At 44.5% G+C, this 107,479-nt stretch overlaps 2 protein-coding genes across 3 annotated transcripts in view; both read right to left on the bottom strand.

Annotated features, from left to right (window-relative positions):
- Nucleotides 1-15,569, bottom strand: part of LOC139563807 (stAR-related lipid transfer protein 9-like) — a 72,084-nt gene extending 56,515 nt beyond the window's left edge. Inside the window, exons 1-2 of the mRNA XM_071382733.1 lie at nucleotides 15,349-15,569; nucleotides 4,383-4,452 (exon numbers count right to left, since the gene is read on the bottom strand). Of these exons, the coding sequence (XP_071238834.1) occupies nucleotides 4,383-4,452; nucleotides 15,349-15,395 (117 nt within the window). The 5' untranslated portion in view covers nucleotides 15,396-15,569. The remainder of the gene's footprint in view (nucleotides 1-4,382; nucleotides 4,453-15,348) is intronic.
- Nucleotides 15,570-26,386: 10,817 nt separating this feature from the next.
- On the bottom strand, nucleotides 26,387-83,032 carry LOC139563621 (tau-tubulin kinase 2-like). 2 transcript variants are annotated; one of them, XM_071382458.1, is made up of 15 exons: nucleotides 82,757-83,032; nucleotides 67,188-67,361; nucleotides 59,024-59,171; nucleotides 47,680-47,753; nucleotides 47,420-47,560; nucleotides 46,323-46,427; nucleotides 43,591-43,749; nucleotides 41,291-41,416; nucleotides 40,831-40,988; nucleotides 39,966-40,170; nucleotides 37,898-38,124; nucleotides 36,971-37,559; nucleotides 31,518-31,880; nucleotides 29,011-30,473; nucleotides 26,387-28,743 (listed from the first exon to the last, which is right to left on the bottom strand). In XM_071382458.1, the coding sequence occupies exons 2-15, from the start codon at nucleotides 67,257-67,259 to the stop codon at nucleotides 28,248-28,250; spliced, it is 4,326 nt and encodes a 1,441-aa protein (XP_071238559.1). In that variant the 5' UTR covers nucleotides 67,260-67,361; nucleotides 82,757-83,032; the 3' UTR covers nucleotides 26,387-28,247. The 2 variants fall into 2 exon arrangements, with proteins under 2 accessions (XP_071238559.1, XP_071238558.1); XM_071382457.1 differs by lacking the exon at nucleotides 82,757-83,032 and adding an exon at nucleotides 81,663-81,953.
- Nucleotides 83,033-107,479: the final 24,447 nt, after the last annotated feature.

A 107,479-nucleotide genomic window follows, 5' to 3' on the forward strand; every position in this document is an offset into this window, starting at 1 on the left:
CTACTAGAGACAAGTACAGACAGGGTGTTACAATAGGTTACTACTAGAGACAAGTACAGACAGTGTGTTACAATAGGTTACTACTAGAGACAAGTACAGACAGTGTGTTACAATAGGTTACTACTAGAGACAAGTACAGACAGTGTGTTACAATAGGTTACTACTTAGAGACACATTCAGACAGTGTGTTACAATAGGTTTCTACTAGAGACAAGTACAGACTGTGTGTTACAATAGGTTACTACTAGAGACAAATACAGACAGGGTGTTACAATAGGTTACTACTAGAGACAAGTACAGACAGGGTGTTACAATAGGTTACTACTAGAGACAAGTACAGACAGGGTGTTACAATAGGTTACTACTAGAGACAAGTACAGACAGTGTGTTACAATAGGTTACTACTAGAGACAAGTACAGACAGTGTGTTACAATAGGTTACTACTAGAGACAAGTACAGACAGTGTGTTACAATAGGTTACTACTAGAGACAAGTACAGACAGTGTGTTACAATAGGTTACTACTAGGGACAAGTACAGACAGGGTGTTACAATAGGTTACTACTAGAGACAAGTACAGACAGGGTGTTACAATAGGTTACTACTAGAGACAAGTACAGACAGTGTGTTACAATAGGCTACTACTAGAGACAAGTACAGACAGGGTGTTACAATAGGTTACTACTAGAGACAAGTACAGACTGTGTGTTACAATAGGTTACTACTAGAGACAAGTACAGACTGTAGGTTACAATAGGTTACTACTAGAGACAAGTACAGACAGGGTGTTACAATAGGTTACTACTAGAGACAAGTACAGACAGTGTGTTACAATAGGTTACTACTAGAGACAAGTACAGACAGGGTGTTACAATAGGTTACTACTAGAGACAAGTACAGACTGTGTGTTACAATAGGTTACTACTAGAGACAAGTACAGACTGTAGGTTACAATAGGTTACTACTAGAGACAAGTACAGACAGTGTGTTACAATAGGTTACTACTAGAGACAAGTACAGACAGTGTGTTACAATAGGTTACTACTAGGGACAAGTACAGACAGGGTGTTACAATAGGTTACTACTAGAGACAAGTACAGACAGGGTGTTACAATAGGTTACTACTAGAGACAAGTACAGACAGTGTGTTACAATAGGTTACTACTAGAGACAAGTACAGACAGGGTGTTACAATAGGTTACTACTAGAGACAAGTACAGACTGTGTGTTACAATAGGTTACTACTAGAGACAAGTACAGACTGTAGGTTACAATAGGTTACTACTAGAGACAAGTACAGACAGGGTGTTACAATAGGTTACTACTAGAGACAAGTACAGACAGGGTGTTACAATAGGTTACTACTAGAGACAAGTACAGACAGTGTGTTACAATAGGTTACTACTAGAGACAAGTACAGACAGTGTGTTACAATAGGTTACTACTAGAGACAAGTACAGACAGTGTGTTACAATAGGTTACTACTAGAGACAAGTACAGACAGGGTGTTACAATAGGTTACTACTAGAGACAAGTACAGACAGTGTGTTACAATAGGTTACTACTAGAGACAAGTACAGACAGGGTGTTACAATAGGTTACTACTAGAGACAAGTACAGACAGTGTGTTACAATAGGTTACTACTAGAGACAAGTACAGACAGGGTGTTACAATAGGTTACTACTAGAGACAAGTACAGACAGTGTGTTACAATAGGTTACTACTAGAGACAAGTACAGACAGGGTGTTACAATAGGTTACTACTAGAGACAAGTACAGACAGGGTGTTACAATAGGTTACTACTAGAGACAAGTACAGACAGTGTGTTACAATAGGTTACTACTAGAGACAAGTACAGACAGTGTGTTACAATAGGTTACTACTAGAGACAAGTACAGACAGTGTGTTACAATAGGTTACTACTAGAGACAAGTACAGACAGGGTGTTACAATAGGTTACTACTTAGAGACACATTCAGACAGTGTGTTACAATAGGTTTCTACTAGAGACAAGTACAGACAGTGTGTTACAATAGGTTACTACTAGAGACAAGTACAGACAGGGTGTTACAATAGGTTACTACTAGAGACAAGTACAGACAGGGTGTTACAATAGGTTACTACTAGAGACAAGTACAGACAGGGTGTTACAATAGGTTACTACTAGAGACAAGTACAGACAGTGTGTTACAATAGGTTACTACTAGAGACAAGTACAGACTGTGTGTTACAATAGGTTACTACTAGAGACAAGTACAGACAGGGTGTTACAATAGGTTACTACTAGAGACAAGTACAGACTGTGTGTTACAATAGGTTACTACTAGAGACAAGTACAGACAGTGTGTTACAATAGGTTACTACTAGAGACAAGTACAGACTGTGTGTTACAATAGGTTACTACTAGAGACAAGTACAGACAGGGTGTTACAATAGGTTACTACTAGAGACAAGTACAGACTGTGTGTTACAATAGGTTACTACTAGAGACAAGTACAGACAGTGTGTTACAATAGGTTACTACTAGAGACAAGTACAGACAGGGTGTTACAATAGGTTACTACTAGAGACAAGTACAGACTGTGTGTTACAATAGGTTACTACTAGAGACAAGTACAGACAGGGTGTTACAATAGGTTACTACTAGAGACAAGTACAGACAGGGTGTTACAATAGGTTACTACTAGAGACAAGTACAGACAGGGTGTTACAATAGGTTACTACTAGAGACAAGTACAGACTGTGTGTTACAATAGGTTACTACTAGAGACAAGTACAGACAGGGTGTTACAATAGGTTACTACTAGAGACAAGTACAGACAGTGTGTTACAATAGGTTACTACTAGAGACAAGTACAGACAGGGTGTTACAATAGGTTACTACTAGAGACAAGTACAGACAGTGTGTTACAATAGGTTACTACTAGAGACACATACAGACTGTGTGTTACAATAGGTTACTACTAGAGACAAGTACAGACAGTGTGTTACAATAGGTTACTACTAGAGACAAGTGCAGACAGGGTGTTACAATAGGTTACTACTAGAGACAAGTACAGACAGGGTGTTACAATAGGTTACTACTAGAGACAAGTACAGACAGGGTGTTACAATAGGTTACTACTAGAGACAAGTACAGACAGTGTGTTACAATAGGTTACTACTAGAGACAAGTACAGACAGTGTGTTACAATAGGTTACTACTAGAGACAAGTACAGACAGTGTGTTACAATAGGTTACTACTTAGAGACACATTCAGACAGTGTGTTACAATAGGTTTCTACTAGAGACAAGTACAGACTGTGTGTTACAATAGGTTACTACTAGAGACAAATACAGACAGGGTGTTACAATAGGTTACTACTAGAGACAAGTACAGACAGGGTGTTACAATAGGTTACTACTAGAGACAAGTACAGACAGGGTGTTACAATAGGTTACTACTAGAGACACGTACAGACAGGGTGTTACAATAGGTTACTACTAGAGACAAGTACAGACAGGGTGTTACAATAGGTTACTACTAGAGACAAGTACAGACAGGGTGTTACAATAGGTTACTACTAGAGACAAGTACAGACAGTGTGTTACAATAGGTTACTACTAGAGACACGTACAGACAGGGTGTTACAATAGGTTACTACTAGAGACAAGTACAGACAGTGTGTTACAATAGGTTACTACTAGAGACACGTACAGACAGGGTGTTACAATAGGTTACTACTAGAGACAAGTACAGACAGGGTGTTACAATAGGTTACTACTAGAGACAAGTACAGACAGGGTGTTACAATAGGTTACTACTAGAGACAAGTACAGACAGGGTGTTACAATAGGTTACTACTAGAGACAAGTACAGACAGTGTGTTACAATAGGTTACTACTAGAGACAAGTACAGACAGTGTGTTACAATAGGTTACTACTAGAGACAAGTACAGACAGTGTGTTACAATAGGTTACTACTAGAGACAAGTACAGACAGGGTGTTATAATAGGTTACTACTAGAGACACGTACAGACAGGGTGTTACAATAGGTTACTACTAGAGACAAGTACAGACAGGGTGTTACAATAGGCACAGTGTGTGTCAGGAAGGCACCTCCCTCTAAACAGTGTCTCAGAGTTTGTGTGAGGCTCTGCACACTCATAATAAACAACAGAGGAATCAGACAGGAAGTGGCCAGTCCTGACTGTAAACATCCTGTGTGACAGAGATACAGTAAAAGACACCCTCTAGACGCCCCCTTCTACTCCCTCCTCACAGAGACCTGATGCCCCCCACCTGCCCTTAACACGTATAACACATATAACACCTGATGAGGTGATGACCATAGCACCTGTACAGTTAAAACCTATATCTGTGTAATAATACACTCACCCTGCTATTCTTTATCCTCACCAACTTGTCCTCTACCTGGACAGCTAGCCTCCCTCCAGCCACGCTTTCCCTGTGAAAGAGAGGAGACATCGTTATACTTTAGTTTAACACAAAAACGTTCATTTTGTCCCATGTGGCTCAGTTGGTAGAGCATGGCCCTTGCAACGGCAAGGTTATGGGTTTGATTCCCATGGGGGACCAGTACAAAAGAAATACATGAAAATGTATGCTCTGGGACAAACTCAATATACTCTAAAATGACTAAAACCAAATCGAAACTGCAGAAATTAAAATGGACCTACATTCATTGAGTTTCTTCACTGTGTCCAGCTCACTAATAATCAATAAAACTAGACAGTCAGGGAACATTGAACATTCCAAAAACGATAGATAGCTAATTTTAACGGCGAGGAAATATAACCAATTTTAAGTGCAGCAGTCAGACCCCGTTGAAGACCCAATGCGGCCCACGAGCAAAATGTATTTGACACCCCTGCTTTAAACCATGTCGGTCTTTTATCAGTGCTGATTTAGCCAAATGTCACCAGCTAGACAAATAAGATACAACCTTTGGAGGCCTATCATTATTAGATTCATGGCTGTTACAGAGGCCTATCATTATTAGATTCATGGCTGCTACAGAGACAGTAATTCAATCGGTACCATCTTTTAAATGCCAGATGAACACTATGTTTGAACTAGTTTGTTGTTGTGACTATGTTTTAACTAGTTTGTTGTTGTGACTATGTTTGAACTAGTTTGTTGTTGTGACTATGTTTTAACTAGTTTGTTGTTGTGACTATGTTTTAACTAGTTTGTTGTTGTGACTGTGTTTGAACTAGTTTGTTGTTGTGACTGTGTTTGAACTAGTTTGTTGTTGTGACTGTGTTTGAACTAGTTTGTTGTTGTGACTGTGTTTGAACTAGTTTGTTGTTGTGACTGTGTTTTAACTAGTTTGTTGTTGTGACTGTGTTTTAACTAGTTTGTTGTTGTGACTGTGTTTTAACTAGTTTGTTGTTGTGACTTTGTTGTAACTAGTTTGTTGTTGTGACTATGTTTTAACTAGTTTGTTGTTGTGACTATGTTTTAACTAGTTTGTTGTTGTGACTATGTTTTAACTAGTTTGTTGTTGTGACTGTGTTGTAACTAGTTTGTTGTTGTGACTATGTTTTAACTAGTTTGTTGTTGTGACTATGTTTGAACTAGTTTGTTGTTGTGACTTTGTTTTAACTAGTTTGTTGTTGTGACTATGTTTTAACTAGTTTGTTGTTGTGACTTTGTTTTAACTAGTTTGTTGTTGTGACTGTGTTTGAACTAGTTTGTTGTTGTGACTGTGTTTGAACTAGTTTGTTGTTGTGACTTTGTTTTAACTAGTTTGTTGTTGTGACTGTGTTTGAACTAGTTTGTTGTTGTGACTTTGTTTTAACTAGTTTGTTGTTGTGACTTTGTTTTAACTAGTTTGTTGTTGTGACTTTGTTTTAACTAGTTTGTTGTTGTGACTATGTTTTAACTAGTTTGTTGTTGTGACTATGTTTTAACTAGTTTGTTGTTGTGACTGTGTTTGAACTAGTTTGTTGTTGTGACTTTGTTTTAACTAGTTTGTTGTTGTGACTGTGTTTGAACTAGTTTGTTGTTGTGACTGTGTTTTAACTAGTTTGTTGTTGTGACTGTGTTTGAACTAGTTTGTTGTTGTGACTTTGTTTTAACTAGTTTGTTGTTGTGACTATGTTTTAACTAGTTTGTTGTTGTGACTGTGTTTGAACTAGTTTGTTGTTGTGACTTTGTTTTAACTAGTTTGTTGTTGTGACTGTGTTTTAACTAGTTTGTTGTTGTGACTGTGTTTAAACTAGTTTGTTGTTGTGACTATGTTTGAACTAGTTTGTTGTTGTGACTATGTTTTAACTAGTTTGTTGTTGTGACTATGTTTTAACTAGTTTGTTGTTGTGACTATGTTTGAACTAGTTTGTTGTTGTGACTATGTTGTAACTAGTTTGTTGTTGTGACTTTGTTTTAACTAGTTTGTTGTTGTGACTATGTTTGAACTAGTTTGTTGTTGTGACTATGTTTAAACTAGTTTGTTGTTGTGACTTTGTTTTAACTAGTTTGTTGTTGTGACTATGTTTTAACTATATATTTTAACTAGTTTGTTGTTGTGACTTTGTTGTAACTAGTTTGTTGTTGTGACTTTGTTTTAACTAGTTTGTTGTTGTGACTGTGTTTTAACTAGTTTGTTGTTGTGACTTTGTTTAAACTAGTTTGTTGTTGTGACTTTGTTTTAACTAGTTTGTTGTTGTGACTATGTTTTAACTAGTTTGTTGTTGTGACTTTGTTTTAACTAGTTTGTTGTTGTGACTTTGTTGTAACTAGTTTGTTGTTGTGACTATGTTTAAACTAGTTTGTTGTTGTGACTTTGTTTTAACTAGTTTGTTGTTGTGACTTTGTTTTAACTAGTTTGTTGTTGTGACTATGTTTTAACTAGTTTGTTGTTGTGACTTTTTTTTAACTAGTTTGTTGTTGTGACTATGTTTTAACTATATATTTTAACTAGTTTGTTGTTGTGACTTTGTTGTAACTAGTTTGTTGTTGTGGCTGTGTTTGAACTAGTTTGTTGTTGTGACTGTGTTTTAACTAGTTTGTTGTTGTGACTTTGTTTTAACTAGTTTGTTGTTGTGACTATGTTTTAAGTAGTTTGTTGTTGTGACTGTGTTGTAACTAGTTTGTTGTTGTGACTGTGTTTTAACTATATATTTTAACTAGTTTGTTGTTGTGACTGTGTTTTAACTAGTTTGTTGTTGTGACTGTGTTGTAACTAGTTTGTTGTTGTGACTGTGTTGTAACTAGTTTGTTGTTGTGACTGTGTTTTAACTAGTTTGTTGTTGTGACTTTGTTTTAACTAGTTTGTTGTTGTGACTGTGTTTTAACTAATTTGTTGTTGTGACTATGTTTTAACTAGTTTGTTGTTGTGACTGTGTTTTAACTAGTTTGTTGTTGTGACTATGTTTTAACTAGTTTGTTGTTGTGACTATGTTTTAACTAGTTTGTTGTTGTGACTGTGTTTTAACTAGTTTGTTGTTGTGACTATGTTTTAACTAGTTTGTTGTTGTGACTATGTTTTAACTAGTTTGTTGTTGTGACTGTGTTTTAACTAGTTTGTTGTTGTGACTTTGTTTTAACTAGTTTGTTGTTGTGACTGTGTTTTAACTAGTTTGTTGTTGTGACTTTGTTTTAACTAGTTTGTTGTTGTGACTATGTTTTAACTAGTTCGTTGTTGTGACTATGTTTTAACTAGTTTGTTGTTGTGACTTTGAAAGGGGGAATAGGGCCAACAGACAAATCTAGCAAATCTAGTTAAGTGACATTACATTTACATTTAAGTCATTTAGCAGACGCTCTTATCCAGAGCGACTTACAAATTGGAAAGTTCATACATATTCATCCTGGTCCCCCCGTGGGGAATGAACCCACAACCCTGGCGTTGCAAGCGCCATGCTCTACCAACTGAGCCACACGGGACACGGGACATGAGACTATCACATGATGTAACATGAAGTGTGTGTGAAAGGGAATTCACAAAAGCCTTGAATCAGAGTAGATCTGACCACTGACGAGTTCTTATTCAAAAGAAAACAGTCCAAAATGGACCCAGCAAAGAGTCCCTCGGGCGATGAAGCTTAAGAATTTTCTGGGACAAAAGCCTGTCTGTGTGTCTCTCACTGTCTGTGTGTGTGTGTGTGTGTGTGTGTGTGTGTGTGTGTGTGTGTGTGTGTGTGTGTGTGTGTGTGTGTGTGTGTGTGTGTGTGTGTGTGTGTGTGTGTGTGTGTGTGTGTGTGTGTGTGTGTGTGTGTGTGTGTGTGTGTGTGTGTGTGTGTGTGTGTAGCAAGGACAGCTGTGTGTGCTTCAACTGTTGGCTCTGGACACATGTGACGCAACAGAATGAAATCTGAGTAGAACTGAATGAATTTAAAACTCCTTGAGCGATAATGGGGGATTGCTGCAGTAGTGCTAATAACTTCTCTGTCCTTGGTCTTGGTGTGTGTGTGTGTGTGTGTGTGTGTGTGTGTGTGTGTGTGTGTGTGTGTGTGTGTGTGTGTGTGTGTGTGTGTGTGTGTGTGTGTGTGTGTGTGTGTGTGTGTGTGTGTGTGTGTGTGTGTGTGTGTGTGTGTGTGCATGCGTGCGTGTATGTGTGTGCGCATGTGTCCCTGTGTTTGTCTGTTTGTACGTGAGGTAGATATCAGACCAGGAGCTATGTTGTAAGTTGTAATAAGCACATACTCCACCACGTGGGAATCATTTTGCCAACCCAGGCATCGGCCCATCGGCCCAACGGCCCAACGGCCCAACCCTAAACCACAACGACCTCAGAGAGACGGCTTCTAACTGGAGCTCAACCAGCATGAGAGGAGATGGAAAAGAAAATGAGCTCTTCTGTTTTGAAGCAAACGGAAATAGAAATAGGCCTATTTCTGTAATGGTTTAACACAGTGGAGAACATGTAGTAGCTAGTATTGTCCTCTCTTTCGGTCTGTCTCTCTCCAGCTCTATGCTCTCTCTGCCTCTCTCCCCTTCCCTCTCTCTCTAATTCTGTCTCTCTAACCTTCCCTCTCTCTCTAACTCTGCCTCGCTCCCCTTCCCTCTCTCTCTAACTCTGCCTCTCTCCCCTTCCCTCTCTCTCTAACTCTGCCTCTCTCCCCTTCCCTCTCTCTCTAACTCTGCCTCTCTCCCCTTCCCTTCTCTCTCTAACTCTGCCTCTCTCCCCTTCCCTCTCTCTCTAACTCTGCCTCTCTCCCCTTCCCTCTCTCTCTAACTCTGCCTCTCTCCCCTTCCCTCTCTCTCTAACTCTGCCTCTCTCCCCTTCCCTTTCTCTCTAACTCTGCCTCGCTCCCCTTCCCTCTCTCTCTAACTCTGCCTCTCTCCCCTTCCCTCTCTCTCTAACTCTGCCTCTCTCCCCTTCCCTCTCTCTCTAACTCTGCCTCTCTCCCCTTCCCTCTCTCTCTAACTCTGCCTCTCTCCCCTTCCCTCTCTCTCTAACTCTGCCTCTCTCCCCTTCCCTCTCTCTCTAACTCTGCCTCTCTCCCCTTCCCTCTCTCTCTAACTCTGCCTCTCACCTCTTCCCTCTCTCTCTAACTCTGCCTCTCTCCCCTTCCCTCTCTCTCTAATTCTGCCTCTCTAACCTTCCATCTCTCTCTAATTCTGCCTCTCTCCCCTTCCCTCTCTCTCTAACTCTGCCTCTCTCCCCTTCCCTCTCTCTCTAATTCTGCCTCTCTAACCTTCCATCTCTCTCTAATTCTGCCTCTCTCCCCTTCCCTCTCTCTCTAATTCTGCCTCTCTCCCCTTCCCTCTCTCTCTAACTCTGCCTCTCTCCCCTTCCCTCTCTCTCTAATTCTGCCTCTCTAACCTTCCATCTCTCTCTAATTCTGCCTCTCTCCCCTCCCCTTCCCTCTCTCTCTAACTCTGTCTCTCTCCCCTTCCCTCTCTCTCTAACTCTCCCTCTCTCCCCTTCCCTCTCTCTTTCTCCCCTTCCTTCTCTCTCTCCCTCTCTCCCCTTCCCTCTCTCTCTCCTTCTCTCCCTCTCTCCCCTTCCCTCTCTCTCTCCCACTCTCCTTCCCTGTCTCTTTCCCCTTCCCTCTCTCTCCACTTCCCTCTCTCTCTCTCCCCTTCCCTCCTTCTCTCTCCCCTTCCCTCTCTCTCTCGCCCCTTCCGTCCCTCTCTCCCTCTCTCCCCTTCCCTCTCTCTCTCCCTCTCTCCCCTTCCCTCTCTCTCTCCCTCTCAATTCAATTCGATTCAATGTGCTTTATTGGCATGATGTAACAATGTACATATTGCCAAAGCTTATTTTGGATATTTACAATATAAAAATAAAAATGAGAATCAAAATTGTCAACAGGACAACAGTAACAACAATAACCAAGTGTCAAAATAACCATACATTCAACATTCAACAATAACAATAAACATACAGTAGAGTACATGTGCAGGTTGATTGGTCTGTCAGACACTGTCCCTCAACTTATGGCAGGCAGCAATGTAGTGCGCTGCCAACCCACAGCTCTCTGCGTCCTCCCCCAACAGGACAGGTAGCTTATTCTTATCAGAGAGGCATTTGAAACCTTGAATAAGGGTTTCAAATTTGGGGAAATGACACTCTAATTGTTTTATATTTTTTACATTTTGTCAGGAAATGCAGCTCCGTCTCAGGTTTTGCTGTTGTGCAGTGGTTGCACAGCCTTTCCTCTACAGGGAGCCAGGTTTTCCTGTGTCTACCCTTCTCAATGGCAAGGCTGTGCTCACTGAGCCTGTACTTTGTCAAGGTTTTTCTAAGGCTTTGATCAATAACCATGGTAAAATATTTAGCCACAGTGTACTGTTAATTTAGGGCCCGATAGCACTGCATTTTGCTTTGTGTTTGTGCTTGTGTTTCCCAATAAGCAATATAGTTTTGTTTTGACTGTGTTGTAATTTGGTTTATCCTGATTGATTGGATGTTCTGGTCCTAAGGCTTCAGTGTGTTAGTGGAACAGGTTTGTGAACTCAGCCCCAGGACCAGCTGGATGAGGGGACTCTTTTCTTTGCTCAGCTCTTGGCATTGCAGGGCTTGGTAATGATATGTGAGGGGGTCACTGTATTTTAGGTCACTGTATCTCTCTCTCTCTCCCTCTCTCCTCTTCCCTCTACCTCTCCCTCTCTCCCCTTCCCTCTCTCTCTAACTCTCCCTCCCTCTCTCCTCTTCCCTCTCTCTCTCTCCCTCTCTCTCTAACTCTCCCTCTCTCTCTCCATCTCCCTTGCTCCCTTCCTCTCAGAAGGCTTTACAACATACTGTAGCCGATTGGAAAGAGTCTGATTGGCTGTCAGTAGACAAAGGATAGATGACGTAGTGGCCAGATTGATCCTTTGAGAAACGTGACAGCTTGGGTCCTACACACACACACGCACGCACGCACGCACGCACGCACGCACGCACGCACGCACACACACACACACACACACACACACACACACACACACACACACACACACACACAGCAATAACTCAAAAAGACAAGCAGGAGGCATGTATTTGCATGACAGTGAATGTTAGCAATAAAGTCCCCTCTTGTGATGCAAAGCGCAAGGAAATTATTTATAACAACCAATGATGTTCAGGCACATCGAAGAACATCCTTTACAGCTAGTCCTATTTTACTATATCATATAGCTAGACCTATATTACTGTACTATATAGCTAGACCTATATTACTATATCATATAGATAGACCTATATTACTATACTATATAGCTAGACCTATATTACTATACTATATAGATAGACCTATATTACTAAAGCATATAGCTAGACCTATATTACTATACTATATAGCTAGACCTATATTACTATATCATATAGAGAGACCTATATTACTATACTATATAGCTAGACCTATATTACTATACTATATAGATAGACCTATATTACTAAAGCATATAGCTAGACCTATATTACTATACTATATAGCTAGACCTATATTACTATATCATATAGATAGACCTATATTACTATACTATATAGCTAGACCTATATTACTATACTATATAGATAGACCTATATTACTAAAGCATATAGCTAGACCTATATTACTATACTATATAGCTAGACCTATATTACTATACTATATAGATAGACCTATATTACTAAAGCATATAGCTAGACCTATATTACTATACTATATAGATAGACCTATATTACTATAGCATATAGCTAGACCTATATTACTATACTATATAGCTAGACCTATATTACTATACTATACAGCTAGACCTATATTACTATACCATATAGCTGGACCTATATTACTATAGCATATAGCTAGACCTATATTACTATACTATATAGCTAGACCTATATTACTATACTATATAGCTAGACCTATATTACTATATCATATAGCTAGACCTATATTACTATATCATGTAGCTAGACCTATATTACTATACTATATAGCTAGACCTATATTACTATACTATATAGCTAGACCTATATTACTATATCATATAGCTAGACCTATATTACTATATCATGTAGCTAGACCTATATTACTATACTATATAGCTAGACCTATATTACTATAGCATATAGCTAGACCTATATTACTATATCATATAGCTAGACCTATATTACTATATCATATAGCTAGACCTATATTACTATACTATATAGCTAGACCTATATTACTATAGCATATAGCTAGACCTATATTACTATACTATATAGATAGACCTATATTACTATAGCATATAGCTAGACCTATATTACTATAGCATATAGCTAGACCTATATTACTATACTATATAGATAGACCTATATTACTATACTATATAGCTATACCTATATTACTATAGCATATATCTAGACCTATATTACTATACTATATAGCTAGAGCTATATTACTATATCATATAGCTAGACATACATTAATATACTATATACCTATACATATATTACTATACCATATAGCTAGACCTATATTACTATACCATATAGCTAGACCTATATTACTATACTATATAGCTAGACCTATATTACTATACCATATAGCTAGACTTATATTACTATACCATATAGCTAGACCTATATTACTATACTATATAGATAGAGCTATATTACTATATCATATAGCTAGACATACATTAATATACTATATACCTATACATATATTACTATAGCATATAGCTAGACCTATATTTCTATAGCATATAGCTAGACCTATATTACTATACTATATAGATAGACCTATATTACTATAGCATATAGCTAGATCTATATTACTATAGCATATAGCTAGACCTATATTACTATAGCATATAGCTAGACCTATATTACTATACTATATAGATAGACCTATATTACTATACTATATATCTAGACCTATATTACTATAGCATATAGCTAGACCTATATTACTATACTATATAGCTAGATATATATTACTATATCATATAGCTAGACATACATTAATATACTATATACCTATACATATATTACTATAGCATATAGCTAGACCTATATTACTATAGCATATAGCTAGACCTATATTACTATACTATATAGATAGACCTATATTACTATAGCATATAGCTAGATCTATATTACTATAGCATATAGCTAGACCAATATTACTATAGCATATAGCTAGACCTATATTACTATACTATATAGCTAGAGCTATATTACTATAGCATATAGCTAGACCTATATTACTATAGTACATAGCTAGACCTATATTACTATACTATATAGCTAGAGCTATATTACTATATCATATAGCTAGACATACATTAATATACTATATAACTAGACCTATATTACTATACTATATAGCTAGACCTATATTACTATACTATATAGCTAGACCTATATTACTATAGCATATAGCTAGACCTATATTACTATAGTACATAGCTAGACCTATATTACTATACTATATAGCTAGACCTATATTACTATATCATATAGCTAGACCTTTATTACTATACTATATAGCTAGGCCTATATTACTATACTATATAGCTAGGCCTATATTACTATACTATATAGCTAGGCCAAATGCAATGGCAAAATACAATTCAACTTATATTTAATTTACCTCTACAACCTCAACGCCTTAGAACCCAAAGACCTTTTTTATTTTACCCTTATTTTACCAGGTAAATTGACTGAGAACACATTCTCATTTACATCAACAACCTGGGGAGTAGTTACAGGGGAGAGGAGGGGGGATGAATGAGCCAATTGGAAGATGGGGTTGATTAGGTGGCCATGATGGTATGAGGGCCAGATTGGGAATTTAGCCAGAACACCAGGGTTAACACCCCTACTCTCACGATAAGTGCCATGTGATCTTTAGTGATCTCAGAGAGTCAGGACATCCATTTAATGTCCCATCTAAAAGATGGCACTCTATACAGGGAAATGTCCCTAATCACTGCCCTGGGGCATTGGAACATTTATTTTCAGACCAGAGGAAAGTGGCTACTGGCTCTCCAACACCACTTCCAGCAACATCTGGTCTCCCATCCAGGGACCAACCCTGCTTAGTTTCAGAGGCAAGCCAGCAGCGGGTTGCAGTGTGGTAACTCAGTATACTGTTGTCATCTGGTCGGGGCGGGGGGGGGGGGGGGGTGATTGTGGGGTAGGAGCACACTACTTACTACACTAGTCTAGCTACCCCAATATTGTTTTATGGCACTGTAAAATTGAGAAGGAAAAAAATGTACGTTTTCCATGAGTGTTTCACCAAGAAAGGTTGCATAGTAGATTGCGATATAACTGTGTGTGATATAACAACGGTAGGCTAACATTAAGAAAAGGATGTATATTCACTAAAATAAGCGTATTCATGAAGATGAATGCACTGAGTAAATCGCTCTGGATTAGAGTGTCTGCTATATGACTAAAATGTAAATGTAAAGGCAATACACACTGTAACACTGTAATTACAATAGTGTTGTAACTGTAGCATTGTAATTGCATAGTAACGGAGTGAGTAGAGAGCCAATCGGTTTTTCAAAATGTCAAAGTATTTTTTTATTATATATATATATTCTGTCAGTGTACATGGCTATCATGGGTTTTCAATAAGTAACTTGCTAACTGATCTAGGGTGTATGCACAGAGCACAGTACAGTAGTGATGCCAATTTGAGACATACATAGGCTATCTACTTTGCATTATTATTTGATTAAATATATTGTATCAACAAGTAGGCTAGGAGATCGAATGGGTGTGCTCGATAGCCTAGCGCACAGCCAGAGCTTCCCAATTACCATGCTTAGCAACACTGACAATTTACAACAGCACAATTAATCACATCAATTATCTATTAGAAAGGATCATAGACTAGATCATCTGTCCAGTCATTTGCATATGAATCAAAGTTATTAGTCCAACTTTGATAGAGACTCTGTAGAATTGAAATAGACTGCATTTACCAACCTTGCGTTGAGAGGGCGAACTCGAATGGCGACTTTCACGTTTGCCATAGTTCCTTACTTGGTAAAGGCAATTCGTCAGGATTTAAAACCTCCAAAGTTAAAACATTCACCCGATGAAACCGGAAAAGTGTCTTAATCGCCGGCCATTCAAGCCATTTCTCCCAGTAAAGAGCCCGCTTCTTCCCGACGCTCAACGGACCGTTGGACAACACTGAACAAAACTGCCTGCTGGACTGGAGTCACTACAAATAGACCTGAGTGAGGCGGAGCTGAGGATGCTTACCTTGCCATTAGAATACATGTCGGGGCATCTGAAATTTCGTAAATGGTTGCAATCGCTCATGAAAATGTGTTCATGCCATAGTTCAGGCAAATACAAATGGCCACGTTCTATGTTTTTGCTCTAAATAATATATATTTATTGTATTTCAATATGTGACATGCGGCATAAAAAATGTAAAGTTTAAAAGCAGCAGATAATCATAATACTTGAAGTCCAACATGAACAAAACTTTTTTATCACAAATGCACAGACAGCATCCATGAAAGCAAGCACCATTTAAGGTATAGCAGGAGTGAAAGAATTTGAGATATGACACTATTACCTGTTTGAGTTTTGTGAATATAAATGGATTCCTCCACCCAATTCCAAATCAACATCTCCAAGAGGTAGGATTTGGGATTTTGGCTTATTTTCCAGAGGATTTGGTTTTCTTTGTGTTTTTTTCTGTTCATTTTTTATAAGTGTTGGTCCATCAAGTATGTCATTATCCCTTTATTGATAATACACCCCTCACCTTCAATCAGAATGCAAAGTCGACCTCCATGATAAACCCTGGTTTGTGGCACCACCGGTCCTGATCAGCAGGACTTTCTGGTTCCCTATGCAGCTCTAGACAGGACAATAAGGGCTGTGCCAGCCAGCCACATTACAGGGACATAACGTATCCTGTCTCAGGAATCTGGAATCCCAACAGGGTCTGGTCAGAGTACATTAGTTCAGCTACACCTGTTACTGTCAGCCTTTCACTCAAAAGACTGGGCATTGTTGGCCAACAGAGACACTTTTTGTCCGTTGCCTGTCTGTGCGGTCAGTTGGCTCCCCCTACAGGTTGCAGTGAGACCCGCAGTATGTCCATGTGGTTGTAGAACTCAGACATTGGTAGACAATAGGAGAAGGAGGAGGTGTGGGTAGAAGAAGACTGTAACAGAGGCATAGAAGAGGAAGAGGAGGAGAAAGTTGGCACAGACTCCTGCTGAATCTTCTCAATGAACTCTGTTAGCCAGGGTAACTGACCACTTCCTCCTCTGCCAGAATCTCCCTCTCTACCAGCTGTCTGACCAGGAAAAGGAAGTTGTTCCACTGCAAAGAAGCACATGACAAAGAACATGGATGGATCTGATCTGGGGGAAACCACTGGTAATAGTTATATTGTTATGGTAATATACCGGTAATACCCTGGTAATGATGTTATATTGTTATGGTAATATACTGGTAATACTGTTATATTGTTATGGTAATGCCCTGGTAATACCATTATATTGTTATGGTAATATACCGGCAATACCCCGGGAACACTGTTATATTGTTATGGTAATATACTGGTAATAATGTTATATTGTTATGGTAATATACTGGTTATACTGGTATATTGTTATGGTAATATACTGGTTATACTGGTATATTGTTATGGTAATATACTGGTAATACCCTGGTAACACTGTTATATTGGTATGGTAATATACTGGTTATACTGTTATATTGTTATAGTAATATACTGGTAATACCCTGGTAACAATGTTATATTGTTATGGTAATATACTGGTTATACTGTTATATTGTTATGGTAATATACTGGTAATATCCTGGTAACAATGTTATATTGGTATGGTAATATACTGGTTATACCCTGGTTATATTGGTATGGTAATATACTGGTTATACTGGTATATTGTTATGGTAATATACTGGTAATACCCCGGTAACACTGTTATATTGTTATGGTAATATACGTGTAATATCCTGGTAATAATGTTATATTGTTATGGTAATATACTGGTAATACCCTGGTTATATTGGTATGGTAATATACTGGTTATACTGGTATATTGTTATGGTAATATACTGGTAATACTGTTATATTGTTATGGTAATATACTGGTAATACTGTTATATTGTTATGGTAATATACTGGTAATACTGTTATATTGTTATGGTAATATACTGGTTATACTGTTATTGTCACGTTCTGACCATAGTTCTTTTGTATTTTCTTTGTTTTTAGTGTGGTCAGGGCGTGAGTTGGGTGGGTAATCTATGTTTTCTATTTCTGTGTTGGTTTTCTGTGTTTGGCCTGATATGGTTCTCAATCAGAGGCTGCTGTCAATCATTGTCCCTGATTGGGAACCATATTTAGGTAGCCTGTTTTCTGTTGGGTTTTGTGGGTGGTTGTTTTCAGTCTTTGTGTGTCTGCACCAGATAGAACTGTTTCGGTTTTCACTTTGTTGTTTTTGTATTTTGAGTTGTTCACTTTCATTAAATAAGATGAACAATTACCACGCTGCGCATTGGTCCTCCGATCCTTCAAACTTCTCCTCCTCAGACGAGGAGGAAGACGACAGCCGTTACAGTTATGGTGTTATGGTAATATACTGGTTAAACTGGTATATTGGTATGGTAATATACTGGTTATACTGTTATATTGTTATGGTAATATACTGGTTATACTGGTATATTGTTATGGTAATATACTGGTTATACCCTGGTTATATTGGTATGGTAATATACTGGTTATACTGGTATATTGTTATGGTAATATACTGGTAATACCCCGGTAACACAGTTATATTGTTATGGTAATATACGTGTAATATCCTGGTAATAATGTTATATTGGTATGGTAATATACAGGTAATAGTTGTATTGTTATGGTAATATACTGGTAATAGTAATATTGTTAATGTAATACTGGTAACATACTGCTTAGTACTGGTAGAATATTAAGCCACGGACATGTTCAAAAGGTAAATGAGGCTTACTTCCGAGCCACTGGCCCCGAGGACAGCAGTGAGTGTGATCTCAATGAAGAACAAGGGGAGGGGTTCTGAGGAGCAACAGTCTCCTCCCCTGATCCAGCAGGGCTTGGATTGTCAATGGGGGCTGTACAGCAGCCGAACCAGGAGGCTCTGGTCTACTGCACTCCTCCTGGGACCACACCACAGGCAGGTCCCCTGACACCACCCTGACACATAGATAATAGGAAATCCCAGGACATAGTGTCTATAATCCTATAAGGGGTTATTATACATAGATCAAAGGAAAGTCCCCAATTGATTGGGGACGTCCCTACCCCAAACTTCACCATAAGGAAACATGTTTTTTGTATTAACCCATAACCCTTACCTAACCTTAACCTTTAAAATGTCAATTTCAATGGGGTGACGTCAGAGTTGGAATGTCCTTGATCCAGTTGACTTTCACAAAGTTGTGAAAGTCACTCCAAAAACAGGACGGAGGTGCGCTCAGAATAGTACTGTAGGCCTACAGTCAGATTGCTTTCTATGGCTGAGAATTCAAACATTTTAGTGTACACAGAACTGAGAAAAAAGAAGGAACCAGCACACTGCTCTTGATAGTATCACTGCTTTAATAAAGCTCTGACGAAGCCGTGGGGCCGATACGTAAAGCTCTGACGAAGGCCGTGAGGTCGATACGTAAAGCTCTGACGAAAGTCGTGAGGTCGATACGTAAAGCTCTGACGAAGGCCGTGAGGTCGATACGTAAAGCTCTGACGAAAGTCGTGAGGTCGATACGTAAAGCTCTGACGAAGGCCGTGAGGCCGATACGTAAAGCTCTGACGAAGGCCGTGAGGTCGATACGTAAAGCTCTGACGAAGGCCGTGAGGTCGATACGTAAAGCTCTGACGAAGGCCGTGAGGTCGATACGTAAAGCTCTGACGAAGGCCGTGAGGTCGATACGTAAAGCTCTGACGAAGGCCGTGAGGTCGATACGTAAAGCTCTGACGAAGGCCGTGAGGTCGATTCGTAAAGCTCTGACGAAGGCCGTGAGGTCGACGCGTAAAGCTCTGACGAAGACCGTGAGGTCGATACGTAAAGCTCTGACGAAGACCGTGAGGTCGATACGTAAAACTCTGACGAAGGCCGTGAGGTCGATACGTAAAGCTCTGACGAAGGCCGTGAGGTCGATACGTAAAACTCTGATGAAGACCGTGAGGTCGATAAGTAAAACTCTGACGAAGACCGTGAGGCCGATACGTAAAACTCTGATGAAGGCCGTGAGGTCGATACGTAAAACTCTGATGAAGACCGTGAGGCCGATACGTAAAACTCTGATGAAGACCGTGAGGCCGATACGTAAAACTCTGATGAAGACCGTGAGGCCGATACGTAAAACTCTGATGAAGACCGTGAGGTCGATACGTAAAACTCTGACGAAGACCGTGAGGCCGATACGTAAAACTCTGATGAAGACCGTGAGGCCGATACGTAAAACTCTGATGAAGACCGTGAGGCCGATACGTAAAACTCTGATGAAGACCGTGAGGCCGATACATAAAACTCTGATGAAGACCGTGAGGCCGATACGTAAAACTCTGATGAAGACCGTGAGGCCGATACGTAAAACTCTGATGAAGACCGTGAGGCCGATACGTAAAACTCTGACGAAGGCCGTGAGGTCGATATGTAAAGCTTATTAAAGAGCAGTGATACTATCAAGAGCAGCGTGCAGGTTCCTTATTTTTTCTCATTTTATTCAACTGTTACCATGACCCTGCAAAAAAGATAGCTCAGATGTGAGAGTGCCTTTTGAATTTTGAGTGTTAACAGAACTCAAATCAAACCTGTTCAAATATCATCTACTTGTCACTAGACCACTTCTCAAATAAAATAAATAAGTCAAGTGTATTATTTTCTACATGCTGAATGAGTATTTTTATTTATAACCAGTTTATAAAAATAAAATACAAAATAATTTTAAATGAACTGAAAAAAACACTGTACAAGGCATTGATATGGTATGAATGATAAAATTAACATAAATAATTACAGTTATGTACAATGTAGATCTTCCCCTTGTTACAGTCTTTCCTTCTGACTGTACACATATTTCTAAACCGTTGCAGCACAGGACTAAAACGTAAACCATTTCAAAAATATCTAACACTGAAGTCACACAGGCAACAATGAGCATCCATACACCCAATATATCAATTTGTTGTTGTTCTTAGATGTTTAGCCTATTGTCCCAAAAACTTCCAACAACACAGTATCTGTGGCCTGGCCATGAATGAGTACAATCATTGGAGCACAGATACAGGCATGCTATGACAGCTTTGTGACACCTTTACAATCACACCACCATGTCACCAGTGACAAATCATAATCTCAGTCAGGAAAATAACAATATACCACTTTGTTTGTGCAATAATAACAACAAAATACAAGTATGATTAATGTATTGATTATTGGCATCACTGTTTATTCCTTTAGCTCTGCTTTTACTGAAGCCGTTACTGAAGAAATGTTGTGGTTCATCAAGATGATCTTTGAAATGAATACTTTCACTTTTTACAGTTATATATAAAAAAAGTTGCAGTTGGTTAGCTTATGGAAGTACCGAATATAGCCTAGAATTTAAGATATCGCAATACTGCTTGTTGTGGTACTATATGGATTTTTACATCACAAAAGGGTGTTCCAGGCAGCCTACATGTCGCTCTGTAAGACAGAGGGGGTGTTCCAGGCAGCCTACATGTTGCTCTGTAAGACAGAGAGGGTTTTCCAGGCTGCCTACATGTTGCTCTGTAAGACAGAGAGGGTGTTCCAGGCTGCCTACATGTTGCTCTGTAAGACAGAGAGGGTGTTCCAGGCTGCCTACATGTTGCTCTGTAAGACAGAGAGGGTGTTCCAGGCTGCCTACATGTTGCTCCGTGAGACAGAATGGTGTTCCAGGCTGCCTACATGTTGCTCTGTAAGACAGAGAGGGTGTTCCAGGCTGCCTACATGTTGCTCTGTAAGACAGAGAGGGTGTTCCAGGCTGCCTACATGTCGCTCTGTAAGACAGAGAGGGTGTTCCAGGCAGCCTACATGTCGCTCTGTAAGACAGAGAGGGTGTTCCACGCTGCCTACATGTCGCTCTGTAAGACAGAGAGGGTGTTCCAGGCTGCCTACATGTCGCTCTGTAAGACAGAGAGGGTGTTCCAGGCAGCCTACATGTCGCTCTGTAAGACAGAGAGGGTGTTCCACGCTGCCTACATGTTGCTCTGTAAGACAGAGAGGGTGTTCCAGGCTGCCTACATGTTGCTCTGTAAGACAGAGAGGGTGTTCCAGGCAGCCTACAAGTTGCTCTGTAAAACAGAGAGGGTGTTCCAGGCTGCCTACATGTTGCTCTGTAAGACAGAGAGGGTGTTCCAGGCTGCCTACATGTTGCTCCGTGAGACAGAGAGGGTGTTCCAGGCTGCCTACATGTCGCTCTGTAAAACAGAGAGGGTGTTCCAGGCTGCCTACATGTTGCTCTGTAAGACAGAGAGGGTGTTCCAGGCTGCCTACAAGTTGCTCTGTAAGACAGAGAGGGTGTTCCAGGCTGCCTACATGTCGCTCTGTAAAACAGAGAGGGTGTTCCAGGCTGCCTACATGTTGCTCTGTAAGACAGAGAGGGTGTTCCAGGCTGCCTACATGTTGCTCTGTAAGACAGAGAGGGTGTTCCAGGCTGCCTACATGTCGCTCTGTAAGACAGAGAGGGCGTTCCAGGCTGCCTACATGTCGCTCTGTAAGACAGAGAGGGTGTTCCAGGCTGCCTACATGTTGCTCTGTAAGACAGAGAGGGTGTTCCAGGCTGCCTACATGTCGCTCTGTGAGAAAGAGGGGGCGTTCCAGGTTGCCTACACATTGCTCTGTGAGACAGATCATTAAGTAATTTATGGGGTTCCTGCAATGTAGATATCTTAGTTCAATCAGATCTGTATCAACATTTCTGTAATGTAAACAACCTGGAATGCCACCAGACTGTAGGCAGGTACCAATACCATCTACCACAATGGACCAAGTAAAACAATCCACTTGACATACTGCATATCATTATAGTTCATCTCATACTGCAGAATTACAGTAGATCATTATAGTTCATCTAATACTGCAGAATTACAGTACATCATTATAGTTAATCTCATACTGCAGAATTACAGTAGATCATTATAGTTCATTTCATACTGCAGAATTACAGTAGATCATTATAGTTAATCTCATACTGCAGAATTACAGTAGATCATTATAGTTCATTTCATACTGCAGAATTACAGTAGATCATTATAGTTCATTTCATACTGCAGAATTACAGTAGATCATTATAGTTCATTTCATACTGCAGAATTACAGTAGATCATTATAGTTCATCTCATACTGCAGAATTACAGTAGATCATTATAGTTAACCTCATACTGCAGAATTACAGTAGATCATTATAGTTAATCTCATACTGCAGAATTACAGTAGATCATTATAGTTCATTTCATACTGCAGAATTACAGTAGATCATTATAGTTAATCTAATACTGCAGAATTACAGTAGATCATTATAGTTCATCTCATACTGCAGTATTACAGTAGATTATGGTTGTATGATACAAGTACTTTAGATTAAGGCAATTATTTTCCTCTACACGTTATTCATACTATGCATGTGTCACATCATGATAATAGGCCAATCAGACCATACTATGCATGTGTCACATCATGATAATAAGCCAATCAGACCATACTATGCATGTGTCACATCATGATAATAGGCCAATCAGACCATACTATGCATGTGTCACATCATGATAATAGGCCAATCAGACCATACTATGCATGTGTCACATCATGATAATAAGCCAATCAGACCATACTATGCATGTGTCACATCATGATAATAGGCCAATTAGACCATACTATGCATGTGTCACATCATGATAATAGGCCAATCAGACCATACTATGCATGTGTCACATCAAGATAATAAGCCAATCAGACCATACTATGCATGTGTCACATCATGATAATAGGCCAATCAGACCATACTATGCATGTGTCACATCATGATAATAGGCCAATCAGACCATACTATGCATGTGTCACATCATGATAATAGGCCAATCAGACCATACTATGCATGTGTCACATCATGATAATAAGCCAATCAGACCATACCATGCATGTGTCACATCATGATAATAGGCCAATTAGACCATACTATGCATGTGTCACATCATGATAATAGGCCAATCAGACCATACTATGCATGTGTCACATCATGATAATAGGCCAATCAGACCATACTATGCATGTGTCACATCATGATAATAGGCCAATCAGACCATACTATGCATGTGTCACATCATGATAATAGGCCAATCAGACCATACTATGCATGTGTCACATCATGATAATAGGCCAATCAGACAGATGTAAAATAAATACAGAAGTTTGTTTTTTAGCAGTAATGAGTCAGTACAGTAGTCCTAAGATGTGAGCATTGGAGAGCTAGGAAACCAGGCCAATGCTGTGGGTCAAGTGGGACGATAAGAGTGAACGAGATCATGAGACGAAAGGGAAAACTAAGCAAATTAAATATTCTAACCAAAATACATGTGGTACTACCCAACAAACATAATTCCCTTTCAGACAATCACAGTGCATTATGGGAACTGGTATGCTGCTTACTTCACTGATTGGTTGATTGTTTTTCTATTTTCTTGGTAGGCAGCGCATGCAAGGCGTAGTAGTGCTGGAAGCATGAGTTAGTTACATCACAGTATATTACAAGCAGAGGGGTGGGGAGTGGTAGCCTGCGTATCACTGTTTCTGCTATCATACCACTCCTTGTCATGCCAATGCTTGACAATGACACGGAGTACAACGAGTGGAATGTCAGCACAAAACTGGTTCTGGGTTTCAGGCTAAGGGAGAGGGTGTAGTAGGTAGAACCAAGGTAAGGTGAGGGAGGGTTTACATGAGTGTTCATTGAGTCTTTATGAAGTAAAGAAAATGGGGTTGGTTCTCAAACAATACATTAACTGTTTGAAATAATAGTGCACAAAACATGTCATTACAAAGCAAAGACAACATTCTTCTTCACATGTTTTTTATCCTTTGGAAGTTTGAAACATTGATTTGGTATAGGATATTTATATGACATAAAGCAGTGTTTCCACCTCCAGTCCTCCAGTACCCACAACAGAACACATGTTTATTGTAGCCCTGGATAAGCACACCTGATTCAACTTGTCAACTAATCATCAAGCCCTCGATTAACTAAATCAGGTATGTTTGTCCGGGGCTACAACAACGTGTGCTGTTGGGGGTACTGGAGGACCGGAGGAGGGAAACTCTGACATAAATATTATGATATTATTTGACATAAATGTTGGACCTGACCTAAACTTTATACAAAACATAATATCTACGTTTTAGTTTAAAACATTTCCTTTCTTTAATATCATAAATAAAAATTATATTTCTTCAAATATTGTCTGAATAAATCAAATAAAAACATTAACTTGGCTTCCTTTTCCTTGCAGTGAATAAGACTGCTACAATCACATGATGAGGACTGTCTGTCTTTGTAGTGAATAAGACTGCTACAATCACATGATGAGTACTGTCTGTCTTTGTAGTGAATAAGACTGCTACAATCACATGATGAGTACTGTCTGTCTTTGTAGTGAATAAGACTGCTACAATCACATGATGAGGACTGTCTGTCTTTGTAGTGAATAAGACTGCTACAATCACATGATGAGGACTGTCTGTCTTTGTAGTGAATAAGACTGCTACAATCACATGATGAGGACTGTCTGTCTTTGTAGTGAATAAGACTGCTACAATCACATGATGAGTACTGTCTGTCTTTGTAGTGAATAAGACTGCTACAACCACATGATGAGGACTGTCTGTCTTTGTAGTGAATAAGACTGCTACAATCACATGATGAGGACTGTCTGTCTTTGTAGTGAATAAGACTGCTACAATCACATGATGAGGACTGTCTGTCTTTGTAGTGAATAAGACTGCTACAATCACATGATGAGGACTGTCTGTCTTTGTAGTGAATAAGACTGCTACAATCACATGATGAGGACTGTCTGTCTTTGTAGTGAATAAGACTGCTACAATCACATGATGAGGACTGTCTGTCTTTGTAGTGAATAAGACTGCTACAATCACATGATGAGGACTGTCTGTCTTTGTAGTGAATAAGACTGCTACAATCACATGATGAGGACTGTCTGTCTTTGTAGTGAATAAGACTGCTACAATCACATGATGAGGACTGTCTGTCTTTGTAGTGAATAAGACTGCTACAATCACATGATGAGGACTGTCTGTCTTTGTAGTGAATAAGACTGCTACAATCACATGATGAGTACTGTCAGTCTTTGTAGTGAATAAGACTGCTACAACCACATGATGAGGACTGTCTGTCTTTGTAGTGAATAAGACTGCTACAATCACATGATGAGGACTGTCTGTCTTTGTAGTGAATAAGACTGCTACAATCACATGATGAGTACTGTCTGTCTTTGTAGTGAATAAGACTGCTACAATCACATGATGAGGACTGTCTGTCTTTGTAGTGAATAAGACTGCTACAACCACATGATGAGGACTGTCTGTCTTTGTAGTGAATAAGACTGCTACAATCACATGATGAGGACTGTCTGTCTTTGTAGTGAATAAGACTGCTACAATCACATGATGAGGACTGTCTGTCTTTGTAGTGAATAAGACTGCTACAATCACATGATGAGGACTGTCTGTCTTTGTAGTGAATAAGACTGCTACAATCACATGATGAGGACTGTCTGTCTTTGTAGTGAATAAGACTGCTACAATCACATGATGAGGACTGTCTGTCTTTGTAGTGAATAAGACTGCTACAATCACATGATGAGGACTGTCTGTCTTTGTAGTGAATAAGACTGCTACAATCACATGATGAGGACTGTCTGTCTTTGTAGTGAATAAGACTGCTACAATCACATGATGAGGACTGTCTGTCTTTGTAGTGAATAAGACTGCTACAATCACATGATGAGGACTGTCTGTCTTTGTAGTGAATAAGACTGCTACAATCACATGATGAGTACTGTCAGTCTTTGTAGTGAATAAGACTGCTACAACCACATGATGAGGACTGTCTGTCTTTGTAGTGAATAAGACTGCTACAATCACATGATGAGGACTGTCTGTCTTTGTAGTGAATAAGACTGCTACAATCACATGATGAGTACTGTCTGTCTTTGTAGTGAATAAGACTGCTACAATCACATGATGAGGACTGTCTGTCTTTGTAGTGAATAAGACTGCTACAACCACATGATGAGGACTGTCTGTCTTTGCAGCTGGCACAAATTAGTCTTATTAGGCTCCTTGAATAAAAATGAGAAACATACTTTGCAGTGAAACCAGAAGCTGTTCAAAGCGCCAAGGCAAGGCACACATTATACAATAATAATAATAACTTATTATTCACCACTAGTGTAGTAATGAGTACCATAAGTGTTATCAGCAGGCATCCCAAATCTCCTCAGCAGGCATCCCAATTCTCCTCAGCAGGCATCCCAATTCTCCTCAGCAGGCATCTCAATCCCCCCCCCCCCCCCATCCATATATTTAAATTAATTGGATGGTTGTAAGCATGGGCAAGGTTAGGGAGGGTTGCCATCATATCTCTTACACCATTAATTTCCTATGAAGTCCAGGGCAGAAGGGTAGAGAATTGGGACACAAAGTCAGATTCCATTCTGAAGAGGGGCATACAAAGGGAATCATGGCCCAGTGACTAGTGTTCAATCACACATTTAGTTGGCCATTTAGATTCCCCAGATCAGTCAACACATTAGGCACAAGTACGTGTGTGAGCACACACACATTTTATATGATTGTATTAAAGGAAGGATCACTTCCTTCTCAAAAGACTGATCACTTCTATCATTGATCAATTGATTGCTTTAAATGCCTTTGAAATAAACGACACTCACTGTACACCTGAAGTCAGAGAGAGAGAAAGAGCGAGGACACATCAATCGATGATGTCATCAGTTCGTGTGTACCTGGTGTGACAAGTGTGTCAAGATGTAAATAAATAGGTTCTGTAGATAGTGTACATTTCTCTGGAGCTTCATGGCCATAAATGTAGACCTGCTATACCTTGCACTCCCCAGGTCAGTACAGAGGAAACAGAATAGACTGAGTCTATATTAAATTGGTTAGTGATGAATAAATGAGTGCTCATCCACTGACTGACCTAGGGTATTCTGAATGAGGGCTAAGTGTGTTCACTTCCCTGATGATATGAGGGGAAACACCCCACAAGTAAGAACGCCAACATCTTATACAGCACAGCATAATGCACAGAGATCCTTTTCGCATTAGGTATCAACTATTAAAGTGGGCATATGAAATAGTGACTAAACAATGACCAAATGGTAGGAATTAGAGAAGAAAGTGTGAAGGATTACAAGTGAACGAGAGAGAGAGAGAACAGGGGAGGAGAGGGGGGGACACTATGTTCAGTATGCTCTGACAGAAGCATCAGGTCTTCATGGATCCAGAGCAGGATCGTTTGGTCTGCATCAACATCCTGATCCCACCCTCTGCTGTGGCAACGACACTGACTCCCAGGCCATACTCATAAAGCATCTCACAATAAGACTACTGATCTAGGATCAGTCTAACCTTTTAGGTCATAATGAATACGATTGTCCATGTAATCTTACTCATTATTACCTAAAAGGCCAAACTGATCCTAGATCAGCAGTCCTACTCTGAGACACTTGAATAAACGGGCCCAGAGGTTTGTATGGGTCAGGCTAGGACCAGGGCCAGAGCAGTGACCCACTATCTGCTGCTCAGCTTGCTGGAGCACTTCCTCTCTCTCTCCTCGCGGCTGCAGGCTTTCCACTTGAGGGCGTGGTGGTGGTGGGAACCGGTGCGGGCCTGGCGGCCGCAGCATTTCTCCTGGTGGTGGGGGTGGGAGCGCCGGGGAGGAGGGGGGGACCCAGAGAGGCTGGGAGGAGAACAGGAGCGACCGAAACAAACCCCTCTGCCTCGCTCTCCCCCGCGGTGTTCGTGGCGAGAGGGGGAGGAGGAGACAGAGCGCTGTAGAGAGGAACAGCTGCGTGGGGATGCACTGGAGCTCCGGTGGTGATGTTGGTGGGGGGAGCTGGTCAGGCTACACATGCCCATCCGGGAGCCTACAAGCTGGGCTGAGGAGTGGCCGTGGGGGGAACCACGGGCAGAACCACCACCCTGACCATGGTGCATCAGCTGGGACAGACAGGTCAGGAGGTCTGAGTTGCTTGTGCTGCCCGTTCGGATCCGATAACGCTTCAGTCTTGGGTGCAGGAAGGGGGTGAGGGTTTGGGAAGATGGAGAATGAGTTTAGAACTTTAGATATACCTTTAACATGTAGATTAATGTAATTCAGTTAATGATAGTAGAGGCTCATCCCAGATCTGTTGGTGCTGTCTTGCCAACCCCAAACATTGGCATGACAATGAACATAGGAGTTGGCAAGGCTGCACAAACAGACTCGGAACCAGGTTACCATGATAGGTGAGATAAACCTGTCATTAAAGCTAATCATGAAGAGTCTTATTACCTGCCCTCCGCTGCAAGCCGACTGGGTGGTCTCCCCGGGGGTGGGCGTGGAAGGTACTGTGCAGCACTCTCCTGCTCTGGGGCCGGGTTAGCAGGGTTAAAAGGGCGTGGGATCTTGCTCTTACGGAACAGGGGGCTGGAAGAGGAGGAGAGGGAGGGGGCGTCATCCCCCTGGCAGTCAGAGCGCGAGCCCAGGAACGACTCATCGGCCTTCTCAGAGCGGTCTGAGGCGGAGGATAGCTGGTCCCCGTGGGGGAGCGAGGCCACGGCGGGGCCGCGGTGGGAGATAGAGAGAGAAGGGGCTGGGTGGTGGCCTCCTCCCTGGTGGTGGGGGGCTTTCTTCTGGAGCAGCTTCTCCATGGCAGAGCCAGGGGTGGGGAGAAGGTCCAGCAGGACGGGGATACGGCTCAGCCTGCGGGAGGGGTCCTTACGGGGGCTGGGTGGCGGAGATGGGGTGGTCAGAGCTGGGGTTTGGTCAGTGGTCTCCACCCCATCTCCCCTGTCAGGCTGGGGTTGGTCACTCTCAGGGTCTTTGAGCTCTGGGAAGGCTCCACTGCCACTGCCGTCTCCCTGGCCGTTAGCTGGGGACGAGAGATGGCCGTTTACTAGGCCTAACAGTGGGCTGTGGGGGGAGCGAGGGGAATTAGAATGTGGAGAATGAGGAGAACGGGGGGAGTGAGGGGAATTAGAACGTGGAGAATGAGGAGAACGGGGGGAGTGAGGGGAATTAGAACGTGGAGAATGAGGAGAACGGGGGGAGTGAGGGGAATTAGAACGTGGAGAATGAGGAGAACGGGGGGAGCGAGGGGAATTAGAACGTGGAGAATGAGGAGAACGGGGGGAGCGAGGAGAACAGGGGGAGTGAGAACGGGGGTAGTGAGGAGGACGGGGGGAGGTAGGAGAACGGGGGGAGTGAGAACGGGGGGAGTGAGAACGGGGGGAGGTAGTAGAACGGGGGGAGTGAAGAGAACGGGGGGAGTGAGAACGGGGGGAGTGAGAACGGGGGGAGGTAGGAGAACGGGGGGAGTGAAGAGAACGGGGGGAGTGAGAACGGGGGGAGGTAGGAGAACGGGGGGAGTGAGAACGGGGGGAGCGAGGAGAACGGGGGGAGGTAGGAGAACGGGGGGCGCGAGGAGAACGGGGGGAACGAGGAGAACGGGGGGAGCGAGGAGAACGGGGGGAGCGAGGAGAACGGGGGGAGCGAGGAGAGGACGCTCGGCTTGGCACAGGGCTGTGGGCTTTGGTGTAGGTCTGGGTGTCTCCTCCGTTGATCAGGGTATCTGCCAGGAGGTCATCCAGGCTGGTGGGGCTGCCAGGCTGGCTAGGGGTGGGCAGGATGTAGATGTCAGTGGTAGCAGTATTATCCTGGGGCTGCTGGGCCTCAGCTGTGGCATCTCCTCGTCTCTCCAGTTGTAGGCACTGTGGAGCACAGTCTGAGCCAGACTGGGACTGCTGAGCTGTCAGCTAAAGAGAGAGGGGAAAGGGAGAAAAAGGGAGAGAGGGATGGGGGAAGCAGAAAGACACAGAGAGAGAAGGGGGGAGAAAGAGAGAGAGAGGGGGGGGGAGAAGGAGAAAGAGAGAGATAAAGAAAGAAAGAAAGAAAGAAAGAGAGAGAGAGAGACAGGGGAAGGAGAAAGACACAGAGAGAAAGAGAGAGAGAGCGAGAGAAAGAGGGCAGGTTAACAAATAAATAGAGTCAAATTATTGCATTGTAAGAGATCATGTGAAAATATTGAATGGAGATCATAACATGATCATAACATGTCACAGCATCATCAAGGCAATGTCAGTCAAGCTGTTAGTTGGTATCAAAAAAGCGCAACAAGACAGACCTGTGTCAAATCTATCATCTGTTTGATTTAGCTTGGACTTTTGGGACTATTCCATTGTTCCTGGAATGCTTACTCAAGCACCACTCAAGTATTTGACACATGTATTTAACCCAGTACTGCAACAACAACAAAAGCATTCACTCAACCAATCAGGGGCCTACAAAAGAGACAGGAAGTCAGGGTCAGTAAAAAAAGCAGTTCAGGTTGAGTAAAAAGAGAGATAGAGAACACAGGAGGAAATGAAATAACAAAAGACAATCCACCAAAACAAAAGTCCCTGTCTTGCAATGAAGAAAAGTGGAATTGCAATTTCATTCACACTCTGAGTTGACTGAATTGAAAAGGAATTGTAAAGGAAATGACCCCAACTATTCCCCTGACATCAGGACACATGGATCTGAGCATGCTCTGTCTGTAGCACAATGGCCTGCTGTTCTCTGGAGAAAGCAGCCTGCCCGGACGACGACAACACAACAACAACACCACAGTTCAACACAACAAAACACAGCACAACTAACACACTAGCAGCAAAAGGAAACAAAAAGAACAACCAAACCAAACTATTTAAAAAAGACAGTAAGTAACTAATAGTGGAGGGAATTAGGTAGGCGGTGTGTTATGGTTAAGATAGAAACGTCTGATTGGTTCGTGGCCCAGGGGTGGATTGATCAATCACCTGCTGGAGTTGGGCGCGTGTGATGCGTATAACGGAAGGGAACTTGCTGCTGGCGGCGCCCGCCGGGATAGCGGGCAGTTTCCTGCGCCCGGAGGGTGATTGGTTACGGGCGGAACCGAGGCCGGGGTGAGGAGGTGGCGGTAGGGAGGCGTGGTAGGAGGAAGAGGAGGTGGGATGGAGGAGGTACTGGTGGTGGTGGTCGGCTGAGTAGCTGCGACTCATCCCAGGGGGGTCCCTCTGGTGCAGGGGGTCCGACAGGGTGGTGAGGAGGGTCTGGGTGTGCGGGCTTGGGGAACGCAGGAGCAGGGGACTGGACATCCTGGCCAACACCTCCTCAGGCAGAGATGGAGGAGAGGTAGGGAGCTAAGAGAGGTGATGAGAGGTAAAGTTGGGGAGGGAGGATGGAGCGGGAAGAGGTAAAGTTGGGAAGAGAGGACGGAGCGGGATGAGGTAAAGTTAGGGAGAGAGGATGGAGCGGGATGAGGTAAAATTGGGGTGGACGGGGCGGGATGGGGTAAAGTTGGTGAGAGAGAACGGAGCGGGAAGAGGTAAAGTTGGGGAGAGAGGACGGAGTGGGAAGAGGTAAAGTTGGGGAGAGAGGACGGAGTGGGAAGAGGTAAAGTTGGGGAGAGAGGACGGAGCGGGAAGAGGTAAAGTTGGGGAGAGAGGACGGAGTGGGAAGAGGTAAAGTTGGGGAGAGAGGATGGAGTGGGAAGAGGTAAAGTTGTGGAGAGAGGATGGAGTGGGAAGGGGTAAAGTTGGGGAGAGAGGACGGAGCGGGAAGAGGTAAAGTTGGGGAGAGAGGACGGAGTGGGAAGAGGTAAAGTTGGGGAGAGAGGACGGAGTGGGAAGAGGTAAAGTTGTGGAGAGAGGACGGAGTGGGATGGCAGAGGAATAGTGGGAGAAAGGGGTGGATAGGAGTGGGGGTGAGAGAGGGGGAGGAGTACAGCATATATTTAGAACTTAGAGGGAGCGGGTGTAGAGGTGGGAGGAATTCTGAGATCTCAAACGTCTCCTTAGAGGAATCACTATCTCTTTCTTCAGATAGCACCATTTGAGAAAGGGTCAAACCAGAAAAAAAACTAAAGATAGCAAATGAAAGTTGTAAATAAAGAGCATATAATGCAAATTAAAGTGCTCTTTTAACTTCTTATGCCTGCAGGGGCAGTATTGAGTAGCTTGGATGAAAGGTGCACAGAGGTGCCCATAGTAAACTGCCTGCTCCTCAGTCCCAGTTGCTAATATATGCATATTATTATTCGTATTGGATAGAAAACACTCTGAAGTTTCTAAAACTGTTTGAATTATGTCTGTGAGTATAACAGAACTCATATGGCAAAAACCTGAGAAGTTCCACTTCCTGTTTGAATTGTTTCTGAGGTGGCAGATTTTCAACCAAGCTCTCATTGAAATTACAGCAAGATATTGATGAGTTTTCACTTCCTACGGCTTCCACTAGATGTCAACAGTCAATAGAACTTTGTCTGATGACTCTAATGTGAAGGGGTGCCGAAGGAGACAGGAATGAGTAATCACTGCCACGAGCTGACCATGCTTTCACATGCGCCTTCACATGAGGAGGACCTCCGTTCCACCGCTCTTCTGAAGTCAATCTAATTCTCCGGTTGGAACGTTATTCAAGATGTATGTTAACAACATTCTAAAGATTGATTCAGTACATCGTTTGACATGTTTCTAATGACTGTTACAGAACTTTTGGACATTTCGTCACGCTTTGTGACTTTGGAATTGTTTACCGCTAATGCGCTAACCAAAGTAGCTAATTTGACATAAATAACGGACATTATCGAAAAAATAAGCATTTATTGTGGACCTGGGATTCCTAGGACTGCATTCTGATGAAGTTCATCAAAGGTAAGGAAACATTTATCATGTATTTTCTGGTTTCTGTTGACCCCAACATGGCGGCTAATTTGGCTATTGTGCTGAGCTCTGTCTCAGATTATTGCATGATTTGCTTTTTCCGTAAAGTTTTTTTGAAATCTGACACAGCGGTTGCATTAAGGAGAGGTATATCTATAATTCCATGTGTATAACTTGTATTATCATCTACATTTATGATGAGTATTTCTGTTGAAACGATGTGGCTATGCAAAATCACTTGATGTTTTTGGAACTAGTGAATGTAACGCGCCAATGTAAACTCAGATTTTTTGTTATAAATATGAACTTTATCAAACAAAACATGCATGTATTGTGTAACATGAAGTCCTATGAGTGTCATCTGATGAAGATAATCAAAGGTTAGTGATTCATTTTATCTCTATTTCTGCTTTTTGTGAAAGCTATCTTTCGCTGGAAAAATGGCTGTGTTTATTGTGGTTTGGTGGTGACCTAACATAATCGTTTGTAGTGCTTTCGCTGAAAAGCATATTTGAAATCAACAACAAGATTACCTTTAAAATGATATAAGACACATGTATGTTGGAGGAATTTTAATTATGAGATTTCTGTTGTTTGAATTTGGCGCCCTGCACTTTCACTGGCTGCTGTCATATCGATCCCGGTAGCGGGATGCAGCCATAAGAAGTTAAGCAACAGTCTTTCTCAAACAAATCCATTGTATGAGAAGTTTCCTTCGTTTTATCAAGCTCACACAAGCAAAGAAACAAGCTCACATGACATAAGTGATCACAATCACATTTTACTTTAAACTACAGCAAGATGCTACTGATGATCCAGATGAATGAAGTATCCTACTGTGTCTAGTTCTGTGTTAAGGTGTAGTATCCTACTGTGTCTAGTTCTGTGTTAAGGTGTATTATCCTACTGTGTCTAGTTCTGTGTTAAGGTGTATTATCCTACTGTGTCTAGTTCTGTGTTAAGGTGTATTATCCTACTGTGTCTAGTTCTGTGTTAAGGTGTATTATCCTACTGTGTCTAGTTCTGTGTTAAGGTGTATTATCCTACTGTGTCTAGTTCTGTGTTAAGGTGTATTATCCTACTGTGTCTAGTTCTGTGTTAAGGTGTATTATCCTACTGTGTCTAGTTCTGTGTTAAGGTGTATTATCCTACTGTGTCTAGTTCTGTGTTAAGGTGTATTATCCTACTGTGTCTAGTTCTGTGTTAAGGTATATTATCCTACTGTGTACATTGCATGATATGTCTTGACCTGCGTGAGTTGTGTTATGGTGAAGTGTACAGTGAGGTACTGTATGTAATATTGGAGTGTTTTACAGTTAGTTATGTAAAGGTGACATGTTTTACACTGAGGTATGTAATACCAACGTGTTTTACAGTGAGGTATGCAATAGTAAAGTGTTTTACAGTGAGGTATGTATTGGTTACATTTTTACAGTGAGGAATGTAATAGTGAAGTGCTTAACAGTGAGGAATGTAATAGTGAAGTGCTTAACAGTGAGGAATGTAATAGTGAAGTGCTTAACAGTGAGGAATGTAATAGTGAAGTCCTTAACAGTGAGGAATGTAATAGTGAAGTGCTTAACAGTGAGGAATGTAATAGTGAAGTGCTTAACAGTGAGGAATGTAATAGTGAAGTGCTTAACAGTGAGGAATGTAATAGTGAAGTGCTTAACAGTGAGGTATATAATAGTGAAGTGCTTAAAAGTGAGGAATGTAATAGTGAAGTGCTTAACAGTGAGGTATGTAATAGTGAAGTGCTTAACAGTGAGGTATATAATAGTGAAGTGCTTAACAGTGAGGTATGTAATAGTGAAGTGCTTAACAGTGAGGTATATAATAGTGAAGTGCTTAACAGTGAGGAATGTAAAAGTGAAGTGCTTAACAGTGAGGTATTTAATAGTGCCGTGTTTTACAGTGAGGTATGCAATAGTGAAGTGCTTTACAGTGAGGTATGTAATACTGAAATGTTTAACAGTGAGGTATGTAATAGTGAAGTGTTTTACAGTGAGGTATGTAATAGTGAAACGTTTTACAGTGAGGTATGTAATAGTGAAACGTTCTACAGTGAGATATGTAATAGTGAAGTATTTTACAGTGAGGTATGTAATAGTGAAACGTTTTACAGTGAGGTATGTAATAGTGAAACGTTCTACAGTGAGATATGTAATAGTGAAGTATTTTACAGTGAGGTATGTAATAGTGAAACGTTTTACAGTGAGATATGTAATAGTGAAGTATTTTACAGTGAGGTATGTAATAGTGAAACGTTTTACAGTGAGGTATGTAATAGTGAAACGTTTTACAGTGAGGTATGTAATAGTGAAACGTTCTACAGTGAGATATGTAATAGTGAAGTATTTTACAGTGAGGTATGTAATAGTGAAACGTTTTACAGTGAGGTATGTAATAGTGAAACGTTTTACAGTGAGGTATGTAATAGTGAAACGTTCTACAGTGAGATATGTAATAGTGAAGTATTTTACAGTGAGGTATGTAATAGTGAAACGTTTTACAGTGAGGTATGTAATAGTGAAACGTTTTACAGTGAGGTATGTAATAGTGAAACGTTCTACAGTGAGATATGTAATAGTGAAGTATTTTACAGTGAGGTATGTAATAGTGAAGTGCTTTACAGTGAGGTATGTAATACTGAAATGTTTAACAGTGAGGTATGTAATAGTGAAGTGTTTTACAGTGAGGTATGTAATAGTGAAACGTTTTACAGTGAGGTATGTAATAGTGAAACGTTCTACAGTGAGATATGTAATAGTGAAGTATTTTACAGTGAGGTATGTAATAGTGAAACGTTTTACAGTGAGATATGTAATAGTGAAGTATTTTACAGTGAGGTATGTAATAGTGAAACGTTCTACAGTGAGATATGTAATAGTGAAGTATTTTACAGTGAGGTATGTAATAGTGAAACGTTCTACAGTGAGATATGTAATAGTGAAGTATTTTACAGTGAGGTATGTAATAGTGAAACGTTTTACAGTGAGGTATGTAATAGTGAAACGTTCTACAGTGAGATATGTAATAGTGAAGTATTTTACAGTGAGGTATGTAATAGTGAAACGTTTTACAGTGAGGTATGTAATAGTGAAACGTTCTACAGTGAGATATGTAATAGTGAAGTATTTTACAGTGAGGTATGTAATAGTGAAACGTTTTACAGTGAGGTATGTAATAGTGAAACGTTTTACAGTGAGATATGTAATAGTGAAGTATTTTACAGTGAGGTATGTAATAGTGAAACGTTCTACAGTGAGATATGTAATAGTGAAGTATTTTACAGTGAGGTATGTAATAGTGAAACGTTTAACAGTGAGGTATGTAATAGTGAAACGTTCTACAGTGAGATATGTAATAGTGAAGTATTTTACAGTGAGATATGTAATAGTGAAACGTTTTACAGTGAGGTATGTAATAGTGAAACGTTCTACAGTGAGATATGTAATAGTGAAGTATTTTACAGTGATGTATGTAAGGGTGAAACGTTTTACAGTGATGTATGTAAGGGTGAAACGTTTTACAGTGAGATATGTAATACTAGTCTGTGAGGTCCGTACCTGTGTGAGTGCTCCCTCAGCCAGGGCATCAGCAGGGCTAGAGGGGGTGACGGGGGGCAGGCTTCCCGTAGGTCCCACACTCAGCTCCAGCCTGTCCACCCTGGGGGGTTGTCTGCTGGCGCCTGGTTGCCCCTGGAGATCCCCATCCCTGTCCCCATGGACCTGACCAGGGCTGGGGTTCACCGTGGACCCCTCTCCTGCCCCCAGGGGTACCTCCAGCAACTCCAGCTCCTCTTCTTCCTCCTTGGAGGGGCTGGTCGTAGTTCTATCCCCCATTCCTGTCCCTGGGAACCCGCTGGGCCTCTCCATCATCACACACTCCCTGGAGTCCACCTTCCCCTGGCCGGAGCTCAGGTTGAGGGCCACGAAGCCTCCGCTGCTGGGGGCCCCCTCGCCCTGTTCCAGTGACCTGTGGGAGTGAGGGGAGACGGGTTTGGGTGAGCCGCTGGCACCGCCACCGGATAGGAACTCCTCGTCGTTGTGCCAGACTCGGTCAGTGCCACCACGCCCTGGTCCTGTGGGACCTCCAGTGGGTACAGCCAGGCCCTTCTCCTGCTGCTGCCCACAGCCCTCCTGCTGATTCCCTGAGCTGGAGAGACACACCGACCGATTGAACAGGTCAGGCGATGGCAGATTATAATATAGTAGTTATTGTACTATTGATGGTTGTTATAGTAGCACAAGCGTTGTTGTTAGCAGCAGGGTTAGCAATAGCAGGGTTGAGGTCAATTGCATTGAAATTCAGTCAGTTTAGGAAGTAAACTAATTCATCATTAAAACAAACTTTTAAATGATTGTATAGGGACTTTGGTTCATCTTGATTAATATCCTGAACTGACTGAATTGCAGTAGAAACAAGTCCCTGGTTGTTATGATAGTGTAGCATGGAAGGAATAGAAGGACAGGGGGTTAAGTAGGGGTACTGACCACGCCTCCATGAACCGTTCAGGACTGGGCTTGGTCTCCAGGGTCAGCCTCCTGTCCAGCTCAAAGCTGTGGATGTTACGGAGCTTCCTGAGGAGAGGACTACCACCATCCTGTCCTGACACCCCCACCATCTCAGAGTGTACCCGGACAGGGGAGCCCAGGCTGAGGTTGGCATACGGGCTCTGGAGACCCCCCTGGTTGTTGCTGTGCTCCTCCTCTGTTGCTGCCTAGAGGGGAGAGAAACGAGGGATAGAGTGATATATGGTTGAACTCAGTCATCATGGTGTGTGTGTTTCAGGGTTTCCGTTAGGAAAATATGGCACCGGACGTTTGACCGGCAGCATTTTAATTTACTGGACATTTGAGAAATGTACCGGACCCATACGCATTGGATGCAATGGGATGCGTCCTTCTTACTGAATTCCAATGCGCAGTTTGGAGATGTTAGAATGACTGTCCACATGTACTTTTCTTCAGCCAACGTACAGCAAAATCCCCAGCCTTTGTCAATCTACTATCTCCCATAGTAGAAAAGTTGACCTATTCTATTGGTCAGCTTGACGTTCTGTGCGAGAAAGAAACAGCCTATTCCAAACAGACTCTGGGACACTTATGTGATGATAGATCCCAAGTTCATACAACCAGTAGTCCTAGGCTACATAAAATGACTTTAGAAAAGCAACGAGGCTGATGGAACAGATCAGAATGCTTACAATGTTGATAAACTATTATTTCTTCACATTATAAACGCAGCAATGTGCACAAGGCAGTAGGCTACACAAGGCAGTAGGCTACACAAGGCAGTAGGCTTCACAAGGCAGTAGGCTACACAAGGCAGTAGGCTACACAAGGCAGTAGGCTGCACAAGGCAGTAGGCTACACAAGGCAGTAGGCTACACAAGGCAGTTGGCTACACAAGGCAGTTGGTTACACGAAGGCAGTAGGCTACACAAGGCAGTAGGCTACACAAGGCAGTAGGCTACACACGGCAGTAGCTACACAAGGCAGTAGCTACACAAGGCAGTAGCTACACAAGGCAGTAGGCTACACAAGGCAGTAGGCTACACAAGGCAGTAGGCTACACACGGCAGTAGCTACACAAGGCAGTAGCTACACAAGGCAGTTGGTTACACAAGGCAGTAGGCTATGTGCAAATGTTCGTTCCGTAATGCAGTTAGCGGGAAAACACCATTGCCAAAAGCACATGTGACAGAGATGAAAATATCTGTTAGAAATGTAGAAAGGGGGGAGATCTAAAGATGCAACAACTATCATGGGCTGCTGATATAACTATGACTGTGCCTTTGGCTACCGGACAATGAAAGAAAGTTGAAAACCAAAAGAACGAGAGAAATAGGCTACATGGTTTCAATGGTATATGGAAGTATTTAGAAAATAATTTTGGCTAGGCTACTTTGAAGCAAGTAAAACTTTAAAGTTTCAAACAATGAAGTACATGTTTTCAAAATGCCTCCAGCTCATTGCAAAGTGGTGTGTGACACGCTGAAGCCTGCCGCTGCCTATGCACTTGAATGGTGATTAGGAAGCACGTTTCAATTACCAGTTGAGAAATTAAAATATTAGCTATTTTTAATCATGGCCATCAAAACTGTTCTTAACATGTGATTGCATTTAGATTTGTTGCGCAATTATTGGTCTTATAAAAGTCCGTTTCACTCCAGCAGCAACGAACGAGCTGTTTGAGAAGCTGTAGCAGCAGCTCTCGCGCTGTCTGACAGATATTCCACTCAAATGTAGGCTCTGTATCTGTATGCTGTGCAGGTGTGATAAATAAGATAGGCTACATAGCGACAAACGGAAATACACAATTGCCCATTTAATTCCACTAAATTATGCAAATGTTCCTTTAGACCAATAAGCATGACCGGTCAAATGTATTTCCATCGACCAGTATTTCCATCAATGAATAGGCTAAAATGCAATGGGATTTTAGCCGGGGGCAATTAGCCGGCGTAAATTGTATTTATTGGGTTTTGGGGGAGGGGTGTACAAAAGCCTATTACCGGCTAACGGAAACCCTGGTGTGTGTGTATGTTCTCCTCTCTACCTTCCACACAGCGGTCCTGATGCGGTTACGGTCCAGCTCCTCCCAGACGTCAGCTTCCTGGTTGGCCCGGGGCATGCTGGGGGATCCGGGGCGGCGGTCTGGAGGAGGGTTGTTCTCCCCGTTGTCACTAAGCTGCTCGTCCTGCAGAACATCGTCTGTGTTCTCCCTCGCCAGGTCCCCAGGGATCAGGGATGCATTGGCCATGCTGAAATTATAGAGTGAATGTTACTCTGATGTCACTAAGTAATTTAATTAATCAATTCATTCATTCATTCATTCATTCAACAGGTAGATTCATCCATCCATTCATTCATTCATTCATTCATTCAACAGGTAGATTCATCCATCCATTCATTCATTCATTCAACAGGTAGATTCATCCATCCATTCATTCATTCATTCAACAGATAGATTCATCCATCCATTCATTCATTCAACAGGTAGATTCATCCATCCATTCATTCATTCAACAGGTAGATTCATCCATCCATTCATTCATTCATTCAACAGGTAGATTCATCCATCCATTCATTCATTCATTCATTCATTCAACAGGTAGATTCATTCATTCATTCGGTAAACAAGTTAAAAGTGTGTGATAGTGAAATAGACAAGAAGCCCCTGAACTGTCAGTGGACCTTCAAACAGTTCATCCAAGATTCCCAGTCTCTCTCTCTGTGTGTGTGTGTGTGTGTGTGTGTGTGTGTGTGTGTGTGTGTGTGTGTGTGTGTGTGTGTGTGTGTGTGTGTGTGTGTGTGTGTGTGTGTGTGTGTGTGTGTGTGTGTGTGTGTGTGTGTGTGTGTGTGTGTGTGTGTGTGTGTGTGTGTGTGTGTGTGTTTGTGTGTGTGTGTTCCCAGTCTCTTACCCCATGTGTGCTGGGGTGAGTCGTGTGTGGTGCTGTGGTGTGGTGGCTGTGGCGTTGATGGTCAGAGTACCATCAGACCCAGTCCTCTCCCAGTCATACGGGTCATTCTCCACCACGTTGTAGGTCTTCATACTGTTGTCAAACACTGACAACAGCAGCTACAACACAACAGAAAGTCACATGATGTCATATCCTGAGATACCGAACAGCTTGCACAACATCACTGACTGACTGGCTGATACTTAGTACTCCAGAAAGAGGGCTCAGACATTCAGACAATCCCAAGATAATGCAGACAATCAGTCGTTCTGAAAACATACACTACATACACACATGTCCTGGGACTTACTGTATATTGACACAGGGAACTGTAACAAAATTTATAGTTCTAACTGTTAAAACACAGAGATACTGTATACACACATAGAGTAGGTAAAGGGAAAGAGATCTGCCATGCTACCTGATAGTCTGGTTTGGTGAAGTAGTCCAGGTTAGAGATGTGATCCAGGAAGACAGTGAACTCAGCTGGCAAGTGTTTCAGCATGAGCCTGTGGTCATAGCTGTCCTTCAGCTTCCCTACATGCTCCTGGGGAGGGAGCAATAGAGAGAGAGATAGAGAGATGGAGGGAGAGATAGAGAGAGAGAGGTGTTTCATCATGAGCCTGTGGTCATAGGTGTTCTTCAGCTTCCCTACATGCACCTGGGGAGGGAGGGAGAAATAGAGAGATAGAGAGAAAGAGAGAGAGAGAGACAGAGACAGAGAGAGAGAGTGAGAGCGAGAGGGAGAAATAGAGAGAGAGAGAGAGAGAGAGAGAGAGAGAGAGAGAGAGAGAGAGAGAGAGAGAGAGAGAGAGAGAGAGAGAGAGAGAGAGAGGTGTTTCAGCATGAGCCTGTGGTCATGGCTGTCCTTCAGCTTCCCTACATGCTCCTGGGGAGGGAGGGAGAAATAGAGAGAGAGAGAAATAGAGAGAGAGAGAGATAGAGAGAGAGAGAGAGAGAGAGAGAGAGAGAGAGAGAGAGAGAGAGAGAGAGAGAGAGAGAGAGAGAGAGAGAGAGAGAGAGAGAGGTGTTTCAGCATGAGCCTGTGATCATAGCTGGGGTCCACACATGTGGATCAGTTGGTAGAGCATGGCGCTTGTAATGGCAGGATTGTGGGTTTGATGGCCTCCTTTACATAAAATGTATGCACGCGTGACTTTAAGTCGCTTTGGATAAAAGCATCTGCTAAAAGGCATATCCACTTAGCGTACAAAACATTATGAAGTTTACTTGCTCTTTCCATGACATAGACTGACCAGGTGAAATCTATGATCCCTTATTATTGTAACTTATTAAATTCACTTCAATCAGTGTAGATGAAGGGGAGGAGGCAGGTTAAAGAATGATTTTTAAGCCTTGATACAATTGAGATTTAAGTAACAAAAGATTGAAGTGCCTTTGAACAGGGTATGGTAGTAGGTGCCAGGCGCAACGGTTTGTGTGAAGAACTGCAACGTTGCTGGGTTTTTCCATGTCTGTATCAAGAATGGTCCAGCACCCAAAAGACATCCAGCCAACTTGACACAACTGTGGAAAGCATTGGAGTCAACATGGGCCAGCATCCCTGTGGAGTCAACATGGGCCAGCATCCCTGTGGAATGCTTTCAACACCTTGTAGAGTCCATCCCCTTGACAAATGGAGGCTGTTCTGAGGGCACCTCAATATTAGGAAGGCGTTCCTAATGTCTGGTATACTCAGTGTACATTATAACTATTTTTTTATGTAGTCTCGTGCATGAGTACATTCATATGCAGCGACGTCAGAGCTGTGACATGTTATTGAGTTAGTCTGTCAGTCTCTAGTCAAGTCAAGTTAGCCAAAGATAACGTTACCATTACGAGTCATGTACCTAACTAACGTTACCATTACGAGTCATGTACCTAGCTAACGTTACAATTTAGAGTCATGTACCTAGCTAACGTTACCATTACGAGTCACGTACCTAGCTAACGTTACCATTACGAGTCATGTACCTAACTAACGTTACCATTACGAGTCATGTACCTAGCTAACGTTACAATTTAGAGTCATGTACCTAGCTAACATTACCATTACGAGTCACGTACCTAACTAACGTTACCATTATGAGTCATGTACCTAGCTAACGTTACCATTACGAGTCATGTACCTAACGTTACCATTACGAGTCACATACCTAACGTTACCATTACGAGTCACATACCTAACGTTACCATTACGAGTCATGTACCTAGCTAACGTTACCATTACGAGTCATGTACCTAGCTAACGTTACCATTACGAGTCATGTACCTAACTAATGTTACCATTACGAGTCACGTACCTAGCTAACGTTACCATTACGAGTCGTGTACCTAGCTAATGTTACCATTACGAGTCATGCACCTAGCTAACGTTACCATTACGAGTCATGTACCTAGCTAACGTTACCATTACGAGTCATGTACCTAGCTAACGTTACCATTTAGAGTCATGTACCTAGCTAACGTTACCATTACGAGTCATGTACCTAGCTAACGTTACCATTACGAGTCATGTACCTAGCTAACGTTACCATTTAGAGTCATGTACCTAGCTAACGTTACCATTACGAGTCATGTACCTAGCTAACGTTACCATTACGAGTCATGTACCTAGCTAACGTTACCATTACGAGTCATGCACCTTTGAATCCTGACTAGTTTGGCTGAGACTGCTGATTGGTTGGTGTACAGGAAGGAATGTTCAGACTAGATTCTTACCTTGTCTTTGATCTTTCTCCATGGCAACTGTCCAACCATGAACTCCACCAGCATGTAGAAGAGGGACCACAGGTCGTCATGCCGACCCATCTCCTTGTTCTTGTGTGCGTTGACGGACGCATAGCGGACTGTGCCTCTGAACCCTGCTACTGGGCGAGGCTGGGGGAGAGAGAGAGACTTCACATCATGTTGCTGTACGACTAACATGGTAGAACGCTGCTACTGGGCGAGGCTGGGGGAAAGAGAGAGACTTCACATCATGTTGCTGTACGACTAACATGGTAGAACGCTGCTACTGGGAGAGGCTGGGGGAGAGAGAGAGACTTCACATCATGTTGCTGTACGACTAACATGGTAGAACGCTGCTACTGGGCGAGGCTGGGGGAGAGAGAGAGACTTCACATCATGTTGCTGTACGACTAACATGGTAGAACGCTGATACTGGGAGAGGCTGGGGGAGAGAGAGAGACTTCACATCATGTTGCTGTACGACTAACATGGTAGAACGCTGCTACTGGGAGAGGCTGGGGGAGAGAGAGAGACTTCACATCATGTTGCTGTACGACTAACATGGTAGAACGCTGCTACTGGGAGAGGCTGGGGGAGAGAGAGAGACTTCACATCATGTTGCTGTACGACTAACATGGTAGAACGCTGCTACTGGGAGAGGCTGGGGGAGAGAGAGAGACTTCACATCATGTTGCTGTACGACTAACATGGTAGAACGCTGCTACTGGGCGAGGCTGGGGGAGAGAGAGAGACTTCACATCATGTTGCTGTACGACTAACATGGTAGAACGCTGCTACTGGGAGAGGCTGGGGGAGAGAGAGAGACTTCACATCATGTTGCTGTACGACTAACATGGTAGAACGCTGCTACTGGGCGAGGCTGGGGGAGAGAGAGAGACTTCACATCATGTTGCTGTACGACTAACATGGTAGAACGCTGCTACTGGGCGAGGCTGGGGGAGAGAGAGAGACTTCACATCATGTTGCTGTACGACTAACATGGTAGAACGCTGCTACTGGGAGAGGCTGGGGGAGAGAGAGAGACTTCACATCATGTTGCTGTATGACTAACATGGTAGAACGCTGCTACTCGGAGAGGCTGGGGGAGAGAGAGAGACTTCACATCATGTTGCTGTACGACTAACATGGTAGAACGCTGCTACTGGGCGAGGCTGGGGGAGAGAGAGAGACTTCACATCATGTTGCTGTACGACTAACATGGTAGAACGCTGCTACTGGGCGAGGCTGGGGGAGAGAGAGAGACTTCACATCATGTTGCTGTACGACTAACATGGTAGAACGCTGCTACTGGGCGAGGCTGGGGGAGAGAGAGAGACTTCACATCATGTTGCTGTACGACTAACATGGTAGAACGCTGCTACTGGCCGAGGCTGGGGGAGAGAGAGAGACTTCACATCATGTTGCTGTACGACTAACATGGTAGAACGCTGCTACTGGGAGAGGCTGGGGGAGAGAGAGAGACTTCACATCATGTTGCTGTACGACTAACATGGTAGAACGCTGCTACTGGGCGAGGCTGGGGGAGAGAGAGAGACTTCACATCATGTTGCTGTACGACTAACATGGTAGAACGCTGCTACTGGGAGAGGCTGGGGGAGAGAGAGAGACTTCACATCATGCTGCTGTACGACTAACATGGTAGAACGCTGCTACTGGCCGAGGCTGGGGGAGAGAGAGAGACTTCACATCATGTTGCTGTACGACTAACATGGTAGAACGCTGCTACTGGCCGAGGCTGGGGGAGAGAGAGAGACTTCACATCATGTTGCTGTACGACTAACATGGTAGAACGCTGCTACTGGGAGAGGCTGGGGGAGAGAGAGAGACTTCACATCATGTTGCTGTACGACTAACATGGTAGAACGCTGCTACTGGGCGAGGCTGGGGGAGAGAGAGAGACTTCACATCATGTTGCTGTACGACTAACATGGTAGAACGCTGCTACTGGCCGAGGCTGAGGGAGAGAGAGAGACTTCACATCATGTTGCTGTATGACTAACATGGTAGAACGCTGCTACTGGGCGAGGCTGGGGGAGAGAGAGAGACTTCACATCATGTTGCTGTACGACTAACATGGTAGAACGCTGCTACTGGCCGAGGCTGGGGGAGAGAGAGAGACTTCACATCATGCTGCTGTACGACTAACATGGTAGAACGCTGCTACTGGCCGAGGCTGGGGGAGAGAGAGAGACTTCACATCATGTTGCTGTACGACTAACATGGTAGAACGCTGCTACTGGGCGAGGCTGGGGGAGAGAGAGAGACTTCACATCATGCTGCTGTACGACTAACATGGTAGAACGCTGCTACTGGGAGAGGCTGGGGGAGAGAGAGAGACTTCACATCATGCTGCTGTACGACTAACATGGTAGAACGCTGCTACTGGGAGAGGCTGGGGGAGAGAGAGAGACTTCACATCATGCTGCTGTACGACTAACATGGTAGAACGCTGCTACTGGGCGAGGCTGGGGGAGAGAGAGAGACTTCACATCATGCTGCTGTACGACTAACATGGTAGAACCTTACACGACAATAGCACACAAACAGACATGACCAGTCTGTTTGAAGCCTATTCCCAGACTAAAAAAGCTATTTCAATTTAGATTCACCATTAAGCAAGCTTTTTAGTCTAGTACTAAGCTTAATATGTGTCCGGGAAACCGGAACACAGTGTCTAACCACACATGTGGACAGACACTTACCGGTCGGACCTCTTGGCAGGAGTTAGTGAACTGGCGTGCAAGGCCAAAGTCCAGCATGTAGCAGGTCCTACAGGTACTGGGGAACCGACCCATGGCAAAGTTGGACTAGGAGAGAGAGAAGGTGAAGAAGAAGAGAGATAGAGATAAAGAAAAAGAGAGGAAGGATTTTAATAGCAACTATCATAGTCTGATTCTTGTCACTTTCACAGAAAGAAAATGTCAAATTACTGATGATGATCTCCTCATTCAAAAAGGATAGTCCCTAAGCATACACACACACACACACTCTCCACCCTCACACACACACACACACTCCACCCTCACACACACACACACTCCACCCTCACACACACACACACACACACACACACACACACACACACACACTCCACCCTCACACACACACACACACACACACACACACACACACACACACACTCCACCCTCACACACACACACACACACACACACACACACACACACACACACACACACACACATATCACACACACACACACACACACACACACACACACACACACACACACACACACACACACACACACACACACACACACACACACACACACACGCTCCACCCTCACACACACTCCACCCTCACACACACACACACACACACACATACTCCACCCTCACACACACACACACACTCTCCACCCTCACACACACACTCTCCACCCTCACACACACACACACTCCACCCTCACACACACACACTCCACCCTCACACACACACTCCCCCCTCACACACACACTCCCCCCTCACACACACTCCACCCTCACACACACACACTCCACCCTCACACACACACACACTCCACCCTCACACACACACTCCACCCTCACACACACACTCCACCCTCACACACACACACTCCACCCTCACACACACACTCCCCCCTCACACACACACTCCCCCCTCACACACACTCCACCCTCACACACACACACACACTCCACCCTCACACACACACACACTTCACCCTCACACACACACACACTCCACCCTCACACACACACACTCCACCCTCACACACACACTCCACCCTCACACACACACTCCCTGCCTGTCTCACCGGTTTGATGTCTCTGTGCAGGAAGCCAACAGAGTGGATGCTCTCTATAGCTTCTAGTGTCTGTCGTCCCAGTCTCAGGGTAGTGCTGACTGTAAACGTGCCCCGCGTCATACTGCGCCTCAGCTCTGCCAGGTTACGCCCCTGAAAAACACACCACCCACGTAGCCTACAGAATCACTCCACACACTTCACACTTAGTCACATCAGCTCACTGACATCGCTATAGAGAATTAGAGACGTTTAAACAGGCCCATCCTTACCTGAAGCTCCATCACCACATAGTTGAAGCGGTCATTGCGGCCGCATCCAACAAAGCGACACACGTGTTCTTTACCTGGACGATACAATAGAACATAGCATCCTTTATGACATAGTATAATCACATTCCACTGTGCTCCAGTGTCCTCCCCCATCCAGGCCAGCCAAGCCTGCCTCTGGTCCTACTGCTTTATGGTCTGTGAGTGTGGTCGTGTGTGAGAGTGTGTGTGCATGTCTCAGGGAACCCTGCTTCAGAGCCAGACTCCAGCCAGCAGCCACACCCCAGAGCCCTTCTACACACACAGCAGCACAGACCAGGGAGCTACCCCACTTTACTCTCCCATACACTCATTCTCTCACTCCATTTTCAACCTCATCTTCACTCTTTCTCGTCCCCTTCCCAGCATCATCATAATTGACGGCATGCAAATGCTTGAAAAGCGTGAGTGGGGCTAGGCCTACCATACATGTTTTTTTCACCCCTAAGAAAAGCTTATCTTAAAGGTCCAATGCAGCCGTTTTTATCTCAAAATCAAATAATTTCTGGGTAACAATTAATTACTTTACTGTGAATGTTTTCAATTAAAATGGCCAAAAATAAACTAAAATAGCTTCTTAGCAAAGATAAATTTCTCAAGCAAGAATTTTGAAAGGACTGTTTAGAAGTGGTCTCAGTGGAAGGGAAAAACTGAAAACTATCTGTTATTGGCAGAGGAACTCGGAACTCTTTCATATTGGTCTATTAATTAACTGAGGTCACCAGTCAGTCCAAAACTCCATCCCACCAAAAAAGGCTGAAATTACAGGCAGTCTTTTCAAACAGCTCTTATACCAAAAGAGCATTATCATCATTTTCACAATATTTTCTCCAACCTCATCGTGTGGAAATATATATAAAACACAGGAATTGTGTTTTTGACTGCACTGGGCCTTTAAGCCGTTTGATGAGAAAAATAGAGTAGAGGAGACATGTTGGGGGATTAGGAGGAGACATGTTGGGGGATGGGAGGAGACATGTTGGGGGATGGGAGGAGACATGTTGGGGGATGGGAGGAGACATGTTGGGGGATGGGAGGAGACATATTGGGGGAAGGGAAGAGACATGTTGGGGGATTAGGAGGAGACATGTTGGGGGAGGGGAGGAGACATGTTGGGGGATGGGAGGAGACATGTTGGGGGATGGGAGGAGACATGTTGGGGGATGGGAGGAGACATGTTGGGGGATGGGAGGAGACATATTGGGGGATGGCAGGATACATATTGGGGGATGGGAGGAGACATATTGGGGGATGGGAGGAGACATGTTGGGGGATGGGAGGAGACATGTTGGGGGATGGGAGGAGACATGTTGGGGGATGGGAGGAGACATGTTGGGGGATGGGAGGAGACATGTTGGGGGATGGGAGGAGACATGTTGGGGGATGGGAGGAGACATGTTGGGGGATGGGAGGAGACATGTTGGGGGATGGGAGGAGACATATTGGGGGATGGGAGGAGACATATTGGGGGATGGGAGGAGACATGTTGGGGGATGGGAGGAGACATGTTGGGGGATGGGAGAAGACATGTTGGGGGATTAGGAGGAGACATGTTGGGGGATGGGAGGAGACATGTTGGGGGATGGGAGGAGACATGTTGGGGGATGGGAGGAGACATGTTGGGGGATGGGAGGAGACATATTGGGGGATGGCAGGAGACATGTTGGGGGATGGGAGGAGACATATTGGGGGATGGGAGGAGACATGTTGGGGGATGGGAGGAGACATGTTGGGGGATGGGAGGAGACATGTTGGGGGATGGGAGGAGACATGTTGGGGGATGGGAGGAGACATGTTGGGGGATGGGAGGAGACATGTTGGGGGATGGGAGGAGACATATTGGGGGATGGGAGGAGACATATTGGGGGATGGGAGGAGACATGTTGGGGGATGGGAGGAGACATGTTGGGGGATGGGAGGAGACATATTGGGGGATGGGAGGAGACATGTTGGGGGATGGGAGGAGACATATTGGGGGAGACATGTTGGGGGATGGGAGGAGACATGTTGGGGGATGGGAGGATGGGAAGAGACATTTTGGGGGATGGGAGGATACATGTTGAGGGATGGGAGGATGGGAAGAGACATTTTAGGGGATGGGAGGATGGGAGGAGACATGTTGGGGGACAGGAGACATGTTGGGGGATGGAAGGAGACATGTTGGGGGATTAGGAGGATACATGTTGGGGGATGGGAGGAGACATGTTGGGGAAGTTGGGGGATGGGAGGAGACATTTTGGGGGATGGGAGGAGACATTTTGGGGGACGGGAGGAGGTATTGCAGGTATTGCAGGTATCAAAGTCAAAACTTTTATTTCCGCCTAACAACCTAGTAATTACGCCTCTGCCCTATATCCAGACATAGTCCCACTCTGCTCTCTACCCCGACATAGTCCCACTCTGCTCTCTACCCCGACATAGTCCCACTCGGCCCTCTACCCAGACATAGCCCCACTCTGCCCTCTACCCAGACATAGTCCCACTCTGCTCTCTACCCCCACTATGCCCTCTACCCAGACATAGCCCCACTCTGCTCTCTACCCCGACATAGTCCCACTCTGCTCTCTACCCAGACATAGTCCCACTCTGCTCTCTACCCAGACATAGTCCCACTCTGCTCTCTACCCAGACATAGTCCCACTCTGCTCTCTACCCAGACATAGTCCCACTCTGCTCTCTACCCAGACATAGTCCCACTCTGCTCTCTACCCAGACATAGTCCCACTCTGCTCTCTACCCCGACATAGCCCCACTCTGCTCTCTACCCAGACATAGTCCCACTCTGCTCTCTACCCAGACATAGCCCCACTCTGCTCTCTACCCCGACATAGTCCCACTCTGCTCTCTACCCAGACATAGCCCCACTCTGCTCTCTACCCCGACATAGCCCCACTCTGCTCTCTACCCCGACATAGCCCCACTCTGCTCTCTACCCCGACATAGCCCCACTCTGCTCTCTACCCCGACATAGTCCCACTCTGCTCTCTACCCCGACATAGTCCCACTCTGCTCTCTACCCAGACATAGCCCCACTCTGCTCTCTACCCCGACATAGTCCCACTCTGCTCTCTACCCCGACATAGTCCCACTCTACCCTCTACCCAGACATAGTCCCACTCTACCCTCTACCCCAACATAGCCCCACTCTGCCCTCTACCCCGACATAGCCCCACTCTGCCCTCTACCCCCACTCTGCTCTCTACCCCGACATAGTCCCACTCTGCTCTCTACCCCGACATAGTCCCACTCTACCCTCTACCCAGACATAGTCCCACTCAACCCTCTACCCCAACATAGCCCCACTCTGCTCTCTACCCCCACTCTGCCCTCTACCCCGACATAGTCCCACTCTGCTCTCTACCCCGACATAGTCCCACTCTGCTCTCTACCCCCACTCTGCCCTCTACCCCGACATAGTCCCACTCTGCTCTCTACCCCGACATAGTCCCACTCTGCCCTCTACCCCCACTCTGCTCTCTACCCCGACATAGTCCCACTCTGCTCTCTACCCTGACATAGTCCCACTCTGCTCTCTACCCCGACATAGCCCCACTCTGACCTCTACCCCGACATAGTCCCACTCTGCTCTCTACCCCGACATAGTCCCACTCTGCTCTCTACCCCGACATAGTCCCACTCTGCCCTCTACCCCGACATAGTCCCACTCTGCCCTCTACCCCGACATAGTCCCACTCTGCCCTCTACCCAGACATAGTCCCACTCTGCCCTCTACCCCGACATAGTCCCACTCTGTTCTCTACCCAGACATAGTCCCACTCTGCCCTCTACCCCGACATAGTCCCACTCTACCCTCTACCCCCACTCTGCTCTCTACCCAGACATAGTCCCACTCTGCTCTCTACCCAGACATAGTCCCACTCTACCCTCTACCCAGACATAGTCCCACTCTGTTCTCTACCCAGACATAGTCCCACTCTGCCCTCTACCCAGACATAGTCCCACTCTGCCCTCTACCCCCACTCTGCTCTCTACCCAGACATAGTCCCACTCTGCTCTCTACCCAGACATAGTCCCACTCTACCCTCTACCCCGACATAGTCCCACTCTACCCTCTACCCTGACATAGTCCCACTCTGCCCTCTACCCCGACATAGTCCCACTCTACCCTCTACCCCGACATAGTCCCACTCTGCTCTCTACCCAGACATAGTCCCACTCTACCCTCTACCCCGACATAGTCCCACTCTACCCTCTACCCCGACATAGTCCCACTCTGCTCTCTACCCAGACATAGTCCCACTCTGCTCTCTACCCAGACATAGTCCCACTCTACCCTCTACCCCGACATAGTCCCACTCTGCCCTCTACCCCGACATAGTCCCACTCTGCCCTCTACCCCGACATAGCCCCACTCTGCTCTCTACCCCGACATAGTCCCACTCTGCCCTCTACCCCGACATAGTCCCACTCTGCCCTCTACCCTGACATCGTCCCACTCTGCCCTCTACCCCGACATAGTCCCACTCTGCTCTCTACCCCGACATAGTCCCACTCTGCCCTCTACCCTGACATAGTCCCACTCTGCCCTCTACCCCGACATAGTCCCACTCTGCCCTCTACCCCGACATAGTCCCACTCTGCCCTCTACCCCGACATAGTCCCACTCTGCCCTCTACCCCCACTCTGCTCTCTACCCCGACATAGTCCCACTCTGCTCTCTACCCCGACATAGTCCCACTCTGCCCTCTACCCGACATAGTCCCACTCTGCCCTCTACCCCGACATAGTCCCACTCTGCTCTCTACCCCGACATAGTCCCACTCTGCCCTCTACCCCGACATAGTCCCACTCTGCCCTCTACCCCAACATAGCCCCACTCTGCCCTCTACCCCGACATAGTCCCACTCTGCCCTCTACCCCGACATAGCCCCACTCTGCCCTCTACCCCGACATAGTCCCACTCTGCTCTCTACCCTGACATAGCCCCACTCTGCCCTCTACCCCGACATAGTCCCACTCTGCTCTCTACCCCGACATAGTCCCACTCTGCCCTCTACCCCGACATAGCCCCACTCTGCCCTCTACCCCGACATAGTCCCACTCTGCTCTCTACCCCGACATAGTCCCACTCTGCCCTCTACCCCGACATAGTCCCACTCTGCCCTCTACCCCGACATAGTCCCACTCTGCTCTCTACCCCGACATAGTCCCACTCTGCCCTCTACCCCGACATAGCCTCACTCTGCCCTCTACCCCGACATAGTCCCACTCTGCCCTCTACCCCGACATAGTCCCACTCTGCCCTCTACCCCGACATAGTCCCACTCTGCTCTCTACCCCGACATAGTCCCACTCTGCTCTCTACCCTGACATAGCCCCACTCTGCCCTCTACCCCGACATAGCCCCACTCTGCCCTCTACCCCGACATAGTCCCACTCTGCCCTCTACCCCGACATAGTCCCACTCTGCCCTCTACCCCGACATAGTCCCACTCTGCCCTCTACCCCTACATAGCCCCACTCTGCCCTCTACCCCGACATAGCCCCACTCTGCTCTCTACCCCGACATAGCCCCACTCTGCTCTCTACCCCGACATAGTCCCACTCTGCCCTCTACCCCGACATAGCCCCACTCTGCTCTCTACCTCGACATAGCCCCACTCTGCCCTCTACCCCGACATAGTCCCACTCTGCTCTCTACCCCTACATAGCCCCACTCTGCCCTCTACCCCGACATAGTCCCACTCTGCTCTCTACCCCGACATAGTCCCACTCTGCCCTCTACCCCGACATAGTCCCACTCTGCCCTCTACCCCGACATAGTCCCACTCTGCTCTCTACCCGACATAGTCCCACTCTGCCCTCTACCCCGACATAGTCCCACTCTGCTCTCTACCCCGACATAGCCCCACTCTGCCCTCTACCCCGACATAGTCCCACTCTGCCCTCTACCCCGACATAGTCCCACTCTGCTCTCTACCCCGACATAGCCCCACTCTGCCCTCTACCCCGACATAGTCCCACTCTGCTCTCTACCCCGACATAGCCCCACTCTGCCCTCTACCCCGACATAGTCCCACTCTGCTCTCTACCCCGACATAGTCCCACTCTGCCCTCTACCCCGACATAGTCCCACTCTGCTCTCTACCCCGACATAGCCCCACTCTGCCCTCTACCCCGACATAGCCCCACTCTGCCCTCTACCCCTACATAGTCCCACTCTGCTCTCTACCCCGACATAGCCCCACTCTGCCCTCTACCCCGACATAGTCCCACTCTGCTCTCTACCCCGACATAGCCCCACTCTGCCCTCTACCCCGACATAGTCCCACTCTGCTCTCTACCCCGACATAGCCCCACTCTGCTCTCTACCCCGACATAGTCCCACTCTGCTCTCTACCCCGACATAGTCCCACTCTGCCCTCTACCCCGACATAGCCCCACTCTGCTCTCTACCCCGACATAGCCCCACTCTGCCCTCTACCCCGACATAGTCCCACTCTGCTCTCTACCCCGACATAGTCCCACTCTGCTCTCTACCCCGACATAGTCCCACTCTGCCCTCTACCCCGACATAGTCCCACTCTGCCCTCTACCCCGACATAGTCCCACTCTGCCCTCTACCCCGACATAGTCCCACTCTGCCCTCTACCCCGACATAGCCCCACTCTGCTCTCTACCCCGACATAGTCCCACTCTGCTCTCTACCCCGACATAGTCCCACTCTGCTCTCTACCCCGACATAGTCCCACTCTGCCCTCTACCCCGACATAGCCCCACTCTGCTCTCTACCCCGACATAGCCCCACTCTGCCCTCTACCCCGACATAGTCCCACTCTGCTCTCTACCCCGACATAGTCCCACTCTGCTCTCTACCCCGACATAGTCCCACTCTGCCCTCTACCCCGACATAGTCCCACTCTGCCCTCTACCCCGACATAGCCCCACTCTGCCCTCTACCCCGACATAGCCCCACTCTGCTCTCTACCCCGACATAGCCCCACTCTGCTCTCTACCCCGACATAGTCCCACTCTGCTCTCTACCCCGACATAGTCCCACTCTGCTCTCTACCCCGACATAGCCCCACTCTGCTCTCTACCCCGACATAGCCCCACTCTGCTCTCTACCCCGACATAGTCCCACTCTGCTCTCTACCCCGACATAGTCCCACTCTGCTCTCTACCCCGACATAGTCCCACTCTGCTCTCTACCCCGACATAGTCCCACTCTGCCCTCTACCCCGACATAGTCCCACTCTGCCCTCTATCCCTACATAGCCCCACTCTGCTCTCTACCCCGACATAGTCCCACTCTGCCCTCTATCCCTACATAGCCCCACCCAAAACGTCCTTGATTTCTTTCTCTACATTACCCTTCAGAGTCAGCATATCCCTTTGCCTTATCGAGTAGTAGACCGTCAACCTTTAAGAAAATATACAACAATATAAATTCCATCTCTTGAGATTAAATTACGTTGAATGTGTACTTTGAAATGACTACTGGTCAGTTTAGGGCAGGGTGTTGGTTGAGTTTAGGGCAGGGGGTTGTGGTTGAGTTTAGGGCAGGGGGTTGTGGTTTAGTTTAGGGCAGGGGGTTGTGGTTTAGGGTAGGGCAGGGGGTTGTGGTTTAGGGTAGGGGGTTGTGGTTTAGTTTAGGGCAGGGCAGGGGGTTGGTTGAGTTTAGGGCAGGGGGTTGTGGTTTAGTTTAGGGCAGGGCAGGGGGTTGGTTGAGTTTAGGGCAGGGGGTTGTGGTTGAGTTTAGGGCAGGGGGTTGGTTGAGTTTAGGGTAGGGGGTTGTGGTTTAGTTTAGGGCAGGGGGTTGTGGTTTAGTTTAGGGTGGATGGGTTGTGGTTGAGTTTAGGGTAGGAGGGTTGTGGTTGAGTTTAGGGTAGGAGGGTTGTGGTTGAGTTTAGGGCAGGGGGTTGTGGTTGAGTTTAGGGTAGATGGGTTGTGGTTGAGTTTAGGGTAGGAGGGTTGTGGTTTGGTTTATGGTAGGAAGGTTGTGGTTTAGTTTAGGGTAGGAGGGTTGTGGTTTGGTTTAGGGCAGGAGGGTTGTGGTTTGGTTTATGGTAGGAGGGTTGTGGTTGAGTTTAGGGCAGGGGGTTGTGGTTTAGTTTAGGGTAGGAGGGTTGTGGTTTGGTTTATGGTAGGAGGGTTGTGGTTGAGTTTAGGGCAGGGGGTTGTGGTTGAGTTTAGGGTAGGAGGGTTGTGGTTGAGTTTAGGCCAGATGGTTGAGTTTAGGGCAGGTGATTGAGTTTAGGGCAGATGGTTGATGGTTGAGTTTAGAGGAGGCTTGTGGTTGAGTTCAGGGCAGGTGGTTGATGGTTGAGTTTAGGGCAGGTGATTGAGTGGTTGATGGTTGAGTTTAGGGCAGGTGGTTGATGGTTGAGTTTAGGGCAGATGGTTGAGTTTAGGGCAGGTGATTGAGTGGTTGATGGTTGCGATTAGGGCAGGTGGTTGGTTGAGTTTAAGGTAGGGGGTTGTGGTTGAGTTTAGGGCAGGGGGTTGTGGTTTAGTTTAGGGCAGGGGGTTGTGGTTTAGGGTAGGGCAGGGGGTTGTGGTTTAGGGTAGGGGGTTGTGGTTTAGTTTAGGACAGGGCAGGGGGTTGGTTGAGTTTAGGGCAGGGGGTTGTGGTTTAGTTTAGGGCAGGGCAGGGGGTTGGTTGAGTTTAGGGCAGGGGGTTGTGGTTTAGTTTAGGGCAGGGGGTTGGTTGAGTTTAGGGTAGGGGGTTGTGGTTTAGTTTAGGGCAGGGGGTTGTGGTTTAGTTTAGGGTGGATGGGTTGTGGTTGAGTTTAGGGTAGATGGGTTGTGGTTGAGTTTAGGAGGGTTGTGGTTTAGTTTAGGGCAGGAGGGTTGTGGTTTGGTTTAGGGCAGGAGGGTTGTGGTTTGGTTTATGGTAGGAGGGTTGTGGTTGAGTTTAGGGCAGGGGGTTGTGGTTTAGTTTAGGGTAGGAGGGTAGTGGTTTGGTTTATGGTAGGAGGGTTGTGGTTGAGTTTAGGGCAGGGGGTTGTGGTTTAGTTTAGGGTAGGAGGGTTGTGGTTGAGTTTAGGCCAGATGGTTGAGTTTAGGGCAGGTGATTGAGTTTAGGGCAGATGGTTGATGGTTGAGTTTAGATGAGGCTTGTGGTTGAGTTCAGGGCAGGTGGTTGATGGTTGAGTTTAGGGCAGGTGATTGAGTGGTTGATGGTTGAGTTTAGGGCAGGTGGTTGATGGTTGAGTTTAGGGCAGATGGTTGAGTTTAGGGAAGGTGATTGAGTGGTTGATGGTTGCGATTAGGGCAGGTGGTTGGTTGAGTTTAGGGTAGGGGGTTGTGGTTGAGTTTAGGGCAGGGGGTTGTGGTTTAGTTTAGGGCAGGGCAGGGGGTTGTGGTTTAGGGTAGGGCAGGGGGTTGTGGTTTAGGGTAGGGGGTTGTGGTTTAGTTTAGGGCAGGGCAGGGCAGGGGGTTGGTTGAGTTTAGGGCAGGGGGTTGTGGTTTAGTTTAGGGCAGGGCAGGGGGTTGGTTGAGTTTAGGGCAGGGGGTTGGTTGAGTTTAGGGTAGGGGGTTGTGGTTTAGTTTAGGGCAGGGGGTTGTGGTTTAGTTTAGGGTGGATGGGTTGTGGTTGAGTTTAGGGTAGATGGGTTGTGGTTGAGTTTAGGGTAGGAGGGTTGTGGTTTAGTTTAGGGCAGGAGGGTTGTGGTTTGGTTTAGGGCAGGAGGGTTGTGGTTTGGTTTATGGTAGGAGGGTTGTGGTTGAGTTTAGGGCAGGGGGTTGTGGTTTAGTTTAGGGTAGGAGGGTTGTGGTTTGGTTTATGGTAGGAGGGTTGTGGTTGAGTTTAGGGCAGGGGGTTGTGGTTTAGTTTAGGGTAGGAGGGTTGTGGTTGAGTTTAGGCCAGATGGTTGAGTTTAGGGCAGGTGATTGAGTTTAGGGCAGATGGTTGATGGTTGAGTTTAGAGGAGGCTTGTGGTTGAGTTCAGGGCAGGTGGTTGATGGTTGAGTTTAGGGCAGGTGGTTGAGTTTAGGGCAGGTGATTGAGTGGTTGATGGTTGCGATTAGGGCAGGTGGTTGGTTGAGTTTAGGGTAGGGGGTTGTGGTTTAGTTTAGGGCAGGGGGTTGTGGTTTAGTTTAGGGCAGGGGGTTGTGGTTTAGTTTAGGGCAGGGGGTTGTGGTTGAGTTTAGGGCAGGGGGTTGGTTGAGTTTAGGGCAGGGGGTTGGTTGAGTTTAGGGTGGATGGGTTGTGGTTGAGTTCAGGGTAGATGGGTTGTGGTTGAGTTTAGGGTAGGAGGGTTGTGGTTGAGTTTAGGGTAGGGTAGGAGGGTTGTGGTTTAGTTTAGGGCAGGAGGGTTGTGGTTTGGTTTATGGTAGGAGGGTTGTGGTTGAGTTTAGGGCAGGGGGTTGTGGTTTAGTTTAGGGTAGGAGGGTTGTGGTTTGGTTTATGGTAGGAGGGTTGTGGTTGAGTTTAGGGTAGGAGGGTTGTGGTTGAGTTTAGGCCAGATGGTTGAGTTTAGGGCAGGTGATTGAGTTTAGGGCAGATGGTTGATGGTTGAGTTTAGAGGAGGCTTGTGGTTGAGTTCAGGGCAGGTGGTTGATGGTTGAGTTTAGGGCAGGTGATTGATGGTTGAGTTTAGGGCAGATGGTTGAGTTTAGGGCAGGTGAATGAGTGGTTGATGGTTGCGATTAGGGCAGGTGGTTGATGGTTGAGTTTAGGGCAGGTGGTTGATAGTTGCGATTAGGGCAGGTGGTTGATGGTTGCGATTAGGGCAGGTGGTTGATAGTTGAGTTTAGGGCAGGTGGTTGATAGTTGCGATTAGGGCAGGTGGTTGATGGTTGCGATTAGGGAAGGTGGTTGATAGTTGCGATTAGGGAAGGTGGTTGATGGTTGCGATTAGGGAAGGTGGTTGATAGTTGCGATTAGGGCAGGTGGTTGATGGTTGCGATTAGGGCAGGTGGTTGATGGTTGCGATTAGGGCAGGTGATTGATGGTTGTGATTAGGGAAGGTGGCTGATGGTTGCGATTAGGGAAGGTGGTTGATGGTTGTGATTAGGGCAGGTGATTGAGTTTAGGGCAGATGGTTGATGGTTGAGTTTACGGCAGGTGGTTGATGGTTGAGTTTACGGCAGGTGGTTGATGGTTGCAATTAGGGCAGGTGGTTGATGGTTGCGATTGGGGCAGGTGGTTGATGGTTGCGATTAGGGAAGGTGGTTGATGGTTGTGATTAGGGCAGGTGGCTGATGGTTGCGATTAGGGCAGGTGGTTGATGGTTGAGTTTAGGGCAGGTGGTTGATGGTTGAGATTAGGGCAGGTGATTGATGGTTGAGTTTAGGGGGCAGAAGCCAGAGGGAAGGTTAAGTACATGTAATTGGGGTTTACCCTGGAGTTTCTTGAGGACAGCCACCTCCATCTTGAGGACCTGTTTAGGCTGCTGTGCTGACTCCACCTTCAGAGCAACACTGACCCTGGTCAGCAGGTCCAACGCCTCGTAGATCTCCCCAAAGCCACCGCCGCCTATCTTCTTTGTCTATACACACATCCCAAGGCAAAGCGTAATGTCATAATGTGGAAAACATAGGTTAGTAGATTATTTTATTTTTTTTATCTTCCCACCATCCAACCTTCCTCCCCCATTCCTAGACACATTTACATGTTTCTTCCTCTCTAATCAGTATCCACACACAAACACGAAAAACACACACACACACACAATTTTGTGTGACACAAGCAGCTCAACTCAAAGGGATTAGCAGTGGCAGATGTACATAACATCAGCTCCTCCGTCAGTGCTTGGGTTTAATCATTTCCTGGTATCACTTTTCTCCCGGGTAACCCAGTATTTCCCGCCAAAACTGGAAGTGTCATTCAGAAGCATTATAAAGCATATAAATGTGTCTGGATTTGATTGGAGCTTTGACCAGCATGACAATTCAAACATGATGCTACCTGAGGATGATGAGACATATATTAAATACATTTTATGAGCCCTACATTAACCACATTTAATGAGCCCAAGCCCAAAAAAGCCCAAATGATTGTGCCGTTATCCAATACATACATGATATATAGGCAGTGGTGGAAAAAGTATCCAATTGTCAAACTTGAGTAAAAGTATAGATACCTTAATATAAAGTTACTCAAGTAAAAATGAAAGTCACCCAGTAAAATACTACTTGAGTAAAAGTATTTGGTTTTATATATGCTTAAGTATCAAAAGTAAATGTAATTGATAAAATATGCTTAAGTATCAAAAGTAGAAGTAAAAGTATAAATAATAAAAAATTCCTTATATTAAGCTAAGCAGACAGCACCATTTTCTTGTTTTTAAAATGTACGGCTAGACATAGGCGCACTACAACACTCAGACATTACTTACAAAAGATACATTTGTGTTTAGTGAGTCTGCCGGACCATAGGCAGTAGGGATGACCACGTGTTTTGGGTTGTCAGGGAAAATGTATGGAGTAAAAAGTACAATATTTTCTGTGGGAATGTAGTGAAGTAAAAGTAAAACTTGTTAAAAATATGAATAGTAAAGTGAAGTACAGATACCCCAAAAACCTACTTAAGTAGTACTTTAAAGTATTTTTTACTTAAGTACTTTACACCACTGTATATAGGCTACTACACATTACGCACGACAGAGAAACATAAAAGCCCATAGATGTAGCTAGCTATATGCTCTCTTGGGTAAATAAAAGCAAATCTTTAAAAAAAAATGTTATCCCCTTTTCTCCCCAATTTTCGTGGTATCCAATCGCTAGTAATTACTATCTTGTCTCATCGCTACAACTCCCGTACGGGCTCGGGTCGAAAGCCACGCGTCCTCCGAAGCACAACCCAACCAAGCCGCACTGCTTCTTAACACAGCGCCTCCAACTCAGAAGCCAGCCGCACCAATGTGTCGGAGGAAACACCGTGCACCTGGCCCCCTTGGTTAGCGCGCACTGCGCCCGGCCCGCCACAGGAGTCGCTGGAGCGCGATGAGACAAGGATAACCCTACCGGCCAAACCCTCCCTAACCCGGACGACGCTAGGCCAATTGTGCGTCGCCCCACGGACCTCCCGGTCGCGGCCGGCTGCGACAGAGCCTGGGCGCGAACCCAGAGACTCTGGTGGCGCAGCTAGCACTGCGCCACCCGGGAGGCCGCGAATCTTTTTGAGTGTGAACTTTATTACTGTACTGTATCATATGGACTGGAATTACGCACATCGTTCAAACCATGATAAAGCAGGGAGAGAACATGCGATTCTGGTGCAGCACATGATGCCTACAAAGTTATAAGTATAGGCTAGCGAATTCGATTTTAATTTTGAAATATAATAGGGCCTATCTGTATAATTAGTAGGCTGACGCATATATAACCTTTCATAATATTATAAGTTTCATTGTCCTTATCTTCATCATTCTAATGACATCCTTGAATAATATAGGACTAGAATTACATGCAGAAGGCTTTCACTTATCTTCACGAAGATTAAACGGTTAGGGGTCTGAATAAATAACTACCGCCATCGCCCTACTTTCAAACTACCCAGGTGTTTTATTGGCTGCTGTATTTAACATTTAGCAAAAAAAGAGCTTACGTCCTTCTTCGAATAGTCTATTGGTATATGAAATGCCCCCAAAAATTATGTCCAGCAATGTCACGACTTCTACCGAAGATAACCCCTCTCCCTGTTCGGGCGGCGCTCGGCGTCGCCGGTTTACTAGCCGCCACCGATCCCTTTTTCCTTTTCTGGTTGTTTTGTCTGTGTTCATTTTCACACCTGGTTTCAATTGCGTTTATTTCTGTGTGTATATAGGGCACCTGTTACCTGCCTTATTTCGTGCGGGATTAAGCTTGTGTGTATTTGCGCTCGTTTATCTTTGATGCGTCTTGTTTTCGTTATTACGCACGTGTAGTCTAGTTTCGGAACTGAGTTTGTTCCTCCGTGCGTTTGGCACGAGTTTCTGTTTTGTTTTCACATTTTTTTGGCACTTGTATGTAGTGTCGGAACTGTGGTTGTTCCTCCGTGTGTTGGCACGAATTTCTGGGTCCGTGGGAGAGCGTAGTTTTGGATTTTCGTCTGTGGCAATTTTGTATTGATGGACTATATATATATATTATATATTAAACACGCTTCTCAGAAATCCCTGCTCTCCTGCGCCTGACTCCTACACCTCTCACTGAGACGCACCTTATCACAAGCAAGCTATTCTAGTCTAGCTTTCCCTGAAAGCGCAAGAGATGCAAGAAACACAGGCTATAAGTTTGAAGTTTATTATGCATAACCCATCATTAATTAGCTAAATATAAGGCTAATACTGCATTGAATGGATTACCTGAAAGAGGTAGTCTAGGACATCTATGACATCTGTATATAGGGCTATATGTCAATCTAGAACAGGGTTACCTATTTTGGATGCAATTTGAATGGAGTTGATGGAGATAGAGAAAGACTGAGAGAGATTGCTTGCGTGTGCACAGATTTAAAGCAACGATATTCGAGTGATAGGCTGTTTTAAAACTCTGCAGCTGCAATACATAAAAATTAAAAAAAAGTATTCTGTTAACTATTGTATGTGTGTTCTACTGAGGATGGGCCTCTGAGAGATAACACTGACAGAGGAGATGTATGATGTATTTTGGGTGATAAAACCTAAAGAGCATTCCAGAGCATGAGTTAATGTTTCTGTTCTATACCGTACCAGGGAGAGATGGCTTCAATTTGGAGTCGGAGGGCCAGACACTGGTCTCTATACAATGAAAACTGTTGACACAGCAGATACTGTCTGCTATGTATTATAGGTATCTTTCATACAAATCTTAACCTTATGATCCATTCTATATATCTGTTGTTCGTCATGTAGGTTGAAAGGGGTGTATCTTGGCTATAAAATAGCTTTGTACTTTTATCTCGGGGCTCTCAACGAATCATTTGACCGTGAATCGTCGACCAGCCATGACCAGCCATCATTATCGTAGAGCACTCAATCGATTCACTTTATATGTGTGTTGTTTTGACCTGCTTCCTTATTAATAAGTGATGCAATATTTAGTTTTAGTATAACTCTGACTTGTGTGATAAGTTTGTCTCTCATTTGATAGTAAAGAAATTAACCACCACATTTGGCGACAAGGATGGGATGTGATTCTTCACTTGGTGACCGCTCCTGATGACCTGGGTAAATGGTGCACGAGGGATCCCTCAAACTTGGGATCTCAGGAAGACCACACTTCGGGAACGAAGCAGATGGACCCACCTTTGATCTGAGAGGCAGCGAGCCGAGTGGATACCACATCTCGAACTTCGTTTTAATTTTTAAATGGTGAGCGAAACACACCTGAAGATACATTTTTAAGAAAAGCCTCTGTTACGTAGGCTCTGAGTGTGTATTCCTGTGTGAGGGGGGCACCTTGGAGGCGTAAACAGGGCCGGGTCAGTGGAGGATGATCTGAGAGTTAGTCGACTCAAAGACACCTATCATTGGTCGGGTTGCGGGCGACCTAGAGCCGTCCTGACACTGAATTGATCACAGTGGGGATTGGTGCAGTCTGTAGGGGTGAGGGGCCAGGGTGACTGTGGGTTCTGTGTGAAGCACGGTACCTGGTGAAACCCTATTGGAAGAAGGACCTCATTCTGAAAAGTGTCTGTGAGACCTTCTAAGTGATCCTCAGAAGTGGTGAATTCCAATTATTTTAAATGTGCTAGCCAGGTATGCCCTGGGTTTGGGAATTTAGCGTTAAATATCTAGAATCTGTGTGAACTAGTTTTGGCCATTTATGATATAGTATAAGATAGTAAGGTGCACCTGTACTTGTTTTAAACCTGTAATTGTTTTAAACCTGTACCCCATTTTACAAGTATTGAAATATGTAAATGTATGAGTTGCATTATCCTAGGAACTAATTAGAAATTAGAAAATATTCCTGCAGGTTAAAATATTGTTCAAAAACAACTAATTGATTAGGTATGTTTGAGAATAGCATTGTGTGACTGATATGAGAGTTGTGTGAATATGGAAATGAGTCTTAATCTGACGTTCGGATAGTAACATATAGAAATATGCTTAACCAGATGATTGAAATTTGGATAATAAGCTTTGATATAACGTTCTCTTGGGGTTCCGTTCCTTCACTGCCCGTCATAGAAGATCACGGGGTGGTATTATTGAGAGCGGGATGATATTTTAGAAAGCAGCGCACGGTCTATAGTTCCTCAGAGGCTTGATTTTGCCGTGGTCTCTGGGAGGTTAGAGAACCGTTGAGGATCCCATGGTCATTGTCGGGAAACAAACGTTTATTTTTGGTTCTGATGGGAGTATGTTTGGAGAGCTGCTTCGTAGCTGTGGAGAGTCCTTGAAAAAGCTAATGGAATGGTTGTCGTGAGCACCTAAGAATTTCTTATGTTTTATATGGATTCTGTGAATATATGAAAATATGATCAATTGTATGTGTGTATAATCGATTACTAAAGATTTGATCAAGTAATTCTGGGAATATATTTATGCCCAAACAGTTCAAGCTTCTACTTTTAAAGATCCATCTTTCCAGAAATAAGTCCCTCACTGTTGCCGCTTGTCATAGACCCACCTCAGCTCCCATCTGTGCCCTGGACACCATATGTGAATTGATTGCCCCCCATCTATCGTCAGAGTTCAAACTGTTAGGTGAATTTGGATATGCATAACACCCCGGCCGTCCTACAATCTAAGCTAGATGCCCTCAATCTCACACAAATCATCAAGGAACCTACCAGGTACAACCCCAAATCCGTAAACATGGTCACCCTCATAGACATTATCCTGACCAACTTCCCCTCTAAATACACCTCTGCTGTTTTCAACCAGGATCTCAGCGATCACTGCCTCATTGCCTGTGTCTGTTATGGGTCCTCGGTCAAACGACCACCCCTCATCACTGTCAAACGCTCCCTAAAACACTTCTGCGAGCAGGCCTTCTAATCGACCTGGCCAGGGTTTCCTGGAAGGATATTGACCTCATCCCGTCAGTAGAGGAGGCCTGGTTGTTCTTTAAAAGTGCTTTCCTCACCATCTTAAATAAGCATGGAGAATAAGAGTACCTCCTCCCAGCTGCCCACTGCACTGAGACTAGGAATATATCTACGATAATCGAGAATTTCAATAAGCATTTCTCTACGGCTGGTCATGCTCTCCACCTGGCTACCCCTACCCCGGCCAACAGCTTTGCACCCTCCGCAGCAACTGTCCCAAGCCCCCCCGCTTCTCCTTCACCCAAATCTAGACAGCTGATGTTCTGAAAGAGCTGCAAAATCTGGATCCCGACAAATCAGCTGGGCTAGACAATCTGGACCCTCTCTTCCTAAAATGGTCCGCCGCCATTGTTGCAACCCCTATTCCTGGTCTGTTCAACCTCTCTTTCGTATCGTCTGAGATTCCTAAAGATTGGAAAGCTGCCGCGGTCATCCCCCTCTTCAAAGTGGGAGACACTCTAGACCCAAACTGTTATAGACCTATATCCATCCTGCCCTGCCTTTCTAAAAGTCTTCGAAAGCCAAGTGAACAAACAGATCACCAAACAGTTCAAATCCCACCGTACCTTCTCCGCTATGCAATCTGGTCTCCAAGCTGGTCACGGGTGCACCTCAGCCACGCTCAAGGTCCTAAACGATATGATAACCGCCATCGATAAAAGACAGTACTGTGCACCCGTCTTCATCGACCTGGCCAAGGCTTTCGACTCTGACAATCACCGTATTCTTATCGGAAGACTCAACAGCCTTGGTTTCTCTAATGACTGCCTTGCCTGGTTCACTAACTACTTCTCAGATAGAGTTTAGTGTGTCAAATCGGAGGGCCTGTTGTCCGGACCTCTGGCAGTCTCTATGGGGGTGCCACAGGGTTCAATTCTCGGACTGACTCTTTTCTCTTTATATATCAATGATGTCGCTCTTGCTGTGGGTGATTCTTTGATCCACCTCTACGCAGACGACACCATTCTGTATACATCTGGCCCTTCTTTGGACACTGTGTTAACAAACCTCCAAACGATCTTCAACGCCATACAACACTCCTTCCATGGCCTCAAACTGCTCTTAAATCCTCCAACACTCTACTCAGCAAATTGGATGCAGTCTATCACAGTGCCATCCGTTTTGTCACCAAAGCCTCGTATACTACTCACCACTGTAACCTGTATGCTCTCGTTGGCTGGTCCTCGCTACATATTCGTCGCCAAACCCACTGACTCCAGGTCATCTATAAGTCTTTGCTAGGTAAAGCTCCGCCTTATCTCAGCTCACTGGTCACCATAGCAACACCCACCCGTAGCACGCGCTCCAGCAGGTATATTTCACTGGTCATCCATCCCCAAAGCCAACACGTCCTTTGGCCGCCTTTTGTTCCAGTTCTCTGCTGCCAATGACTGGAACGAATTGCAAAAATCACTGAAGTTGGAGACTTGCATCTCCCTCTCTAACTTTAAGCGTCAGCTGTCAGAGCAGCTTACCGATCGCTGCAGCTGTACACAGCCAATCTGTAAATAGCCCATCCAACCAACTACCTTCCCTCATCCCCATATTTGTTTTTCTGCTCTTTTACACACCAGTATTTCTACTTGCACATCCTCATCTGCATGCAGTGTAAATTGCTAAATTGTAATTACTTCGCCACTATTGGCCTATTTATTGCCTTACTTAATTTTGCACACACTGCATACAGATTTTTCTGTTGTGTTAGACTGTACGTTTGTTTATTTTTATTTTACCTTTATTTAACCAGGTAGGCCAGTTGAGAACAAGGTCTCATTTACAACTGCGACCTGGCCAAGATAAAGCAAAGCAGTGCGACAAAATCAACAACACAGAGTTACACATTGGGCGGCAGGGTAGCCTAGTGGTTAGAGCGTTGGACTAGTAACTAAAAGGTTGCAAGCTCCCCGAGCTGACAAGGTACAAATCTGTCGTTCTGCCCCTGAACTGGAAGTTAACCCACTAGGCCGTCATTGAAAATAAGAATTTGTTCTTAACTGACTTGCCTAGTTAAATAAAGGTGAAATATATAATATATAGTTTGTAAATGATGTCTGAGTGTTGGAGTGTGCCCCTGGCTACACCTAAATAAATAAAAATAAGAACAATGTGCCCACTAGTTTGCTTAATATAAGGAATTTGAAATGATTCATACTTTTACTTTTGATACTTAAGTATGTTTTAGCAATTACATTTACTTTTGATACCTAAGTATATTTCAAACCAAATACTTTTAGACTTTTACTCAACTAGTATTTTACTGGGTGACTTTCACTTTTACTTGAGTCCATTTCTATTAAAGAATCTTTACAATTGGTTACTTTTTATACACACGCGCACACACACAGACACACACACGCACGCACGCACGCACGCACGCACGCACGCACGCACGCACGCACGCACGCACGCACGCACGCACGCACGCACGCACGCACGCACGCACGCACGCACGCACGCACGCACACACACACACACACACACACACACACACACACACACACACACACACACACACACACACACACACACACACACACACACTTACCACTTTCCATCGTTCCTTGACCAGGACAAGCACAGTGAGGATGTCAGCTTGGTCCGTCGCTGCAGCACTCATCCCGCCAGACTGCTGCTCACTGTGGTTCTTCCTCTGCTACCACTCCTGCTAACTACCACCAGCCGTATTAGATTGAGCCGGGCATCAGGTCCCTGTAGAGACCTAAACAACAGGCCCAGGAGAGAGGCAGAACACACATAAGACTACCACCACCACCACAATATACTGTGGTCTGTTGAATATAATAATGAATATAATGAACTCTAATTATTGAAGTATCTGTAAGTATCTCTGGATAAGAGTGTCAGCTAAATGACAAAAATGTACTGTATGGAAAGTTCCAACCCTTTAGACATAGCTTTGATTGAGGCTCCTCAACACAGGGTTAACATCAAATCAAATGTATTTGTCACATGGACCGAGTACAACAGGTGTACATCTGTTGTTGATGTAAAGTACTATATACACAGGGGTTAAAGCTAAAACAAATCCCATGACTGAAACTTAAGTCGATCTCTGATTGATTGTCTGGGGCCATGTTAACCTCCTCTTTCATGTCAGAAAGTCCTGACCATCATGCTTTTAGGGAAAGCGGATAATTTCGTACATGTATTAAACTGCGAGTTTGATCAATTCCAGTCCCCTTGCTTAGAGGGTATGGTGTCCTCCCCAGGATCATTTTTATGTAGAAAGACTGAAATGCTCAATTTAACCTCTTAAATGTAAAGTCCCCATATTTGGGGACCCTATTAGATGTTTTTATTCAATTCAGTCTGGTATGAGAACGGTAGCCCCTATCTGCAAAAGCAGGGTATCTGCGGAAAGCTGAGTATCTTGGCTATTGGTCTGTGCCAAAAAAATATTTGGTATAACTTACTACCATATATGGGCATAAGAATGTATAAGGGCAGGCTGAGCCGATTACTTAATTTCAAGATGGCTGCTACCTACATTCCGGTTAGCGTTGTGGAGCATAAACAAAATAAACACGGAATATGTTGATTCACACCGAAAGCCAGCCACAGATCATGAGGATATCTTATTTGTCTGCCTGTGACCTACCGTTATTGATCACCAGCCCGAGAGTCAAAATTTTTATTTTACACGTTTTCATCAAACAGCAAATGTCTTACAAGGTAAACTTCTATTTGGACTGTGTTTGAGTTATACAGTTGAAGTTGGAAGTTTACATATACTTAGGTTGGAGTTATTAAAACTCGTTTTTCAACCACTCCACAAATTTCTTGTTAACAAACTATAGTTTTGGCAAGTCGGTTAGTACATCTACTTTGTGCATGACACAAGTCATTTTTCCAACAATTGTTTACAGACAGATTATTTAACTTATAATTCACTGTATTACAATTCCAGTGGGTCAGAAGTTTCCATACACTAAGTTGACTGTGCCTTTAAACAGCTTGGAAAATTCCAGAAAATTATGTCATGGCTTTAGAAGCTTCTGATAGGCTAATTGACATCATTTGAGTCAATTGGAGGTGTACCTGTGGATGTATTTCAAGGCCTACCTTCAAACTCAGTGCCTCTTTGCTTGACATCATGGGAAAATCAAAATAAATCAGCCAGACCTCAGAAAAGAAATGTGGACCTCCACAAGTCTGGTTCATCCTTGGGAGCAATTTCCAAACGCCTGAAGGTACCACGTTCATCTGTACAAACAATAGTATGTCGACATAACCTGAAAAAACGTTCAGCAAGGAAGAAGCCACTCCTTCAAAACCACCATAAAAAAGCCAGACTACGGTTTGCGACTGCACATGGGGACAAAGATCGTGCTTTTTGGAGAAATGTGCTCTGGTCTGATGAAACAAAAATAGAACTGTTTGGCCATAATGACCATTGTTATGTTTGGAGGAAAAAGGGGGAGGCTTGCAAGCCGAAGAACACCATCCCAACCATGAAGCACGGGGGTTGTAGGGTGCTTTGCTGCAGGAGGGTCTGGAGCACTTGACAAAATAGATGGCATCATGCGGGAGGAAAATGATGTGGATATATTGAAGCAACATCTCAAGACATCAGTCAGGAAGTTAAAACTTGGTCGCAAATGGGTCTTCCAAATGGACAATGACCCCAAGCATACTTCCAAAGTTGTGGCAAAATGGCTTAAGGACAACAAAGTCAAGGTATTGGAGTGGCCATCACAAAGCCCTGACCTCAATCCTATAGAAAATGTGTGGGCTGAACTGAAAAAGCATGTGCAAGCAAGGAGGCCTACAAACCTGACTCAGTTACACAAGCTCTGTGAGGAGGAATGGGCCAAAATTCATCCAACTTATTGTGGGAAGCTTGTGGAAGGCTACCCAAAACATTTGACCCAAGTTAAACAATTTAAAGGCAATGCTACCAAATACTAATTGAGTGTATGTGAACTTCTGACCCACTGGGAATGTGATGAAAGAAATAAAAGCTGAAATAAATCATTCTCTCTACTATTATTTTGACATTTCACATTCTTAAAATAAAGTGGCGATGCTAACTGACCTAAGACAGGGAATTTTTACTTGGATTAAATGTCAGAAATTGTGAAAAACTGAGTTTAAAAGTATTTGGCTAAGGTGTATATAAACTTTCGACTTCAACTGTAGCTACATCAACTGTAGCTATATCAAATGAATCCTTAGGTTGGTAGGAACAAATCTAGCCTATTGCCATGTTATCTGATGATGTATGACTTAATGGCAACATCGAATGTCCACGGAGTGACTATATCTTTGCGCATCACAAATATGACGTTGCCTGCTTACGCTCCGTAGGCATCCATTACACAGGGGATTGGCTACTATGGCACCTTGACAGTACTGTAGCCAATGAGGTAAGCTTTCCAGGGATATGCACTTGACCTGGGTGGGACAAAGCAAGGCCTAGAACCTTTTATGTGTAATGTGAACTATTGCTACCTGGCTCAGAGACGGAACGCACCGAGCACGCTACATTACATTGTAAACAGATTTCATCGCTTTAATTTCATCGCTTTAGCATAAAAGACGGCTTCTCAAGGGATAAAAAAAGGTCAAACTAAGAATATCGAACAGGAAGCTAAAAAAAAAGGCAGCTGTGAATAGAAGCTTTGAATAAAATACTGGTCCAAATCGCTCGGCCAACAAAGATTGCTTTCTAGAAGGATTGGATCCACTTTATTTTCATTACTTTATATAGCTAATTTACTATATGTATTTCCTTGTCTGTTTTTTGTGCTTTGGATTTAGTGTACATTGGCCTATGTAACAAGTAATTTCAATGTTATATAATTACAAAGTAGTTATTGTCTGTTTCATATTAGTTCTAAGTTTCATCCTTGTAACTTTGGAGAGGCCACTAAACTCTCATGGTCATTGGAGAGGTCACTAAACTCTCATGGTCATTGGAGAGGACACTAAACTCTCATGGTCATTGGAGAGGTCACTAAACTCTCATGGTCATTGGAGAGGACACTAAACTCTCATGGTCATTGGAGAGGTCACTAAACTCTCACGGTCATTGGAGAGGTCACTAAACTCTCATGGTCATTGGAGAGGACACTAAACTCTCATGGTCATTGGAGAGGTCACTAAACTCTCATGGTCATTGGAGAGGTCACTAAACTCTCATGGTCATTGGAGAGGTCACTAAACTCTCATGGTCATTGGAGAGGCCACTAAACTCTCATGGTCATTGGAGAGGACACTAAACTCTCATGGTCATTGGAGAGGCCACTAAACTCTCATGGTCATTGGAGAGGACACTAAACTCTCATGGTCATTGGAGAGGACACTAAACTCTCATGGTCATTGGAGAGGACACTAAACTCTCATGGTCATTGGAGAGGCCACTAAACTCTCATGGTCATTGGAGAGGTCACTAAACTCTCATGGTCACTGGAGAGGTCACTAAACTCTCATGGTCATTGGAGAGGTCACTAAACTCTCATGGTCATTGGAGAGGTCACTAAACTCTCATGGCCATTGGAGAGGTCACTAAACTCTCATGGTCATTGGAGAGGCCACTAAACTCTCATGGTCATTGGAGAGATCACTAAACTCTCATGGCCATTGGAGAGGCCACTAAACTCTCATGGTCATTGGAGAGGACACTAAACTCTCATGGCCATTGGAGAGGACACTAAACTCTCATGGTCATTGGAGAGGTCACTAAACACTCATGGTCATTGGAGAGGCCACTAAACTCTCATGGCCATTGGAGAGATCACTAAACTTTCATGGCCATTGGAGAGGTCACTAAACTGTCATGGTCATTGGAGAGGACACTAAACTGTCATGGTCATTGGAGAGGCCACTAAACTCTCACGGTCATTGGAGAGGTCACTAAACTCTCATGGTCATTGGAGAGGTCACTAAACTCTCATGGTCATTGGAGAGGCCACTAAACTCTCATGGTCATTGGAGAGGCCACTAAACTCTCATGGTCATTGGAGAGGTCACTAAACTCTCATGGTCATTGGAGAGGACACTAAACTCTCATGGTCATTGGAGAGGACACTAAACTCTCATGGTCATTGGAGAGAACACTAAACTCTCATGGTCATTGGAGAGGTCACTAAACTCTCATGGTCATTGGAGAGGTCACTAAACTCTCATGGTCATTGGAGAGGTCACTAAACTCTCATGGTCATTGGAGAGGCCACTAAACTCTCATGGTCATTGGAGAGGCCACTAAACTCTCATGGTCATTGGAGAGGACACTAAACTCTCATGGTCATTGGAGAGGACACTAAACTCTCATGGTCATTGGAGAGGTCACTAAACTCTCATGGTCATTGGAGAGGACCTTAAACTCTCATGGTCATTGGAGAGGACACTAAACTCTCATGGTCATTGGAGAGGCCACTAAACTTTCAAGACTGTCGGTCTGATCGAGGCGTAAAACCATGCTTGAAACTCCTGTTGTAAATCTGCATTTGTTAAATGGATGCCACACGCGCAATTGAAGGATCAGAGAAATAAACATGGTAGCAATGGAACACTTGGATTCAAAGGCCAAAACTGCTTTCTAAATTGTTTTCCAGCGATTGTATGAAGAATTGTTGTGCTTGTCAGAATACATGTTTCCCTCCTATGGTTCTCGCAACTTGAATGCTCCTCGAGAGGAACATTAATCTTGCATAGAACACACAACAACAAGCCGACTAGGTAAATAGGTCAACTATTCTACTATAGTTTTAATAACAATATTACATGGCAAAAATAGTACCACTGGACAGTTCCATCCTGAGTGATAAATCACAGCCTTTGAATGACTTTGCCAGCAGCTACAGTAAGCTCCTCACCGCTGTCTGAGTTGAGCGCTGCTGTGGTACGCATTATATACTATTTCATTCCCTTCATCTGAACATCGGAGTGTCATCAACAATCATGCATGTCAGTTCAGTGCCCACATCGTAACAGAGAAAATAAAATATTTGGGAATATATTTTGTAGAACAGACATGCTTCTGTCTAGATTAGCCTATGTCATATCCAAACCCGTGTTGCGGATCTACACTGATCTCAAAAAAGACCTCTTCAGAATCCATATGACGGAAATCCTTCGCAGTGACGGAGAACATTAACCACTGGGTGTGCAGAAGGAATGTCAAGTAGCCTGTGGAGATGATAGCTAATGACAGCTGAGGCCTAGGCCTATGGAGATGATAGCTAATGACAGCTGAGGCCTAGGCCTGTAGAGATGATAGCTAATGACAGCTGAGGCCTAGGCCTGTGGAGATAATAGCTAATGACAGCTGAGGCCTAGGCCTGTGGAGATGATAGCTAATGACAGTTGAGGCCTAGGCCTGTGGAGATGATAGCTAATGACAGTTGAGGCCTAGGACTGTGGAGATGATAGCTAATGACAGCTGAGGCCTAGGCCTGTGGAGATGATAGCTAATGACAGTTGAGGCCTGTGGAGATGATAGCTAATGACAGTTGAGGCCTAGGCCTGTGGAGATGATAGATAATGACAGTTGAGTCCTAGGCCTGTGGAGATGATAGCTAATGACAGCTGAGGCCTAGGCCTGTGGAGATGATAGCTAATGACAGTTGAGGCCTGTGGAGATGATAGCTAATGACAGTTGAGGCCTAGGCCTGTGGAGATGATAGATAATGACAGTTGAGGCCTGTGGAGATGATAGCTAATGACAGCTGAGGCCTAGGCCTGTGGAGATGATAGCTAATGACAGTTGAGGCCTAGGCCTGTGGAGATGATAGCTAATGACAGCTGAGGCCTAGGCCTGTGGAGATGATCGCTAATGACAGCTGAGGCTAGGCATGTGGAGATGATAGCTAATGACAGTTGAGGCCTAGGCCTGTGGAGATGATAGCTAATGACAGCTGAGGCCTAGGCCTGTGGAGATGATAGCTAATGACAGTTGAGGCCTAGGCCTGTGGAGATGATAGCTAATGACAGCTGAGGCCTAGGCCTGTGGAGATGATAGCTAATGACAGTTGAGGCCTAGGCCTGTGGAGATGATAGCTAATGACAGTTGAGGCCTAGGCCTGTGGAGATGATAGCTAATGACAGCTGAGGCCTAGGCCTGTGGAGATGATAGCTAATGACAGTTGAGGCCTGTGGAGATGATAGCTAATGACAGTTGAGGCCTAGGCCTGTGGAGATGATAGATAATGACAGTTGAGTCCTAGGCCTGTGGAGATGATAGCTAATGACAGCTGAGGCCTAGGCCTGTGGAGATGATAGCTAATGACAGTTGAGGCCTGTGGAGATGATAGCTAATGACAGTTGAGGCCTAGGCCTGTGGAGATGATAGATAATGACAGTTGAGGCCTGTGGAGATGATAGCTAATGACAGCTGAGGCCTAGGCCTGTGGAGATGATAGCTAATGACAGTTGAGGCCTAGGCCTGTGGAGATGATAGCTAATGACAGCTGAGGCCTAGGCCTGTGGAGATGATCGCTAATGACAGCTGAGGCTAGGCATGTGGAGATGATAGCTAATGACAGTTGAGGCCTAGGCCTGTGGAGATGATAGCTAATGACAGCTGAGGCCTAGGCCTGTGGAGATGATAGCTAATGACAGTTGAGGCCTAGGCCTGTGGAGATGATAGCTAATGACAGCTGAGGCCTAGGCCTGTGGAGATGATCGCTAATGACAGCTGAGGCCTAGGCCTGTGGAGATGATAGCTAATGACAGCTGAGGCCTAGGCCTGTGGAGATGATAGCTAATGACAGCTGAGGCCTAGGCCTGTGGAGATGATAGCTAATGACAGCTGAGGCCTAGGCCTGTGGAGATGATAGCTAATTACAGCTGAGGCCTAGGCCTGTGGGCCATATGAACAAAACTTGGCTATTGAAAATTGACCCCTTGGGTTGAGAAGTAGCCTAGGCTTGGTTCCTGGTGCAGCCGTCCCACACAAGCTCTCTCTCATCCCACAGCACCACCACACATACCCAGCATCCCCCCAACACACGCAGACAGCAGGGCTACTCAAGGAATAGACTACATCGGGGTTGGGATCAATTCCATTTCAATTCCAGTCCATTATGGAAATTCCAATTATCTTCAATGTTTTTCAATGGGTAAAATGTGTCACGCCCTGACCTTAGAGATCCTTTTTATGTCTCTATTTTGGTTGGTCAGGGCGTGAGTTGGGGTGGGCATTCTATGTTTTGTTCTGTGTGTTGTATTTCTATGTGTTTGGCCTGGTATGGTTCCCAATCAGAGGCAGCTGTCAATCGTTGTCTCTGATTGAGAACCATACTTAGGTAGCCTGTTCCCATCTGTGTTTGTGGGTAGTTGTTTTCTGTTGTGTGTCTGCACCAGCCAGAACTGTTACGGTCGTTATTTTTGTTATTTCTGTGTTCATTAAATAAATATGGACACGTACCACGCTGCACCTTGGTCCTCTCCTTCCAACAGCCGTTACAAAATGTGGAATTGGAATTTGGTTTACTTTCTGAATTGACTGGAATTGAAATTTAATTGACCCCACCTCTGGGTTACAGAGTTCAATAAATCTAAAATGTATGCAAGCTTCACTCTATAGAATATCTATACCCTCTATATATAACATATCTATACCCTCTATATATAACATATCTATAACAGAACCAAGAGACGAGACATTTGTGTAACAACAAACCAAGTCAGGTCTATTTCAGTGTTGACTAGACCAGTCACTGACGTGTAACAACAAACCAAGTCAGACCTATTTCAGTGTTGACTAGACCAGTCACTGACATGTAACAGACTCGTAGTGTTTGATCATTTAAATGCTTCCAAGACTCTGCCACTTTCCTGTCGTAAAACACATTCGACCTCAATGATATTCTCACATAAGGAATTTTTACGAGTTATAGCCTACTTTATTAGCAAACTCTCAAAAGTGATGAGAACTTATTTTAAGCATTCTGTGTGAGGAAGTAGGCTTCTCTAGCATTCTGTGTGAGGAAGTAGGATACTCTAGCATTCTGTGTGAGGAAGTAGGCTACTCTAGCATTCTGTGTGAGGAAGTAGGATACTCTAGCATTCTGTGTGAGGAAGTAGGATATTCTAGCATTCTGTGTGAGGAAGTAGACTACTCTAGCATTCTGTGTGAGGAAGTAGGCTACTCTAGCATTCTGTGTGAGGAAGTAGGCTACTCTAGCATTCTGTGTGAGGAAGTAGACTACTCTAGCATTCTGTGTGAGGAAGTAGGCTACTCTAGCATTCTGTGTGAGGAAGTAGACTACTCTAGCATTCTGTGTGAGGAAGTAGGCTACTAGCATTCTGTGTGAGGAAGTAGGCTACTCTAGCATTCTGTGTGAGGAAGTAGGCTACTCTAGCATTCTGTGTGAGGAAGTAGACTACTCTAGCATTCTGTGTGAGGGAGAAGGCTACTCTAGCATTCTGTGTGAGGAAGTAGGCTACTCTAGCATTATGTGTGAGGAAGTAGGCTACTATAGCATTCTGTGTGAGGAAGTGGGATACTCTAGCATTCTGTGTGAGGAAGTAGACTACTCTAGCATTCTGTGTGAGGTAGAAGGCTACTCTAGCATTCTGTGTGAGGAAGTAGGCTACTCTAGCATTCTGTGTGAGGAAGTAGACTACTCTAGCATTATGTGTGAGGTAGAAGGCTACTCTAGCATTCTGTGTGAGGAAGTAGGCTACTCTAGCATTCTGTGTGAGGAAGTAGGATACTCTAGCATTCTGTGTGAGGAAGTAGGATACTCTAGCATTCTGTGTGAGGAAGTAGACTACTCTAGCATTCTGTGTGAGGAAGTAGGCTACTCTAGCATTCTGTGTGAGGAAGTAGGCTACTCTAGCATTCTGTGTGAGGAAGTAGACTACTCTAGCATTCTGTGTGAGGAAGTAGGCTACTAGCATTCTGTGTGAGGAAGTAGGCTACTCTAGCATTCTGTGTGAGGAAGTAGGCTACTCTAGCATTCTGTGTGAGGAAGTAGGCTACTAGCATTCTGTGTGAGGAAGTAGGCTACTCTAGCATTCTGTGTGAGGTAGAAGGCTACTCTAGCATTCTGTGTGAGGAAGTAGGCTACTCTAGCATTCTTTGTGAGGAAGTAGGATACTCTAGCATTCTGTGTGAGGTAGAAGGCTACTCTCGCATTCTGTGTGAGGAAGTAGGCTACTCTAGCATTCTGTGTGAGGAAGTAGGATACTCTAGCATTATGCAAAGAGCCTCAGAGCACTCTTTGCTTACATGACATAACATCACAATGTCACAGTGTATCACCAGCACAGGAGCAGTCCCATGATGCAACGGGACAGGGGTGGGAAACGTCAATTACAGCACAGATGCAGACACAGTTAGATAACAGTGAAATCAAGAAGACAGTGAAATTTGATACAATGTCGTTGACACGTTGTTGGACTCCCACACACACAGTGGCCCTAGCGCTGCATCTCTCTCGCTCTTCCTAGATAAGACTAGCAGAGCAGCATGCATTTAGTGTGTTGTCGTACAGTCAGGGAACATACAGTCAGGGAACCCCAACCGTCATCTCTCTGTGTGAGAAGCCACCAATAAAACACACTCTGCATTAGCCTAAGTTTCAAGGTCACAGACGGTCTAATCCGATCTCCTGACTCTCTGGAGTCAGATACATTCCTGTTAGAAAATGAGCACTTTTTTGTACAGTGGGAGTAAAATATTTTCTTCAATCTCTCCATCTGGGCAATTCATAAAGCATCTCTGAGTAGAAGTGCAGTTTTGACTTTCAGATCACAATGAATAAGATTACAGTATTTATTTATTTTACCTTTATTTAACTAGGTAAGTCAGTTAAGAACAAATTCTTATTTTCAATGACGGCCTAGGAACAGTGGGTTAACTGCCTTGTTCAGGGGCAGAACGACAGATTTTTACCATGTCAGCTCGGGGATCCAATCTTGCAACCTTGTGGTTACAAGTCCAACGCTCTAACCACTAGGCTAACTGCCGCCCCTGTGTATGGACAGGGAAGACCTGATGTAACGCCTGTCGTCGGAAGGAGTGGAATAAAGCGCAGCGTGAAAAGTGTTCATTTATTATCAAAAAACACTCGAACAAAGTAACAAAACGAAAGCGAACAGTTCTGTCAGGTAACAGAAACTAAACAGAAAACAACTACCCACAAAACACAGGTGGGAAAAAGGCTACCTAAGTATGATTCCCAATCAGAGACAACGATAGACAGCTGCCTCTGATTGGGAACCACACTTGGCCAAAAACAAAGAAATAGGAAACATAGAATGCCTACCCTAATCACACCCTGACCTAACCAAATAGAGAAATACAACAGCTCTCTAAGGTCAGGGCGTGACACCTGATCCTAGAATAGCACTCCTACTTTGAGATAATTTATGAATACAGGTACAGAAGGCTGCCTGCTGCTTCAGAGCCAGCCCAGAACCACCCCACTCAGCCAGCAGGTGGCTGGTCCACACTGTTGTAGTTGAGACCCAAATGGCACCATATTCCCTATTGAGTGCACTACTTTTGACCAGAGCCCTATGGCCCCAGTTAAAAGTAGTGCACTATAAAGGGAATATTTAAATGTGCTGGAAGACTAGGCTGCATGTCACAGTAATAAAGCAGTCATGATGAGATGATAGGCCTACTTCCATTCCTATTAGTCTGAGCAGTCACACATCCACACACACACACACACACACACACACACACACACACACACACACACACACACACACACACACACACACACACACACACACACACACACACACCCCCCCCACACACACACACACACACACACACACACACACACACACACACACACACACACACACACACACACACACACACACACATATACAGCCCCCCACACACACACAGCCACACACACACACAGCCCCACACACACACACACACACACACACACACACACACACACACACACACACACACACACACACACACACACACACACACACACACACACACACACACACACACACACACACACACACACACACACACACACACACACACACACACACACACACACACACACACACACACACACACACACACACACACACACACACACATTTGCCTCCCCCATCACACACAAACATGTGTCAAGTCAACACGGTAAATAGGAGTCATTAAACTAGGGGAAACACCTCCAATGTTTGCTAATCTAATTCATTAGTGGGTTAGAGCAGCCTCAGCCTGGTCTAATGGACCAGAGACGTCCTCCTCTATGGGTGACTCAAATGGTGCCCTATTCCCTATGAACCCTGGACAAAAGTAGTGCACTATGTAGTAGAGGTCGACCGATTAATCGGCATGGACGATTCAAGTTTTCATAACAATCGGTAATCTGCATTTTGGGACGACCGATTATGGCCGATTACATTGCAATCCACGAGGAGACTGCGTGGCAGGCTGACCACCTGTTACGCGAGTTCAGCAAGGAGCCAAGGTAAGTTGCCAGCTAGCATTAAACTTACCTTATAAAAAACAATGAATCTTAACATAATCACTAGTTAACTACACATGGTTGATGATATTACTAGTTTAACTAGCTTGTCCTGCGTTGCGTATAATCAATGTGGTGCCTGTTAATTTATCATCGAATCACAGCCTACTTCGCCAAACGAGTGATGATTTAACAAAAGCGCATTCGCATCAGGGTATATGCAGCAGTTTGAGCCACCTGGCTCGAAGCAAACTGTGTGAAGACCATTTCTTCCTAAATAAGACCGTAATGAATTTGCCAGAATTGTACATAATTATGACAGAACATTGAAGATTAGGAAGATTAGGCTGGCAATACTATAGTGCCTATAAGAACATCCAATAGTCAAAGGTATATGAAATACAAATGGTATAGAGAGAAATAGTCCTGTAATTCCTATAATAACTACAACCTAAAACTTCTTAACTGGGAATATTGAAGACTCATGTTAAAAGGAACCACCAGCTTTCATATGTTCTCATGTTCTGAGCAAGAAACTTAAACAATATATTTTTTACATGGCACATATTGCACTTTTAGATTCTTCTCCAACACTGTGTTTTTGCATTATTTAAACCAAATTGAACATGTTTCATTATTTATGTGAGACTAAATAGATTTTATTTATGTATTATATTAAGTTAAAATTAAAGTGTTCATTCAGTATTGTTGTAATTGTCATTATTACAAAAATATATAAAAATTTAAAAAATGCCAGATTAATCGGCATCTGCTTTTTTTGGTCTTCCAATAATCGGTATCGGTATTGGCGTTGAAAAATCATAAATCGGTCAACCTCTACTCTGTAGGGAATAGGGTGCCATTTGGGATGCTGACCTCTGGAGATTAAAGGAGTGTCTGATTCCCTAGCTGCTGCTGCCTGGGCCTGGCTGTTCAGTCATCTCTCTGTTTAAAGCCATGGAGCCTATTTTTTCCCCCACCTTTATTTAACCAGGTAGGCTAGTTGAGAACAAGTTCTCATTTATAACTGCGACCTGGCCAAGATAAAGCAAAGCAGTTCGACACATACAACAACACAGAGTTACACATGGAATAAACAAACGTACAGTCAATAATACAGTAGAAAAAGTATATATACAGTGTGTGCATATGAGGAAAGATAAGGGAGGTAAGGCAATAAATAGGCCATGGTGGCGAAGTAATTACATAATAGCAATTAAACACTGGAAAAGTAGATGTGCAGCCTAGCCCTGGAGCCTAGCCCTGCAGCCTAGCCCTGGAGCCTAGCCCTGGAGCCTAGCCCTGCAGCCTAGCCCTGGAGCCTAGCCCTGGAGCCTAGCCCTGGAGCCTAGCCCTGCAGCCTAGCCTAGCCCTGGAGCCTAGCCCTGGAGCCTAGCCCTGGAGCCTAGCCCTGGAGCCTAGCCTAGCCCTGGAGCCTAGCCCTGGAACCTAGCCCTGGAGCCTAGCCCTGGAGCCTAGCCCTGGAGCCTAGCCCTGGAGCCTAGCCTAGCCCTGGAGCCTAGCCCTGGAGCCTAGCCATGGAGCCTAGCCATGGAGCCTCCCCTCAGAGCATGATGATAGTCAGGAGTGAGTGGGCATGATACTAGTGAATGATGTTGGGGTTGTCTCTCAATATCTGAACCTCCCTAAAGTACTTGCAGACTACTGTATTGCTCAATTACTGTATAAAGAATGTATTGATCGTATGTGAGACTCTGTACTGTAAAGTTTGCCTGTTGATAAGCTATTCTTCTCAACTAATGAGTTGCTCTGGATCTTGAATCACATGGCATAAAAATCATGTAATGGCTAACATCCTTATATGCCATGTCAAGCTATGAATGAAGTATTGTCTGTACCACACATGACTATGCAGCTACAGTACTCTCTCTCTCTCTCCCTCACACACACACACACACAGACACAGACACAGACACAGACATAGTCACACACACACACGTCAGTTTAACATAACCATAATATGACGTGAGTGATTGATTAGAAACAACGCTATGAAGTTATGTCTGTTGACATAAATGGCTGTCTGTCATACTGGGGCTGCTATACCGCCAACGAACAAGCTCGAGACAAATATATCCACTAGCACTACGCTTCTGATTTGATTACCAGAATAAAAATGTCATGACGACAATGCACGATATAAATTCCCTCTAGTAACAGTCAGCTGTTACAATGTAATAACTATATAACTAACTAATTGGTGTGTTACAATGTGTAACCACCGCGCCTGTGTTGTTGCTTTACGAAGCTGCGTAGCTAGCCTAGCGTTGCTACAGCAGATTTACCATTGCGCGTACACGCACATTGATTGCAAACACGGGCTATACTAGAGTGCCTCTTTTAGCTATTGGTTAGCATAAAGATAATCAACCTACTAAGGCTATGGGGAAACTGCGTTCTAAAATATAATCTTGATGCATCTAGTTATGGAGCGACCTTGGCAGCGATGATACATTGCGTCAGTCCTTTTAAAATGTAGCTAAAGTGGCCTACTGCATTCGTGCATGTTGACGTCAGCCAATGTTAGCTAGCTAGCTATCTATCAGCATCCGTTTGCATAGCAGCGGTGTCCATACCTTGACCGCTCCAATCCTTGATCCGAAAGGAGCCGGGTGTGGTTACAAATAATCCTCTATGTTTGTCTTGATGGAATGTTGAGACATTGAGTGGAATTCAATAGCGGGCGCGTTATGCATGCAACGTTGATTCTGCACTGAGGTTTACAAACAGACATGTGAATTCAGCAGTGACATAATGAGTTTGATTTAATCGTCCCTTTTCTCCTTCTCTCTCCCTGTCACCTCAGCATCTCTCTCTCTCTCTCTATCGCTGCAGATTCCTGACGTGACTAACGGTATCAGCCAGCCTGACTGCGCGCTCGTTCACGATCATATCCCCCTCGCAACAGCTCGCTATGTAAAATCATTCGTGATTTAAAGCGCTAGTGCAAGTGTACTTATGTTTCATGAGCATGGCCGCGCCCAATATTCCATAGGAAGTTCCCGGACTTTAGTTACTGTTACTAGGTCTTGCAAACATCATATTACAATTTCACCTCTTCTATTCTATTCTGGTGTATTTTCATGTAATTGTTTTCATCAATGAAGATCCAGATATGACAGCGTTGTAGATTTTGGTGCAACATGCTTCTGCACAATATCATGTGTTCTTTGGTATTGTCTCTTTATCACAACTTTAAGAGTTATTGCATTAACAACCACTATTCACAGAACATTTGATGACAGCTAAGAAATATATTTTTTAGGGGTAAATACTTCAAAGGAGCTTGATGAGAATGTTCAAAACTGCTCATATAGTTTTTGGAGCCAATCCCAAACAATTACATCTACCTCAAATTCTTGCCACTTGATTATTGCTGACCTGTTATATGAGCATGTGCTAGGTTTTCTGACGGTGCTTACACCTATCTATTTGTGCATACATTTTCAGAAGTGCAAGACGTCCCCAGGATCCCGGATTTCACTAATCGATTACGTATCCATGCACAAGACAGTACAGTATACAACTCTGTTGTATTTCCTTTTAGCTACCTCAAAACATAATCTGAGAGGAGTCGTTTCGTGTGTAACAGTTAGCTTGATCTAGCTATGATCGCCAATGGAAATCAAACGGTCTGAACGCCAGCTAGTAGCTAATGTAGCTAGCCTACCGTGTGTTCATGTTGCTCTCGCCAGTTCTGGCAGTATTCTGTCCAGTAGATTCCCACCGCTCTCTCATCACTACAGGATGCCCAAGCTCTTCGGAGCGCTAGTTCTTGTCGGACTGGCTCTGGCGTGCTTAGCTTCCTGGGTGCTGGAGAGCTATAACACCCCCAACACAGTGTACGGCTGTCTAGCGGCCGGTGTTGTGCGGAAAGGCTGGGATGGAGAGGAGGCTCGTAGTAGGACCAGTTTTCCTCCGTAACCCGGCGGCGAATTGGATAACATATTCTGATTCGTGCAGGAGAGTGGATCCAGCTGCTTACTCGATTTTCTATCTAAATGCTAACTGGCTAGCTAAGGGCTGTCACTGTCACTGACTGGCAGGGACGGGTGACAGCTATTAGCGAGTAGCTAAGTAACCCGATTGCCTAGTAGTAGTGGCTTATCATGTAAAAAAAACTACACTGAATGCGGTCACAGACAGACCAGTTAGTTGCCTTATTGGGTGCTGTACTGTCATGCATGGACAAAGCAAAGTTTGCACCAGCCAGGCGAGCCAGCCATCGAGATAATACTGTTATTAACAGGTTGTAAGACTTTGAACACTGTTGTAACCACACTGAACAAAAATATAAATGCAACATGTAAGGTTTTGGTCCCATGTTTCATGAGCTGAAATAAAAGATCCCAGAAATGTTCCATAGGCACAAAAATATTATTTCTCTCCAATTTTGAGAACAAATTTGTTTACATCCCTGTTAGTGAGCATTTCTCCTTTGCCAAGATAATCCATCCACCTGACAGGTGTGGCATATCAAGAAACGGATTAAACCACATGATCATTACACAGGTGCATCTTCTGCTGGGCCACTCTAAAATGTATAGTTTTGTCACACAACACAATGAATGCCATGTCTGTATGTCCTACCGGCCTCACAACCTCAGAACACATGTAACCACGCCAGCCCAGAACCTCCACATCCGGCTTCTTCACCTGTGGGACGTCTGAGACCAGCCTCCCGGACAGCTGATGAAACTGGGTTTGCACAAGTGAACAATTTCTGCACTAAACATCTCAGGAAAGCTCATCTGTGTGATCGTCATCCTCAACAGGGTCTTGACCTGACTGCAGCTCGGCGTCGTAACCGATTTCAGATGTCTAAAGTTTTGAGGGAGCGTGCAATTGGCATTTTGACTGCAGGAATGTCCACCAGAGCTGTTGCCAGATAATTGAATATTAATTTCTTTACCATAAGCCGCACTCCAACGTCATTTTAGAGAATTTGTCAGTATGTCCTACCGGCCTCACAACCTCAGAACACATGTAACCACGCCAGCCCAGAACCTCCACATCCGGCTTCTTAACCTGTGGGACGTCTGAGATCAGCTAACCCAAGGACTGGAATTGCCCACCCCTGCGTACAGCCTATTTGCATAATAACTACAGTATGTCTTTATGCAACTCCATACATGACAGACTCAGATGGACCTGTGTACATCCTTCAGGACTGAGAGCCACAGCTGCAACCAGTCCATCTGGTTTGGCCACTATACCACTTCAACTGTTATCTCCCCTCCTCCAGGGGTGAAAGAGGTGATGAGGTAACAATAGTGTGTGTGTGTGTGTGTGGTTGCAAGGGGTGATTAGGTAACAGAAGAATGTTTGTGGGTTAAGTTTCTATTGAGTCAATCTGGTTTCTCTGCTCTCCTTGTTACTGTATCGCTAACGCCAACACCCCATACAACACAGCATTTCCATTTAATCCCATATGGATATGTTATGGACAAAGAACAACTTCTAAAAGTTAGAATACCTCATGAAACAAGTTACTATCTGGTAACTATGGAAGTGTCATGGTTGTTATAACAACCATGTCATTTTTGCCTGAGTGTGTGTACAATGTCATCCATTTCATGTGATATGTGTAAGAATATGTCGAAGATAAATACACAATCCCTCAACCCTGTTAATAGGACCTTCTTGTTTTCCTCTTTAAAGAAATGAATACATGTAAGAGGATATGAGAGGAAGCTTCTATTAGTCACCATGCTTTCAGCAGATGTCAATCCATTTGGTGCGTTCCAGCACCTGGGACCTCTTCAGGATGTTGTGATAGACCTGCCACTATACCTCATGCTACAGGGAGTCCACCTTGCTCTCCATCTTCACATCTGTCAGGTCACCTGTTAGGTGGACAGACATTTTTCATGTTGGCTCCCCCTGTCTCTGCAGATGTGTTTGATGACCTTTCCCTATGTCGTACTGTATTCTAAACCTGGTCTCTCTGGTCCCCTCAGGATCATAACCCTGGTCTCTCTGGTCCCCTCGGGATCCTAACCCTGGTCTCTCTGGTCCCCTCAGGATCCTAACCCTGGTCTCTCTGGTCCCCTCAGGATCCTAACCCTGGTCTCTCTGGTCCCCTCAGGATCATAACCCTGGTCTCTCTGGTCCCCTCAGGATCCTAACCCTGGTCTCTCTGGTCCCATCAGGATCATAACCCTGGTCTCTCTGGTCCCCTCAGGATCCTAACCCTGGTCTCTCTGGTCCCCTCAGGATCATAACCCTGGTCTCTCTGGTCCCCTCAGGATCATAACCCTGGTCTCTCTGGTCCCATCAGGATCATAACCCTGGTCTCTCTGGTCCCATCAGGATCATAACCCTGGTCTCTCTGGTCCCCTCGGGATCCTAACCCTGTTCTCTCTGGTCCCCTTAGGATCCTAACCCTGGTCTCTCTGGTCCACTCAGGATCATAACCCTGGTCTCTCTGGTCCCATCAGGATCATAACCCTGGTCTCTCTGGTCCCCTCAGGATCATAACCCTGGTCTCTCTGGTCCCCTCAGGATCCTAACCCTGGTCTCTCTGGTCCCCTCAGGATCATAACCCTGGTCTCTCTGGTCCCCTCAGGACCATAACCCTGGTCTCTCTGGTCCCCTCAGGATCATAACCCTGGTCTCTCTGGTCCCCTCAGGATCCTAACCCTGGTCTCTCTGGTCACCTCAGGATCATAACCCTGGTCTCTCTGGTCCCATTAGGATCATAACCATGGTGTCTCTGGTCCCATCAGGATCATAACCATGGTGTCTCTGGTCCCATCAGGATCATAACCCTGTGACCCTGGTCACCTCTGGCCTTCTCTGATGCCCCAGTCACAGCGATTCAAGTTACTGTTAACGGAGTGGAGTTGGGTAAAGTCCGGTCGGCTAGGGGCCCCATGTATGTAGTGCCATGTGACCCCTCGCACTACCTCACTGGGCTGCACACTGTCACAGTCAAACTGGAGGTAACAATCATACCAAACATATTTTACTGTATATAAGACTATAATTATCCCTTTGATGGTAGCCCTTTCCTGCAGTCTAGTGACCAAATCGCCCTCTAGTGGCCTCAAGGGTGGAATGTTATTAGAATTTTTTATAATTAATAAACGTTTCTTTTTTTTAACAGCCGAAGATTCTGTGTTTCTATGTCAAAGGGTTTTGTTGTATTTCAGTCTTCTGTGATGTATATAAAGTGTAATATTGGTATGCAAACTCAAAAACTCAAAATCTGACATGGTACAGGTGTCATCTGTTTTTAAGCAGAACCATGTGTGTGAGGTGTATACATTTGTTTCAATGTAGATTTGTTTAAGACTACCAAGAAACACTCTGTGTGACCCTGATTTAGCCCACTGTAGAAATAAATGACTGAGATCTTTGGAATATTAGTTCTGTCGGTGTTCAAGTGATAATATGCAGCCTCTTATTTTGTGTGTGTGTGTGCATGTGTGTGCACCTGTGTGTGCACCTGTGTGTGTTAGGACGTGGCAGGGCGGTCGGCGGTTCGAGAACAGCTCTTCACTCTGCAAGAGGACCTGTCCCCCAGCTTCGGTTTCTTCTAGTCCTGTATCCTGCTCACTGACCACTACTTCCTGGTAAGAACACAAGGAAGAATACTTGATTTTCCAGTCAGACTTGAGATTCGAACTGCTGACCTTCCAGTTGTTGACCCGCTTTTCTAATCAATCAATCAATCAAATGTATTTACATCAGCAGATGTCCCAAAGTGCTATACAGAAACTCAGCCTAAAACCCCAAACAGCAAGCAATGCAGATGTAGAAGCACGGTGGCTAGGAAAAACCCCCTAGAAAGGCATGAACCGAGGAAAAAACTAGAGAGGAACCAGGCTCTGAAGGGTGGCCAGTCCCCTTCTGGCTATGTCGGGTGGAGATTCAAACAGTACATGGCCATTAAGGCCAGATTGTTCTCCAAGATGTTCAAATGTTCATAGATGACCAGCAGGGTCAAATAATAATCACAGTAGTTGTAGAGGGTGCAACCGATCAGTACATGAGGAGTAAATGACACTTAGCTTTTCATAGCCAGGCATTCAGAGGTCGAAATAGCAGGTGTGGTAGAGAGAGAGTTGAAAACAGCAGGTCTGGGACAAGGTAGCACGTCCGGTGAACAGATCAGGGTTCCATAGCTGCAGGCAGAACAGTTGAAACTGGAGCAGCAGCACGACCAGGTGGATTTGGAACAGCAAGGAGTCATCAGGCCAGGTAGTCCTGAAGCATGGTCGTAGGACTCATACCATGAGGTCCTCTAACATTAACCAACCATGTCTTTACCAGGACTGACTAGCTGTGCTCCGGGAGTTTTAAACTCATATACTGTAACAGTACCATTTGTACTGTCTGTCTACAGGCCCGGGTAGCCTTTCTGGTAGTGATGCTACTGAATATTTGGGTGCTGGTGGCGTTCAGGTTCCTGCCTGCGCCCTCTGTCAGAGGTGAGATCTGCCAGACACTCCTGTCACATCAACCTTGATAATATCAAGCTGGTTGTTACCTGTGTGAAAAGGATTGTTCTCAACCATTTTATACAGTGAAAATGTCAACTCTAGGGATTTTACATCTAATAGTATTCTACATAACCTCATGTTGATAAATACATGTATTGTCTGTTATAGGCAATTTGTTGTCGACAACATTACTTTTTTCTACTTGTTGTTTTCATTCTTAAAGATGCGTTATAAAGGTTTTGTATAATTTCAGCCAATAGTTTTGAAAGCCGAGCCAAAATGGGTCCCCAAAAATGGTGTGCAATGTCATCTATTTTATGTGATATGTGTAAGAATATGTCTTCTGAAATAGGATACTTGTTATTTGGCCATTGGCTAGTTTTATTGCAAAGAATTCTAATTGGTCAAACACAGGCTAGGGCTGGGTTATAAAACTACATGCTGTCCCTTTGTTCTGTGGAGAGAACCACTGGAGAGAATCTCTGGAGAGCATCACTGAGGACAGGGAGAATGAACATCTATGTCACGTTCTGACCTTAGTTCTTTTGTTATTTCTTTGTTTTAGTATGGTCAGGGCGTGAGTTGGGTGGGTTATCTATGTTCGTTTTTCTATGTTGGTTTTTTCGTTTGGCCTGGTATGATTCTAAATCAGAGGCAGGTGTCGTTAGTTGTCTCTGATTGAGAATCATACTTAGGTAGCCTGTTTTCTATTGTGTTTTGTGGGTGGTTGTCTTCCGTGTCTGTGTGTTCCACACGGAACTGTTTCGGTTTAGTTCGTTCACTTTATTGTTTTGTATCTCAGTGTTCAGTTTTGTTCCATTAAATATTCATCATGAACACTTACCACGCTGCTCTTTGGTCCTCCTCTCTTTCTACCAACGAAGATCGTTACAATCTACTTCCAAGCATGATTTGTCCTATTTGAATAAACCTATTTTCCTCCCCCTGATTTGCTTTGGGGTTTGTGTTATTGAAGAATAACATCAACTGCTAACATAGGGTTGAAGTCGGAAGTTTACATACACCTTAGCCAAATACATTTAAACTCAGTTTTTCACAATTACTGACATTTAATCCAAGTACAATTTCCCTGTCTTAGGTCAGTTAGCATCACCACTTTATTTTAAGAATGTGAAATATCAGAATAATAGTAGAGAGAATGATTTATTTCAGATTTTATTTCTTTCATCACATTCCCAGTGGGTCAGAAGTTTACATACACTCAATTGGTATTTGGTAGCATTGCCTTTAAATTGTTCAACTTGGGTCAAATATTTCGGGTAGCCTTCCACGAGCTTCCCACAATAAGTTGGGTGAATTTTGGCCCATTCCTCCTGACAGAGCTGTTGTAACTGAGTCAGGTTTGTAGGCCTCCTTGCTCACACACGCTTTTTCAGTTCTGCCCACACATTTTCTATAGGATTGAGGTCAGGGCTTTGTGATGGCCACTCCAATACCTTGACTTTGTTGTCCTTAAGCCATTTTGCCACAACTTTGGAAGTATGCTTGGGGTCATTGTCCATTTGGAAAACCCATTTGCGACCAAGCTTTAACTTCCTGACTGATGTCTTGAAATGTTGTTTCAATATATCCACATAATTTTCCTACCTCATGATGCCATCTATTTTGTGAAGTGCTCCAGTCCCTCCTGCAGCAAAGCACCCCCACAACATGATGCTGCCACCCCAGTGCTTCACAGTTGGGATGGTGTTCTTCGGCTTGCAAGCGTTTCCCTTTTTCCTACAAACATAACGATGGTCATTATGGCCAAACAGTTCTATTTTTGTTTCATCAGACCAGAGGACAAAGGAACGATCTTTGTCCCCACTTGCAGTTGCAAACCGTAGTCTGGCTTTTTTATGGCGGTTTTGGAGCAGTGGCTTCTTCTTCTTCTTCTTCTCCTTCCTGAGCGGTATGACGGCTGCATGGTCCCATGGTGTTTATACTTGCGTACTATTGTTTGTACAGATGAACGTGGTACCTTCAGGCGTTTGGAAATTGCTCCCAAGGATGAACCAGACTTGTGGAGGTCTACAATTTTGTTTCTGAGGTCTTTGCTGATTTCTTTTGATTTTCCCATAATGTCAAGCAAAGAGGCACTGAGTTTGAAGGTAGGCCTTGAAATACATCCACAGGTACACCTCCAATTGACTCAAAGGATGTCAATTAGCCTATCAGAAGCTTCTAAAGCCATGACATCATTTTCTGGAATTGTCCAAGCTGTTTAAAGGCACAGTCAACTTAGTGCATGTACACTTCTGACCCACTGGAATTGTAATACAGTGAATAATAAGTTAAATAATCTGTCTGTAAACAATTGTTGGAAAAACTACTTGTGTCATGCACAAAGTAGATGTCCTAACCGACTTGCCAAAACTATAGTTTGTTAACAATAAATTTGTAGAGTGGTTGAAAAACAAGTTTTAATGACTCCAACCTAAGTTTATGTAAACTTCCGACTTCAACTGTATGTTACATCTTTTATTTTTTGCAATTCATACAATCCCAGCTAGCACATAACGTTCTGAGAACCATATGTTTCTTAAAGCTTGGTGAGAGCATGGTTGTCCTATGTTTATTTAATTCAGTTAATACAGGTAATGAGTGGAGAACAGGAGGGCTTCTTAAAGAAAAACTAACAGGTTTAGAGAGCCGGAATTCTTACTGGTTGGTCATACAATGTGATTTTCTGGATATTTGTTTTAGATTCCGTCTCTCACAGTTGATGTGTACCTATGATAAAAATGACAGACCTCTACATGCTTTGTAAGTAGGAAAACCTGCAAAATCGGCAGTGTACCCAATACTTGTTCTCCCCACTGTATATATTTGTAATAATGACAATTACAACAATACTGAATGAACACTTTTATTTTAACTTAATATAATACATAAATAAAATCTATTTAGTCTCAAATAAATAATGAAACATGTTCAATTTGGTTTAAATAATGCAAAAACAAAGTGTTGGAGAAGAAAGTAAAAGTGCAATATGTGCCATGTAAAAAAGCTAACGTTTATGTTCCTTGCTCAGAACATGAGAACATATGAAAGCTGGTGGTTCCTTTTAACATGAGTCTTAAATATTCCCAGTTAAGAAGTTTTAGGTTGTAATTACTATAGGAATTATATGACTATTTCTCTCTATACCATTTGTATTTCATATACCTTTGACTATTGTCAGGTTTTGGCCAGGACTGTTTGGTTTTGTTCACTAGATGTCCCCCTTGCACCTTTTTTGTACCTTTTGTTTTTCTTGCCCTAATTATTGTTTGCACCTGAAAGTCATTCCCTTGTTAGTATTTAAACCCTGTGTGTTCCTTAGTTCCTTGCTCAGTGTTTGTATGTTAGCACCCAGCCCCAGCCTTTGTGAACATTTTTCTCTTGTTGGATTTTCCAGAGGTTCTCTGGTTTTGTTCTCGTGTATTTTTGGATTGGTCTTTTGAGGTTTGTTTTTTCCCTTGCTGTTTTTACCACTTTGTGGATTTTCTTTTGTATTTTGGAAGATATCTATTTTTTATTAAACCACCATCTCTAGTACTGCTGTGTCTGCCTCATCTTCTGGGTTCTGCCAATTATTAGTGACTGTTTCTCGCACCGGGTCCTGACAGAAACACTGAGCCATTAATATGAACCCAGAGGCAGCCAGTACCCAGGACTTTTTTCCCATGCTGTCCCACCACGAGGGGACTGTCCAACGTCACGAAGCTGCTCTGGTTCAGCAAGAGGCCTTACTGGCTGGACATTCTCAACTTCTGTCGGAGATGATGACTTCCATAAAGCAGATTTCTGATCAACTTTCTCCTGCAACCGCTTCTGCTCCAGTTCATCAGATTCAAGTGCCCGTGGCAGTTAACCCCCTGGCTGAACCTCGTCTGCCGCCTCCCCAACGGTTCTCAGGTGATCCGAGTGTTTGTAAGGGGTTTTTCAACCAATGTTCTCTCTCCTTCGAGCTGCAACCCTCGTCGTTTCCCACCGACCGGTCCAAGATAGCATACATCATCACCCTGCTGTCGGAAAAAGCCCTAGCCTGGGCTACTGCTGTGTGGGATGCCCAAAGTCCCTGCTGTGCCAGCTACTCTACCTTTGCTGAAGAATTCAAGCGAGTGTTTCAAGGTCCTACCAGCGGTCCTGACTCAGCCAAACAGCTCCTGACTCTCCGCCAAGGTCGGCGCAGCGTGACGGACTATGCCATCCAGTTCCACACGGTGGCAGCAGCGAGTGGCTGGAACGACGAGGCGCTCACAGTGTGCTTTTTGAAGGGTCTTTCCGACACCATCCAAGATGAACTGGCCACTCGGGAACCACCAGACAACCTCGAGTCCCTGATCAAGTTGGCTTCACGCATAGACCAGCGTCAGAGAGAGAGAGCTCAACCGTAGATCTCTCACCCTAGCTCCTATCGGTCCCAGCTCCGAGTCTCCACCTTTATCCTCGCTGACTCCACCGGAACCCATGCAGGTTGGACGCATCTCCCAGGCTGAGAGAGACCGCCGGATGAGGGAGCGACGCTGTCTATATTGCGGCAAACCGGGCCATTTCCTCTCCACGTGTCCCGGGCTCCAGGGAAAACGCACTCTCCCGTGCAGGCCTGGGAGGACTGTAACGGGAAACATAACCTCCTCCCATCCATCCAACTCCCGCCTGCTCATTCCAGTTACCCTTTCCTGGGACAACCACGAGCTTCCCCTTCAAGCCTTGGTAGACTCTGGAGCCGCAGGTAACTTCATGGATGGTGTCTGGGCGAAGGAAAATGGCGTTCCCTCTGAACCTCTAAGTGATCCCATAAGGGTTACTACGTTGGATGGAAGCCCTTTGGGATCTGGACTTGTCACTCGTGTCACTACCCCCTTGCGACTTTCAGTTTCCCAACACCAGGAAGTGATGAACTTTCATCTGACCTCGTGTTCCGAGTTCCCTCTCGTCCTTGGATACCCCTGGCTTCACAGCCATAACCCTCACATCGACTGGTCTGTGGGCACTATCAAGCAGTGGGGTCCTACGTGCCAAGCCACTTGTATCTTCCCAAGTTCCCCGAGTTCCCCTCCCGAGTCTCTAGAATCCATCGACCTGTCCCGAGTTCCCGAGTGTTACCATGACCTCAAACCGGTATTTAGCAAACAGAGGGCCACCAAACTACCACCCCATAGACCTTACGATTGCCCCATCGACCTGTTTCCGGGCACCTGCCCTCCCAGGGGTCGGATCTTTTCCCTATCTCCTCCCGAACGAGCTGCTATGGATACCTACATCAAGGACTCTCTGGCAGCAGGCCTCATGCGTCCATCTACCTCGCCGGCGGGAGCAGGGTTTTTCTTTGTGGCCAAAAAAGACGGGGGATTACGTCCTTGCATCGACTACCGGGGACTTAATGCCATAACCGTCCGTAACCGCTACCCGCTACCCCTTATGGCCACAGCCTTTGAGCTGCTCCAGGAAGCAGTGGTCTTCACTAAGCTTGACCTGCGGAACGCATACCATCTTGTGCGGATCAAACCCGGTGACGAGTGGAAGACCGCTTTCAACACGCCTACTGGTCACTACGAATACTTGGTGATGCCCTTCGGCCTGACCAACGCCCCGGCTGTGTTCCAAGCGCTCATAAACGATGTGCTTAGGGATATGCTTAACATTTTCGTGTTTGTTTACTTGGATGACATCCTCATCTTTTCGAGCTCCCTTCAAGAACACACTAAGCATGTCAGACAAGTGCTCAAACGCCTTCTAGACAGCCATTTGTACGTTAAGCCTGAAAAGTGTGAATTCCATTCCTCTCGAGTACAATTCCTGGGATTTGTAGTGGAACCCGGTCGAGTCCAGATGGATCCCAAGAAGGTAGGGGCGGTAGCAGATTGGCCCACCCCCAAGTCCGTTAAGGAAGTTCAGCGTTTCCTGGGCTTCACTAACTTCTACCGCAAGTTCATCAAGAACTTCAGCTCGGTGGCAGCCCCTCTCTCAGCGTTAACCAAGGGTGGCAACACAAGGTTTCTGTGGGGAAGAGAAGCTGAGACGGCCTTCCAAGGACTCAAGCAGCGCATCCTCTCTGCTCCCATCCTGACACTACCGACGGCGGATGAACCTTTTGTGGTGGAGGTAGACGCATCAGAGGTGGGTGTTGGAGCTGTCCTGTCTCAGAGGGGTGAAGACAAGAGGCTTCATCCTTGCGCCTTCTTCTCTCACCGGCTTACCCCGGCCGAGAAGAATTACGATGTGGGGGATCGTGAGCTCCTAGCGGTTAAGATGGCATTGAAGGAATGGAGACACTGGCTCGAGGGGGCTTCTCAACCGTTTCAAGTGCTTACGGACCACAAAAATCTGGAGTATATCCAGCAGGCGAAGCGGTTGAACTCCAGACAAGCTCGAAGGTCTCTTTTCTTCAGCCGATTCCAGTTTATTCTCACCTATAGACCCGGGTCGAAGAATCTCAAACCGGACGCCTTGTCACGAATCTACTCTCCTGCCATTCGAGAAGATACTGACATGACTGTCCTTCCGGCCGCTAAGATCGTGGCTCCGATCTCGTGGCAAGTGGAGGATACCGTGAAACAAGCCCAAGCCATCGAACCGGGCCCTGGAGGAGGTCCTGCTAATCGGTTGTTTGTTCCCAAGGCAGCAAGGTCCCAAGTCCTTCTGTGGGGGCACTCCTCTCGCCTCACCTGTCACCCGGGCGTAGGTCACACCTTGGAGTTCATCCAGCGTAAGTTCTGGTGGCCCACCATAAAAGAAGACGTTGCCACTTTCGTCAAGGCCTGTTCCGTGTGCTGCCAGGGCAAATCTTCTCACCTCCGCCCTCAAGGACTCCTTCACCCTCTATCTATTCCCCACCGACCCTGGTCCCATATCTCATTGGACTTTATTACTGGCCTTCCTCCGTCCCATGGTAATACTACTATCCTAGTCATCATCGACAGGTTTTCTAAGGCGGCCAGATTCGTTCCCTTGACTAAGTTACATTCTGCCAAGGAAACAGCTGAGTTGGTGATTAACCATGTGTTCCGAGTCTTTGGTATCCCGCAAGATATGGTTTCCGACAGAGGTCCCCAGTTCGCCTCAAGGTTTTGGAAGGCCTTCTGCCAACTCATAGGGGCCACGGCCAGTTTATCTTCAGGGTACCATCCGGAGTCCAACGGCCAAACTGAGAGGATGAATCAGGAGCTGGAAACCACCCTCAGATGTATGGTTTCCAACAACCCGTCCACATGGTCATCCTTCATTGTTTGGGCCGAGTACGCGCACAACACCTTGTGCTCCTCCTCCACTGGTATGTCTCCGCATGAGTGTCAGTTTGGCTATGCTCCGCTATTGTTCCCGGACCAGGAGGCAGAAGTCAGAGTGCCTTCAGCCTCGAGGTTCATCAGACGCTGTCGGTTTACGTGGAAGAAGGCCCGTCTTAATCTTCTGCGTTCCTCACAGCAGTACCAGCGACAAGCCAACAGACGTCGCCGTCCCGGTCCTACCCTGTACCCCGGCCAGAGAGTATGGCTCTCAACAAAAGACTTACCGCTAAGGGTGGAGTCTCGCAAGCTGTCCCAGAGATTCATCGGTCCCTTTAAGATTGCCAGGAGAGTCAATCCCGTTACTTTTCGCCTGCACTTACCCAGATCCCTTAAAATCAATCCCACATTTCACATTTCTTTATTAAAACCTGTTGTTTTTTCTCCCCTTATCCCGGCAGGCCGGGGTAAGCCAGTAATAAAGTCCAATGAGATATGGGACCAGGGTCGGTGGGGAATAGATAGAGGGTGAAGGAGTCCTTGAGGGCGGAGCAGACCTCCCCCTCCGCCCCGTGTCATCGGAGGCCAGTCGGCTTATACCGTCCACCGGATACTGGATTCCCGCCGGGTGCAGCGGTCCTGGCAGTATCTGGTGGACTGGGAAGGCTACGGTCCCGAGGAGCGCTCCTGGGTTCCTGCCAAGGACATACTGGACCCTGACCTCATTCGTCAGTTCAGGGTCCTCCACCCTGAGAAGGCTGGTAGGAACGTCAGGAGCCGTTCCTAGGGGGGGGATTCTGTCAGGTTTTGGCCAGGACTGTTTGGTTTTGTTCACTAGATGTCCCCCTTGCACCTTTTTTGTACCTTTTGTTTTTCTTGCCCTAATTATTGTTTGCACCTGAAAGTCATTCCCTTGTTAGTATTTAAACCCTGTGTGTTCCTTAGTTCCTTGCTCAGTGTTTGTATGTTAGCACCCAGCCCCAGCCTTTGTGAACATTTTTCTCTTGTTGGATTTTCCAGAGGTTCTCTGGTTTTGTTCTCGTGTATTTTTGGATTGGTCTTTTGAGGTTTGTTTTTTCCCTTGCTGTTTTTACCACTTTGTGGATTTTCTTTTGTATTTTGGAAGATATCTATTTTTTATTAAACCACCATCTCTAGTACTGCTGTGTCTGCCTCATCTTCTGGGTTCTGCCAATTATTAGTGACTGTTTCTCGCACCGGGTCCTGACAACTATTGGATGTTCTTATAGGCACTATAGTATTGCCAGCCTAAGTTGATAGGCTTGAAGTCATAAACAGCGCTGTGCTTCAAGCATTGCGAAGAGCTAATGGTAAATGCAGGAAAGTGCTGTTTGAATGAATGCTTACGAGCCTGCTGCTGCCTACCACTGCTCAGTCAGACTGCTCTATCAAATCATAGACTTAATTATAATATAATAAACACAGAGAAATACGAGCCTTATGTCATTAAGATTCAGTTCAATCTCTTTAACTGTTTTCCTGTGTCTCCAAGTGTCTTCAGGTCTGTCGTCTTGGGCCTGTCTGTCCCTGCACCTGGTCAGTAAAGCAGACACCTTTTACTACTCTGAAGCTCTTCAACCTCTGCACTGCCTTAGGTGAGTCTCCTACTGGGTCCAGAGGACAACCATCCATTAAACTCTACCTGTCTCTCCCCCGTCAGCCGGTCTCAACTCGCTCCCTAACCCTTGCCCATTCAATGTTTATAGATCTGTAATGTGTAAACCTGTAATCCTGCTACAACTACCTATCCAGTCCCTTTAAACTACCTATCCAGACCCTTTAGATCTGCAAACATCTTGGGTTAGGGCCAAGGGGAAGCAAGCCGACTGGGACAGACTGTGTGCGTCTGTCCACACCGTGTGTGTATCCGTCTACTCACCCTCTGTCTCTCTTCAGGCCCCTGGTTCATAGGAGAGTTGATTGATTGCCACAGCGGAGCTTGCTTTGCCTTCGGAGTGTTCATCGACAGACACTTCATTGAGGGAAGCCTCACTTATGTCATTGGGGTTGTGCAGGTGAGGTATTTAATCATGATCATTATGAGATGTTAATAAGACATTATAAGGTGGTCATACACACTTATGGCAAGTCTTTCAGTGCAATATCCCTGCATTATAGGGCATTATGCTTGGAGACATTTAGTAAAGCTCTATCTGACAGATACAGTGGAAGACTACAAGGCAGTGCTTCTATTTCAGTTCAAATGGTTCCCTGTAGTTGAAAAACACATCTGTTTTCTCTCTCTTTCTCTGTTTTCTCCCCCCCTTAATTTCCCAACAGGTGATCTTCATCAACATGCCTCTCACCTGTTAGTTTGATATGTTTGGTATACTGTTGTTATGCTGTAATACTCTTGAACGGCAAAAATCGATGATTTAACACATGCCACATTCCTATTTTCAAAGTTGACTGTTGAAATTAAGAAAAATGCTTTCTGTGCTATTTGGATGAACAAAAACATAGAGCCAGTTTGGTCTACTTACAGTGCCTTCGGAAAGTATTCAGACCCTTTGAATTTTCCAGCCTTATTCTACAATGTATTTTTTATATTTTTTTTATCCCTTATCAATCTATGCATACCCCACGGGGTTTTAGACATTTTTGCAAAAGAATTACAAATAAAAAACAGAAATACCTTATTTACATAAGTATTCAGACCCTTTGCTATGAGTCTCGAAATTGAGATCAGGTGCATCCTGTTTCCATGAATCATCCTTTAGATGTTTCTACAACTTGATTGGAGTCCACCTGTGTTAAATTCAATTGATTGGACATGATTTGGAAAGGCACACACCTGTCTATATAAGGTCCAACAGTTGACAGTGCATGTCAAGCAAAAACCAAGCCATGAGGTTGAAGAAATTGTCTGTAGAGCTCCGAGACAGGATTGCATCGAGGCACAGATCTGGGGAAGGTACTAAAACATTTCTGCAGCATTGAAGGTCCCCAGGAACACAGTGGCCTCCATCATTCTTAAATGGAAAAAGTATGGAATCACCAAGACTCTTCCTAGAGCTAGCCTCCCAACCAAACTGAGCAATCGTGGGGAGAAGGTCCTTGGTCAGGGAGGTGACCAAGAACCCAATGGTCATCTGATAGAGCTCCAGAGTTCCTCTGTGGAGATAGAGATGGTTGTCCTTCTGGAAGGTTCTCCTACAGCACTCCACCAATCAGGCCTTTATAGTAGAGTGGCCAGACGGAAGCCACTCCTCAGTAAAAGGCACATGGCAGCCCTCTTGGAGTTTGCCAAAAGGCACCTAAAGATTCTCAGCCATGAGAAACTCTTTAGTCTGAATGCCAAGCGTCATGTCTGGGGGAAAACTGGCACCATCCCTACTGTGAAGCATGGTGGTGGCAGCATCATGCTGTGGGGATGTTTTTCAGTGGCAGGGACTGGGAGACTAGTCAGGATCAAGGGAAAGATGAACAGAGCAAAGTACAGAGAGATCCTTGATGAAAACCTGCTCCAGAGCGCTCAGGACCTCAGACTGGGGCGAAGGTTCACCTTCCAACAGGACAATTACCCTAAGCACACAGCCAAGACAATGCAGGAGTGGCTTCGGGACAAGTCTCAATGTCCTTGAGTGGCCCAGCCTGAGCCTGGACTTGAACCAGATCGAACATCTCTGGAGAGACCTGAAAATAGCTGTGCAGCTACGATCCCCATCCAACCTGACAGAGCTTGAGAGGATTTGCAAACTCCTCAAATACAGGTGTGCCACGCTTGTAGCGTCATATCCAAGAAGACTTGAGGCTGTAATCGCTGCAAAAGGTGCTTCGACGAAGTACTGAGTAAAGGGTCTGAACACTTACGTAAATGTGATATTTCAGTTTTTTTATATAAATTAGCAAAAACCTGTTTTTGCTGTGTCATTATGGGGTATTTTGTGTAGATTGATGAGATAAAAAAAAACTGTTTAATCAATTTTAGAATAAGGCTGTAACATAACAAAATGTGGAAAAAGTCAAGGGGTCTGAATATTTTCCGAATGCACTGTACATACCCGTGCAGGCTGCTGGGGGGAGGACGGCTCATAATAATGGATGTAATGGAGTGTAAGGAATGGTACCATTCCATTCGGGCCATTATTATGAGACGTCCTCCCCTTAGCAGCCTCCTCTCCCCCGATTGCTCAGTTTGGCTGGGCGGCCATCTCTATTTGTATTTGTATTTATTATGGATCCCCATTAGCTACTCTTCCTGGGATCCAGTAAAATGTAGGCAGTTTATACAATTTTTAAAACATTACAATACATTCACAGATTTCACAACACTGTGTGCCCTCAGGCCCCTACTCCACCACTACCACATATCTACAGTACTAAATCCATGTGTGTGTATAGTGCGTATGTTATCGTGTGTGTGTGTGTGTGTGTGTATGCATGTGTCTGTGCTAATGTTTGTGTTGCTTCACAGTTCCTGCTGTTCGATAAGGTTTTTTTTAAATCAAATTTTACTGCTTGTGTCAGTTACTTTATGTGGAATCGAGTTCCATGTCGTCATGGCTCTATGTAGTACTGTGTGCCGACACTACAGTGGTAGGCTTGATTACCAACAACGACGAGACGGCCTACAGGGAGGAGAGACGGCCTACAGGGAGGAGGTGAGGGCCCTCGGAGTGTGGTGTCAGGAAAATAACCTCACACTCAACGTCAATAAAACAAAGGAGATGATTGTGGACTTCAGGAAACAGCAGAGGGAGCACCCCCCTATCCACATCGACGGGACAGTAGTGGAGAAGGTGGAAAGTTTTAAGTTCCTCGGTGTACACATCACGGACAAACTGAATTGGTCCACCCACACAGACAGCGTTGTGAAGAAGGCGCTGAATTTCTTCGCCTCCTGAGGTTGAAGAAATTCGGCTTGTCACCAAAAGCACTCACAAACTTCTACAGATGCACAATCGAGAGCATCCTGTCGGGCTGTATCACCGCCTGGTACGGCAACTGCTCCGCCCACAACCGTAAAGCTCTCCAGAGGGTAGTGAGGTCTGCACAACGCATCACCGGGGGCAAACTACCTGCCCTCCAGGACACCTACACCACCCGATGTCACAGGAAGGCCATAAAGATCATCAAGGACAACAACCACCCGAGCCACTGCCTGTTCACCCCGCTATCATCCAGAAGGCGAGGTCAGTACAGGTGCATCAAAGCAGGGACCGAGAGACTGAAAAATAGCTTCTATCTCAAGGCCATCAGACTGTTAAAAAGCCACCACTAACATTTAGTGGCCGCTGCCAACATACTGACTCAACTCCAGCCACTTTAATAATGGGAATTGATGGAAATTATGTAAAAATGTATCACTAACCACTTTAAACAATGCCACTTAATATAATGTTTACATACCCTACATTACTCATCTCATATGTATATGTATATACTGTACTGTATATCATCCACTGCATCTTGCCATCTTTATGTAATACATGTATCACTAGCCACTTTAAACTATGCCACTTTATGTTTACATACCCTACATTACTCATCTCATATGTATAGACTGTACACTATACCATCTACTGCATCTTGCCTATGCTGTTCTGTACCATCACTCATTCATATATCTTTATGTACATATTATTTATCCCTTTACACTTGTGTGTATAAGGTAGTAGTTGTGGAATTGTTAGGTTAGATTACTTGTTGGTTATTACTCCATTGTCGGAACTAGAAGCACAAGCATTTCGCTACACTCGCATTAACATCTGCTAACCATGTGTATGTGACAAATAAAATTTGATTTGATTTGCCTCCCATAGTCTGTTCTGGACTTGGGGACTGTGAAGAGACCTCTTGTGGCATGTCTTGTGGGGTATGCATGGGTGTCTGAGCTGTGTGCCAGTAGTTTAGACAGACAGTTCAGTGCATTCAACATGTCAATACCTCTCAAAAATAAAAGTAGTGATGAAGTCAATCTCTCCTCCACTTTGAGCCAGGAGAGATTGACATGCAAATTATTAATATTAGCTCTCTGTGTACATCCTAGGGCCAGCCATGCTGCCGTTCTGAGCCAATTGCAATTTTCCTGAGTCCTTTTTTTAGCACCTGACCACACGACTGAACAGTAGTCAAGGTGCGACAAAACTAGGGCCTGTCCCTGTTGGTAGTGTTGTTAAGAAGGCAGAGCATCAATTTAGTATAGACAGACTTCTCCCCATCTTAGCTACTACTGCATCAATATGTTTTGACCATGACAATTTACAATCTAGGGTTACTCCAAGCAGTTTAGTCATCTCAACTTGCTCAATTTCCACATTATTTATTACAAGATTTAGTTGAGGTTTAGGGTTTAGTGAGTGTTTTGTTCCAAATACAATGCTTTTAGTTTTAGAAATATTTAGGGCTAACTTATTCCTTGCCACCAACTCTGAAACTAACTGCAGCTCTTTGTTGAGTGTTGCAGTCATTTTAGTTGCTGTAGTAGCTGACATGTATAGTGCTGAGTCATCCGCATACATAGACACTCTGGCTTTACTTAAAGTCAGCGGCATGTAGTTAGTACATTTGAAAAAAGCAAGGGGCCTAAACAGCTACCCTGGGGAATTCCTGATTCTAACTGGATTATATTTGAGAGGCTTCCATTAAAGAACACCCTCTGTGTTCTGTTAGACAAGTAACTCTTTATCTACATTATAGCAGGGGGTGTAAAGCCATAACACATACGTTTTTCCAGCAGCAGACTATGATTGATAATGTCAAAAGCTGCACTGAAGTCTAACAAGACAGCCCCCACAATCATTTTATCATAAATTCCTCTCAGCCAATCATCAGTCATTTGTGTAAGTGCTGTGCTTGTTGAGTGTCCTTCCCTACAAGCATGCTGAAATTTATATTGTCAATTTGTTTACTGTGAAATAGCTTTGTATATGGTCAAAACACAATTTTTCCCAGAAGTTTATTAAGGGTTGGTAATAGGCTGATTGGTCGGCTATTTGAGCCAGTGAAGGGGGCTTTACTATTCTTGGGTAGCGGAATGACTTTAGCTTCCCTCCAGGCCTGAGGGCACACGCTCTCTAGTAGGCATAAAATGAAGATGTGGCAAATAGGAGTGGCAATATCATCTGTTATTATCCTGAGTAATTTGCCATACAGATTGTCACGCCCCGATGGCTTGTCATTGTTGATAGACAACAATATTTTTTTCACCTCTTCCACAGTGACTTTACGGAATTCAAAAGTACAATTCTTGTCTTTTATAATTTGGTCCGATATACTTGGATGTGTAGTGTCAGTGTTTGTTTTCTTATCTTGCCAATGAAAAAGTCATTAAAGTAGTTTGCAATATCAGTGGGCTTTGTGATAAATGAGCCATCTGATTTTTTAATTTTTTAATTCACCTTTATTTAACCAGGTAGGCAAGTTGAGAACACGTTCTCATTTACAATTGCGACCTGGCCAAGATAAAGCAAAGCAGTTCGACACATACAACAACACAGAGTTACACATGGGGTAAAACAAACATACAGTCAATAATACAGTAGAAGATAAAGTCTATATACAATGTGAGCAAGTGAGGTGAGATAAGGGAGGTGAAGGCAAAAAAAAGGCCATGGTGGTGAAGTAAATACAAAATAGCAAGTAAAACACTGGAATGGTTGATTTGCAGTGGAAGAATGTGCAAAGTAGAGATAGAAATAATGGGATAATAATAAGAGAGCTGTGTAAGGACATCAGGGATAAAATTGTAGACCTGCACAAGGCTGGGATGGGCTACAGGACAATAGGCAAGCAGCTTGGTGAGAAGGCAACATTTGTTGGCGCAATTATTAGAAAATGGAAGAAGTTCAAGATGACGGTCAATCACCCTCGGTCTGGGGCTCCATGCAAGATCTCATCTCGTGGGGCATCAATGATCATGAGGAAGGTGAGGGATCAGCCCAGAACTACACGGCAGGACCTGGTCAATGACCTGAAGAGAGCTGGGACCACAGTCTCAAAGAAAACCATTAGTAACACACTACGCCGTCATGGATTAAAATCCTGCAGCGCACGCAAGGTCCCCCTGCTCAAGCCAGCGCATGTCCAGGCCTGTCTGAAGTTTGCCAATGACCATCTGGATGATCCAGAGGAGGAATGGGAGAAGGTCATGTGGTCTGATGAGACAAAAATATATATTTTTGGTCTAAACTCCACTCGCCGTGTTTGGAGGAAGAAGAAGGATGAGTACAACCCCAAGAACACCATCCCAACCGTGAAGCATGGAGGTGGAAACATCATTCTTTGGGGATGCTTTTCTGCAAAGGGGACAGGACGACTGCACCGTATTGAGGGGAGGATGAATGGGGCCATGTATCGCGAGATCTTGGCCAACAACCTCCTTCCCTCAGTAAGAGCATTGAAGATGGGTCGAGGCTGGGTCTTCCAGCATGACAATGACCCAAAACACACAGCCAGGGCAACTAAGGAGTGGCTCCGTAAGAAGCATCTCAAAGTCCTGGAGTGGCCTAGCCAGTCTCCAGACCTGAACCCAATAGAAAATCTTTGGAGGGAGCTGAAAGTCCGTATTGCCCAGCGACAGCCCCGAAACCTGAAGGATCTGGAGAAGGTCTGTATGGAGGAGTGGGCCAAAATCCCTGCTGCAGTGTGTGCAAACCTGGTCAAGAACTACAGGAAACGTATGATCTCTGTAATTGCAAACAAAGGTTTCTGTACCAAATATTAAGTTCTGCTTTTCTGATATCAAATACTTATGTCATGCAATAAAATGCAAATTAATTACTAAAAATCATACAATGTGTTTTTCTGGATGTTTGTTTTAGATTCCGTCTCTCACAGTTGAAGTATACCTATGATAAAAATTACAGACCTCTACATGCTTTGTAAGTAGGAAAACCTGCAAAATCGTCAGTGTATCAAATACTTGTTCTCCCCACTGTATGTGTGGCATCAATGTGTGTGTGTGCCAGGTAGCCTAGTGGTTAAGAGCATTGGGCCAGTAACCAAAAGGTTGCAGATTCGAATCCCGAGCTGACTAGTTGAAAAGTATACCGATGTGCCCTTGAGCAAGGCACTTAGCCCTAATTGCTCCTGTAAGTCACTCTGGATAAGTGTGTCAGTGTAGTATGTGTGGGTAGTCTAGTGAGTGTGCATGGAGTCAGTGCAAACCATTAAGATACATAATAAAAGGGGTTAATGTAAATTGTCTGGGTAGCCATTTAATTAACTGTTCAGCAGTGTTATGGTTTGGGGGCAGAAGCTGTTCAGCAGTCTTATGGCTTGGGGGTAGAAGCTGTTCAGCAGTGTTATGGCTTGGGGGCAGAAGCTGTTCAGCAGTCTTATGGCTTGGGGGCAGAAGCTGTTCAGCAGTCTTATGTTATGGCTTGTGGGTAGAAGCTGTTCAGCAGTCGTATGATTTGGGGATAGAAGCTGTTCAGGAGCCTTTTGGTCACAGCCTTGATGCTCCGGTACCGCTTGCCATGTGGTAGCAGAGAGAACAGTCTATGACTTGGATGGCTGGAGTCTTTGACCATTTTTAGGGCCTTCCTCTGAGCCAAATATATTGATAAAAGTCACCTTGTCAGAGAGAGATTTACATGGTTATCAAAACAACATGCCAGGGTAAGCCTACACAAACACAGCCCTTATTTTAAGTGTTTCTAAAATCCCCTATGGGGAAAATGAATGGTGGAAAAACGATTGGAACCGTTTCCCTATTTCAGCGCTAGGGTTTATGGGTATTATGACACCTCCACTGTGGGGCTATATACAGCTCGTTGAGTGTGGTCTTATGCAGCATTCAAAATAACTGGGAACTCGGAAATCACCGACTTCAGTGCTTCGAACCAACTGCAGCCCCAACTGGGAAAATCGTTTTGAACGGGCATCCAACTCGGAATTCCAATTCGGGCCTCATTCTAGAGCTCTGACTTTCCGACCTGAAGATCACTGACGTCATGATATGATCTCGTATTTTTCGGAGTTCACAGTTGTTTTGAACGCGGCATTAGTGCCAGCATCGGTTTGTGGTTGTAAATAGACAGCTACGAAAAATACAGATGAAAAATATATTGGTAAATAGTATGGTCACAGCTTATCATGAGGTATTCTAACTCAGGCAGAACCTCGACACTGTCTTAATTGTAGAGATCGCGCAACAACTGTTGTCAATGAGGAGACACACCACCCCTGATCTTACCGGACTATTCAGTTATGTCCTGCCGATGCATAGAAAAAATACCTAGGTTTATATTATCCATGTCCTTGTTCAGCCATGTCTCCGAGAAGCATAGTATCCTAACCTGCGTTAATGATCCTGTGTAAACAAACCAATCGTGGCGACAACGAGGGGGCTTGGTTTCCCTGGAGTTTTCCTGGACACGGGTCGCAGCCAGACCAAACGCTTTTGCTCATTGTTCTATCTGTGGTCAGACCTTATTGCATTGGCTTGGGAGAAGGCTACATATACCAGGTCGGAAGTTTAGCAGCACTCTTTGCACATGCAGAATCTTCTCTCGTCAAAATAGCTGAAGTAAACGTTGTTTTCATTCTTGTGTGTATGCTGCGATTGGTGGTGGTGGTTGACACTTTGTTGTCCGCTCCTCTTTGCGATTATGCAAATACGCCACCTACAGTAGGGAGTAGGCCAGAGTATTTTTGTAGGCTACGTATTAAAAGTGGTATGTGCCCTCACCCAATATGATATCTGTGTACTCTCTATGGCTCTCGTAAATCTTTACTCTGTCGAGTTTCGCAATACTTCTACAACAATGAAGTAAGAGTTGTGACTAGTTGAGTTTCATTGCAACAACTCATAATAAAGCATACGCTATACATTCACAATTACCATGCAATGATTTCAGCCGCAAGAGTAGGAACTAGGAAGTGACGCTCCGAAAAGCAGAAAAAAAGTTTTCTGTTTCAGAAGAGACAGAGAAAATGCCGAGCAGAACATTGTAGCCTACCGGCTATAAGCTACAAGGTAGGCTAAAGTAGAAATTTCATTTATTCGTGTGTAATAATGTCAAAACTTGTCAATGTTAATGTGACAACTTGTCAATGTATCTAAACTTCTCTACGATGAAAGAAAGGTATCAATATAGGATTCAGGATATGGGTCCGATATGCATAATTAATTGTCCCCTCCCTGTAGCATATTTCATCTACAATGGCTGCATTTATAAACGCATCTCAATTCATCTCCATGGAAACCCTGCATATTGATCTAGAATTTCTGTGCAGTAGTATAGTTTAGACTAGAGACAGAATCGCGTCGTTCGATAGCTCGGATGCCAAGGGTGGAGGCAGACTTACAATTGCTGCACGATAGCATATCTCCGGTGCAACCCCTCTGGTCCCTGCAGTGTGGGGGGGTAGAGTTCCACGTCACGATCGAAAGTTACATTGCGTATCCCCGGTACAATAGATCACGAGTCGCGTTTATCAATCGGTATACAATAAGAATAAGCCTTCTGCCAATTCGTCCTCCTGGTCTATTGCAGGCTATCATCAATTGTATGATGAAGCCAGAAAGAAATATGTCCTGCACGTGTCCTGCACAGGTCCTGCATTGAAGAGTGGAGTGGATTTTTTCACTATAGACTGTAGTTGTAGTTTTATTAACCGTTCATTACCAGTTTAATGCCAGTTGCTGTGACAGACAATTATAACTAAGTCACTGGATTAATATATTATTTGGATAGGCTAATAGTTAGGACCTGTGCCAAACACTTTCTCTTTAGAAGGTAGATTGTACATGTCATTTAGGCCTTTCTCCCAATGGAAGAGTAGAAGAGTGCATATCATATGGACATCACCTAGATACAAAACTACAGGCCTAATAAAACACACATATACACACACACACAATCTCACATCTCACTCATTCTCACAGAGCTTGGTTGGCATATTCCTTATGCAGTGAATAGCATGTGTGAATGTTTCCAAGCTTTGCAACGTTATTTTAAGGTACAGCAGAGAGTATAGTCTGACACAGAGTGGGGCTGGCAGTATCTCCTTTCTGCCAGCAGACACATGCTATTTGCTATGCAACTCACTGACTGTAAATTGCTCTGGATATGAGTGTCTGCTGCTAAATGACCAAAATGTAAATGCAATATTCGAGACAGTGTAATAATATTGTAATACTGTTGTAATAGTGCCATGAAGAGCAATTATATTGCAGAACAGTGTAGAGAGAGGTCTATTCTCCCTATCTTAAAGGTCCAATGCAGCCATTTTTATCTCAATATCAAATAATTTCTGGGTAAAGATGAAGTACCTTACTGTGATTGTTTTCAACTAAAATGGTAAAAAAGAAACAAAAATACTTCTTAGCAAAGGGCAATTTCTCAAGCAATAATTTTGCTAGGACTGTCTGGGTGGGAACTGAGTGGGGAGGGGGAAACTGAAAATGTGCTGTTATTGGCAGAGAGGTTTGGAACAATCATTCTTATTGGTCTATTGAAATTTCAGATGGTCTTTTCAAACAGCTCTTACACTAAAGGGCATTATCATCAATTGCACAATTTCACTGCATCATTACATTTACATTTAAGTCATTTAGCAGACGCTCTTATCCAGAGCGACTTACAAATTGGAAAGTTCATACATATTCATCCTGGTCCCCCCGTGGGGAATGAACCCACAACCCTGGCGTTGCAAGCGCCATGCTCTACCAACTGAGCCACACGGGACCATCACTCCAAACTCATAGTGTGGACATATAGAGAACACAGGAAAATCAGGTTTTTGACTCCACTGGACCTT

Source organism: Salvelinus alpinus, chromosome 34 (assembly GCF_045679555.1).
Source record: "Salvelinus alpinus chromosome 34, SLU_Salpinus.1, whole genome shotgun sequence".
NCBI classification, from domain to species: Eukaryota; Metazoa; Chordata; class Actinopteri; order Salmoniformes; family Salmonidae; genus Salvelinus; species Salvelinus alpinus.

Bases quoted from the DNA above. Each gene is read 5' to 3' on its own strand.
- LOC139563621 (XM_071382458.1), bottom strand. From the start codon at position 67,259: ATGAGTGCTGCAGCGACGGACCAAGCTGACATCCTCACTGTGCTTGTC. The intron at 43,750-46,322 runs GTAAGTGTCTGT...TCTCTCCCCCAG, and splicing joins CCTGCCAAGAGGTCCGACCG to CCTCGCCCAGTAGCAGGGTT. The intron at 28,744-29,010 runs GTAATAAGACTC...CCTGCACCCAAG, and splicing joins CGGCTTGCAGCGGAGGGCAG to ACTGAAGCGTTATCGGATCC.